Genomic DNA, 144,179 nt, shown 5'->3' on the forward strand with positions numbered 1-144,179 from the left:
TTGTTTTTTTTCCTTGATTTTTTTATTTCGAAATATTAAATAAAAAAAGAAAAATGAAGTTTTTTTACCTTTTCGTTGTTGCCGGAGTGCTCGGGGGGCGAAGGGCTGCATCGGAAGAAAAAAAGAGAAATTTTTTGGACTCCCCGTCGCTGTGCACTGCGGCGCCGGTGACTGACGGCCGACGTGGCGGCGGTTGGCCGGATTCTGGGCCGGTGGCCGGATGGGGGGAGAGGATATTTTGAGAAGAAAGGATTTTTTTTAAAATGAAAGTTGAAATGAAATTTTTTGAAAAATTTGACTTAAATAGGCCTCCAAAACGACGCTGTTTTGGGCAGGCCTCTCAGGCACCAAAATGACGCCGTTTTGGCTTGACCCGATTTGACCCGACTCGAACCTCCTAGGATCAGCGTGTTTTCTGGCGCATGGGTTATTTGCGGGCGCGATCCTCCCGCTTTTGCGACGGTTTACAATTGGGTCCTCAGTTGTTTTTTTTTCTTTTTAATTTTGCGATATAATTTTTATTTTGTTTCACTTTGGTCCATATTGAAGTAGGGCATTCCCTGGACTGGGGATAATTTCCCATCTGGTCCCCGTCTCTTTTTAGCTCGTTCAAATTGGTCCCTTTCTTTCTTATTTATTTTCGATTTGCCCCCGAATTTTGTTTTAAAATCCAATTTAACCCCCCTGTTTTATTATTTCAGTTATTTTATTATTAATATTAATAAATTTGATATTATTATGATTATGATTATTATTATCATTAGTATTATTATTATATTTCTATTTCTATTTACTTATTTAAACTTTAAATATATTTGTCTTATTATATATTGATATTATTATTTGCTTATTTATATCTTTTTTATTTCAAACTTTGTTATATATATATACATACATAGATATTTTTATTTTTATTTTCATTATTGTTATTATTGTGTTATTTGATATTTATTTATTTATGTGTTCATTATTATTTTGAAAAACGTTTTAGTCCTATTTGTTTATTTACTTATTATTTTATGTATAATTGATTTTATCTTATTCTTGTTGTTGTTGCTCGTATTATTTATGTTTACATCATCGTGTTCATTTTTGTTTTGTTACGCATAGTAACACCGTATTTTATTCATACTTTTTCATGTTAGATTAATTTTATTCAATGCATAAATTATGATTTTTGAATAAGCAAAATCTCGTGTTTAGATTCGAGAAGGTCGTACCCTAACTTACTGGGTTTCGATTTTCACAATAAATCTAAATACACGAATCTTTTCAAACTCAAGTTTTAAACGATCTCGAAAATTAAGAAAAGATCATGTCCTAACTTATTGGGCATGATCCCTTTTCTAAACCCGAGATAATTAAACATCTTTTTAAATAAGTAAATTTTTGGCATTCATTTGCGCATCGGAAATTCAAGACATTGTATCCTAACTTACTGGATATAATTCTCTTTCTCGAATAACGTGAAATATGCCATTTTCCCAAAATTTTCAAGATTTCAATAAAGGATCGTATTTTAAATCTCTTTAAAGTTTTCAATTTTCGACACTAAGACATTAAGTAATCAACTAGGTACCAATTTTGGGTGTATCGAGGGTGCTAATCCTTCCTCGTGCGTAACCGACTCCCGAACCCGTTTTTCTGAATTTTGTGGACCAAAATCGTTGTTTTAATAAAATCAAATCGTTTATTAAAGACAACCACTTTTCGAGGTGAGCCGATCACACCTTATCAAAAAAGATTGGTGGCGACTCCCATTTTCGTTTTCATTTTTAAAATCCAAGTCGACCCCGTTTTCACAAAAAATGGTGTCAACAACAATGACACAGCGAAGAAAAACCAAAATGAAGTTGATTCTTTGGACGACACTTTTGAGATATTTCCTTATTTGGACCCCAAGCATTTATCAAAATATTGCATTAATTAGAATCCAAAAATGTATCTAGGTTAAATGGTCACCAAATCACCGGTAGCATATATAAGTAAGCTTAGGATCACCTGAATGGTGGGCAAACTTAGACAAATAATTTTTACTAATCAATTTTTTGTTTTTTTATTTTTATGTTCGCTTAGTTGAAACTTATCTATTTCAATGTGAAGACATTTGCAAGCTGAGATTTCTCCGGAATCATGCTTCAATATATTTATTCATGAGCATTCTCTTATCTCTTCTCTTCCGTTCTTTTATTTATCTTTTGTTAATCTAGTCCATTAATGTTTATATGTATGATAGATTATTGTGCTTTATTTACATCTTCCATGATTCGGTTTTATTTGTTAAGTAGTTATTTATTTGAAATTGTTTGTGTATTCAAGAGTACTTAGTATATTAGGGAGTAACGCCCCTGGTAGAATATCTAGATAGGTGACACCGGAAGGGTATTCTGTTGTGTATAACTTGTACCAAGCAGTGAGATCGGGAGAGTATTCGGATACCTAGGAAGAGACCGGAATGGTGACTTAGGTGGTAATCCTTAGTGAAGATGAGACATGAAGGATATTCTTAACTAAGGGTGATAAATCACTTAATCGAGAATAATTAACTATTTAATTAAACAATTAGAAATTTAATCGATAATAGGCTAGAGGCTCGCATTGTTGACACTATGAGAGGAGAGATCTCCTCTTCCAATCTCTTAAAAAATCATTTGCAGCTCCAACTTTCAAGTAAATTGTCATCAACCGCAAAATCTATTTTTATCCATCTCAATAAAAAATCTAATATTTTAAAAAATTAATTAAAAAATACCAAAATATTTCAAAACAATAAAAGATGCTTAAAAATTAAAATAAAATTCACCGAAAAATGCATAAAATTTGGGCCAGTTTTACACATGATATTAAAATCATACATAGTTTAACTAAATCACATTTTATCAATCTTAAATTTAGCTCAAATATATCAATGTTTATCAATAAATAATTTAAACTCATTATTTTTAATTTTTAAAAAATAATCTTATTTATTTTTTATTTCAGCAAATTTATAAATATAAACAATTAAATATATATATTTTAATATTTATACTATAACATAGCATTTTTAATTTTCAATTTATCATACATCATATAATATATAAAACAAGAAATAGATCACATCTTCGGACCTTAGCCTATGTATTAAATGTTTTGTGTCTAAAACAATTTTTCGAATCTTTTCAAATTCCAGTCAGCTTCTATACTTTTGAAATTCATAAAAGTTGAGGGTTTGAATTTACAAATTAATTGAGACTAAAGCCTGTAATTTAGTTGAAGCATAAAAATTTGATATTTTGTATTTACGAGATATTTTGCTTATTTGTTTTCTCTCTTCCCAAACCAACCCTCAAAACTCAGCGCCAGAGAGCTCAGACTTCGATCATCAATTTTAGGGTTTTTTTCCTATTATTTCATAATCAGATTCTTGATTATCCAAAATTCTAATCTTCAGATCAGGTTTGTTTTCACCGCTTTTTTACTTTTTATTTTATTTATAATTGCAATCGATGATTTGATTGTGTAAATTCTCTTTGATGCTTGTTTTGGGTTTTATGTTTAATCGAAAAAAAAAAGTGAAGATTTTCGGCTCCTTTTTCTGAAACTATTATCACAACCCTTGTTGGTACTCTTTGGGTATAATATAACTAAGCAATCCCTGCCTTTCTTACCAGAAAAAAAAATTATTGATATAATTTAGCATTCCTTTTTGGTTAAAATTCACTGTTACCCTCTTTAGGTTAGATCAACATAATGGGTGCCCCTTTTGCGAAAAATGTCTATTTTTGTTCGTGGCTTATGCTTGGAGCTGCAGAAATCTATGTATGAATCTATGGTGCTTTATCTTTGTGTAGGTTTTTGCTTGACCAAGAATGCTAATTTTTTATTTTCATGAAATGTTTGTTTATGCTTTGATAGTTTGTTTTCCTTTTAGCAGAAAGTAATTTGATAAAATGTTTGATTGAGAGATGTGAAGAGAGATAAAACTTTATAATCTAGTCAAATGAAATCACTGATCAACATTTGGCCTTGCAATGTAGGTCTTAGTTTTCTAGTTGTTGGGCTCTTTCGACCAGCTAAGTTTCATGTCTGATCTTGACATCCAGATTCCTACTGCCTTTGGTAAGCATTTCCCTCTCATACCAAATTGTCTCGGTATCGAAAAATCTAACTAGTACCCATTGTCGTTCTGGTAGATCCGTTTGCTGATGCAAATGCTGAAGACTCTGGTGCCGGTGCCAAGGAGTATGTGCATATTCGTATTCAGCAGCGGAATGGTAGGAAAAGCCTGACCACTGTCCAGGGGTTGAAAAAAGAATTCAGCTATAACAAAATTCTTAAGGACCTCAAGAAAGAGTTTTGTTGCAATGGCACTGTGGTCCAAGACCCTGAATTAGGGCAGGTGTGTGTCTAACCACCTAAGAAAGTGATCGACTTTGGCTTCCATCTTTGCTCTCGATTGTTAAGTTTATTATACTTGGGTTTTTTGTAGGTTATTCAGCTTCAAGGCGATCAAAGGAAGAATGTTTCCACCTTCCTTGTTCAGGTCATTGCCGTTACCCTTTCATTTAGATATTCTTAAAACCAGCTAGAGTTTTCCAATTTTGACATAACTATTTTCGTTTGGTTAGTCATGCATGTGCCGAGCTTCGTATTTTCAATTCACCGCATGTTGAATTCTTATTTGCTTTTGTGAACAGGCCGGTATTGTGAAGAAGGATAACATCAAAATCCACGGCTTTTAAAGTTGCAACGGCTAAAATTTCTTCAAGACTATCCTATTCTGAAACTCCTATATATGTAATGTTATAATATGTTTATAGTGGTGTGATACTGATAAATGCACCCTGTGACTGTTTTTCTTGTTGTGCTTTCAACTCTTTAGCCCTATGTGATGCTGAATGGCGATGTTAGCTTTAATTATTTCTATTTCTCACATGGTTGTTGCTACCATCATCTTTAGTAAAAACTATTTGACAGGTTATTCCCTTTCACATCGTATTTTGCCAGTTTTTTAAGCCTTGGATTGAATTGGTATCGGCATATGAGTAATAGGTTCTTAAAGTTGACCATGTACCCAATGCTTTGTTACTGGATAAGTTTTTGGTGCATTTTTTTTACTTGTTTTTGCTCGAATAACAGTTAAAAGAGGAGTATAAGTCAATCGTAATGAGTTTTATAAGATTTTGTAATTTAAGAATTCCAAACTTTTGAATCGGATATTGCTAGAATTTCGTTGGAATTTGGACACACCATACTAGCTTTGCTTTGACTAGTGGTTGAGATCACTCCTGATAGTAGCGAGTCTACTTTCTTTTTTTGGTGGTTCTTGGTTTCCATGATGTTTTGGTGTCGTTTTTTTGGCCTTCTTTATGGGGGCGTGCATGCCGTCGATGGTAAAATTCCCCTTGGCCCCCGAACATCTTGGTTAGGGGTGAGTAAAACTCGATTCGATTCGAAAAAATCGAAAAAGAAATTCGAATTTCGAGTTAATCGAATCGAGTTATTCGAATCAACTTGAATTTTTTTTTCGAATTTCGAGTTCGAATCGAGTTGAGTTTTCAAATTCGAATAATTCGAATAATTCGAATATCAAACTATAATATTTTACATTTTTACCCCAAACTCTTGAACTTTTTTTACTTTTCCCTCAAAATTTTTACTCTTTCCCACTTTCCCTCCAAAACTTTTACTCCCCTCCCAACCCCCTAATCTACCTAAAATCTATTTCCCACCAAAATTTTACTCTCCCATTCATTTTTTCTCAAAATTTTACTCCCCAAAACTCTCAAAACATTTTATTTTCTCCCAAAATTTTTACTCCCTCCCACTTTTTTTCTAAAACTTTTATTCTCTTCCCATCTCACCTCCCATCTACCCCAAACCCTCCTCCCTCCAATTTTTTTTTAAATATTTTTCCTCCAAAATTTTACTTCCCCTATTTACTTTCCCTCAAACTTTTACTCTCCAAAACTTTTTATTTTCCCCCTAAACTTTTACTTCTCACCCTTTACCCTCAAATAAAAAATCAAAATTATCCAAAAAATTTCACTAAACATAAATAGTAATAATTTTATTTATATCTACTATTTATATTATTAAATTAAATTTCACATTTTATATTATTTATATTATTTAATTGTTTAGTCATATTGAATATTTATATTAAAATTGAATTATTAATTATGCCATAAAATATTCGTGTTAAAATTTTATATTGGTATCAATTTCACATTTTATTTTTAAAATAACTTTTATTAAAAAAATCATATTTTTACATTTAATATATTTTTTAATTTCAAAATACATAGTGACAAGAATCTGAAGATAATTGAAACAACTATGCAAGCAAAGAAGCTAACCAATATATAAAAAATTAATAAATAAATTATGAGGTGATAAAAGTTAATAAAAAATTTGATTAAGGTGGGTGACAGTAGTTACAAGGACCCAAAATTATTTTTTAAAATTTAACTCGAACAAATATATTCGATTCGAATTCCATCTCACTCGACTCGATTCGAGAAAACTTCAAATAAAATTAGGATAATAAAATGAGATTCGAAAACTCGATTAACTCGAAACTTTTCGATTCGATTCGATTCGATTCAATCGAATGCTCACCCCTAATCTTGGTCACTCATTCGCTCTCCTCCTGTTGTATTTTCTCTGAACTTTTCAGGCCTTACCGACTGTATTGTTCTATTCTTTAATGGATTGATATGTTAAAATAAATAAATAAATAAATCTATATGTATAGCATTAAAAGGAGAGTCAGGCTTTGATAATTCGATAGAGACAGATAGTTCTCAGATGTTATCTTACCCTACCTATTCTTGTTCGGTTATGATAAAGTAAATGGGTAACATACCATTTGCTACTTTTGGTTGGGTACTTAATTTAAATATTAAAACTAAATTGAGGTATTTAGATGAGAAAGAAAAAGTCAAGTATCGAAATTAAATTTAAATATCAAATAATATATTAACCGTAAAATAAATAAAAACCACAAGCCAGTTTCAATGAAATCAAGTAGCATATGGCTAGCATATAGGGGAGTTCCAGGGTGAGGTCTATAAAAAGAACCAACATATATAAATTGATGTAAAGTGAGAGAACCACTTTTTCCTGCTATGCAAGCATGCTGCAATGGTGGGTCCTCCCCATGCATAGTTTGATGAGTAGTACACAACATTCCCATCCAAGGGAATAAAATAATCCTTCCTTTTTGTTATCTTTGGAATTACAAGATTTGGGTGTTGATTTAGAACGTCACAGGGACTGTACTTGCAACGTTTTTCTAATTACAAATGGCCTGAGATAGACCCCAAACCTCAAACCACAAGTTTAATTAAGTAAATTTGCTTTGAAAATGAAGTTTTTAAAGTGTTCATCTAACTTTACAAACAATTCTCAGCTGTAATATCAGTTAAAAACACCATGAGTCTGCTACAGAACAGTGCAGATGGATGAGAATAACCTGTTGAAATAACTCTGAAAACAACATGATTGAATCGTGGCAAGGAAACTATTTATTAATGTTTCCCAAGTACAAAAACTGATTGGATGCTACTTTTGGCACAATACACAACCTTTTTTTTATTTATTTAAACCAATGTGTTATGTCTGAAAAATCAACTTTATATCCCTACTAGTATAACATTTCACCTAACATATACCATCACCAAATTCCTTATTCCATTCGCCAACTAACTTTCCATTTCCCAACTAACATGTAGGAGATTTTTTTTTTTTTTTTGCTATATAATCACATTTGGAACTGTATTTAAATGCCTCTAAAACATCTCCAAACTCAAATTTCTATTTTGACTCTCTGACTCATAAATATTAAGAAAATGGCTGAATCTGAATATTCTTCGAGTGAAAATGCATCTATGGACTCCGACTCCATAGGTAAAATTTCCTTAGCCTTGTTCTTCAAAATCCCATGTTTTCTTTTCCACTACTGTTGAGATTTTCCTTTTTGCATCATTGCTTCTTCTTCTTCTTCTTTTTTGAATGCTTTTGGTCTATGACAGGATAAAGCTAGTCCTTTTCTTATCTTTTACATTTTGCAGCTATGAAAAGTTTTTTATTTTTTATTTTTGTAAAGCTTAAGAGAATTTTTCTAAACTCGATTTTACAGAGGATCAAAGTAAACAAGATTTGGAACTTCAATTCTCAGAAGATGAGGAAACACTAGTAATCAGGATGTTTAATTTAGTTGGAGAAAGGTACATGTCAACATGAGCAAACTGGGTTTATTTTTTAACATTTTTATGTGAAAAAAAGGAGGTTGAATATGCTATTATATCAGGTGGGGTTTGATCGCTGGGAGAATCCCTGGAAGAACAGCCGAGGAGATTGAGAAATATTGGAACACAAGATACTCAACAAGCCAGTGAAAAAAAATTCTGGGAATTTTGCTCAAGTTTGGTGGTAGGCAGCATGATTAATTATGATGTTATTGTTATAGCATAGGAATGTTGAATGTAGATGTAAGTTGGCTGTGTTTCTCGTATCCTATCCATCCCTTCTATTCCAATTTTATTTCCCTCTAGTTTTTATAAGAAATTAGTGAAGGAAAATTATATTTATTTAATTCCAGATTCTCTAATATCCCATCATCATCTATTCAACAGAAAATTGCAGCAAATTAATTCTTGTTGTCTAATGCATTCCTTTTTAAAAACGAAAGACAATTCCAGTACTAATGGCAGAACAATAGCGCTTCCAATATGCATCACTAAATTTAGGGAGGCTAAAACAAATTTAGATGTAAAAATAGAACGTCGGTAATGACAATATATCGCAAAGAAACGAGAAATAAAAATAAGTAACACATATTTTTACGTGGATACCCTTTCGGGAAAAATTCACGGGCAGATGAGAAGAAAATTCACTATGTCGAATTCGAATGATTACAAGAGGAGTTTCGACTATATCTATTTATAGGTTGAAAAACTTAATTCTAATCAAAGTCAAATATATTATGTTAATAAATGCTAAATATATTATACTCATAAATACTAAATCTTCTAGAAAGAAGATATATTTTGTTTAACTTGACTTGCAAACAATCTCTTAGAATTTGGGTCACACAACTCTAACAATCTCTATCGTGACACGAATTCTCAACGAACAAGTTTTTCACCTCTTCCATAAAACCCTTTAAGAGTTTAACTTCAATAATAAACACCAACCAAGTCTAAGCAATACTCAAACTTGACTATAGGAAGTGGCTTAGTCATCATATATGCAAGATTTTCATGAATACTAATTTTGCTCACAACAATATCACGAACAAAATGATACTGAACATCAATGTGTTTTGTTCTCTCGTTAAACATTTGATTTTTGGTAAGGAAGATGACACTCTGACTGTCACAAAATACTGTACTGATTTGAAGGTCTTCATTGAGTTCACTAAAGAGTCCTTTCAACCAAATAGCTTCTTTACAAGCCTCAGTAATCGCCATATACTCAGCTTCAATGGTAGACAAAGCGATTGTAGTTTGTAAAGTGGCTTTCCAACTAATTGTACAACCTCCGATTGTAAAGACATAACCTGTGAGAGATATTTTTCTATTAAGGTCTCCAGCAAAATCAACATCAACATACCCAATGACTCCATTTCTAATTCTTCCAAACTGTAAGCAAACATCAGTAGTACCTCGTAAGTATCTTAAAATCCACTGATCTATTTTCCAATGTTCTTTACCGAGATTCGCCATGTATCTGCTAACTGCACTGACTGCATATGATAAATTTGGACGTGAACAAACCATAACATACATGAGAGATCCCACTGCACTAGAGTATGGAACATGTGACATGTACTCTATCTCATCATCTGATTGTGGAGATAAAACCGATGAAAGTCTGAAATGGGCTGCTAAAGGAGTATTAACAGGCTTAGCACTTTACATATTAAACCTGCAAAGAACTTTCTCAATGTACCCCTTTTGACTTAGGTGCAATTTACTTACTTTCTATCTCTGAGAATCTCCATACCAAGTATCTTCTTTGTTGGTCCTAAATCTTTCATCTCAAATTCTTCACTTAGTTGGGCATTGACCTTTCTTATCTCTCTTTTATCTTTTGCTGCTATCAACATGTCATCAACATAAAGGAGTAAATACACAAAAGAACCATCACTGTTTTTCTTAAAGTAAACACAACTATCAGAACTACTTCTTTTAAAATCATGAGAAGTCATAAAGGAATCAAACCTCTTATACCACTGTCTTGGTGACTATTTCAAACCGTAAAGGGACTTCTTCAGCAAGCAAACACAGTCCTTTTTTTCTAAGACTATAAAACCCTTTAGTTGTTGCATATAAATATCATCCTCAAGTTCTCCATGCAAAAATGCAGTTTTTACATCTAACTGCTCAAGCTCCAAATCATGCATGGTCACAATACCAAGCAAAACTCAAATCGAACTATGCTTAACAACTGAGGAGAACACATCTGTGAAGTCCACTCCTGAAATTTGACTGTAACCATTTGCAACAAGCCTTACTTTATATTTGGATTCTTCAATTTCTAGAGTCCCTTCTTTCTTTTTAAACACTCATTTCCAACAAAAAATCTTTTTACCTTTAGAAAGTTTCACAAGATCCCATGTTCTATTTTTGTGGAGTGATTTCATCTTCTCTTGCATAGCAAACATCCACTTTTCTGAGTCTTTACAACTAATTGCCTCAGATTAATTAGATGACTCTTAGTTTGCATCTATATCTTCAACCATATTTAAAGCATAAGCAACTAGATCAACCTCGGCATACTTCTTTGGAGGTTTAATTTCCCTTCTAGTTTTGCTTTTGGCAATAGAGTATTGTGGTAAAGAAGCAACTCTATTTTGAATTTTTGTATTGACTTGAGGAGTCGACTCTGTTGTAGATTTTGGATTAATTTGATGCTCCACTTGTTTTTTATTTTCTTTATTGAAAGAGTCTTTAAGAGATAAGTTAGGTAGCATAGCAGTTTCATAAAAAATCAAAAACAACATCTCTGCTAATCATAACTTTTCTATTTTCAGTACACAATAACTTATACCCTTTTACCCCAACTTTATAACCAAGAAAAACACATTTAATGGATCTCGGTTCCAATTTTCCATTATCAACATGAGCATATACAGGACACCCAAAGATCTTTAAATCAGAATAGTCAGTAGGATTACCAGACCATACCTCTTGTGGAGTCTTTTTCTCAAATGGCAACGGATGGAGATCGGTTGATCAAAAAAATACAGTAGAGGCTGCTTTGGCCCAAAACGACTTTGGTAAGTTGGCATTTAACAACATACATCGAACCTTCTCCATGATCATTCTGTTCATTCATTCTACAATGTCGTTTTGCTGTGGAGTATGACGAATTGTCAAGTGTCTCACAATCCTTTTTGACTTGCACAGTTTATTAAACTCATCAAAACGGAACTCTAAGCCATTGTTTGTGCGGAGGTATTTTATTTGTTTTCCCGTCTATTTTTCAATCATAGTTTTCCAAGACTTAAATGCGAAAAACACATTTCTTTTCTGCTTCAGGAAGAACGCCTAAACTTTTTTGGAAAAATCATCAATAAAAGTTAGCATATAATTAGCTCCACCTCTCGAAGGCACTCTAGATGGCTCCCAAAAATAAGAATAAATATACTTCAATGTTCCCTTCGTGTTATGGATTCCTCTAGTGAATCAAACTCTCTTTTTCTTCCCAAAAACGTAGTGCTCACAGAACTTTAGTTTTCAAATTCCTTGCCCATCAAGAAGTCCTCTTTTGTTCAATTCTGCCATGCCATTCTCACTCATATTCCCAAGGCGCATATGCCAAAGTTTAGTAATATCATCATCTGACAAGGAAGAGGAAGCGACAGTTGCATCACCAGTAACAGTAGAACCCTGCAAAACAAATAACTTGGCAGTCTTTCTCTACCCTTTCATCACAACGAATGAACCTTTGGAAATCTTCAAAACCCCACTTTCAATTGTGTATCTATACCTTTTTAAATCAAGAGTACTCAACAAAATTAAATTTCTCTTCAATTCTGGAACATGTCGCACGTCACTAAGTGTTCTAAAAACTCCGTCAAACATCTTAACTTTAATCGTTCCAACACCTGCAAATTTACACGAGGCATTATTTCCCATCAAAACAACACCTTCAGACACTGTTTCGTAAGTTGTAAACCAATCCTAATTGGGACTCATGTGGAAGGTGCATCCCGAATCAATGATCCACTCCTTGCCCACTTTAAAATTGTTGACAGAAGCGACTAGAAGTTCACCATCGTTATAGTCTTCTACAACATCAGCTTCACCGGAATTTTCTGGTTATTTTCCTTTTTGATTTGCAGCCTCCCTTTTGATCTTGTTCTGTAGCTTACAACACTCAGATTTAATGTGTCATTTCTTCTTGCAGAAGTTACAAGTTTTACCTCTGTTTGAAGACTTCGATTTACCCTTAGATTTACCGCGAAGATTCCGTTCCAGTGTCCTTCCACGATCATCATCAGCATTCCAATCTTGTCTCCCACGAGCAATGAGACCCTTTCCCTTAGAGTCGGGTTTAACCACAAGATGCTTCATTTTATCATACGAGGTCAAAGAATCATAAACCTTATCAATTTTGAGAGACTCGCGGTTATATTTAATCGTGTCTCTAAAGGTTGAATAAGACGGGGGAAAGGAACAAAGTATAATCAACCCTAGATCTTCCTTATCATACTAAACCTCTATGACCTCCAAGTTTGAGAGAATTTCTTTAAATACGGTTAAGTGTTCGTGTACAGACGCACCTTCCTCTAAATGACAAGCATAAAGACGCTACTTCATATGCAACTTGCTAGTTAGAGTTTTCGACATATATATTTGTTCCAGCCTCTTCCATAATGCAGCGACTGTTTTCTCCTTCATCACATCCTGCAAAATTTCGTTAGACAAATGCAGATGTAACTGTGTTAACACCTTTCGATCCTTACGTTTCTTCTCTTCATGCGTTAATGTCGTTGGCATCTTATCTGTAATGACTCAAAATTCACGGGCATCGAAAAGATACATTATCGGGCCTCCGTCTTAGCAAACCGAGTCCGTAAATAAATATTAAGAGTAACTGTGAGTTTGGTAGTATGTTTAAATAGGCTTTAATTAAGTGAAATTAGCTCAACTTAGAGAAAATATTAAAAAATGACTAAATTAAATTAGGGGTAAAAGTTTAATTATAGATTAAAATAAAATAAAGGGGATTAAATAGGAAATTATGCCTATATCATTAGGTGAGGCGGCAAATGGGGAGAGTTTATTATTATTATATAAATATTATTATGGTTTTATATTAAAATAGTGACAAATGTATGGTGGTGATAATAAACATGTGTAAAATGCATAAAAATACACTTTTAGTATATTTGTATATTTTCTTAAATAATAAGCAAAAGATATTTATTAGTTATTATTATATTTTAAAATAAATAAAGACAAGTGTAAGGTGATGATAAAATACAAGTGTGTTAATTAAAATATGTACATTTGTATTGAATTTACTTATCATTTAAGTACTAGATATTTGTTATAATTATATATTATATTATTATTAAATTAATAAACAAATATGATACAAAGAAAGTAAAAAGGACTAAAAGGACAATTAAATCAAAAATATAAGTTGAGACGGTTAATCCTTAAAAATCTGTTTTAATAAATATATTATATTATTGAATAATAAAGATATTTATTATGTTTTATTTTTATATATTATATTATTATATTATATATAAAGTAAAGTAAAGAAAGAAAATAGAGGAAAAATAGAAACAGAATAGGGGACGAAACAGAAAGCAAAGAAAAAGAGAAAAGAAAAGAAGTTTCTAAATTGGTAAGTTAAATTAAGTTCTTTTCTTGTAATTTTTGAGTTTTTATGAACCTAGAACAAAATATTATCAAGTATATGCTGAAAATTTTGGAAGTTATTAGATTTTTAAACATTAATTTTGTTAGGTAAAAGTGTGAATTAGAAATTGAATTAATAAAATTTCTAATTGGAACCGGGAGATGTATTAAATTGTAAAATAAGTTATAAATTTTATACAATAAGGACCAAAATTGTAAGAATTTCGAAACTAGGAATTAATGATAAAAATTAGATAGTTAAGTTTAAGTTTAGTTGAAATTGAGTAGAAATGAGGTATGAATTGAGATAGAAAAATAAATGAATCTATTTAGGGATTAAATTGAAATTGGGTTTAAAGTAAAATAGAAATTCAAGTATTAGATGAAAAATTTATATTGTATTAATGATTATAGAAATTATCTTAATTTTTCATAGCTAATATCGCACCCGAGGCATCCACGAAGAAAGGAAAAGAAAAAGTGGAAGAGGAGTAGACACGAGAAGCACGGTTTGTATTACTATAATTCAAATTACTTTTTATTAAATGCTATATTTTAATTTATATGTATGGTAAGTGAAATATAATGTAAGTATTATTATTAAGTTGAAAGAAATTCAATTGAATGAAGAATATATGTGTGGAATTGAAATGAATATTGACTTGAAAATGGAAAAAGTGAATTTTGAATTGAATGTGATTGAAAGTGAAAAAGTGAAATTGAATTGAAATGTGAAATTGGAGACCCTATTAACTAATCAGGCTGAGTCGAATATAGTTGGCAAGCCATAGGATTGGAAGAGTTCAGGGATACTTCGACCTCGAGTCGATGAGACATTGGGTGTCACTATATTTCTTCGAATAGATTCGATGAGGTACTGGGTACCAACTTTCTTCGGCTTTACCGATGAGACACTGGGTGTCAACTATTGCTTCGAACTATTCGATAAGGCACTGGGTGCCATACTGGAGTGTTTGGTTGGATCCGTGTATCCGACAAAGTTCGAGTTTTGTTAATAGGGTAAATAATGAAATGATAAACTGAATGAGTTGATCAATCGAGCTATTGAAATGAAATGAAAAGTTGAATTGTGAATTGAAATGTGATATGAGATTGAGAAATGAATCTAAGGTTCATGATGTGTCCAAGTTCCAAATTGTGGATATATGATATTAATTGATGAATTGTTATTGTTGAAATATGAAATTTGAGTTTAAATTTGTATGTATGATTTTATGCATTACATGTTTATTAATATTATAATTTGAATTATAGTAACACCGAAATACTCAGTGTACGGTTGTTTCCGTGTGCAGGTCATTAGAGTTCAAGGTCCAATTCAGCATCCAGAAATATCCTAACTCTATCAAGAAAATTTTGGTGATGTATTTCTTCCTTTTGTTTAAGTGGCATGTGCCAGGTGATTGTACACAAGTTGTATATATATATATGTAAATATATATGCTAAATGATCTTGGTTGTAAGTAAATGGTTATAATCTTTTGGATGATAAATAAAGTTTAAAGTTATAAATTAGTAAACTTAGTATTAAATCTTGAAATGAAATGAAAGATATGAATTAGTTTTTTTTACATGTTAACTTTAACCTTTTATAATTAAAGTAGTAAATCAATTTATTAAGCATGATTTAGTAGCGTTTTAAAGTATAAAATCATTGACTGAAATATTGGTATTGGTTTGTTTTTGCTTTTAAGTTTGCAGGGGGTTTTATGTAAAAATAAATAAAAATACTGTCGAATTTTTTTTAAAAAAATGAAGCCAATTAGCATAAATTTATATGAATTTATGATTCTTTTATATATGTTCGTTATTTATCTAAGAATTATTTATAAATTATCCGAGATGTCCAGTAATGCCTCATAACCCTGTTCCGGTGACGATTTAGGGCTAGGAGTGTTACATTATCTATCACTAGCAAGGCATCCTCCAAATCCATCTCTAACTAAAATTGTATATTCCAACTAAATTAATAAATAATGATATCATAAAATATTTGTTTCATTTGGTTACTAACTTAGGGTCAATTCTTTATTGCTTTTGAGAAATGCTTTTGAAAAGTACTTTTCAGAAGTACTTTTGAGAAATACTTTTGAGAAATTCGAGTGTTTGGCATTGCTGTCAAAAAGTGCTTTTGAAGAATAAAATGTCCATTTTAGACATGAGATTATAAAGTAACAAATATGTATTTAAATAATGTTCAAATTAGTTAATATTATGATATTTTAGCAAAAATAGAAAAAAATAATTTATTATAACTTATTGTTAATATTTTAATATATAATATTAATTTTAAACATTTCTAAGTAATTAATATTAATTATTTATAAAATTTAATTAGAATATATAAACTATATTTAAATATTTAAATATAAAAATTAAATATTTGTAATTAGATATTGACACGATTGTATTATTATAAAAATTATTTTTTATTTTTAATTAATGCTTTTAACACATTTGTATTATTTTATTTTAAAATGTATTTGAATATATAACTCATATTATATACTAACATAACATAGAAAACATAAACCTAGTGAATTAAAATATTACATATATTTGGATTAAAGTTTTAAAAAGGGATAATATTTATATACTAAATATAAATACTAAAAATTTGTCAATAGCATTTACAATTTAAAGTGAATTCATTAAACTAGATGCTATATTTGATAAGCATATGAAAATGATTTGGTTATATTCAATAAATGATTTGGTTAATACAATACTTATATTTGATAAGCATATGAAAATGAAAGTTGAGACTGTCTGATGAAGAACGCAAAAAAGAATATTTCATGGAAAGAAGATTGTTAGGATGAATTCTTCAATTCCAATCATTTAAATAACGGGTCTCAGGAACCAAGCAATATGCCAAATTAGTGGACAGTCCACATCATTAACATTGCATACTGTTTTAAGATGAACAAGAATGGAACTAAAGTGTCTACCGAGGAGTAACATACTGCTATTTTTGTAAATAAAGTACAGAAAGTGTATAAATAGATGGTTGAATAATACAAATCCAGAAAAGATCATTGCCAATAAGCCACTAACAAAGTAGCCTCATAAACAAAGAAATAGTTCTTAGGTTCTGCCTAAATTTCATGATAATGACATAAAACTACATCAAAGATCAGAGTCAAACTTTGTTCATAAGAACATAAAATAAATCATTGGCAAGAAACAATTTTGCAGCATGTCATATGTGTTGAGCATCCAAAGGAAATAAGAAATTGTCAGCCAGTGGCTCTCATCTTACTCGCCAGCATAGTAGTGTCGCCTTACTATGGCATCCTTAACCCCCATATAACATGTATACAAACAGCCACCCCTAGAAAGGCAATTCCACTTCATATGCAGCGAAATAAAAATACCCTGCTTCATACTTTTTCCTCATTTAGCAAGAAAGTTTCTTTAAGGATTATGACCAAACATAACTCCAAAGGAATAGACAGTTTACAAGATCATGCTTCAGCACAAGATAAGAAAAAAGAAAAAAGAAGCACAAAATAAAAACAAGAAAACACACGTACATCTGCAAGTGTGAAAACCTCTCTGCTTTGGAAAGACTTGATAAAACTCTGGCTACAGTTTATCTTTACTGTGATAAAATATTCCACATGGTACTGCTTTCATGGTCACTATAATGAAAACATCACCATAAAGCAAAACTAGCTGTAACAATGTACTGTTGTGGATTTCCAACTATTGTTAAAGATGATTGATCATTTACAAAGCATATAATCACTCATAACATGTGCCAAGAAACACCAGCTGATCTTTAGAACAACATGTAAAGCCATCAATTACTCTAGCACACAAGATCATTTATCATACATTTTCAGGATTAATGTAAAAGTATCGTGTCTACTAGTTTGAGGAATTGAGATGCGCACTGGGGGAATCAGTTGATAAGTGGAAGATAGTGATCGGGCATCATCCTATTAGAAGCATCGGGCACCATGAACTACCTCTACCTAATTAAGGTATAATTTGCTGTCAAAGCTGGGTTCTAGATCACTCCGCTCTATATATTATCCACACAAAATATGACCAGTTATTTCCTGCACTTGTGATTGTTCCAATGCCCAAGGAAAATAAAACAGAGGTTATGCAAAAGTTAACTTCCCTTTTTTTTCACGTAGAGTAGGTTTTCCCTCAATGTAGAGGCCTTATAAGTTGCCTAGGTACTTCCCAGATCGCGAGTACTGATAGATATTGGGTCTATCCATCGGCCTTCTCTAATAGGGCACTCAACCATCCCATGGTCAAGTGCGCAAGAAAAAAACTAAAGCAAAAACTAAAGCAAAAACTAAAGCTGATATACTTGAATGCTTTTCATATAAATTAAAAAAAAAAAACAAGATGAAACAAAAAACAGATCACATCGAATCCATCAAAGAATTTCCTATAAAATTTAAGCTTGCCAAACCTATAAAATATCTAACAAAGAAAATTAAAGTAAAGAATCAGAAAACAAGATGCCATGTTCAACCGATTCAACTCAACCGCAATTAAAAATCGCTAAAGCAATGGATTACCATGACGAGTATATGCAAACGATCTCTCTACAACTCATCCGAGCCACAACCAAGTCGATGAAAGTCTGACTCGACGAGTCAGATTGGAACCAAAAACAACTGAACTGGAAACTCAATAGCTGTAATGAGAAAACTTTTGAATTGAAGAAACTAAAAACACAAAATTATGACGATAAACAATAAGAAAACAAAGCTTTCTTCTCACGATTTTTCCCTTTTTTATTTAACTTATCAAATGAAAAATAAAAATTCAGAACATTTCTACCCTCTGAGAACATTTTGAGGCTATTAATTTCTAGCCTCAAAAACCAATACAGAGAAAATACTAAACAAAAAATGGACAGGTGGCAAAAGCCGCAGATCAAACCGCAAATGAAGAAATTCGAAACAGATCTGTTACATTGGGGGAAGAAAATATATGTACCTCTTGCTCCGATAAAGTGCAAGTCAGCTGCGATATCCGTTCGTCCAGGTTCCAATACGAGTTCGAACCCACAGAAAACCACGGCGATAATCGACGGAGAGGAATGAAGGAATGAAGGAGGAGAGTGGGGGATTACTGGAAAATCGATAATCTCAGGGAAATTTTCTAAGGGAAATTTTCTAACAGAAATGAAGGAATGAAGGAAGAGAGACTGGGCGTGAAAGTGCAGAGGAGAAAGTTTGTGGGAGAAGACGACAGGTTAATTTGGTCAATTTTCAGCCAAAATCACTTCAAGCTGAAGAAAAGGAGAAATTTTTAGCTTGTCATATGGAGAGAAGTACTTTTCTGATGGTGAAATAATCTGGAGAGAAGGAGGCTGTTCTTCATTTCTTTTAAGGGAAAAGGAAAAGTCCTTCTAAAACGGGCAGAAGAATGGGGCCTTAATAACATAGGATAAAAAGCTTATTTAGTAACAGAAGCTTATCCTAACACCTCAATTTGTTATTTAAAAACTGCTCAATTCAATATCACGTCTTTAAATCATATCTGTTGTTTGAGTTAGATATTTAAACTATTTTTTTTTATCAAATCAAGTATCTAAATTTTATTGCGTAACAGAAGTTGGCTCTTACCATTAAAAAAATGTCTCAATAAATAAAAAAATGTCACACCACCACCGCATTAAAATATAATTAAATAAAAATAATTATATTAATATTATATAAAATAAAATAAGAACCCCTTCCCCCACTCTCATCCCTACCGTCCTGTCCCTTTATGGTTTTATCTTCTTTGTAATGGGTGGTGGTTTTTTAACATCTTGGTAATTGAATCATCTCCGTTATTTGCTTTGATGGGTCGTAAGGCTTTTTACCATTGTGGGTTTTCTTTTTCTTTGATTTTTTTTTTGTGTGTGTTTTTTTGGGGGTTTTTTTTAAAAAAAAAACTTATTGTCTTTGCTTCAATGGAAGTAGTAGATCGGTGGGATTGACTTATTTTCTACATAGAGATGAAGGGTAGGGGGGAGAGAATATTTTTTCATATTAATATAATTATTTTTAATTAATATTAATATAATTTTTATTTAATTATATTTTAATATTGTGGCATGACGATTTCTGATTGGCTGTAACTTTTTGTAATAAAGCGTAACGACAAGATTAATTTTGGTTATAGAGTAAAATTTAGATACTTAACTTAAATAAAGAACATAATTTAAGGATCTCATGTTGAATTAAACTTTTAAAAAACAAAAGTAAAATATAAAAAAAATCAATTAAACCACACCCAATTGAGCCATTGTTATTAACTTAAAAAACTATTTAAGCCTCTCTCAATAGTTGACAGTAAAATAAACTAATAGGCTAATAAGACGATAATAAGTGGTCGTCCTAGATTTAGGGTGGGTTTGGATGGGCGATTGTGTGCGTTGTGGTGCGTTTAGTTACTTTTTGTCTCACGCAACAGTGTTGTTATAGTATTTAATCTCACCGCCACCGCTGTTTTTACACTAACCGCAGGTAAACGTACCGCCCATCCAAACTCAATCTTAATCTTACATTGTTAATAAGACTATAAAAATTCATTAAAAATATAAAAAAAATATAAAATTGTAAAAATCATAACAAGTTATTGCAAATATAAAATTTATAAAAGAAATACTACAAAAATTAAGAAAATATATATAAACCATAAAAAAATTATGAAAAAAAAAATAAAACTCTTGTATTTAAAAATAACAAGTTATAAAAATATATTAAGAACTTCTAAGAAAAAATAAAGTTTTGTTTAATTATTTTTCCTTTGGCCGAATTGATCCTCTAGTTAGTTTGGTCAACACCTGAACGACGTCGTTGCTCGATCCTTTATATTCCTCTTCCTCGTTAATAATCTGACTCTATCGACGGTGTCTCCTTGAATTCTTAAACATTGCCTGAAATCTCAGGTAATCTAAATCTTCCTGCAAATTCACTCGTTTTCACCTTTCTAAGCATCCAAATAGGGAGCTACTACCACTAGTCGATCTGGGTTTTCTTTCTTCTTTCTCAATTTAGTTAAAGAATCTAAATATGACAATCATTTGACCTATTTCTTCTCTTTGTTAGGGTTTTATATTTTTGATCATTCAAATTTACGTCCATTTATTTTGAATAGTAATTATTTTCTATTGCAGTTTCTTAAAAAAAATGGAGGAAATATTAGCTTTGTTTCTTTCAATGTTTCTCGTTCTAGCGTTGGTTCCGTTATATATATGGAAACGCCGTCAGGATACTCGACCAACCGTTGAACATGTTGAAGAACGGCAGGTATGTTTGAAGTTATTCTAAAAGTCTTAAATTTGTTTTTAGTTCTGTGTTTTTCTTTATATTGGTTGGTGTGGGTTATAGGCTCCAAGAAGGGAAAATGTAGTACGTGGTGGGGCCGGTGCTCGTAGTAGGATGCGGAGGAGACCAACTGCAGGAGGAGCTAGCTCGTCGTCAGCTGCAACTGCTGAAGGTTTGTGAATTGGATAGAATTCTGAAGTTCGAATTATTGTTGAGAATTTAACAAATTTACTGATTAATGACCATTGGGACTTTCCTGCCATAGTTGTGAATTCCGTGTGTGAAATAAGTATAGGAGAATATATAAATTTGCCAGGATGTTATTGTTTCTGCCAATTAGTGTATTAATTTTCAAATAGTGGTATGTTTTCTCTGACTGATGCTTTATAGGGACTGTTTATAAGTGGACTAAGGACATAGCCAGCAGTGACTTATTTTTTATGATCTGATGAGTTCTTTGTGAGGACTGAGAGTAAGCGTTGGTTCTTTTGTGAATACAAACTGAATTTAAACGCTTTATGTTGTTGAAAAGTCGTTGCGGTCATGTAAACGCTTCTTAGTAAGCCCAGGATCCTTTTCTTCTCTTTGGGAAGGTGCCAAAGGATGCAACTGAATTTAACTCGTAGGACAGTCTAGTCTTCTTATGCTCTTTTCTCTTCTTGGGGTTAGTGGCACTGGTTTTGAGCATTTTGTGTACCGAAATGTGAATGCAGAAACTGCTGATGGAAGTGAGGAAGAAGAGGAAGGAGATGGATATTATGAGGCTAAAGCATCAAAGAAGAAGGAAAAGAAACGGCAAGAAAGGGATGCGCAACGAAGGGTACATCATTATCATCTTATTGTTTACTTATCTATTTTCTGTTTTACTCGGGCTCTTGGCCACTGTTCACTAAGTTCATATGATTTTTGGTCAAGGCTGAAGAGGCTGCTCGTGAGTCAAGGCAGACTAAACAGGATCGATATGCTGAAATGCGGAGGAAAAAGGATGAGGAGCGTGAGGCAGAGGAACGTAGGCTGGTCTGTTGGTTGCTTTCATCTTTGTAGCATGATGCATGCAGAATCCAAACACATGACCCCTTGCGTATATGATTTTCTGGTTCACTACATTTGCTATGGTTTATGCAGGAAGAAGAAGCTCAAGCTCGAAAGGCCAAGGAGGAAGAAGCTGCTGCCTTGGAGTTTGAAAAGTGGAAAGGAGCATTTTCTGTTGATGCTGAAGGAACAACAGAGAACGAATTCCAAGATGGAAGTCAGGATTTGCTTTCTAATTTTGTGGAATACATTAAGGTACGTTTGAGCCCGGTATCTAAGCTAGTTAGCCATCCTAATTTTGTTTTTGATGAATGCTCAAAATTTTTCTTTGGCTGTTCTTCAGTCTTCTAGATCTCTTCCTTCTGGTCTTTTTTCATTGACAAATAAATAAATTATCAAATGTGTATATCTGTTTCATGGAACATAATAAGCATTTTCAAATTACATGAGCTGCATAATGATTGAATGAGCATCAGTCCACTTTATAATTTTATATTTTTGTGTTGCCTTTTGTTTTTTTAACCTATTTGTATATGATCGTGCAGAATCATAAATGTATTCCTTTGGAAGATCTTGCTGGAGAATTCAAATTGAGAACCCAGGTATATGATCTTAATAGCTAAGTAAAACCCTTTCATATGTGTACTTTCAGCCTCTTGATATATTGTAAAACCCATCAACGGAATGTGTGTTGCTGTTTTTTTTTTTTTTAAATCCTATCCCCTTTTGCTTCTATATTTAAAGTACAATGATTGTTTGATGCAGGAATGTATCAATAGGATCACCTCCCTTGAAAGTATGGGTATGTAACTATTATCTATTATCAATTCGGGTACTGATTTTAGGAAATGGATAATCAAAATGCTTGTCATCTACAATGTAATGATTTATGCAACGATCCTTTATTTGGTGTGTGTGCAGGGCGACTTTCAGGTGTCATGGATGATAGAGGGAAGTATATATACATCTCAATGGAGGAGATGAAGGCTGTAGCTGACTATATCAAGCGTCAAGGAAGAGTAAGCATTTCACATTTAGCTAGCAAATCTAATCAGTTCATTGATCTAGAGCCGAAAGTTCAATTTACAGAGGAGATCAGCACAGCAGAGGAAATCACTGTTGCTTGATTCAATTGTACACTCTTCCCTTCTCAAGAATATGTAGGACAAGTTACACTGAGGAAAAAAATATAGCAATTGCATCATGAAAGATGCCAGTTTGAAGGATTTTGTTTATACTTTTTTACATGTTTGTGGCATAAAGTCTAATTGTGTTTCAGTTTAGAAATCTAATTTTCTTGGCCTGTAAGGATGGATGAGTTTTGTGGTGCTGTAATACTACAAGTCATGCAAACTATCATTAGTTGACTGTAAGATAGGTATTAGCATAAACATGAAAATTTCAATGATTTTACTTTAAGATAACTTGAACTGAAATGAACTTATGGCGTTGTATTTCATGAAGATCATGCATTAGAATTTAGAATCAATATGGAAATTGGCATCATTTGAATTTGTGGTCACTTTAATTGAGATGATGAATTATCTGTAAATTTTTTGTTTAATATTTATCTCCTATTGGGTTGAACGGATAACCTTTGGACCATTAGCATGCATGAAGAAGGAAATTAGTATGAGAACTACAATTAATGATCATTATAGTGAACGTAGAGGGTTCTTTCCTTTAGGTAAAGAGACAAACTAGTAAACATGAAGAGATGACGGAGAGACCTTAGAAAACAAGTGCAGAGATAGAGATAGGTGAATGTGATGTAAATGATATATAAATAGCAAGGGATGGTGAAAGCTCTAGCTGTTGCATAGAAAATTTTTTAATTTTTAAAGTTTATCAAAACAACTTGAAGAAAACGTTTAAAACTCCATTTACAGTCTCATTAGAAAGTTATTAAAGAGTGAATGTGTTGCAAATAATACATAGTGGAAGAACATTACATGGAATGGGAGAGAGGGAAGTTATAAACATTACATGGAATGGTAAAGAGTACACCATTTACTGTGCGGACTGCGGATCTAAGTCCAAATGAGGTGCATTTGATCCACTTGAATTGGCTCGAGTCATGAAATATGTACAGAAGTCTATTGATTAATTCGATATGTACCGTTGAATCTGGAGGACCTCAACTATAAATAGAGACTTTCCCATCATTTGGAATCACTCAGTCGTAATCTTTTAAAGTAATAGAATACTTTTAAGAGGATTTACTCAAACACTTAGTATGCATTACTTTTCTGTAGATTTTATGTTCAATCTTGGTTAAATTTGTGAATTCTTTGAAAATTCTCTAAAAAATTATCAAAAATATCTTAATATAAATTATCAAAATATATATTCGTGATTATTAAACAAAAATAAATCTGGAAAGTAATTTACCCATTGGGATGGATTCTAGCATTAAAAGAAAAGGTAAATAACGGGAAAAACTGAAACGAGTCAACTTACTAATAACAAACTTGGAACAAAAATATCTTAATATTAAAACCCAACTTGATTCCGACCAAAGACGACAACCGGTCGTGCCCGAAAAGTCGTCGTTTTAACCTGTTTTTTTTTAACTTTTGTTGTCAGAAATTGTACTCCACTGTAGTGCTCCCTCCTTTATTCTCATTGACCCACACACAGCTCCATCGAGCGCCACGTGTATGTTTACACCATCCCAATCGAGTACATTTTGTCACACGCCCATGAATCTCATTCACCATAACTTGCGTACAACCTCCGAAAATTCCAAAAAGAGTTTTAATTAGTAAATTAATTTCTAAGCCTTTCCTTTCAATTTCCAAAAACCAAAAATTGAACTCCACTCCGACAACACACACAAACGCCTCTCACATTTCTGCTTATTTTTAGGGTTCATTTTTTCTTCTTTTAATAACCTAAATTTCATTTCTCCATCCCAAAAATCCTTGGATCAGGTAACTTTTCCCATAAAGCTCCTTCAGTTTTTTCCTTTAAATGTTTTTGCGGGTTAAAAATCAAATTTTTTTACCGTCCATTTGTTCATCTAAAACTTTTTTGATCCTGGGTTTTTTCTAATATTAATAAAAAATCTTTATATTTGCTTCAAATTAAAAATCTCTTCTGCATGAAGAAAAGCAGCAAAATTATGATTGTTACTTTTACGGGAATCTTGTTGTTCATTCTTGTTTGAAGATTAGATTAGATTGAAAATATTAATCTAAAATTCTGATTCTTTCCTTGTTTGGTTGGTTTGATAATGTGGTGCTTAGAATTAATAATAATGATGTTTTTGGAATGAAGTTGTAGCTAATGTTAGCCTTTGTGGGGGTAAAATTTTGCATTTTCTTATATCATTGAGTAAGTAGAAAAGCAAATAGGAATTGGAACCCTGGGAATTGAATCTTCCTTAGAGAGGGTATATAACACATGTTAGGACAAACCTGCGTTAATGATGATTGTGGTCAAGTTTGAATCTTGTCTTGACTAGATGTTGCTTGTTTTTGGCTTAGCCTATGGTTTTGATTTTTCCATGTTCAGCTACTTATTTTCTCACTTTCACCCTAAAATTTTAACACTTTGGTTTTTAACCTTGAAAGTCTAATCAAATTGCTTTGCTTTTAATGGAAAAGCTTATTGAACCGTTAAAATTTTAATAGTCTTAATGTGACAGGCTGCATGGCGGTCCACATGTGCTTATATTGTTAACATGGATAATTTTTGTATATATTTTTTATTAATTTTGAAATTCTACTTATTAAGTATAGGTGGATTGCCGCGAGAATTGTCAGGTCAATGCCGTTAAAATTTTATTGGTTCAATTACTTTTTTCCGTCTAATAGAAAGTAATTTGACTAAATTTTAAAGCTTGAAGGCCAAAGTGATAGGAAAATATTTAGGGTCACGATAAACATTGTCTTTTTCATTAACTTTTGATCTTCACTTTTCTTTTCTTTTGTAATATATGATATGATGTTGATCTGATGTGGGTATTGCTTTGCTATTTTAGGTCCGAGCTTGTGGTTGTTAGGCCTCTTTGATCAACTAAGTTTCATGTCTGATCTCGACGTCCAAATTCCCACTGCCTTTGGTATACTTGGATCCTAACCTCCTCAATTCAGTTATTTTCATCGTTGTTGACGGATTTAACTTTTCATTCGTAATTGTCTTGATAGATCCCTTTGCCGATGCAAATGCTGAGGACTCAGGTGCTGGTGCAAAGGACTATGTGCACATTCGTGTTCAGCAACGGAACGGTAGGAAAAGCCTGACAACTGTCCAGGGGTTGAAGAAAGAATTCAGCTACAACAAGATACTCAAAGACCTCAAAAAGGAGTTCTGCTGCAATGGCACCGTGGTCCAAGACCCTGAATTAGGCCAGGTGCGTGTAACTATTACCCCTTTTAAGTCTTGTTAATTAGTCCGATGGTCAATTCTTTTACGTTTTCCATTCGTGTTCAGGTTATTCAACTTCAAGGTGACCAGCGTAAGAACGTATCTACCTTCCTTGTTCAGGTAATTGTTATCGCTTTGTGGAATATTTAAATTTCTTAGGTGACCTTAAGCGGAAGTGCACCGATGCAGTTTCTTTGTGTTTCTGAGCAGGCTGGCATTGTGAGGAAGGAAAACATCAAAATCCATGGTTTCTAAGTTGCACATGCTTAAAGTTTTTGGCTAGGTTCACTCGCCTCCTATTGAAGTAGGAAATACTACCTGATTTGGGATATATACATATCCATAGTTGTTACACCTTTATGTTGATTTAATTACAACATATATGCATCTCGTATTTCGTGTACTTTCCGGTTTGCCGGAATCTGTAGTATTGGTTGATTATGAACTCTATGGAAGTTTGTTGCTCTGTGATTTAAAGTTAAAACAAGTATAGTTTTAGTCATTCGAATACCATCTTTTGCATTTGGATTTCATTACACCAGAATAAGCATCAAAGTTGTCACTTCTTATGCTAATTGGGATTTCATGTTTTTCTTCAATTCAATAAAAAGCAACCCATTATTCAGCTTTAATGTGGGACACTTTGGAGCTATTGTAAAGAGGGAGGCAAAATTTCCATCACCCTATGTATTTTGGGGACCTACCTTATTGAGTAATTGTATTGGTCCCAAAGTACAATAATACTTTCTTGATATTTATTTATTTCCATAGGAACCGAGTTAAAGATTCTTTGTCCCAAAAGTTCTTTCATGTAACAGGATTGTATGGTCCTGGAATATGGGTGTCCATAGGAACCGAGTTAAAGATTCTTTGTCCCAAAAGTTCTTAATGATTTCAATTTTTTCCTACAATAATATGCTTCATAATATAATTAGTATAATGACAAACTTTTTCTTTTCTACTTGAAGACTAGTTGGGAATGTGCCCACCTTTGTTGCAAAATGATGTCGTTTTTTCTCTATTTTTCCTTGAAAAAGATCAAATTTCAATTTCACCCAACGGCTGTGCTTTTATGTGCTGGAACACTAAAGAAGTTGTAATGTATCCTCTTTTGTGTTGGTGTACGCTACGCAACAACACCAAACTGTCTACACGTCTTACTTATCTTTTAAATTCAGTTTATCCCATTCACAATAATTGCAGCCTCACTATTTTACATTTATTACGGCCTTTCCTGATTAAAGTTGTTAACACTTAATTGATAAGTGGAATCATAGAAGATATTTGAACAAGATAAAAACTCTTAATTTTCTATCATGGTAAATGTACTCAACAATAGTTGGAAAAAACGGGTTTTGAAAAATTATTTTGGTTGTAATATCTGTTGACACCATTTTTTGGATGAAAAACGGGGTTGACTCGGGTTTTGAAAAATGAAACGGGAGTCGCCACCAATCCTTTTTTATGAGGTGTGATTGGATCACCTCGAAAAGTGGTTGTTTTTAATAAACGGTTTGATTTTATTAAAACAACAAGTTTGGTCCACGAAATTCAAAAAAACGGGTTCGGGAGTCGGTTACGCACGAGGAAGGATTAGCACCCTCGTAACACCCAGAATTGGTACCTAGTTGATTACTTAATGTCTTAGTGTCGAGAAACTGAAAACTTTAAAGAAATTTAAAAATACGGTCCTTGTATTAAAATGTCTTGTATAAAATAGGTTGCTTATATTAAAAAAACTCCTACAATAAAATTTAAAAAAAGGATATTCAATTGTCCGAGTCAGATGAGGAAATCGTAACCCAATACGTTAGGGCACAATTTCTCAACATTCCGAACATTGAACATTGCCTTGGTTGTTTCTAAGAAAATCCTCATCTCGAAAAATCAACGTGTCACATCCAATGCGTTAGGACACGACATATTGAATTCCCGATAATGAGCTTTTATTTTTATTTTCATTTAAAAAAAAGTAACCTCGATTATTTAGATTCATCAAAGGAAATCAGAACCCAATACGTTAGGGCTCGATTCTCTCGAAGATCCCAAATACCGAGTGTTGCTTTTATTTTGAAAATTTTTTGTTCTTAATAAATTCGAGTAAAATGGATGTAAAATAACAATAATGATGCAATGTAAATAAAATGAAACAAATAAACAATAAACAAAAATAATCATACGGGCAAAATAACAAATAATATGAAACTAAAGTAAGAAAATAAACAATAATAAACATAAAAAAAGAACAAAATTAACACAGTACAAAATATATATAAATACGTACATATATGTATAAAACTATGAAAATATGGAAAATATATGCATGTATATAAGAATAAGTAAGCATGTATATATACATAGATTATGAAACATAGATATACATGTATGAAAAAAAATAAGTATTTGTATTAAATAAGTTTAAATATATATATACACGTATATATAAACAATTATAACAATCATAGTATAATAAAACACACATATCTAAAATTTACTTTTATAAATATAAAAAAAACATAACAATAATAACAATAATATTAATAAATATGCTAATAACAATAGTGAAGATAATAATAATAATAATAATAATATTACAAAAATAACAATGTGATATAAAAATATAATAAACAGATAAGTATAAAAATAAAAATACAAAAACAAAACAGATGGACTAAATAGGGATAAAAACAAAGGTACTGGGCAAAATCGAAATAAAAAAAACGAAAGAAAGACTAAATTGCAACACGCGCCAAACATAGAGGGACCAAAACAGTAAATAAACCAAAATCTCAAAATGCAGCGTTTCAGGGCTAAATTGCAAAATTGCAGAAAACTACCCCGAAAGTGCCACAAAATCGAAGGGACTTATTGTGCAAATACCCCATTTACAGAAAACACGCGGATCCTCCCCTGGGTCGGGTCACCGCGCGGGTCAGGGGTGCCTTAAACGACGCCGTTTTGCAAACTTTATTTAAAACAAATTTTTTTTCTGAAAACTTCATTCTTTACTGCCTCTAAAAAAAATAAAAGGGAAAACCCCTCAGCATCCCTTCTCCTTGGTCAAACGGGCCTCCATTGATCCCGCCACGCGCGGTGATCGGAGGCTCAAATCGGTCGTTTCTCTTAACCTCGTTTAAGGGACCGATTAAAGGCCAGGCTTCAGGACCTTGGGGTTGCGGATCGAAGCCCTGAACGTCGCCTTCATGGTTCGATTTTAGTAACCTGAAAAGAACTCTGGTGACGGCGCAAGCGGAGCGATTCAGGTACTCCGTCCCCTTTCTTTTTTCTTTTAAAACGTTCCTTTGTTTGTAGATGTAGAAAAAATAAAAAATAAATGAAAAAAAAGCAATCTAAAGTAAAATAATACAGATAATCACCTTTCAATTTTTCTCTTTTTTTATTTCTTTTTGTTTATTAATATCTGTTTCTTTTTTTGTGTTACAGAAGTTGTTCAAAAAAAACCCCCTCATTACATATTGCTGGCTTTTTATAGCCGATTGTGTCATCATTCTCCATTACTATGATTGTCCCTTCTTTCTTCTTTGCAGGCGGCAGTAGGTGCGGCGCAGCAGTTGGTGGCTTGCGGCGCTGGTCAGAGGCAGGGTGGGTAGCTGGCGGCAGCTAGGGTTTCAGTTTGGCTATTGTCTTTTGGGCCTGTTAGGCTATTTTTAATTTGGGCTTGTTTGGGCTTCGGGTTTGGGTGCAAATTTGGTTTTGTTTAGGGTCTGTTTTTGGGTTGGGGTGTTTATGGGTTATGTTGTATTTGGTTTTAGGTCTATCGGAAATGGGCTGGGGTTTTTAGATTAAGTGGGTTTGGTACTGAAATTTTGGGTAGTGGGCCCGGGCAATATATTGGGCTGTACAATATCTAAAGTAATAAACGCTTAATTAAAATTGTACCTTTTCGATTTGTCTAGAATGAGTGCTTCGACCGAGTAGCCTTCTCTGCCACATCTATCGAGTGTGGGTTCATTTCAAATAAAAAAATTTTCACAAAATTACTGTGGAGCAATTTTGTAATTTCTCTAAACTTTTGAGTCAAATTGTAAATTAGAAAAATATCTCTAGAAATTTTATGAAATAATCTCTTCAGAGAATTTTCTCTACAAGACCAATCGTCGCCAGCCGCTAGTACCGCTATGTCCAATGACAACCCTGTCGATCTGGTGTAGCCATCGGTTGGACTATCAGCTCGGTTTGACTAGTTTTGGGGTCTTAGTCTAGGTTTTGGGCTCCTAGGTTCAATTTACGATCTCAGGTCCAATTTTTAAGTTCAATTACTCATTGGGCCAATTGTTTGACTTGAAAATTAATTTCCAAAAGTATCATATTAATTTTAATTAATTTGATTAATTTAATTTTACTTGATCAAAATTAATTTTCCTAAAAATCACTTAGATTTTCCAAATTAATTTTTCAAGAAAATTCTTTAATCAAATTATCTAGTTGAACAATTTTCACGACCACTTAATTTAATTCCACATCGAATAAATCGACTCAATTAAATGATTTCCAAAGTCATAGAATTTTCTTCTGATTCAAATTGCAATTCGATCGAGCTTTTGTTGGGCTAGCGGAGGGACCAATCGAGCATATACAATTAGGCTCTAGTAATTGCAATTATGTCCATAAGCATCTTTCCAATAATTCACAATTACTTAATCATAGAGTCAATCCATAAGAAGTACCATGATTGAAAACTCCTTATTTTATACTCTTTACGAAAACAATTAATCCAACTGTTTTGTCCAATGGCCTCGTCATGTGTGTGTTTCTCTCAAATGATATCATTGATTCCTTTGAGCTAAATTCTTTCACTCAATACAATCCTATTTTATCTCGTTGTCACCATTGTGTCTTCTTAATGATTAATATGATCACTGTTAACAAATGACTGAGATAAATTGCTTGTTTGAGAATAAGCAACCTGTTGTCACGTTCCATATTTATTAATCCACACAATTCCAATGAGAGGATATCATTAACTCTTTAACTGAGTTATGAATTCCATTGTTGTTAGTAAAGTCATGTCATACACAAGTCATGTACCCAACATACCGGCTATGGGCTTGATTATCGTTTAGCATAAGCCTCCACTTATATCAAAGCATATGAGTTGCATACGCATGGTCAATGGCTAACTTAGAATTTAGGTAAATCACACTATGAACGTCACAAGTGAATTATTTCACAAATGGATTCATAATTAATTCATATTGAGTCCAGTTCAATGTATCATTCTACCAATGAATACACCTACGTCTCTACCCATGGAGTCAATTGCTCCGATAGCTAAGACTAGCCATCTCTCCATTTGGAATTGTAAACGACATAATAATCCTTCTCAGTATTTTAATCAAATGCTCACTTCTATTTTTTTACAGGATTACAGACTTATTTAGATTATCTACTGAAATAAGTTGTCTTTCTCGCAATGTAAATGTTCTTACAATGCCATTTATCTTTAGTTTGAACTTAGACAATCAATGAGTTAATATTTGATTGTCACGATTTTGTTTTGCATGCAAAATATAAAAGATAGAAATACAAAAGGCATAATAGTGAAATGTAAAATTAACTTCATTTATTCATTCATCGTTCAAATAAATAGAAAATAGTTACATGTTTACTTTAATATGGGAACATTTTTCAATAGTACGTGCTCACTTAATTCCCTTTCTATAAAACCACCAAATATATCTTCTATATATATCAAGGCTGACTAATCAATTTTTGCATAAGCTCCATGTAAAGTGTGATAACAAAGTTATCATTCTCTTTTTTTAAATGCATTATCTCCAAGTGCATCTTCAAGTGTCATGTTTAGATTGGGGTTACCAAAACTGTTGATTTTCTTTTTGAGATAAGGTTCTTTTTAATACAAATAAAAATCTTACTTTTTTGTTGCTTATAGAACATATTTAAATTAAAAGGATAATTATTGTTGATGTAATTTAAGTGAAAGGGAGGGAAGATGTAAGGGAAAGGAGAGAGGCGAGATGGAGGGAGGGAGAAAGTTCACATTGTTGAGTGTCAAGAGCCTAGTTGGATTTCTAAATGTCTTCTCATGTCATAGTGATTGGGAGCTATATATACATACTCCTAGGTAGGTTTCCTCTCCTTGATGTTCATAGGATGAGTCATGTGGCCTTGCTGACAGGTATACTAATGTATGTTCCTCGAGCTATGTGCCACATTGTTGAGTCTTTAGAGTCTACACGACAATGAATTTGTGAACCTTACAAATAGTGTATGAGACATGGTGAGGTCTTTGCTCTTGATAAGGCAATGGTCTTTGACGTGATAGACACTTGGCAAGGTCTCCATTCGAGTAAGGCGGAATGGGGTGAGGTATATAACAATTGCCCCTTCCCCCCATGTTGAGGGAAAGGTTATAAAATGACGTTCCTCGAAACTTAGAAAGTTTTCAGTTTCTTTCTGCCTCTCTTTTCTCTTCATTCCTTTCCTTTTGGCAAGTGTTGGCGAAAGAGTTTTTTTCCAATATTGCAGTTATGTTATAGGATTGTTGCGATTAGAGTATATTTTGGTTATGGAGTAAGGGGACAATTGAAAATGCAAGTATATAAGATAAGAAGAAGTGATGTTGCTTGATTTATCCACGACATCATTTTACTTTATTATAGCATATGTATGTGAAACTATGATTTGTGGATGGAATCAACAAATATTATAATAATTCTTAGGAAAGGTCACATTAGAGACTATAAATTGGTAAAGGGATAAGGAAAAATTCATTTGACTTTTATTTGTGTTAAAAGTTTTTTTTTGTTTTAGCAAGTTTTCTTTGTGCTCTAGTACCATTTTTTGGTTTGTGACATCCTTTACTATGGGTGAAGGATTTATTGTAGAATGAGATTTTATTATTTTTGGCAAGTGTTATGTTGTTATTCTTTTGTTTTAGTAGCTTTTTATTTTGATTTCAAATAGGTGATGGGATAAAGTTATTTTATGTTTCACAATTTTAAGAATTTTGGTAGTTTAGAAATCAAGTACTGGTTAATACATTATACATTGCAAAAGTGTGAGTAATACGGTGAGAATAAAAAGATGCTTGGGTCGAGATACTGATGGAGGTGGTAAGAAAAGGAATAATGTGAGAAGTGTGGGAGAAACTTCTGATGAGAGAAACATAGGTAAAAATTTTTGGGTTGTGGTTGTTCTTATGGAAGATGCCTTCGAGTGCCACACAAAACCTAATTTCATAAGGCAAATATTAGCTACAATAGGCTTGGAATTAGTAGTTTTCAAGTTACTAAATTGATTCTCTATACGTACCATAAAATTACAATATTTACTAAAATAAAAAGGGTAAACTATATTAGTAGTTGTTCAACTATTAGTATTTTTTTTTTGGTAATTTCACTATGAAAAGTTATAGAATGATTACCAATCTATTAGGTAGCATCTTTTAAAATTGATATAATTGCAACTTTAATCCTCAACATTTTATAAATTGCGTTAATTTAGTCTTAATTCTAAAAAAAGTTAACTATCAACATTTACACATTGTGTAATTTATTTTTTTTTGTTTTGCAATTTTGATTTTCTTTGTGACATTGAGAGTTAATTTTAAAAGAATAATAAAAGATGAAAATTATTATCTTAGATTTTTTAGTGTTTCTATTTTTTGTGTATTTTATTTTTTAATCAAATTAGATGATAAATTTGTTTTTTTAAATTTTTAGATGGAAGGGTCACAAAAACATAAAACTATAAAAAGGATTAAATTACATAATATATAAATATTGATAGTTAAAATTATTATTATTCTAATTTTGAAAATTATCACAGTTAACCAACTAGTGACAAAAAAAGTTAAACTAAATAATTAAGTGATATTTTATAATAAGATTATAAAAAATATTAATAATTAGGTAATATATTTAAATAAAAAAACACCATTGTGACTGAAAAATCCAAGATACTATAATCAACTAGAAATCCGTAGGATGAGAAGGTGACAAAAAGATTACCAAAAGTTGAGCTTTTGATGACAAAAGATCATCAAAAGGTTCTTCATATTGAAGCCCACTTGAGTATTTGACAATGACATAATAGAGAAAGTGGGATGAGAGAGAGTGCTTAGCCAACAAAATGCCTCAACCCTAATGCACCAAATACACCATCTTTCTTGCCCCACATTTGATTCATATAATCTCACATATATATATAAAATGATTATGACAATTAAATTAATATTTAGTATATAAAAACAAATCCTAACCATTCTAGACCCTTCAAATCCTATCCTCTTCCCACGTGTCCTCTCAGATATTTTCTTCACTTTTCTTGTTCCACTTTTATATATTTGGTCAGTCTCTTCACTTCTTTCTACTATCTCACCTCTCCAGACTTCCGAGGAACACCAAAACCTTCTTTTGTTTTCTTCTTCTAATCAATGGCATCTTCCATAGCTACAACTCTCACTTCCTCTTCAAAGCTTTGCAGGAACACTTCTCTCTTCGAGTCTTCCTTCCATGGGGTTCCAATTAAACCACTTTCTTTTCATTTCAAAACAAAGTCTTCCCCGTGCAACGCATCCATTTCCATGTCTGCAGCATCACCTCCACCCTATGATCTGAATAATTTCAGGTTTGACCCCATCAAGGAGTCCATCGTCTCACGTGAGATGACACGCAGGTACATGATGGACATGATCACCTATGCTGATACCGATGTGGTGGTCGTCGGTGCCGGCTCCGCCGGGCTCTCTTGTGCCTATGAGCTTAGCAAGAACCCCTCCGTACAGATAGCTATTGTCGAGCAGTCTGTTAGCCCCGGAGGTGGTGCCTGGCTCGGTGGGCAGCTTTTCTCTGCCATGGTAAATCTTAAAAAAACAAAAATCATTTTGGGTTCTCTTTTATGAAATTTCTTTTGTTTTAAGGCCTTGAAATTGTCTCAAACTCTATGTTTATTCAGGTAGTGCGGAAACCAGCTCATCGCTTCCTCGACGAACTCGCCATTGAATATGATGAACAAGACGACTATGTTGTGATCAAGCATGCAGCCCTTTTCACATCCACTATCATGAGCAAGCTTCTAGCCCGCCCCAACGTGAAGCTGTTCAACGCTGTGGCGGCGGAGGACTTAATAGTGAAGGAAGGGAGAGTTGGTGGTGTTGTGACAAACTGGGCCCTGGTGTCAATGAACCATGACACACAGTCCTGCATGGACCCTAATGTGATGGAGGCCAAGGTGGTGGTGAGCTCTTGTGGTCATGATGGGCCATTTGGAGCCACCGGGGTGAAGAGGTTGAAAAGCATTGGGATGATTGATAGTGTGCCAGGGATGAAGGCACTGGATATGAATACAGCTGAGGATGCTATAGTGAGGCTGACTAGGGAAATTGTGCCTGGGATGATTGTCACCGGGATGGAAGTTGCTGAGATTGATGGATCCCCAAGAATGGTAATTTTATTCCCACTTGCACAGTCATTTTTATTACTGTTGTTGTTGGACTATTATTAACATATTAACAAATACAGGGGCCAACATTTGGAGCAATGATGATATCAGGGCAAAAGGCAGCCCATCTTGCCCTGAAATCATTAGGATTGCCTAATGCAATTGATGGAACATATGTGGGAAGCATTCACCCGGAGCTGATCTTGGCCGCTGCAGATTCCGCCGAGACCGCTGACGCTTAGTTGCAAGGGTCATAGTTGCTAAACTGCTATGGAGATAGGAGGAATTGGAATAATGTGCAGTCATTGGTAGGATTTGGAATAATCTCCTGTAACTTAGTAGCAAAACCTTAGCATTTTGTAGCTTGTTGTTCTTCTCCTTGCATGCCTTTTAATTGAGTTCTGTTCTCTTTCTTCTTTGTCTTCTATATACTTGCAACTTCCACAGTTAAGCCACCATTGTTGCAATAATACCAATTAGTGCAGAGTTTCACAGAACAACCTTGAAGCTAAACGAAGGAACACAAACAATCATTAATTAACTGCAAAAAACAAGGTTAACCAAGGCAAGAACATTACATGCATACTTGTCAATCAAATCAGACAGTGAAGGAATGTAACAATAGACCCATGTCCAAAGTTGGGTTACTAGCGAGGTTTGGTCAAGTTTGACCTCAAGTATCATTTTATTAAATAGTAATTGTTACATATGGATTGGCCTTACATGTAGGAAACATTTGATTCAAATAAAAAACTTGGGTGTTGCAGTTTGGAACAACATTTGGAGTTAAAATGGTGTTACATACAAAGCAATATCAGTTAGTTGCTTAAGGGTCCATTTCAACATCCACAAATTAAAGAAGAATGTAAACCATTTATGTGCAAGAGAGGATTTTGCTTGCTATAAAACTAAAACATTAACAAATCCGAAACCTTAACCAACAATCTAAAAATAAAACTACAAACATTATTATCCTTTTTACTGGACAAAATTAAACAAATAATTAATATAACTAATTTTCCATGTCCGAAGCAGCCGCAGAAACTAGAGGCAGAGAATATAGCTAAAGGCTTCACGTCCCTCTTCTTCTCCCTTATAACCCTTTCTTCTCTAAACTTCATAGGGTTTCACTCAGACAGAATTCTTTCATCGCCTCTCTTCTCTCTCCCCTCCCCTCGCCGCGCCGTGGCCGCGCGGCTTTCTTCTCTGTGTTTTCCTCCGCCGCTCTCAGCATTGGCCAGCAAAAAAAGAAAAAGGGTTTGAAAGGTAAACAAAAGAAAAGCAGGCATGGAAGTGCCTGGGTTGAAACTCATATGTCTTGCTTTCCTGTTTATCCACACAAGAATCCTGGTGTGTTATGGCGCTCCAGACGATGCTGTCGACGACTATACGGACGAGACACCGGCTAAGCCGCCGCCGCCTGAGATGGACAATTGTAATGGTGTATTCTTGAGCTACGCTTTCACGTCAAGGACTAAAGCATTACCCCTCCTGAAAAACGTTTCAGCTCAGCCGTGGACGTTTAACGCCATGGCCACCGTTGTAAATTCTGGGACGGAGGAGGTAAAAGGATGGAAGATGTATATTGGGTTTCAACATAAAGAGATATTGGTGTCCGCAACCAACGCCGTCCTGGTTGACGGTGACGTGGATTTCCCGGCGGCAGTTGGAAATGGAACAACCTTAGCAGGGTACCCCAAGGCAGACCTCAAGACATCCATTGACACTGCTGGGGATTTTAATCAAATTGCCGTCCAGGTTGAGCTCAAGGGTTCCATGTTTGGATTAGGCGAGAAGGCCACTCCTATGCCTAAGACCATCAGCCTCAGAAACGATGGCTGGAGATGCCCCACGCCTACTAAATATAGTGTGTTTCAAGTTCCAATCCAATGATGATTTTCATGCTTTTAATGAGATGCTATCTAAGGCAAGCTAACATTACTTTTTTGTGTTCTTGTTCTATAGAAACCTACATGCATGCATGTTGCAAAAGGGATCCGAAATTCAAAGTGAATTCCAATAGAAAAAGCAAGTTCGCGGCTAGGCAAAATGGAGACCTCACCTTCACGTACGATGTTGTTAAATCATATGAAGGCAGCTACGAGGCCCAAGTAACGATGGACAACAGCAGCCCCATCGGCAGGCTGGATCGTTGGAACTTGACATGGGAATGGATGAGAGGGGAATTCATTTACTCCATGAAAGGAGCCTACACTCCCAGATTTGATATCTCCGACTGCGTTTATGGCTTAGCTGGTCGTTACCTCACGGGCTTCGATTTCACTAATGTCATGAATTGTGAAAAAAAGCCAACCATTACTGATTTGCCGCTTACTAAAGCAAATGATACCCAGATTGGTAAGATCCCTTATTGTTGTAAAAATGCAAGTCTGTTGCCACCACAAATGGATCCCAGCAGAGCCCGAGCCATTTTTCAATTAAGGGTGTATAAATTGCCCCCTGATACCCCACCCACTATTTTGTACCCACCACAAAGATGGAATATTACCGGCGTCATTAATGCTCGCTACCACTGTGGGCCTCCGATTAGAGTAGATCCCTCTGAGTTCCCTAATCCAAAGGGGTTCGATGCTAAAGTCTATGCCATCGCAAGTTGGCAAGTTGTGTGCAACATGACCAGAGCAGAGAAAAGGAAAACTAGGTGTTGTGTTTCCTTCTCAGCTTACTACAGCGATGGTGCTATTCCATGCAGCACCTGTGCTTGCGGATGCGACAATATCGACACCGATAAATGCAATCCCGACAAGCCTGCGATGCATCTCCCACCCGATGCACTCCTCCTTCCTTCCGAAAACAGGACTGCTAAAACTAAAGCCTTTGCTAAACTCAAGAAGAAAGGGATTCCCAGGAAGTTGCCTTGCCCCGACAACTGTGGGGTCAGCATCAACTGGCATATCAACACCGATCACAAGGCCGGATGGTCGGCTCGGATGACGCTGTTTAATTGGCAAGAAGCTCCATTCGTGGACTGGTTCGTAGCCGTTGAAATGAAAAAAGCATACCCTGATTACGACAATGTGTTTTCCTTTAATGGAACCAAGAAGCTCAAAGGCATCAAGAACACCATTTTCTTCCAAAGCTTGAAGGACTTGAATTACCTGGTGGAAATGAAAAATGGGTCTAAACCGAGTGATCCTAAAGTCCCTGGAAAACAGCAATCGGTTATTTCATTCATCAAGAAAAAGACGCCCAATATAAAAATTCGAAAGGGCGATGGGTTCCCTTCCAAGGTCTACTTCAATGGCGAAGAATGTGCACTTCCTCGTAGTTTCCCGAGTTCAGGGCACCGTTCTCCGCTTTCCATTGCAAGTTTCATCTTGATATCTATTACCACCACTTTCTTGCTCATCACAAACCGTTTCATTTGATCATCATTGCCTTTTCCTTTTTTGTTGGCTCGGAGTATGTCAGCTTTGGTAAAGATTATTGATATGTAAGTATCTGTATTTTTGAATAACTCTCCCCAGCCCCATCAAAATCATTCATCTTTTATGACCGGAAATTTGATTTGACTTCTCGTCTTTGGGGGAGGGGGGAAAAGGAACATGAAAATGCTGATGAACTGGACATTAGAGGGTGGATATATCTAAAGGATGAAGAGAGAGAGCAGCGGGCTAACTTCAAATTCAAGGCTTGTTCTACTAGAGTTATAAGCAACTGTAACAAACTGTGGAAACAAAATTTTATGATAATTATGACAAGGGTTCCAATGTAGTAATACTTTGGAGTAAACTTTTTGGTTTTTGCTTTCTTTTTATGTATGTATTCTACTGCAAAAGAGTCATAGGATTCAGGTTCAGATTTCAATGAATAAAGACAAATTCCTTCTCTTTAGTTTAGTTTCTTTTATATATAAGATTGTTTAAGAAAAGATAATGAACTATGTGTCGCATTTTATTTTATTTTCATCATTTCTGGCTAGCAATGCTTTCCTGTTTAATAATTTCGCCCTATAAATACAAATGATTCAATGATTTTCTCTATTGGTACTTTGTCCCTAAACTCATGTTGTTCCTGCATAACAAAACTATTAGTGAAATGATTAACATGTTATTTGCCTACAACGGTTGTAATACCTTAAATTTTGGTTTCTCAGAAAGGAAAGGTGAAGTAAGTAAATTTAGTAAGGATTAAGTTATAAAAGTTTAAAAGTTGCAGGAATGAAACTGCAAATATACCATTTTAGAAAATTTTAAGAAAATTTCTTTTTCATGAATATGGAAAAAGTACAAAGATTAAAGTATAATTTTCCTATTTTGCATTTGAGGGACCTAAATGCAAATCTTCCATTTTGAAATTGATATTTTTGAGACACAATGATGATGTTAAAACACCTAACCTCGTGAGCTGTAAAGTTTTAAGGAAAATTAATATATGATAATTATGGGTGAAACATGGTGGAATTTAATTGGTTGGTGAAATAAGGATTAAATTGAATGAAAAGAGAGATAAAGTGGGACGGCAGCAACATGGGCAACAAAAATAAGAGGGAAATAAAGGAAATAAATAAAAGAAAGAAAGAAAATTCCATGAACCATAACCTAGTAAAGAAATAGGTAAGCATTTAATTGAATTTAAGCTTATTTATTTTAATTTGAATATTTGAGTATTTAAATTTTAATATGAAATAATTAAATAAGATATGATTAAGATTATTGAATATATTAAATTTAGTAGTAAAAATGTAATTAAAAGTAAGTAATGTGAGGGATAAGTAAAGATTAAATTATAAATAGTGAAAATTTATTTACTTGTCATAAATTGATAACTGAATAGATGTAGTATAGTGAAGTTACTATAGAGAGGACTAAATTGTAAATTGTATAAAATATGTTATATGAAATCAATATTGTGATTGAAGACTTAAATGAAGCGTTATGTGATAGTAATGAAGTGTAAAGTGATATAATAAATATTGAATTTTCACGAATTTAAAGACTAAATTGTGAAATTTCAAAAATTGTCATGTGTGCTAAAGTAGTGAAATAAAAAATTTAAGTGTTCTGAGAAAGTAAACTACTTAATGATAATTAATTGAAATCTAAAATGCTAACTGTTGTGAATATCTTATGTTTGTATATTTATGAATTGTGAATAAAGTGAATATTTGAAATAAAAATGTAGTGAATGTGTTTATGTTATTCAAAATGAATAAATAATATGATACAAAGTGATATATCAAGTATGTTATATGAATAAAGGCATTAGTGAACTTAGAGGAAATATGTTATATTATAACGAAATGATTTTGGAGTTGAGAGGGGTTTGAGGGTTCGAATGAGAATTGACTTGGTGATATGGGGGTTTGGAGGAGATTGGGAGAGGAGTATTGGGTTATGTGATGTGTTTTTTGGGGGTTTTTCTATATTTTTCTGGGGTTCCTATTATCAAAGTTCCGTTATAGCTTATAGGCCGGAAGCTCATGTTTGGCTTGAATCTCTACAATGTATCGAAATTATTGAACTCTTCTGATATTCACTAAGGACTACAAAAGTGATGTATGAAAGTAAAAATGTATGTTTATGTGGTGAACATGAGAATTAAGCGTTAAAAAGATATATGTGAATTAAATGTTTATGTTATGTTAGTGAAATGAGAGAAAGATTTTGATACGTGGATGTGAAAGTTAATTAGTGACAATATATGTTAAAAGTTAAAACTATAAGTTATAAAGTCAATTTAAATAATTTTATGTTTTGAAAAATGAATTAAAAGTTTAAGTATATTTTGAAAGAAACTATGTGAATAAATGTTATTAAAAATTTATTTAAATTGTATATGTATAAAAATGGTAAGATTGAATTTAATTCAGTACTAAGTCGTTCACGTAACTTAATTAAAAAACTTATTCCCTTTTTCTCCAATTAGATCAAGCTACGATAACTCTTCAACGGTACGGTCAAGTGCAGAGTCAACCATGGCAGCGTCCAACTCAATTTGAGTCACCACCACCCAGATGAGCTTCGCCAATGATCTCGCCTCTTGTTCTTACCTCGTCAAAGTAAAAGACAATACATTCCCATTTAGTATAATTTCATTTGGATCCCAAGTTTGTGGATAGTCTTTTGATTGTGGAACCTTTAAATGGACCAATTATGCAAAAATATTACTCTTATTTTCCCTTGGTTTGTTTCATTCTACATACCACATTTTTTTTCATCCATTGTTTAGCTTATGCTACTTGGATTTGAGGTGAGACTTGGATAGGGGTATGTGATCTACATAAATTTACTCATTTTTGGAATATATATATTAGAGGGCTAAAATGAAAAAAATTGTAAATTAAGGGTTAAATTTTCATGTATAGGATTAAATTGATAGAATGTGTAAACATTAAAGGGCTAAATTTGTTATTCGACCAATAAAAAAGGCCCACGTCAGTACAGCTGTGGCAGTTAATATTTGGTTTCGTGACTAAATTGAAAAAATTAAAAATTGATTGACCAAAATAGAACCGGACAATAGTTTAGTGAACATTTCTGTACTTTACCCTTATATTTATATATTTTACACATTATTAATTACAATAAATCAAATTTTGATTTAAAATGTGGAATGTATATTTTAAATATTTTTATTGTTGTATTGATTATTTAAAAAGATTCACATGGAAATATATGCCTTTATAGAACTCAACTTCATAAAAACAAAAATGGAGAATAGATTGTTTTGCTCTAGGATTTAAAACAGTTGAACCGAATAAATAAATTGTTGGAGATTGAAGAATCCAGGTTCTTGATTGGAGATCGGATTGAATTCTTAACTTTGCTTGTTCAGGATTGATGAAGCACAAGATATGTTTAGAATACAACGATGGACGTGTATAGATTGGAAAACCTATGCTTTCAGTATGCAAATAATGTGGAAGTCTGATGTCTAATACAACAATTGCTTCAATGGCAACATTGGATGGTCATGGTCAGGGCAACTGCAAAATTCTGAAATCTCGGAGCCAGGATCCCATCTGGAAGTTCATTATTCTCTTTTCCGAGATCAAGTTTTCACTGGATGGAAAATCATCCCATGCTTTTAGAATTACGATGTGTCTTGGCCTGCGATCACAACATCAAATGAAGGAATTTTAAACATAAAGCAAGGCACAAATGAATCCTCCAGCGCCGTTACTTTTGTGTTGCATCAAGATCAAGAAGGATGACAATGAAATAGCAGTACCTTTACATATTTCTTATGAAGCTTCAATGCCCCAATGCAGGCTTTCTTGGCATCCAAATTTCCAGTCATGTCGTTCAAAATCTGAAAAAGCCAAAGCGCTAAGGTGACATAAGACAGATTTGAATTTTGGCTATCCCACGAGTTGTAGATCAACGTAAGGAAATTGTAATCTTACCTTAACTACATCATCCAGCCCCCGTGCTTGATGCAGTAGTACCGAGCTCTTATCTTTTAAGACACTGGCAACAAGAAAAACAGAAATGGGGAGGGGTGCATCCACGCTTTTAATTTTCATATTTTCTCTCTCGTACTTCCCATACTTCCGGGTTGGTTTTGATTTTCCTTTAGGACCCTCGGCTTTCTCCATATTCAGTTCAAGTTCTTCATACAGAGAGAACAAGTCCGGATCATATTCCAGAGCCCACATCATCTGTAGAAAGTTTAGGCAACCAGAATGCGTAAAAGAATTCATGTGAAGTGTACCGGGACACACAAGTATATCTTCCATGAAGACTACAATATGCATCTACTTATCGGTTAATATGCAAAGCAGTTTAGCATGCATTTTGAATCTGAATCAATAAAATCAGTCAAAGGATGATAACTGTTGAACATACCTCCCATAAGTACAATGAATCGCAGAATGAGAACTCTCGACGAAACAAAACCATTAGCATTCGAAAAGCAAAGAGATAGTTACCTCCACCCAGTGTTTCTGTAGAACCAAAATATAAGAACAGAAATATTAGTCTTCGAAGATGTACAAAGAAAGCACAATCCATAACACTAGAGAACGGAAGATATAAGCTTCGATTCGTACCTAAGTGCTGATGAAGTTTCGGATCAATAACTTGAGTTACTGTGGCCAAATTACTAAGTTGTGTCTGTACTCCAACAAAAGTCTCGGTGCATTGGAAATTTCCGCGCTTTAAGATTTCAAAAAAGAACGAACACATGTCATAGGAATGCCACTTAAAAGAAGAAAAAGAGCTTAAACCTTGACAATAGAGATACATAAGCTTATATTAAACCGGTAGGAACTAGAACTTATCCCAGTACTGGAAAATAGACTTGAGTGCATAATAAAAGATAGGCCATCTTGCTGTTATACCTCTGTAAAGCAAAATAAAGTCGAATATAGAAAGTTACCAATCTGCGCATTAGACGCTCAAAGCACCAAAATGCATCGGCTTCATTTTCAAGAAGAATAATCATGGGGGAGCATAGATCACTCATTCCTGCTCAACATTGTTATTGAATCTAACTTCAAGAATTAGAATTGGTTACAAATTGCACATAGAAGAAAATGATTAGAAACATATATACATATATGTTAAGCATATGCCACAATCACATGCTAATGAAAAAAAGGTAATGCCATTTTAAGGTGAATAAATACACTTGATTGAGGCAATTAAAATTACAGAAACTATAATCATCAATTTAAAAAGCTGTCCTAGTAATGAAACAAAACTTCATGTAATTACACACCTTGACAATATCCTACATCTATATCTATCCAGGCATAAACAGAGAGAATATCCCAAAGTTTCGATAAATTCTCTGGCTTATCGTAGAATAGCAAAGTCCTGTCAGTGCGTTTGACATCGAGACCTGAAGGAAACATAAACACAAGGCATGTGGTAATGATTAAGATAAGAAAGCAACAAATAAAAGAGAGAAATGTATTTGAAATTGAAGAAAACAAACCAACCTATTTGATGCAATGTATGCATCCACTGGACTACTTTCATGTCCAAAGGACCATTACTGGTTAACTCGTTTGCCATTTCTGTCCTATTAGCATTTGCATCTGAATAACTCATTACATATCACAACCTGGTTTATTTCACTTTCAGTAAACTATTATTATAAACAGGTAAAGTGCAAGTAACTTGCCTAGATTTGTCTCTAAATCTACTACAGGGTTTCGAATGGGTTGACCATCTTCAGTGATTACAGGTGCTGTAATATATTTGCCACTTCCAACAACAGGAAACATTTTACTACATTCATTCTTCAGTCTAACATATTGTGCCCTGAGATATAGAAGTGAGAAAAAGAAACTCAGAAAAAGATCATGTGATGAGGAAAGAGGTTCGGCAGAGAACGATCCCTCAAGATTCAATAGCCAAATAGATCAAAATCGTTAAACAGGTTAAGTGGACTACCTTCGGTTCTGTCGCATCTGCTTCCTTTCATCAAATGTGCTCATAGGATGATAACAGCCAAGTAGAAACTCCCAAACTTCTCCTCTAATTGCTGGATGGATCCCCTATGTTTGCCAAATACATAAATAAATAAACTTGATGGGCAGAGACAGAAACAAAAGAGCATAAATAAGTACGTGCATTGAAGTCCCATAACCATAGCCATGCACAACATCTATGATCTTCTACATATAAGATTCAGAAGTAAATGTTACATGAAACACATAGATGAGTTCATTTTTTGTTCTCTTGTAGTAAGAAACCATCAAAACTCTTTCATGGATTCATTCCGCATGTTCTAATTCCTTTTTACGGTGTATGGAGCAATTCTCACTGATGGTCTAAAAAATCAAAAGGATAACAATCTACATTTGAATATTGTTTTGCTGAGTTTCTTTATCGACTGCAAATAAGAGATGGACAGGGTGCTAGTTGCAAAGGATATCAAATATATGAACAACTGCATACAAAAGTGCAAGCAAATCATCCATCTAACTTAAATATATTTAACATAACTACAATTTTGTTTGAATCAATTGAAATGTAGAAAAGATAAATAGTTTTGAACATTAATATGAACTTACCCCACGATGAATCCGGTTTAGAGTTTTGCCTATATCCAATTGGCCATCTGAAGAAAATGCAGCTAGCCATTTTCTTACACTTAGAGTTTTACCAGGCTGCATAAGCAAATACAAAGATATTCATCATATAAACCATATTCTTTAATCTGGAAGCAGAATTTTCTTTTCTTTTCTTGCCATGAAAAGCATTGACTTGAAAATGTGATGATCATGACAAGAAACTACATTATAAACCAAGTTCATTGCCTCAGTTTTTAACTGCACTGTTTCTACGTACGTATAAATTCAAGATCAAATCTCAAAAAGATCATACCATCAAATCCTCTATTGGATAAATTCACCGCTAAAGTTAAAGTCCAATCAAATTAGAGCCAATAATGAAGATAAAGATATTTTCCCCATAAATCTAAACAAAAATAAACATTAATGCAACCTCCATTACATAAAACATGCTTCCTTTCCAAAGTTTTCTTAAACATGGATACAAATCGTCATTTTTTTTCAATTAGTAAAAACAAACCTTGATCCTAAATCTGGTTGCAGGAACATCCGTGGAATCAGGCCGGACCTCATAATAAGAATCGGCGGGTTCTGAAGGAGCCCCCCGCATTTACCCGGAAAGGACTAATAAAAGTTTTCTTTTCTTTTGTTTCCCCCCTTTTTTGCACCCAAAAAGGGGGGGTTTTTTCTTTTGTTATTTGCAGCTGACCTACCAAAAGCTGAAACCTTTGAATAGAAGAAGAAATACCCAGAAATAAAAAAAATCAAAGGAATGCAAGGGAAAGCGGAGAAAATGAAGGGCTCAGCCAAGCTAAGTTCTTCAAATAACAAGGGGAAAAAGACTATTGTCTTCCTTTGTTTTGGTTCTTTTTTGGAACAAAGATTAAAAAAAGAGAAAGAACAAGAAGTCTTCTATTCTTGGTTGATGATGGACTTATAGCTTTATATGGTGAGTGATGGTGATGGTGGCAGCCATGGTCGTAGGAAAGAAAGCTGTCATCTCACATACACACACAAGGATATTAAAAATTAAAATACATAGAAAAAGTAGTTGGCCGTTTTATGCGCTGATTTTAACCGTCTCCCTCTTGTTTTCCGTCTTTTGTCTAAATTTAACCGTCAATTTTCAAAAAAAAAAAATTTATGTACTTAATTAAATCCCACCAAAATTTCAAGCTCCTGTTTTTATATTTAAGGCTTAATAGCAACTTTGACTACTAATATTTATATATTTTGTGAAAATGGTCTTGATTGTATCTTTGAGTTTTTTTTGGCCATCAATCTTTATTTTTTTTTAAATTATTTTTTTAATAGATTTGATGAAATTATCGTTAAAAAAGTTAACGAGATGATGTTTGTCGTTAATCATGTTCCATCCACTAAATCAGATGTAGATATTTGGACTAAGCCTGTACCACCCTCTCGGTTTAATACAGTTCACATTTAAGTTAGTGTTGTCTCTTATGAAGAAGTTCTTAAGACCAAGAAAATGCTAAGAGTAACTATATTTGTTGAGCCGGTTGGTATTTGTTATAGTAGTTGTAATAGTTGGCTTTGTTGGTTAGTCAACTAAAAAGTTATACTTTCAATTTATCGATTAGTTATTAAGACTCCTATAAATATGTAATCAACCCAATTGATTGAATCAAACTAGTTGATTTATTATCATTTTGATCAACATTTTTCTCGTTAGTTTCTGAGTAATTTCTTTACTGTTCTCTTCTCTTTAAGCAATCTTTGATTCCTTCTATATTAAGTGTGGGGTGTGCCTCACATTTATCAGACATGTTGTACGCACCTTAGACAAGAATCGACAAGCAACCAAAGAAGGGCCAAAACAAGCCCGACGTCGGGACGAGGAGTGTTAGCTTGTCGGGATGACACGATAGACGATGTCATGACGAGGCGAATGGGATGTTGCGACGTCACAACGTGTTCTCCTATTTGGCAATCGTGTTTTAGACTTCAGGCAACGCTAATTCTCCCCGTTAGACTCTAATTATTCAAATGATATTTTAGTATGATTATAACTCTAATCTTATCCTATTTAAAGGGATAATTGTATCTCTATTTTGAGAGGTCAATTAAAAGGCAATTAAAAGATGTAGAACTATAGAGTTTTTCTTTTCGAGGTAACAAGATGTAGTTACAAACGAATTTTAGTGAGAGTTTCATAGTAACTATAGAAAGAGTATAATATCCCTTTTGAGAGAACTCTATGAGAGTTAGAGTTTTGGGTAATGTATAGGTTGTACATTTAGATTATTTCGTTGTTTATACAGGTTAATCCCCAATAAATTGGTATAAAAAATACGGTTTAGCTTCCGCAGATCAACTCGTCTGGTGACACAACAACTAATTTGGATATCGAGAAATTCGATGGGATGACAAATTTTAGCTTTTGATAATTTCGGATAATTACTAAGGTAGTTGATATGGCTGAGAATGAGGGTGATTATGTAACAGCCCGTTTTTGAGTCTGATCGGAACAGTGGTTTTGGGACCACTTAACCGAGTAAAAATATTTATTATATTATTTTAATAAGTTTTACAACATGATGGAGTTATAGTATAAAAATTTCATTAAGAAATTTTACCGTTTAAATACTTAATTTGATAAAAAGGATTTAATCGCATAAAATGTAAAAGTAATATGCTATAAGTTAAGAGTATTTATTTGCTGATAAGTTGAATAAGATGTCCTTATTATGTTATTGGACCAATGATAGTGGTGCTGGTCATAAATGACCTTAAAATATGTGAATTATGCTTTTTTTTCATTAAGGTTAATTTGGTAAAATGGTTATTAATATTGAATTAAAGTAAAAACAAAACAGAAAGTAGCAGTCATTTTTTTTCTGCACGATTTTGAAGTATAGAAAGCCAAAGTCATGGCTTTTACATTCGGCCAAGCTTAGATTCTCAATTAGGGTATGGTTTTTATTCCGTTTTTAATAATTTTTACGTTTTTGAGATTGTTGCTTTGTATTCTAGCTAGCCCGTACCTCAATTTCTGAAAATTTTAATGATTTTGAAATGTGCCGTTGTTGAATACTAGTATATTTTGAAGTATTATGCTAGATTATTGATGAGTATTGAAATATATACAAGTTTTATAAAGTAAATTTTGACAAAAATGAGCATTAGGGATTTAATTAAAAAATAGAAATATTATGTTAGAAATGTGAAATAAATGAAAATATGGGCTGATTAGAAGATATATAGTATTCGGCTAAGAATACGTATAAAGAAATTTCGTATATTTTGTGTATTTGTGAATTAGGAACTAAAATGTCAAAATGTGAAAATATGATGACTATTTTGTAAAAATGCCAAAATATATTTATATGGATTGGATTGATTGATTTGGTGAATAAATGAGTTAAATTTGAATTTGTATAGATCAAGATAAACAAATACCGGAACTTGATCGGGGGAAACAAAAGTTAGACGGGTAGACGAAAGTATTCGAGCAAATACGAGGTAAGTTCGTGTAGCTAGAATTGAATTATTAAATATTTGTAATTGTCCAAAAATGAATGTATGTAAGTTGAATGAATGATCCACTTGAATTTTAAATTACCGATATACTATTATATTACTGTTTACATGAATGCAAATGAAATGTTACAAATACTATATACGTTATATAGATTTGGTATAATAATAGGCATTGAATATGAAATTTTGAGTATTTAAATGTATGTATTTAATTATATTAAATATATCTATACACATATGCATTGAGAAATTGAGCTATTGATTTTTTATTGCTTAATTGATGAAATTGGATAATACCGAGCCCGTTTGAACTTTAGAAAATCGTCGGATACGAGTGACTTGTCACTAGGGTTACCGTTTGGTCGAGCTCCTACATTTGTTGCGGACTCACCACAGCTTGTATGAGCTTACCGTTTCAGCTCTACGGAGCTTACCATTTCAGCTAGATAGAGCTTACCGTTTATCAGCTTGGAATGAGCTTACCGTTTCAGCTCTACGGAGCTTACCGTTTCAGCTCGATAGAGCTTACCGATCATGGCTCGAAAGAGCGAAAATGACAATGAATTGACGAATTTCTTATAAATACACTTATAGTGTATCACCCGTGTATCCCTCGATGTTCTAATAGGTTCAACGGGTATAATTACTGTTACTGATAATATGAATAAGTTATATAATTATTTGGATGAATTACCATTGATATGTATAAGTTACTATTGATACGGAAAAATTTATGTTATTACTGATGAACTACAGGTTACACGAATAGGATTGAATTGATATAAATGCTATATGATTTGCATGAATTATTTGTTTTATGAATATATGAATTATAGAGACGACATGATATATTTAGCTATATGACTAACTCGTGGATGGTGATGTGAATAGAGTTTGTGGACAAATGAGTTGATTTTAATTGTTTTAAATGCTTAAATGTTAAATTGGTAAGTTTAATTCTATATTATACGGCTTACTAAGCTTAATGCTTACTTCATTTATTTTCTTATGTTCTATAGACTTCGGAAGCTAGCTCGATTTTGGACTAGGTCGGAGATTTGCTATCACACTATCCAAACGATTTTCGGTACTTTTGGACCTTACGTAAATAATGTAAATATGGCATGTATAGTTAATTTTTGGTATGAATTTTGGGGTTTGATCAAGCTATGTGATATGGCTTGAGTTGGAAATGTTTAGTTTAGAATGGAAACATTATGTGTTATGTTCATTTTGGGTGCAATTTGATAAATGGTATTTTGGTATATTTGAATATATAATGCATTGGTTGCGATTTAATATTTGCAGGGAATGTTCAATAGTTATAAAGGGGTTATGTTCAAATTTTTCTAAAAAAAATAAAAAATGAATGAAATCAATTAGTAAGAATTTATATGAATTTATGATTATATATGTTTGTTATTTATTTAAGAATTACTGTATATTGTCCGAGATATCTAGTAATGCCTTGTAACCCGATTTCGGCGACGGTTAGAGGTTAGAAGTTAGAGGTGTTACAAATTATTCAATTTTCTCCATATATAATCCAGTTAAAGGTGGAGTTGTAATACCCAGGTATCTCTATTGACCCGAAATCTAAGAAAAATTAAGACTAAATTGAAAGAATTAGCAAATTGTCAGACTCTATCAGGGAATTTAGAAATTTTAATAGCCAAAATTTGATTTGGTTGGATTTCGATTCTGGTTCGGTTAGGATGAAACTGGTTAGTTCCATGGTGGGAGACAAAATGATTAAGGATGGAGGGTTGAGATGGTCAGTGAAGAACTTGCCTTAGGAGTATATATATACACATGTGTAAGAAGATAGAATTCTCTCAATTCTTTTTACAAATCTTATTATTTCCATAAAATCATTTTCTTCAAATGTACTAAAGAAGAATAGAATGTAGCTAAGGGGAGTCTTGCATGTGCAATAGACAAAGAATTGAAGTCTGATAATAGAGAAATTTAAGAAACTAGTAAGTTTCCTTACCTCTTTGTACTATTGGATTGAAGAAGGGGTGAAGCAGTAATTCTTAAAAACTTCTACATAATTCTGGATTTTGGGTTGAACACCTTTAGTTTAACTAATAAATGGTTCTCATACTTAGCTGCTAAAATAAGGAAGGCCTTGGCGTTTGGACAAGCTCAACTGCTAAAGATAAGAGAATTCAAGTGAGTTTCTATACCTCACCTTTGCATAATCAATAATGTTGTGTGAGCTTGCCAATTGTTTGCTAAATGTTTGATTGTTAGAGTTGTGTTACCCAAATTCTAACAGATTACTTGCAAGTCAAGTTAAACAAAATATATTTTCTTTCTAGAAGATTTAGTATTTATTAGGCTAATATATTTAACATTTATTAACATAGTTTATTTGACCTACTAATTTAGCCTATAAATAGGTTCTTTTACAACCTTAGAAAATACACCCATTAGAGATTAGAACTCATAACACATTTAGAGAATTTTGTGTTTACGTTTTGAGGGTTCTTTGTATTCAGGTTTTCGGGGTTTAGTTTTTATCTCCATCTTTTGTACTCTTCGTTCTTTTGCCATTATAGTAAAATTATCTTTGCTTGTGGTTTTGTATCCTCTTTGGAAGGGTTTTTCCATGTTAAATTTGTGTGTTCAATTTCTTAATTTATTACACTATTTTTTTACTTGTTGCTTAATTGGGTCGATCCTAACAAGTGGTATTAGAGTTAGTTCAATTTTCATAAATCAGCCCGCTCAGAGATGGCAGCAACAAGATTTGAAATTGAGATGTTCAATGGTAAGACAAATTTCAATTTGTGGCAAGTTCGGATGATGACAATTCTAGTTCAAATTAGCTTGAAAAAGGTTGTTACCGGGAAAAAAACTGAGAATCTAAATCAAACAGAATGAGAAGAGCTTGATGAAAAGGCCTTGTCTTTAATCCAGTTGTGCCTCACGAATACGGTATTGCAAGAGGTATTGATGGAGAAGACTTTATCTGCCTTGTGAAAAAGGTTAGAAACTCTTTATGCGACTAAGTCTCTAGCTAATCGTTTAGTGTTGAAACAACGTCTATTTAGGTTTCGCATGAACGAAGGTGAGCTTCTTAGAGATCACATCAGTCAATTCATTACTCTTTTAAATGATTTAAAGAACGTTAAGGGTCATATTGACGATAAAGATCAGGCTATGCTATTATTGTGCTCTTTACCCCCTTCATACAAGTCTTTCAAGGAAACCCTAATTTATGGCAGAGACAAACTCTTGTTCGAAGATGTGAAGGGTCATTTGTTGAGTAGAGACAAACTCGACAATGAGTTTGGTTTGGATAGCAAGGCAGATAGGCAAGCTTTCATTTTGGTAGCATCAAAGAAATAAGACAAAAGGTGTCGCTATTATAAAAAGTTAGGTCACGTCAAAGCAGATTGTTATAAACTGCGAAATAAAAAAGCTGCTGAGAGAAACGAGGAAGATGTAGCTGATGTTAATTTAGCCTATGAAAGTGGTGATGATTTATTGTTAGTGTCAACGAGCGATAACTTCAAGCTCACGTCCGAGTGGATCCTAGATTCGGGATGTTCTTTTCACATGTGCCCCAATAGAGAATGGTTTTCCACATACAGTTCGGTTGAAGGTGGAATTGTGCGCATGTGAAACGAGTCATTTAGTAAGGTAATTGGTATTGGTACTGTTAAAATTAGGATACACGATGGGACGATTAGGACACTCTCAGATGTCAGGTATGTACCTGATTTACAAAAGAATCTCATCTTCTTGAGTATTTTAGACTTGAAAGGATGCAGAATCAGCATCGAGTCAAGCGACATTAAAGTATCTTGTGGAGCTCTCCTTTTGTTAAAAGGTAAAGAACTGACAGTCTTTATATTCTGGAAGGTTCTACAGTGACCGGTGAAATCGAATGTCCCTCGTCTGATACAGAGTTGAAGTCAATTCGTTTGGAGTGGAGGCAACTTAGTCATAGGAGGGAAAAAAGGTATAACCGTTTCGTTAAAGAGAGGTTCTCTTTAGGATACAGGTTTTGAAAAGTTACGGCACTGTGTTCGTGAAAATTAAACCCGGGTTAGTTTTGATTTGGGAGTGCACAAGTCGAAGGCTAAAAGTTTTCTAGCTTCTAAGCACATATTCGACTCAATTAATTTCCTGCATAGCTCAAGATAGACTCGTGGCGGGCTTTGGCAAAGATGACGTTGTAAGAATTCGTGTTAAGGTAGAGATTGTTAGAGTTGTTTGACCTAAATTCTAAGAGATTACTTGCAAGTCAAGTTAAATAAAATATATTTTCTTTCTAGAAGATTTAATATTTATTAGTATAATATATTTAACATTTATTAGCATAGTTTATTTGACCTACTAATTTAGCCTATAAATAGGTTCTTTTACAACCTTAGAAAATATACCCATTAGAGATTAGAATCCATAACACATTTAGAGAATTTTGTGTTTACGTTTTGAGGGTTCTTTGTTTTCGGGTTTTCGAGGTTTAGTTTTTATCTCCATCTTTTGTACTCTTCGTTCTTTTGCCATTATAGTAAAATTATCTTTGCCCGTCGTTTTATATCCTCTTTGGAGGAGTTTTTTCACGTTAAATTTATGTGTTCAATTTCTCAATTTATTCCACTATTTTTTTTTACTTGTTGCTTAATCGGGTCCATCCTAGCATTGATAATGAATAATTATTGATGGGTTAATTGGCGTGGTGTATGTATAACGATAAATGTTAAATATATTTGCTTCTTGTATATGGGGTAAGGAAGGGAAAATATTAACGAGATAAGTGAAGTTAGAAATTAGGAATGAAAATTTTTGTTAGATACTGTCATATGGTATTACTATATGTAAACCGTGATGAGCGAAGCTTTGGGCCTTATAGAGGAGACATTGCGGTGTTCGAGCATCAATGTTAGGATGGCGAATGGAAGAATGGGTGGAAGAATAGAGAAAAAGGAAAATAGAATTCCGTTAAAATATCGCCATCCAGAATTGTTGGGAGCAGACCGCAATGTGCGAAGCTTCAGACCTTGCGGGGGGACTCTTCGGTGTTTGAGTAGTAAGGTGAAATGGGAAACAAGTCCTTTGGGACGACATCGTAACGACAGTTATTAAGTTTCAAAGAGCAACATTGCGGTGGTGGTCAGCAGGTTCTATGGGATGACACCGCGACGATTGTAAAATCCTACGGGACGACACCTCGAAAGAGGTTAGATGTGCAAGACCACAGCTCGATGGTAAATATACTTTTCAACAATGTGAATGCATCATGGGGAATATGAGCAACGCCAATATTTCACATCATTTGCTCAAGAGATTGACTACACTTCACTCGTATACCCATTATTTTATGATCGATGCGCCTAATCTAGCCCACTTCAAATCCATTTCCCATGTAGCAACAGGGTATTCACTGAAGAATTTGGAATCTATTGTGAGCGCTGATATTCATTTTGTAATCGAATATAATTATCTTCAAGCTGATGCAACAGCATTGTTTAGAGGGATCTGTAGTGTTCGTTCACTTGTTCTGTCTGCTACATCTCTGATGGTTTGTTTCTTTGACTTTATTTTGCAATCTCTAGATTTTTAGATACTTTATCATCTACTGACACAATGCAAAATTTGTGACTGTCATAGCTTTTAAGCTGTGAACCGCTTCCTGTTTTTGCCAACTTGATGGAGCTGGATATGCGTTATTATTATGGTCTTATTGATTGGTCGAGTTCGGATAAAGGACTTGAAACTTTGCTGGCAAGTTCTCAACTAGAAAAGCTTTACTTTATTCAGGTATATTCTATGTTTAAGCTTTTATTTAAGTTGCAGGCTCTTACTGACACCCCCCTTTTTTTTATGTTGTGGTTTTAGGAAGTTCTCTGCTCTCTGCCACAGAAAGTGCCTTGTTGTTTGTTGTATAAACTCAAGACCATCAAAATTACAAACTTTACAGATGAAAAAGATTGTATTGGAAAGGCAAAGAATATTCTAACGAATGGTGGAGCGCTACAGAAGTTGACAATACGCACAGGATTATACATTTCTGAAGAAGAGAAATTGGAGACATATCAAGTGTTGTTGGCTTCACCAAGGAAATCAAAGCAATGCCGTATCTTGTTTATTTGATATAAATATAATATTGTATTGTTGGTACCATATTTTTCTTGGCCTTTTGAATGACTCTTTCTTCTCTGTTTATTAATTACATCTTGGTCATGATTTCTTTTCAACTTTTCTCAGTGTTCTTCCATCGTCGATTTCTGGGTCATCTCCATAAGAAACCTGCTCCCCTTTCCCATTCCATATCATAACAAGTTATTTGATATTGCAACAAAGACCAAGAATGGGTTTATTACATCTTGATGTTTATTTTACAAGTCACTCTTCAAAGAACAAAGCAAATTGATAAATCCCCATTTTGCAGCACAAGACGTACATATGTGACCAAATCTTAGAACCCCATAAGTGGAATTATTGCTAATAGCTTAGAATCTCCATCTCAGGCCTTAGGTGCAAACCCTGCTTTGAGCTTCTGAATTGTGTACACATCTGTTTTGAAAGACTTCGCTAAGATCTCATCATCAATGCCTGTTGCCAACACCGTAGAAGGAACTGAAACAGTACCAGCAGCTGCGCTACCGAAAGCAGAAACCGCGACCGCAAAATCGTTCTCGGCACAGTTGAACTGATAATGGACTAATCCCTTTGGGAACGCAAAAATATCACCAGCTTGAAGTCTTTGCGTAAAGAGCTTGTTAGTAGTGTCAACAAATCCAACTTCAAGTACACCATAGGTGAGAAACAAAAGCTCAGTGGCACGAGGATGAGTATGAGGAGGGTTAACTGAACCAGCAGGGTATTGTAAAACAGCATAGGAAACACTTTGTCCATTAAGAGCAGGGAATTCACCCATGGTTGCTTTAGTTACAGTGAAATTTGTTGGTGGATCAGAGTTAATGAGTGGCCTCATGCCAGTATAGGTGAAGAAATTTCCATCCAATAGAGTATTATTCACTTCCATTGGAACCACAAAATCAGATATAATATCAGGGTCTCCACTTATTGCCGACAAAGGGAAGGCAAGAACTAGAATTGTTAGGAAGAATCGTTGCTTGACAGTCAATGCCATGGCTGAAAAAAACCTGGAAACAAACAAAGCTGCTATGCCGTTAGCAAGAGTTCCATGTGTATATATATAGGGAACCGTTTCTTGGTATTGCCAGCTAGATATTTGTTTGGTCAGTAATCCTTGAAGTTGACGAAAAAGACAACAGCTATAATCATGGCAAGTTGGCAACTACATGCTCTAATTTTCTTGTCTATGTTCCTAGGTTTTCTTTAATGGGAAACTATGGAAGGTCCAGATTCTTTAGATGAGGCATATCCATATTTCCTGTCTGGAATTTCGATGGAGATAATTTTTTCCGCAGTTCCTATATATATTTTTAATTTTTATTTCATTTTGGTCGTTAATTTATTTTGAATTCCATTCTTTCTTTCATTCGTTTAATAAACAAATTATTTATTTAATTTAATAATATATTACAACTTTAATAAATAATATGAATTAATAAAGAACTAAAAGTAAAAAAATAATAATTTATTTGGTCCTCCAACTTTACACCAAATATCATTTTAATCCTCTATTTTATTTTTCATATCTTTTAGCCCTTAAATATGCATTATTTATCAAATCACTTAAAATGGATGAAAAAATTATCATATATTAACTTTCCTAATATGATGTTCATGTGTATGTTGCGTTAGCATTAATTAATTTTTTTAAAATAAAAAAAAATCATTTTTTAACACAGTGCAACACATGGATAACAAATTCAAACACAGAAAAAATAAATTAGTAACCGTAAAACATAGTAACGATAAAAAAACAAAACCAACCTTTGAAATCAACGGTTGCATTTCCTGCCATATCGAAATCAATCAAGATGGTGCATGAAATATCCTTTTCTAATAATTAGTTAGTTATTATATTAATTTATTATAATCAGAAATTCTATCACATGTATGTGTATAAAAATTATAAATATGTGTTTAAAAATAATATAAATAATAAAATATGTATAATTAAAATTAAAAATTAAAACTAATATCAAAATAATATTTTAATTTGAATGATAAATTAAAAATTTTATTAATACAATTGATTCAAATTCATCAGATCGAAAATAACACCAACTTAATAGTATAATTATTTTCGTTTGTGAAGTAGGACGTAACCCATGATTTTGTTGTACTTGTTAAATCTGCTACCTTCGTGTTAGTAGCATGAAGCTACTAACCAACTAGATGTGCTCATGGGTCGGGCCGGGCAGGGTTCGGGTCGGGCCCAAAAAAATTCAGCCCTCTTCTTAGGCCCGGGCCCAGCCCAGCCCAGCCTGAAATATGGGCTTGAGATTTTGTCCAGACCCTTCCCGAGGAAAAAATACGAAGCCTGGGCCTGGCCCGGCCCTTTTTTTCCTTAAAACTAATTATGTTATCTATAAAAATTATGTTAGAATTGATGTAGTATTACATTCTAAGTTTTGATTCTTAATAAATAATGAACTTGTTGTCCACCATTTACTATTTGTAGAGGCCCAATTTAGCCCGGGCCCGAAATAAAACCAAAAAATAAAAAAATAACAGTTTATGTACATTGGGATAAAACGACCCAATTTTTTAAAACCCTAGCCGGCCCAATGAGGCCCATAATTAAACAACATCAGGGAACTCTAGGGTTCCCTGCCTTGCCTCACGCCGCTGCTACCCCATGTGCGCCTTCAACGCGCACCACGCCCGAGGTCTGCCACCGCCAGCCCTCCTTTCACCAAAACGGCAAGTTGACCTTATCATGTACCTGCAAACAGAAGCAGCATAAAGAAGGGCAGAAACAAAAAAGGAGGATGGATTTTCGGCTTTATAAGCCTGGAAAAGCAATGTAAAAAAGGGGGGATTTTCTTATTCTTTTTTCTTTTTTCTTTCGGCTAAAGTCGAATATGCTGTAAAGAAGAAGAGACTCTTCTTCCTTTTTTGTTTATTATGAACATTAATATATATAATAAAAAAAAGAACAGATTTGAGAGGTGATTTCTTTTGTTTTCTGTTTCGACTCTTGTTTTTATCCTTTTATTTTATTTTATTTTATTTCATTTTTCACATTAAGTAATAATAAAAAAGGGAAGAGGAATGGAACTCACCGGAAGTGGCCATGGTAGCGCCGTCGGAGGGTCTCTCCTCCGTCACCCGAATCGGGCCCAAGCGGCCGAAAACCTCCCTTGTTTTCGACTCTCACGGGTTGAGAGAGCTTTGGCTCTCAAGGATGCCGTGAAGCGGGGGCTAAAGGGCCCATTTTCCAGTGCCAACACCGCGACGGAGGCCTCGGGAGACCGTCGGCCATTTGAGGGATGGGGGGCTTTTTTTTTACGGCTGTAAATGAAATTAGGGTTTTTTTTAAACTTTTAAAGCCTCTTTAAACGGTGTCGTATGGGCTTGGGGTTCAGAGACCAAAAACGACGTCGTTTTGGTCTCTGGCCCATGAGGTGACTTGACTCGACCGTGAGGATCAGCGTGTTTTGTCGCTATGGACTATTTTCAACTTTGGTCCCTCCAGTTTTGTGCATATTGCAATTCGTTTTTTATTTGTTAAGTCGCGCCCCGTACTTTTATGATTGCTTCACTTTAGTCCTTACTGATGTAATCCCTTAAGCATTTTTTATTTTATTATTAATCATATATTTTTATTATATTTATTTATATTCTTATTCATTATTATATATATGTATACATTATTTTAATATGTACTATTATTTTAAGTTATTATTATATATTAGTATTTAAGCTCATTATGTATTATGTATTATTATATTGTTATTATTATTATTATTTTGTTTTAAAATTATTATTATTATTATTATCAGTATTATAAATTTATTATGTATTATTATATTAAGTTTCTTCTTATATTAATATTTAATTTCACCATACATCATCTTATATATTTTCTATGTAAATCTAATATAATATACATATATATATTTTATAATTCATACATACATACATACATCTTATATATATATATTATAACTTAAAACTATATATACATATGTATATTATTTTTATATTTTATAGTATACGTATACATACATTTTAGTTCTTATAAGTATGTCTTATTTCATTTTTATATACACTCATTTTATACATATACATGTATATTTATCTTTTTACATACACATTTACAGGTCTATATATATTTACTTTTATCTTCATAAATATGCATATACAAATTCACATATACTCATATTTTTATAATATACAATTTACATACATACCTATACATATTTTTTATATACATGCTTATATACATCTCTGATTGTATCTTATAATATATACACTTTCATATATACATGTATTTCATAATTTCTATATATATATATATACACACACTTATTTTAATTCATACACATATACGCACACACTTGCACATTTTTTATAATTTCAAATACATACGTATACATATTTTTTTTATATATTCCTTTTTGTTTCTTCTATAATTTCGTTGTTTCACGCGATAGTTGCTTTCTATTTCATGCTCGTTTTATTTGGAATGAATGCTTATTTGCTTATTACCTTGTATAATTAATTTGACTTTTATTTATCTTTTATTTGCTGTTGCTCGTATTATTTTTACTTGCATATCCTACTTGTTATTCTGTCATATATAATTTTTACTCGAATTCATAAAAATAGAAAACTTTGAAAATAAAGGCAATACTCGTATTTAGAATCTTCGAGAGGATTGAGCCCTAACGTATTGGGTTCTAATTTCTTTCATTGAATCTAAGTAGTCGAGAATGCTCTTTAATTTAAACATGAATGAAAAGCTTATCATCGGGAATTCAATACGTCGTATTCTAATGCATTAGATATGACACATTGTTTTCTCGAGATGAGGATTTTCCAAGAAATAATAAAAGTAATATTCAACGTTTAGAGTTTTGAGAAATTATGCCCTAACGTATTGGGGTGCAATTTCTTTACATGACTTAAACAATTGAATATCCTTTTAAGTTTTATTGCACAAGTTTTTTTGACAAGCTCATTTTGTGGGAGTGAAGTATCACATCCTAACTCATTAGGTGTGACATTTCCTCTTTCCAAGATGAGAGGGTCTTAAGGGGTAATTCGATTTATATAAGTTTTTAAAACAAAGGATCGTATTTTAAATCTCTTCAAAATTTTCAATTTTCGACATTAAGACATTAACTAATCAACTAGATACCAATTTTTTTGGCGTTACGAGGGTGCTAATTCTTCCTCGTACGTAACCGACTCCTGAACTCGTTTTTTAATTTCGTGGACCAAAATCGTTGTTTTAATAAAATCAAATCGTTTATTAAAAACAACCACTTTTTGAGGTGATCCAATCCCACCTCATTAAAAAGGATTGGTGGCGACTTCCATTTTCGTTTTCGTTTTCAAAACCCAAGTTGACCCCGTTTTATCAAAAAATGGTGTCAACACTATTGTTTTTTTAACAACTTCATAGAAAATAAAAGCAAATCGCATAGAGGAAGTAGCAAAAGAAAGAAAGAAATTAACCTGGAAGTATATTACATTAATAATTAATGTGTAGTATTTATAACAGTGTATTAAAATATTATATTAACACAGTATATTTATAACAGTATACTAAAACAATATATTAAAATAGTATATTTATAACAGTATATTAAAACAGTATATTTATAACAGTATATTAAAACAGTATATTACATTAAAATTAATGTTTTAATCAAAAAATTAACAATATTAATTATTTAGTTAATAACATTATAAAAATATAAGCACCAATTTATGTTAAAAATAAAGTATAGAAACTAAAATTTAATCATTTTGGTAAAAGGATATAAAGATTAAAGTTTAGTTGTAATTGCATAATAGAGGGATAAAATGATATTAGACCATTTTCATATAAAAATAAATGCATATTACATAATAGTATAATACCGAACTCATATATTGCACGAGATAATAAACTAGTTATTTAACTATGCTAGCCTTGTGATACAAGATCAAACTTGTCACATGTCTATAAGTAATACTAAAAAAACACACATCATTTAGGAAAAGTCGCAAAGGTTAATTGTTTCGAAGGAAAGGGTGTGAGATAGTAATAGCAACCTGTCTGGGCCTGCTGTTTTTTCTGCCTCACTAAATAGTTTGTTTCTGCAATAAAACAAAGCAAACACAAAAAAAAAAAGAGTGAGAGATTAAATGAAGAAACTAAGCTTGTAATCTCAACCTTGCAAATTACATGCTCTATAAAACATAAATCAATTCTCAACCCTGCAAATTACATGCTCTATAAAATATAAACACAAATAAATGTTGTGTGGGTTGGAATTTGTTATTGGAGCATTTATTACATTCAACTTGGAAGTCAAGGCCTCAAAAGAAACTGCTGTTTTTTCTCATACTTGACAAAATCAAACTGTATTATAATTTTTTGTCATGTCATCAGTCCAATCTTTTAAGCTTTAAACAACGTAGAAGGTCATAATCATAATTTGACCTAAAACAATTTTTGTTTAATATAATAATTTGGTATTTGATTTAATAAAAAGATTGTTTTTAATTAAAATTGATTCAAATAATTCTGTTTTTTATCCAAACCAAAACTTAATTCAATGACAATGAAATATACTATTCATATTGGTAATTTAATGGTATAGTTTTTACTTTTTAAGTAAATAAAAATGTTGCAAAGAATAAAAATGTTGCAAAGAATACTATACTAGTAGAAGGCGTAGGTTATGACTTGATCCAATAGAGTCAAAACACCTTTCTATCTAAAAGGAATGGTGCTCGATGAAACAATCCAGATTCCACACTGTGCTGTGGGCTGGGAAGGGAGCTGCTCTGTGAAATTGGGCATTCAATGTTCTTACGGGGGAACCATACTAGAAAGAGAATAGAAAGAGCCTTCAAAAAAAAGCGAATGAGTGATGGGCAACCTTAGTCTATATGTCGCTTGTGAGCCGCCAAGTACCAGTCTCGCAACAGTACTGGTGTTAAAGGATTGGTCCTTCACTTGCTGATCGTTCGCGAGTCGAACTCGCTCTCTTGCCACGCTTTTCACTCACTTGCTTTAGTCGGACTCAATCACTCTTTTTGTTGCAAAGAATAATATGTAAACACAATCAAAATCCCCCCCGAAGGTTCAGTGTCTCAAAATCAAAATCAGAAAACTGTTAACAGCAAGAATCAAAATCACAATCAAAATCAAAAAGCAAAAAGCAAGAAACTACTTCAAATTGGGTTAACAAGAAATAGGGTTAACAGCAAACTCACCTTTGAAATTCAAAGGTAGAAGACATAGAAGGCTAGAAGCACCCGCACCGTTAGAGCGGAGGTGGAGTCGTGGAGGACTGGACACCGGAGGTGGAATGGTGGATCGGTGGAGGTGGGTTTTCGATTTGGGGGAAAAAAAGGGAGGAGGGAATGGGTTAGAGATTTATTAGATGCACGTGGTCGGGGAAATGGGAAATGGGAAATGGGAAATGAGAAATGTAAATAATAAATTTTAAAAATAAAAAAAAATATTAATTATATCCGGGCCAGGTCGGGCTGGGCCCGAGACAAAAAAATTTTGCCTGATGCCCAATTCATTTTCTAAAGGCGCCTTGCTTTTTGCCCAAACTCATATTTCGGGCATATATTTTTACCCGAACCCTTCCATATTTCTGGCGGGCCATCGGGCCGGGTCGGGCCGCCCAACCCATGAGCACCTCTATAACCAAGTTGTTATTTTCATGGTGGTGGGCAATCAAGAACTAATTGAGGTTGTTTTTTATTTTCCAGAGGCAGTTATATGCCATATTAAAAGGGTGCTTTGGAAGCATTTTTCACCGTCTTAAAACTTAGAATTCAATTTATTTAAGAAAAAAAAAACACTTGGGATTCGTTGCAACAAAGACCAAGAATAGGTTTATTACATCTTGATGTTTATTTAATAAGTCACTCTCTAAAGAACAAAGCAAAATGAAAAATCCCCATTTTGCAGCACAAGACGACCAAACATGCGCTCAGAATCCCCATCTCATGCCTTAGGTGCAAACCCTGCTTTGAGCTTCTGAATTGTTTGCACATCGGTTTTGAATGACTTTGCTAAGATCTCATCATCAATGTTCGTCGCAAACACCGTAGAGGGAACCGAAACGGTACCAGCAGCTGCACTACCAAAGGCTGAAACCGCGACTGCGAAATCGCTTTCAGCACAATTGAACTGATAATGGACTAATCCCTTCGGGAACACAAAAATGTCACCAGCTTGAAGTATTTGAGTAAAGAGCTTGCTAGTAGTGTCAACAAATCCAACTTCAAGTATGCCATAGGTGAGAAACAAAAGCTCAGCAGCACGAGGATGAGTATGAGGAGGGTTAACAGAACCAGCAGGGTACTCTAAAACAGCATAGGAAACACTTTGTCCATTAAGGGCAGGGAATTCAGCCATGGTTGCTTTAGTTACAGTGAAATTTGTTGGTGGATCAGAGTTAATGAGTGGCCTCATGCCAGTATAGGTGAAAAAGTTTCCACCCAATAGAGTGGCATTGACTCCAATTGGAACGACAAAATCAGATAAAATATCAGGGTCTCCACTTATTGCAGACAAAGGGAAGGCAAGAACTAGAATTGCTAGGAAGAATCGTTGCTTGACAGTCAATGCCATGGCTGAAAAAAACCTGGAAACAAACAATGCTGCTATGCCGTTAGCAAGAGTTTCATATGTATATATAGATGGAACAGTTTCTTGGTATTGTCAACTAGATATTTGTTTGATTGTTAATTACTTAAAGTTGATGAAAAAGGAACAGTTATAAACATGGGAACTATAAGCTCGAAGTTTCCTGTCCATGTTCCCAGGCTTTCTTTATTATGGAATTTTGGAAGATTCAGATTATTTATCCAGGCATATCCATATGGAAATAATTTCAGGCCCCAACACCCTTTCCTTTTTAATTTTTATATCACTTTAATCCTTAATTTTAAAATTAATTTGTTAATAAACCGAGTTTGAATAAATATATCTCTATTTGTTAGATTTATCCGTGTCCAGCTCTTTCAATAAAAGAGTGTCAAAATACTTTCAAAATAAAATAAAAGTTAAATTACACCAACTATCACTCAACCTTAGGGTAGCTGACAAAACAGTCACTCAAGTTTCAATTTAGTTACTCAGGTTTCAAAAAATAATAAAACTGTCATTAATATTATCGAAAAGTGACAAATTAGTCACTCATTAACATTTTCCGTTACAGACCTAATGGGATAGGTGACGTGATCAGTTAACTGGCTGACATGGCTAGTTAACTTGGCACGTTGGACAAAGCAAAGTTAGTGACTATTCTTTTCATCCTTCCTTTTTTGTTTTTTTAATAAATGACCCAATATTTTTACTTTTTACGTAAATGGCTCACTATGTTTATACTTCTTCTCCATCCCAAGAATCTTGCCGCCAATGCCTTTGCTACAACCATCATTGACCTCCAAACCATCACCACCTTATCTCAATCATCCAATCATCCATTCAACAATCAACAATCTAGATCAAAAAATGTTTGGAAAGCACCTAATAGGGGTGTTCATTCGGTTAATTGACCGGTTAACCTACCCGAAATAACATTAACCTAATTAACCGACCTTTCAAAATCTTTAACCGTTAACCGAACTGAAATTTTTTTTAAAAAATTAACCGAACCGAAATTTTTTCGGTTAATTCGGCCAGTTAACTGAAAATTATATGTTTTTCTATTTTTGGTTAAAAATTAACCTAATTAACCAAATTAACCGAATAAATCGAATTAACCGAATTACCCGAATTAACCGAATTGAATCACTACATAATTAAATTATTTTTAGACTTTTAGACTTTAGTTTTAGTCTTAGTTTTAAAATTTTATTTTTATTTATTAAATTATTTGTAATTTTTATGATTGGGTTGGGTTGGGTTGAATACTTGGGTTTAGATTGGGCTTAGGTAAATAGTGGGCCTATTTATATATTATAATTTTATTTATTAATTTTTTCGGTTAAACCGAAAAAATTTGGTTAACCGACCGATTTCGAACCGAATTAACCGTTAACCGAAAAATCAAAAAATAATTAACCGACCCCCGACGGAAAAAATTCGGTTAACCAACCGATTAACCGAATTCGGTTAATTAACCGAATTTTTTCGGTTTTACCCGAATTTTGCACACCCCTAGCACCTAAGAAGAGCTCACCTTGTTCAAGCCTAGAAGAAAAAATGGTTCCTACCAGAGAAAAGAAGAAATGGGAAGTCAAGATTGAGCAGGTTGTTGACATCAAGAGATTTGTACAAAACAATGGAGGTAGAGTTATTGGCATCGGGGAATCGATCAAAAGAGAAAGAGTTAGGGGAAGAGTAAAGGAAGGTTGGGAGAAGCGATTGTTTGGAAGAATCCGAAAGCAAAGCCATTGTTGCAAAATTTGAGAAAACAAAAGACGTGTCGAAAATTTGAGAAATCAAAATCCCCCCATCTACCATCTCCACTGTTAGATATAGATGAAATTCTGGCCACCGCTTCTCCTCTGTGGGGCTTTCTTCTCCTCTATAGACGAAATCAAAGTTTGAAAGTGGGTTTAAGGAGCTTTGAAGGTAATGGTGATATGCCATTGGTGATGAGTGGAGCTTTGGAAATTTTCTCTTCTTGTTCTTTTCTTCTTTTTCTCAGCTTCTTTTTTTTTTACAGTAGTATGTCAGGTCACTTTTCTGCTACGTTTGTAATGGAAAATGATTAAAATAACTGTTTTGTTATTTTTCGAAAGTTGAGTAACTGAATTGAAACCTGAGTGACTGTTTTGTCAGCTACTCCAAAATTGAGTGACTATTGATATAATTTATCATAAAATAAAATAAAAAACAACAAAATCTCATTTGTATCCAAATTTTTAATTCAAAAGAAATAGAAACTTTTAACATTTTAAATTAATTGGTTAAACTAGCTGCCAGGTTTTTATACTATAGTTAAATAAAATTTAATTTTTTATTATAAAAACAAATAATTTTAATCTCATACTTTTTGACACAATATGCCTAAAACTATTTATAATCCCTTTTAACCCATAAATAAAAGGATAATGTATATTAACACACTCAAATCGAGATTGTCCTACACAATAATACTTATACAAATCTAATTAAAACTTAATTAAAAACTCAATATTAATAAATGTTATAATACAGGAATCGTAGTTTGACCAAAATGATTCCATCTCGCTGGTGGATGTTGTAGCTCATAAATAAAAGGTTATTTTATTTAATTGGGCCGCTAAAAGTTGATTGGGCCATTCCTGAAATAGAAAACGCAGCGTTTTTCTACTTTGAGGGTGGAGGGGAGGAAGACGTCTCTGCAGATTCCGTCGCCATTTGGATAATCGTTAATCGACCGCCAACTTAATCAAATAATTCCCAAACAATCCCTAGAATCAGAGATCTTCCAAAACTTGAATGAAGAATTAGAAATGGCGAGTCGTTTACTTCTTCAAAATTTGTCAAAACGACATCTACTTCGTTCCACCTTCGCTTTTAGATCCGTAAGTTTCTTCTTCTTCGTCTTCTTTCTTTATTTTTAATATTAATTTAAGACATGGAAATTTCCTCTAGTTTATTTTCTTATAATTTTGCTTTTATTGAAAAGGCAAGTACGTTGGTGTTAGCCGAGCATGAAGGTGGCTTGATCAAGGCTCAGTCATTGAGCGCGGTGGTGGCTGCCAACTCCCTAAGCCAGGACAATCCCGTTTCCTTGCTATTGGCTGGCTCCGGCTCTTCCCTTCACCAAGCCGCCGAGAAGGCCGCCACGTGTCACCCTTCTATTTCTCAGGTAAGTCACCCCTGACGTCAATACTCTCTCCTTTTTTACTGTTTTCATTTTTATTTAGTTATAAATTTTCACTTTTCTTTTTTCTTTTTAAATTACACTCCTAATTCTACGTTTTAATCTGCGGGAAATCAAATTAATAGTTAAATTTAATTTCTAATTGAAGGATGAAAATTATTTGATAAATATATGTATGCTTCCTTTGTAGGTTCTTGTAGCTGATTCAGAGAAGTTTGCATATCCTTTGGCTGAGCCATGGGCTAAGTTAATCCAATTGGTTCAGCTAAAAGGAGACTACTCTCATGTAATTACTACTTCAGATTCATTTGGGAAGAACATATTACCTCGTGCTGCTGCCCTTTTGGATGTTTCTCCTGTTACTGATGTTGTTGACATTAATGGCCCTCGTCAATTTATCAGGTAACTTTTATGTTGTCATGCTATTTGTTTACTATAGCAGAATGCACTGTGGTGGATACCATTTGTATGTGAATTGCTGTTGCTTGTCGCGCAAGTTAAGTTAATTGAGTTGTGTTGGTACACTTGAGGTTTTAAAACAATGGGCTTTTGTAAGAAATGGCAAGTACATTACGGTTTAGGAGGAATTGTATTTTGCTATGTTACCCAGACTTGGAGGTTAGTGTCAGACGGGGTATGTTTTTGTTACCCAAATGCTTAATTATCTTTTAGTTCTTCCTTGCAGTTGGAGTATTATACCCCTCATGCCCATTTCAGTTATATTCCAGATACAAGTATTAGATACAGATATCAGGAAACTGGACAGGCTTTGCATCAGAAGTATTTTGGGGTTCGCTCCACGTCTACTAGTTGGTTGCTAGTCAAGGGCCATAGGGTCTTGATTTTGAATTGTGTTGAAGTATGTAGGTTATTTAATACTTGTAGGCAGCAATGTAGCTTCTTGTTAGTTGTGACCAGTTATATCATTGGATATTTGGTTCGTGTATGTATTTATGATCAATAAGTAACTTTAAAGCTTAAACTTTGCCGTTACTATGTTTGTGTCATTTAAGAAGCTTATACCTCTTGTTAAACTGACTTTGCTGTAAGGTGTACTACTTTTTTTGTAACAGGCCGATTTATGCTGGAAATGCTCTTTGTACAGTTCGATACACTGGTGCCAATCCTTGCATGTTGACAGTTAGATCTACCTCTTTCCCGGTGCCTCCTATCTCTGTTGATTCGAAGTCTGGTGGGGCTTCTATTTCCGAGGTTGATCTCTCAACCTTAGATGAAGGTCTGTGTACCTTCTACTGATGCACAGATGTTCAAACTTCAAATTGACTTTTCTCTGCCTTGTACGGTATTCTGCCTTACTGCTTCAGAGTGGAAAGGAACTAAAGAAGACTTTTCTGTTCTCCTAGTTTTTGCATCGGAATTATGATGTTGAGAAATTCTATATTAAAATTTTTTTCATTACTCTAACTCGTTAGATTTACTTGGATATTGGGTTTGCAACTGGAGTCTATGCCATGTCTTGAAACCATCATTCTTACTCTGATTGCAGATTCTGTTGGTAAATCTAGATTCATGAAGCTATCATCCCAGGATACAGGTCGACCTGATTTGGGAAGTGCAAAGATTGTGGTTACAGGTGGGAGAGCTTTGAAAAGTGCTGAGAACTTCAAAATGATAGAGAAGCTTGCAGAAAAGCTCGGTGCAGCTGGTAGCTTCCAGAACTCTACTATGTTGAACTTATAATATCTTCATTTTAGTGTTGTCCTTGTCACATCTTTTCTCCAACGAATATATAGTGAACCTTATCTACTAGTCTTTTACATTTTTATGATATTATGCTTATTGGTTCTTCTCTTGTGCTATAGTTGGTGCTACCCGTGCTGCTGTTGATGCTGGATTTGTTCCCAATGACCTTCAGGTAAGATGCATATGGTTCTTTCCCGCTGACAAGTTACAAGCATGTGATAAGGAACTTGTATCATGTCATTTTATATTTTTTGGCTGGTTCTTTGGTTTTGTTTGAATGGTTTCAAATGGAACATTTAAACTACTGTTGTCATTGGTTGCTTTGTTGAGGTTGGATTCCTAAGATGTTGTCCTTTTTCTCTTATTTTCCACAAAAAGAACACATGCATGCATGTAGAAGAGGAAACTATTTCATGATTTAAAGGATCATTTGTGATACATTCATTGAACTATAAAATCAAGAGATTACATACCATTGCATCATTCAGTTAGCTTTCTTTGTTCTCCTCAATCCTTGAAGAAATATGCATTTGCTTTTGGATGAGAATCTAAAAAGAAAAATAGCTCGAAGTAATAAACTAGCATATTGCTGCAATATATTATATATGTTTTTCCTTTCTGATCTGCTGTGTTTTGACTATTTTGTCAGGTGGGCCAAACTGGGAAATTGTGGCCCCGGAGTTATACATGGCATTTGGTGTTTCAGGAGCCATTCAACACTTAGCTGGCATGAAAGACTCTAAGATTATTGTTGCTGTTAACAAAGATTCTGATGCACCCATTTTCCAGGTGATCCTCCTTTCCTATCCAGACATGCATATATGCCCTGTTTGAGAGATGTGAATGCATGCTGCATACACAAAAAGGGTGCATATATGACCTTGATTGTTAGATGTCGGACACTGATTGATTCTCGCTGCATTCTATATTCTTATACGGTGCAGGTAGCTGATTATGGACTTGTGGGTGATCTTTTCGAAGTGATACCAGAGTTGTTAGAGAAGCTTCCTGAGAAAAAGTAGACCTGTATACTTCCCAAAGTTACAAAAAATTGTTGAATGGTGTTTAAAGTGAAGTTTCAAAATGAATAGCAATAAAAGTAATGAAAATTTACTGTTGAATAGCTGACATTTCTACCTTGATTTTTAAGTTGCTAGCCTCTGGTTGGGAGCAAAGCAGATGCTTTAACGGGTTCCTTTACATACACACATGGCTCTGCCATTGTTGTGGTGAAATAGATAACTACATTTATGCTTTAGCTAATTGCAGTAAAACTGAGGTAAACAAAGATAAATTGTGCTCTTTTATCACATTAAAGAATTCTTCATTTGTCAAAGCACTCAAAATTATACAGAGGACTGATGTTTTCGCTCTATTTGATTGTTATATATATATAAAAAAAAGGAACAAACTGAACTGCATTCCAATCTCAGAGTTGTAAAATAGTTGGCGGAATAAAAGAAGAGTCAATATTTAGTATTAATATAATATTTGAGAATCAATTCACAACGAAGCGCATCTAGTGTAGTGGTATCATAGTACCCTCCCACGGTACTGACCGGGGTTCGATTCCCCGGATGCGCAAATGTAGAAAGGCTGCTAAAGAAAATTTTGCAAATAGCTTTTTAATATGTAGATATTAAATGGTTTTGAGTTAGTTAAAAATGCATGTATTTAGGTGATTAGAATGGGAAAGCATATCTTTTGTGTGACGAAAGCAGTTCCTGTATCTCACCCATCCCTTCTAAATTCTGTATTTGGTGCCACATCTCATGCATTTCATATGATTCAACAGCCGCTATATGGATGGGGCGCCGTATTTCCCCTTTTCTTTACTTATGGATTCTCCATTCTTTTCCATATTTTTTTTAAATTTAGCAATGTGCTGCATTTTAATATTTAAAAATTAAATATCACATTTAATAGAAGTAACAATATTATCTATTGTATTTTTAAATTTTAAATTCCAACAACTAAATAGATTAAACTAATTTTTTTATCCTGTGTAATTCACTATATATTTATTAATTTAAAATAATTTTGAAACCAGTTTGGCAAATAAAATGATTAAAAATAAAAATCATATCAATATAAATGATCTTTTTGTCTTCATTTATGGTGTTATAATTGCAAAAAGAAAATGATATTATTTTAATTAACAAAAATAAATATTTATGTATGTATTTTTAAAAAATATTTTTAATGTAATTTCATATAAATTAACACATATATACCAAATAATATTCATGTTTTTTCATAAATCTATAACTATGGTAAATTTTTAAAAAAAAATATATCAATATAGAAAAAAAGTAATAAAAGACTATAGTATCGTATATATTTATATTGATATATTGTTTAAGATATTATTATCTCTCACATACTTTATATGATTTTTTAATAATAATAATAATAATTAATTATATTCATTTACATCGTTAGTTAATAAATATAAAATAACGAGAATAACGTTAATAACTCAAAAATGGATAGTAATTGACATTAGGGGTATTTGAGAGTGACTGAACACTGCCTAACTACGTAGAATTACTGTTTCAGAAAAATAAAACCAAACATTTTTTATACTTGAAGAAAAGAAAACTTTCCGTATTGGAAGCAGTTTGGGTGATATATAGTCCCAAATTTAGAAAGATTTGGTAACCCTATAGGCTGCTACTTACAAACCATGGTTGGAATAATAGTTCAATTATGATATGGCAATTCGCCTAAACCACATCTATATCTATGATTGGTCCACATCTTTTCATCTTTCCTTTTATGCCTCATCAATTATTTGTGTAACTTTTTGTCTATTCTTTTATGTTACATGCACACCCAAATCACATTCTAGTATCAGGTTTTAATGCCACTAAACACTATTTCTTTTATTAACACTCATATATAATGCTGTTGAGGAAGAGTTGGGAAGATGTAGGATATTGGTAGTAGAATTATGGTGGGTTTTATTGGGATGTGATAAGATGAGTCTCGATCATGTCTTGAAGAGTTTATGGTAAATATTTTATTACACGTGAGTTTGGATGTGATGAGATAAATCTCCAAGTAAATCTTAATGTGATTTGACGATATCCATGTGGTATGTAAGAGTCTTTGGTTAGGGGATTCATCAAAATGATCGATCTAATCAAATGCTTTGGAGGAGGTAGCTATATATATTTAATACTGTGTTTAAGTTCCTCATTAAGATGTTTGATAAATTAGAAAATTAAGCGTTAAAAAAAATTAAATATTAAATTTAAGGGTGAAAGTACTAGGGTAGTCCCTCTAATATCAAGAAGGAAGCAAACAAGTGTCTCTATTGAAAAAATGGACCAATCAAATCCCTATACTTTTAAAATAAAAACAAGTTGGTAAAATTGATAATGGTGTTAATAGAAATCATCCAAAATTATGACATATATTGACGAAAATAATTATTATTTTTAATATAATGTGAATTTTAATTAAAAATACATGTATTGAATATTAATTTATTATAAAACTGAAATTTTATTTTATTTTAGTTTACTTTAATTTAGCAAATAAATTAAATATGATTGGTTATATTTAATAAAATTAAGCAAAAAATGAAAAATGGGTCGATTTAAAAAAAAAAAACTATTTCCCAATATTGTTTTTAGTTAATTAATTAATCAAAATAGTTCTTTTAAAAGTGATATGTCAACTTTTAAAACAAATTAATATTTTCCACTTATTATTAAATAAAATCTACATCATATTAAATAATCATTATTTTATTATATCCTAATCATTGTCATCAATGCCATCTATATCATATTAAATAATCATATCCTAATCATCGTCATCAATGCCATCAGTATTTTAGAGATTTCCGTCCACACTGTTAACAATTTTACCAACTTGCTTTCGTTCCAGCTTAATTGGTTCATTTTTTAATTAACACACTTTTTGTATACTAGAGCAACTAATTAGGGAATTTCACTGAATTTAAGTTCTATATTTCATGAGTGTAAAATTTAGTTAGATAAATGGAAATTTTAAATTTAAATTATTTTTATTTTATATGTTTACCTTTATTTTTTAAAAAAATTTACATTATTTTAAAACATAATATTAAAATAAAAAATATTAAGTGATAATTACCTCTTATCTGCTTATCGTTTTCTACATTTTTTTATAAAAAAATTGTTGGTGTCACCTATCAATCGAGTTTCAACTCAATCAAAAAAATTAACAAAAACTCATTTTTTACAAAATAAAAATATATTATAATAATAAATGTAGAAAAAAAAATTTAAAAAAATTCAAAATCTTAATATTACTATTTGGATCCAAATTACATGCCTGTCTTGTATGAAATTTGTAAGATATGTTGAAACACAAAACCAACCCCTTTATAAAGATATTATAGGTTCTTGTTGACTTCTAGGTAGTTGGAACCTATATGTCCTTAATGTTTTTTAATTGATTTCTCAGCATATTTATAATTATTTGAGAGAAAGAAAAAGTCTTAATTTTAGGTAAATATTACTACACTAATGAAGTATTTTTAAGGTCATTGTCTTAACTCAATCCTTTCTGCTGCGATCTTAATTAAAAGGTATTTGTCTTTAACTAAATATTGTGCACCATTTGTTCTTCTCCTAATCTTTTTTTTTCCCATTCAAAGAACATCATTGCCCATATATACTTGCAGATAATATGAAGCAACATTACTGTTTTGCATTGATGCAGGTGAAGACAGGGAGAGAGAGTGAGTGATATACATAGGATTGGTAATAAAACTGAAATCAACCTAGGTATTGTACTACCATTGACAATGGAACTAAACAAAGACCCTTTTTCTTCAGTTGGGTTTCATCGTTTCTCTCATCTGTCTGTCCTGATGAACCGCTTCCTTTGTTCTTCTGTAATAACAACATTAATCAATAATAAACCCCATTAATTAATCAAGACGAAAGGATAGTTTCTTTACCTGAGGTTTGTCCATAGCATCTTTCACCTTCAGGTTCTTATCAAATTGGTTCTCCATGTTAGTGTTACAAATCTATAAAAGAAAAAAGGGAAGTTGACATTTTAATTTCATTTTTCTAGCTTAAAATCCAATGAAAAACTGGTTAATATAATGTTTAAATGACTAAACATGTAAATTATGCATAGTATAAGGAGTAAAAGAAGAATTTGACCAAAACAAAAGGAGGTGAGGCTGACCTTGGGGCTGTTAACAGGAGAGCTAGCAGTATCTTCCAAATCATCATCAACAAAACCGGCAGCAGGTGATCCATTATTCTTCCTTTTCTTGAAACTCAACCTGTTCTTCTTACTGCTTTTATGATCCAAGGCATGTGGTCCAGCCGCAGAACAAGCTGCATCAGACAGCAGCGATGATGTTTGGTAATTGATGTAAGAAGAACAATAACAGCTGCTGCTGTTACCATCCATCTGGATATCATTTGAGAAATCTTGAAAATACATAGTCCAACTACTTTCCTCAGGAGTTTCATCACCCACTGGGGATGATGGTCTAAACATTGAATTCATGGAGTTCTCCATATGTGAGAGAAAGAAAGAGAAGTTGAGAAGTGATAAATAAAGCCCTTCCCACCTGCAAATATGTACGTGTATATATATATATATAAAGAAAGAGAAAAAGAAAAGACAAGTTTGAGAATAATAGAAGAGTAAGAGATAGGAATGTTGGTGGGATTGATGTGGACCAAATACTAACACAGATTATTATTAGATTAGAGGGAGTTTGGGGGGGGGGGAAGAATGTATGTATGTATGTATGTTGGTATGCACCAACATAGACCAATATTTTCTTAAAATTCCTTCCACTAAAATGCTTTGAATCTCTCCCTAAAGTCGCTTTGTTAGACCAAATAGATTCTATAAATAAAGAGAGGTACTCGTTAACACTAATTAAAACAAACATGAATTTACAACAGTATAAATGGACACTTCTCTCGTAATCAAATTAAACTATTATCAGGATGACTTTTTCTTCATTGAAAATTAAGGAAAGGGTCTGTATTTTTCTCAATCATTCGTTGAAATACATACATCCTTCCATTATTGGAAGGATATTTGATAATTAGTTGCAGAATTTGACTTCAACAATATATGTATTCTTTCAACATTTTCTTATCTTAAAATATATGTAATTTATAATATTATTAAAGTTTCTAAATTAGTATCATTAGCTAATAAAACACCAATTAAACTTGAAAATGATAAAAAAAATGCAAAAGAGGAATAACATTTCCTTTATATGTAAAATGCTGTAAAACATTTCCATAAGAAGAATTTCATGGGAAAAGGGCGCAATGTGTTGATGATGGGATCCCATTAGCAAATTTGTAACATGAATTTGGAAGGTTTCATTGTTTTATACAAACATCTTGAACTGTCATTTACTACATTTTACAACCTTGTCGTTTCGCCCATTTTTATCTAACTGCTCCTTAAATACCAAATTTCCCTTTTCTATTATAAAATACATTAACATTAGTTTTTAATAATAATCTAAGGCTATTGACTTTTGATTATTTATACCACAATTTGGTTAATTAGAAGATTTGGTGAAGATTTGCTTCTAATTTTAATAACATTCTTCTTTATGTCAACTGTCCAAATAAAACCTTCATTACAGGCTTCATCATGTTGGGAAGTATTAGAATTATTTGTCATCTTCTTTAATTTATTTTACGAATGGGTAATAATTTAACTATTTTAGCAATGAGATTAGATGTTATAGCAGTGAGATATGTGTTTGGATTCAAATATAATAATATATCTGACTATTTTGTAAAAATAGCTTTTGCAGATTTATGATGTATTCATTTACTACTTAAATATAATGTAAAACGTGTTTAATAAAAGGAAAAATAAAATAAAATAAAGCGTAAAACTCTAAAAAAATGCTTCATTGGAGGCATCTTTTTCCTATTGAAGCGTGAGCATGCGGTGAAATATTGAGCCTTTACTGTGTTTCAGTACTCCAAACTCATAGCGCTAAGTTAAACTTCAGAGAGATTTCAAAATAAGGTAAGGTTGAGATTAATTATTGTAGTTTTAGTGTGATACATATTTGTATTTAAATTTAACAATAGTGGTGAAATAAAAAAAAATTACAATTAAGAATATTAAGAATGTGTTTGATAAATTATTAATATTTTTTATTTCATTAAAAATAAAAAATTTTAACATTTAATTTTTTAAATGTGTTTAATAATCCTATTAATTTTTTAACTAATACAAAATTTTGTTAAAAAAGTATTGAACAATATAAGTACGTAAATAACTATTTTTCACTTAATATTAAAAATGTTAGGTTAATGTTATTTTAGAAATTAAATTTGAAAAAAAAAGAGATATCCAATAATTAATTTTATTAATATATCAAGTACTAAAAGTTCCACCAAAATGTGGGTGACATGGGCAGCTGCTACTTAAATTTTTCATCTCCTAATCTAGGGTCAAAACAAATCAATTATAAATATTCAAATTTAAAATTTCGTGTCGGTTTGATAGCTAGAGTGTTTATCGTTTCAGGTGTGGTCTAGGTTTGAGTTGAGCTAGTCGCTTTGTTGTTAGGGTTTTACCCTCCTCTTGCTTGTAATTCACCAAAAAAAAAAAATTTCAAATCCAATTTTAATACTTATCGACATAACTTTAATGAATTCGCAAACCCAATTAAAATAATTATTTCAATCGATATATTCATATTTATAAATTTAAAATCAAAGTATCTTGAGAGAAAATGATAATGACATAAATGGTTCTCATTTTCTTTGACATGAAGAAGTGAAATCTAGGGGTATAGACATGAGTATTCAAGAATATATATATATATAGTTCTAAAATTAGGGGTTGTAGTTTTTTCGCTTTTGTTATGATGGATGTAAATCATATACTAAAATTTGGTAATATAAAAATTATGTGTGGTTATTTCATCCCTTAATTATGAGGTCGGAAAGGTTAGGGGTTCGATTCTCGTTCATGAGAATGAAATACATTTCATGGTAAATTATTTACCTTTTCAAAAAACATCTACTGACAACGAATACCTAATTTAGAAAAATATTTGGTAATGTAAGGTTAGAGAGAGGGGGGGGGGGCTTTCACCCTTCAATTTCTATGATAAAAACACAAGATATGAACGATTGCATTTATTTTCCTCCCCTGTGTGTATCATTTTACGTACCCAACATTTCCAATTAACTTAATTAAACAAAATACAAATTGGTTTTATTTTAGGAACATTTCTGTTTCCGCATTCCACTTGTGTTTAGGATTTAAAGATAGTTATTTGAAGTGAAATTGAAGATATAACATCACTGTCGGGCCATGACTCGTTCAAAATTCAATTTATATGTACATTTGGGGGACTATTTCTTACAGTTGTGTGGGCCTCTGAATGAAAATTTAGATAAGAAATATGATATAGCACGCTTCTTGCCTAACACTATTTCCTATCAGTTTCTTTACCTTTTCTAATGTTTGCCTTCTTTTGTTATGAAATGAACCAGAAATTAAGGTTGAGACTGTTTCATTCATGTTTTATCTTTTATTTTTTAATTAATTTGTAATTGGAATTATAAATAATATTACTTTATCAAAAAAACAAAAACAAAACTGCTCTCGGGAAAGGATGAGATTTGAAGCTTATCAATTCAGACTTATTAATCCAATGTTTGAAGCTTTTTATGTCCTCATTTTATCATCCCAATAGCTATTTTGAGAACAATAATCAAATTAAAATTTTTTCCAAAATAAATCACTCCAAAAAATTGATTTCCTTTTCCAAAATTTAGGAAACAAAAGATTAAACTTATTTAAGTTTGGGCTCAAGAGCCTTAACTTGGTCCGGCTCAACATGTTTATGATATATTGTTTTTATTTATGTATCATGTAATTTATATCATATAAAAATTAAATATACTATAGTATATTATAAATATTGTATGTTTAAATTTTTGTTATACATTAGTGATCACCAACCTGAGTCCTAAATAGGATCGAGTCACCTACCCGTAACCCGGATAGGTCCCACTAGAAGATTGAGTACGAAGCGAGCCACGAGAGGACAGCAAGGCGAGTTCGCGGGCCCTGCTCGCAGACTCAGCTCTCAAGGCAAAGCCAAGGACCTAACTCGTAACGCAAGGCCACAGTTCTAGCTCACAGGGGCCTAGGGAGCTCGCAGAAAGGGCTGCGTGCTCCGCACGCCACCCAGACACATGTCCAGCAAGTACGGAGCTCGTCTAGAATAGAAATGACCGCGTGCTCCATAGACACATGCCTAGCAAAATGGAGTTCGCAGAGAATGTGAATACTAGGAGACAGAGAATGTTTGTACTAGAGGCAGTGGAGTTAAGATAAAATAGTGGGACCCTATCATGAGCTGTAATAGCATTTGTAACATATATAAATACTCGAACACTCCTATCAATAAGACACGAGAGACAATATTACTCAACAAATTTAATAAAAGCTTATATATTAAAAAGAACTATAATGACTTATTTAGATAAGCTTTTATAGTGTTTTTATACTTAAATAAGTTCATTTGCTTTAATCTATAGTCATTATAGTTTAAGGTTGTTTTAAATATATAAGCCTTTAATAAAAGAAAAAAATATATAATGGTTATTAAATAAAAATAATTATATCTTTTTAGAAATAAAAAACAATATAGGTAAATTTTAATGAGTTTGAATTAAATATTTACGAATATAAAAAATTTTAGATAAAATTTGAATCAAACCGAATATTAATATTATACGTAAATTTGATATGAAATAGGCACACATTTGCAAATCTAAATTAAAAGGGGGCTAGGGTAAGAAATTCGTTAGCATGGAACAAAAGCTTGCATGCTTCAACATTTGTGGTCCATTCTTAATAAGATAGTTAATTTCCCTGTGAATTGCTTGGATTCAGACCTATGTACTAAAGGGAAGGATTTAAGAATAGTTCCAATAAATTTAAAATAGCGATGTTGACGAGATTAATGTAACAATGAGATTGCATCCAAAGACACAACAAAAACCTTCTCTAACCATAATTAAAACTTGACCAGTACAACTGGAAATGAAGTTGCCTAGAATGGCTCCACCTAAACAAGTGAAAGTCAACCCACCATAAGCAGAAAAGCGAACTTGCCGATTTCAAATTTTTTCTAAAAAATGCCTCCGTTCCCTTGGATCTACCTCCACCCCCTCACAAGCCACCAAGATCAAAAGAGTATCGCTAATGCAGATTCCATGGAAGAACAATTTTACCCCATGAAAATCATCCAACACTCCCACTGAATCAAAAAAGTGAATTGACAATCATTGAAAACCAGACAAAGTCAAGAAGAAAGCAGATCTCCACCCTCAGGTTAATAATATTTTGCTCTCATTTTAACACACACCCTAAACCACATAAGCTTCAACATTACACCTTTGTCATGAAGATAGAGCAGCATATAGATAGCTATGAATCGGGTTCAATAAAAGAAGAAAACTCCCATATGCCAGAGCTCCAAGGATCACATTAAAGTGTCCCTCCCAATCCATTTATCGAGACGCCATTGATACCAAATCCTCCAGAATAGCATCTTCGTCCCCATCAGTCTAGGTCCCCAAAATAATATTACCCAACCCCAACGCTTGCTTCGCCTCTTAAAAAGATCATCTTGGAAAAATCCAATTAACAAAACTGTTTATAGTTATAACAAAAGTTTAAAATTTTTAAAATCGAGTTTGTAATATTTTTATAACAGTAATTTTTTATAGAAAATTAATTGTGTTTTATGCGAGAAGGATTCAAGTTGATCCTGACTTTCAATTGAATGGTGCTATCCTTGTATCTCGAATTGTGCTGAGTGTGAGCTCGAACAACACGAGCCAAACACTGAATAAGAAACGATATTATTACTTTCAGTTGGAAAGTAATTCTCTCAATAGAAATTGACAAAAATCGTAATTTCCAACAAAAATAGAATTTATTCTAAATAAATAAATTACCACTATTTTTGGTAGAATAATGATAACTCAATAATTAAGAAATGTATGTATTAGGTCAACCGGTGCCATCTATCTATAGGGAGAGAAAAGAATCCTAGTTAAACAAGTCCTTAAAAAATAATATTTATTTAATATAAAACACTCTCCTAATCTAACTAGGAGAGAGGTGGGCTGCATACCCTAGTTAACAATCTTAGGGTTGTCGCCCCTAACTTATCAATTGAGGGGGGTTTGGGCCTCTTATGTATTGGATCTAATTATGTGTGCTTCCTAAATTTTTGATCCAACATTTTATAATTTAGGGTCTGTTTGATTGACGGAATTGATTTTCCGGAAAATCATTTCCAACTTTTCCAGCGTTTGATTGGCGGAAAACATTTTCCATTTGGAAAATGAACTCCAAAACAAGGGAAAATGGGTTACATTTTAGGGAAAATGTCTTACCCTTTCAATTTCCATAAGACATTTTCCGTGCTCTCCTCTCTATCGCCTCCTTCATTCCTTTCTTCATTTCTGGTAGAAAACTGCTTCTGTTTATCGATTTTCCAGTAACTTATTTTTTTAATTATTCAATACTTGTTTTTTAACACAATTACAAATAATTTATTTGATATTAGTTTTTTTCAATTTATAACGATTAATATTGTAGCTTAATAATTGAGTATTATTATAAATAAATCATTGCAATATATGTAAAAATAATTTAAAATATAAAAATTTATTAATATATATCAATATATGTAAAAACAATTTTTTTGGAAAATATTTCCAGGAAATCAGCCAAACAGTCGAAAATATTTTACACAGATTCAATCAAACACCAGAAAATATTTTCCAGTAAATCATTTTACAAAAAAGTAAAACATTTTCCAGAAATCATTTTACGGAAAATATTTTACTGGCAATCAAACAGACCCTTAATTCAACTCAATATTTTTTTCTTTATCCCAAAATAAATATTATTATTCATTTAATTAATTAATTAATTAAATTAACTAAATTAATTTCTCAATTAAATATTTTTTCAACCCAATTCTAATTTTATTAAAGTCATGATAACTTTACTATAAAAGAATCAATATATTTTTTTATTCAGTAGATTCATAGTGACTAATTAATTTAATTCCATTAAATTCATTTCTATATTTAGTGAGAAAACATATTCATTTGTGAATGCGACTCATTTATCTAGCTTTATCATTTCCATTTATTTCTGTTTATTTGGTTCTACATGCAATTTATTTATGGTTTTAATGAGCTAACGAAGTGACCGATTGAAAATATATAATTAGGGATCAAATCATTTATATTTAAGTTACAGCTTTTCATCTATTAATTATAAATTTATTTTATCATGAAGTCATTCCACTATACTATTTTGACTGAACTTTCCGTAATTCATACCATTACGAAAATTACTTAATAAGTGTTCATCTAATGACCCTATCATAAGTGTGTTATTCTCTCAATATGATATAATTTATCTCATGGTAACCATTACATCTTCCTTTATGAAAAGTCAATTACTATAAAATAGTAAACAAGTCATTTATCACAAAGATAAGTGACCCGTGGCCACATTTGCTTTTCATCTATCATGTAATACCGATGAGAGGATATCATCTACCCATTAGTTGAGCTATGAATTTCACTATTGTAAATGATACTACTATATACTGTAAAAGTCGTATACCCAGCTCATATATTTTTAGTTCCTCATCTATTTAAACTCAAGCTTTTACTTACATAAAAGTATATAAGTCACACATACATAGTTCATCATCGGGTTAGGATTGAGGTATGTCACATTATAAATGTCATAAGTGAATAAATTTATAAATGGATATAATATTTATTCTACTTGGTCCTCTATGATATATTGTCAGTCTAGTCAATCACATCTATGTCTTTATCTTTTGGGAGTCATCCGTTTCGATACTCAAGACAAAACATCTCCCCAATTAGACCTGATATACAACATATTAATCTTTCAATCAATTTGTTAATTTTCAATTAGACTAAAAACATATTTAGATTATCTATTAATACAAATTGTCTTCCTATATTATGATTTGACCACGTATTACTACTTAGTATTAGTTAAATATTAAATAATCTGTGAATCAATGTTTACTTCATTTTATTCTACGTGTAAAAACATTAAGAACAATATATAAAAAAATATTAATATACCAAATTTTATTTAAAAATATAAAATGAATATACTAAGATGACATCCTTTTGATTTATGAAATCAGAATCTTTGAGGCCTTCGTAACTCTACTAACACTGGTCGATTTCTTGGCCGCAAGTCTCTTTTGTTTAAGCTTCTTTAACTTCGCGGCTTCTTTCTTAGAAAATTTTTTCTTCAATGGATCGAACCTTCTTCACCAAACCTTTCTCTGTACCCACAACCATCTATTCTTCAATCTATCTATCATCAAAGAAAGCCTCTCGATTGGGATTTGTATTGGCACTGGATCTAAAAGAAAACTTTCCTCCCCACAATCAAGTTCGAGGGTTTCCTCTATTCTCTTCAAACGATCAGTGAGAATCAATAATCTCATGACGCTACAGTCGGAGTCGTTATCATTATGCTTATTTGAACTTAAGGACACGAACGAGCCCCACATCTCTGCAACTCTCTGGAAAGTTACAAGGTTCCAGGCATGGATCGGAGCACCATGGATCTCCACTCATGCTGCCCTTTTACACGAATAACTTGCTCTTGTCCGAGGTTCTATTTTGATGAAAAACACTATAAGTCTCTCCCAGTCTGACTTTTGCATAAAACTTTCTAACCTCTTCATTTTTAAATTTAATAAGAACATGCATCCTTGATAAACGCTTCATCTCTATGCCTTGGATCCCCGACTTTGACAATGCTTCCCTCAGCCTTAGCTTATCAACGAAACCCTTAGTGGTCCCTATCAAGCACCCCCGAAACTGAGAAATTACCTCCTTGTTCACCGATGCAACGACCCCTTCTTATCTCCGGTTCACCCTTCTCCATCTCACCCTCATTACTATCATCAACACCGATTTTCTCTCCCTCGCAATTATCTTTAATGGTCATCCTTGTACCATTAACCTCCTTATGAGACAAAGTTTGATACCTTTCCTCCTTGCTGGACTCTTGAACGGGGTTATATTCACCGATTTCCTACAAAAATTTTCCCTGCTCCCAAACCTAGCCAAGTTTGCACTTAATCTAACTCTTGTGTCACACAGGATGTGGATCAAAACCCGCCATCAATGCACATGGAATGTTACTTGGAGATCAACAGATAAAATAGGATTCATTCGACTCATTGGAATTGATCTGATTCATGGAATGAATACAGAAATCTATCTACTTTAGTCTTGTTTGAGTTGAGATATTCAAGTAACTTGTATTTTAGAATTTATCTTAGCTGTTGTGTAAATTGATCTATACAATTAGATTTGGAGAACTCGACTATAAATATTTCTTCATTTATAATTATTTCACGTCATTTTACTCAAATAGTTGGTTTGCATCTTCTTTTTGTGATTTTTTCTGTTGGTAGTTTTTTCTTTTTTTGAATTTACTTTCGCTTTGTTTCGGTGTTTTGAAGGAATTCTACAAAATTTTTCATTTTGCGAGAGTGAAGTTGATTTAGATGCATTTGAAGCGAAGAAATCACCTACAATCATATGGATTACGAAAGGAAAGTTCTAACCTCATAACACACCCACATGCCATTGATATTATTATTGATCCTCTTAGCATCGTGCATGTTGGTTACTCGCACAAAGCCGAACTTCATCCCTTTTCTGTTTCTTTTCATTGGCGCAAAGGTATGTACCACCCTCCCTACCTTCTGACATTGCATCGTGAACCAACGCCAGTTGATGGTAATAGGCACATTCTCAACATATATCGAAATGATCTGATTGAAATCAGAATGGGCAGTGAAACTTAGAGGAGCAAAGTTTGTCCCACTCCAATGCCCCATCAGTCATCTCTCCTAACCCTTCAAACCATCCCAAATAAACTTGTTGCAACCTAGAAGCTTGGCAATGCAGTTTGTTACGATGCAAAATGAAGCATTTCTCTTGTTATGAAAAAAAAAATGAATATGCTCATTAACTAAAATTTGTTCATGTTTTAATTTATTTTAGATATAAATGGACCTTCTAAGAGGATATATGATTTTTAAAATTTAGCAGCATTTGAGGATGTATGTATGTTTCTTTATTGTGTAACTTGTAAAATATTTTAAGATGCCACATAAAAGAAATAGAGAAATTTTCCTTGAAAATTAAGCGTATGTGATTGATGATAAAAAAATGATTACCCTTGTAGCAATCAAAATTAGTTTGATATATCTTCGTACATATAAATAATTATAATTACTAGTTTATGTACTCATATAAATAAAATGTAAGGTATAAAAATTAGAATATTTGAATTTGTTTGAATAAATGTGTTTGGTTGGGAATCTAATAATTTTTCCTAAGTGTTAGTATATATGATTACAAATGTTAGTATTTGTTACTTTGAAGTTGTTTATATGATTTTAAAAATAATGGAAATGAACTCTGTATATTGGTCTGATAGTTAGGGTGTTCATCGCTCAAGGTGTGGTTTAAGTTCGAGCCAAATTAGTCGTTTTGCTGTTAAGATTTTGCCGCCTTCTTATAATTCAAAAAAAAAAAGAAAATAGTTAATTTATACACAATTTAATAACAAAAAGATATAACCAATGACTTTTAAGTTTTAATAACATTAACAAATATGTGGACAACCTAATTTTGCCCGGGGCCCAACTAGCCCAAATACAACCAAACCAAATAAACCAAACCAAAATTAATTAATAGTCCAATTACATTCAACAGCAGACCCAAATTCCATTGAAACCCAAATCCATGGCCCAACTAAATTCACCCAAAAATACGACCCAAACCCAAAAAATTTTTTAGGGTTTCAGAACCGTAGCCCTCCCTAGCCTAGCGCCGCAACCACCCTCGGTCTTCTGCTCACCTGCTCTGCCAACAACCACCGCCAACTGCCACTGTCATCTCCATCCACTTGCGCCGATCCCTGCAAACAAATCAAGGCACACATGACAAGCATAGGAAATAGATTAAAAAAATCATGTAAATCGGCTATAAAGCCTATAATAGGTATCGTAAAAGGGGTTCGGATTTTGAAAAGGAATATTGGAGAAATAGGAAAGAAAAATCAGTTTGAAAGGTGATTTTTTAGTTTTTTTTCTCTACGATTCGATTCTGTTTTTTTTCTCTCTTCTTTCTTTTCTTTCACATTCAATAAATCTAAGGAAATAATAAAAAGAAACGTACCTGAACGCCGTGCTTGGGACGTCGCCGGAGTCATTCGGGTCACCGAAAATGGACGAGGATGGCGGCTTTTGGGGTTTCTTCTCTCGGCTTTAGGGCCATGAAAGCCAGATCTACGAATGGTTTTGAAACATGGTTTAAAACCCGACTTTTCATCTTCTGATTGTCGCCTACGGCGGTGCCGGTGAACGGCGTCCGGCATCTGGAAAAGGGAGAGAGGGTTGAGAGAAAAAAAAGGGGCTTTGAATTTTTTTTTTAGAAAAATGGGCTCAAATGAAATTTTTTTTTGACTTTTATAAAGAAATGAAACGGCGCCGTTTTGGTGAGGGGATCCGCGCGTCGACCCGACCCGACCCGGGGGATCCGCGTGTTTATGACTTTTGGGCTATTTCCTCGCGCAGTCCCTCCAATTTTGCGGCGTGTTGCAATTTGCCCCTCTTTTCTGTCTTTTCTTTTATTTTAATTTAGACGCGCAGTTTTATTTTTGTTTCAATTTAGTCCACTGTAGCGCTGAGTTTTGGGAACTCGGTGTATTTACTGTTTTGGTCCCTCTCTGTTTGGCGCGTGTTGCAATTTAATCCTTTTTTGGTTTTTTATTTCGAATTCGCCTAGTATTTTCGTTTTTATTTCGATTTAGTCCATGTTTTAGCAATTTCATTATTTAGTTTATTATTATTATTATTATTAACTATTATTAGTTTTATTTTCCTTTTATTTATTTGTTACTATTATATTAATACATTAATTAGTAATATATTATTTTTAGCTTTATTTTTATTCGATATATACATACATATTCACCTATACATGTACATATTTTTATAACTTGTTTATATATATGTATACATACATACTTATATATTCTATATATTTTTAATTTACATACATATCTGTATATATGTATTTATATACATTTTTTTACGAATATATATACATACTTACATGTTTTTTATAAACTTTATATACATATACATGTATATACACACTTACATAAACTTTTATATTTAATAAATTTAAAATATATATATGTTTTTTTTCATATTTTCATAATTTTATGTATATACATACATATATATTTCCCTTATATGTACATACACATTTTTATATTTTTATAATTTTTATCTATTGTTATTATTGTTTTACTTGACGTTCATTTATTATTTATTTATATGTCCATATTTTTAATGTTTTAGTTTTTTTATTTTATTTTTTATTGTATATACATGATTGATTTGTTCTTTTTTTTTTACTTTTCATTTTTGCTCATATTATTTTTATTCAAATTATCATATTTATTATTTCATCATGCATATTAACACCATACTTCAAAAAAAGAAAATTTTTCTAAATAAGGCAATATCTTGCATTTGGAAGTTCGAGAAAGCGTGCCCTAATGTGTTGGGGTTCGATTTTTCTTGATCAACTTAATAGTCAAATATCCTTTTAAAAATTTCAAAATAAAGCAATGTTTTACGTTTGGAAATTCGAGGAAACGTGCCTTAATGTGCTGGGTTTCAATTTTCTCGTTCGACCAGATAGTCGAATATCCTTTTAAAAATTTCAAAATAAGGCAATGTTTTGTGCTTGGAAATTTCAAAATAAGCCAAATATCCTTTTATATCTTAATCCATGTCATTCAAGTTTTTTTAGGATTGTACTTTAAAATTTTTTAAAGCGTTTAATTTTCGACATTAAGACATTAACTAATTAACTAGGTACCAATTTTTGGGCGTTACGAGGGCGCTAATCCTTCCTCGAACGTAACCGACTCCTGAACCTGTTTTTTTTAAATTTCGTAGACTAAAATAGTTGTTTTAATAAAATTAGATCGTTTATTAAAAACAACACCTTTTTTAAGGTGATCCGATCACACCTTATAAAAAAGATTGGTGGCGACTCCCATTTTTTATTTTCATCTTCAAAATCCAAGTTAACCCTGTTTTATCAGAAAAAAATGGTGTCAACAATATGAATTACCTTTTAAAAGTTACATAAAAATCAACCCCTAAATTGAAAAAAAACACAAAACTAATCACTAAATTTAAACGGTAATAACATCAAATCGGTAATAACATCAAATTAGCCAAAAAACAGAAACCTTGTATCATTAACAGGCAGTTCTTACAAATTTTATCCACCATCACATATTGGCCTAGGGGGTTTGATACTATAACCACGAATTCAGTGGACTCGACAGGTAAATTTTTAATAGACACTAAATTCGTGCAAATGTATGAATGAGTTGAACCGGGATCAATTAAAAAAATTATATCAGTATCAAGAAGAGAAAAAATACCAGTAATAACATCAGGTGCAGAGGCTTCCTCACGTGCATGAATAGCATATATCCTTGCCGGTGCTCGTGCTTCACATTTGACAGTTGAATCTTTTATCGTACCTCGACTACCACTGACATTGTCGGGGTTACGAGGTGGTCTACTTCTTGTAGCAAGTTGCTCGGCTTTGAAGTCTGTACAGTATCTTTCATAGGCTTTTCCGGGCAGTCTCTGAGATAGTGGTCAAAAGAACCACATCTAAAGTAAGCTTCGCTTTTCATGCGGCACTCTCCAAAATGAAATTTATTGCAATGCTTGCATTTAGGTGTTTCTAACAGTACCTGCACTTGCTATAGATGTAGCTTGGGATATTGGACTAGAGTATCAAGTGCTTTTATTTCTCCCATAATATCTCACAAAGGTAACAGAACGATCATGAACTTTCTTTGGTTTCTTTGAGGCCGATTGATATGACTTTCTAGTAAATATTTTACTTAAAGTTCTAGTTTCCATCTCGGCTTGTTTCTTTTCTTTACTCAGCTCTTCAGTTTTGTGAGCTCAATCGACCAGTACAACAAATTCTTTTAATTCCAGAATCCCAACTAACAATTTTATGTCTTTGTTCAAACCCTCTTTAAATCATTTACACATTGCGATTTCAATCAGGATACACTTTCTGGCATATTTACTCAGTCGGACAAATTCTCGCTCATACTTAGATACAGTCATATAGCCCTGTTTGAGTTCTAAGAATTCTTTGCATTTCTAATCAAGCAACCTCTGATTGATATACTCCTTTTTGAATTCAGTTTGAAAAAATTCCAAGCAACCTTTTTTTTCGGTCTAACGGAAATTAGTGTATTCCACCATTGATAAGCCGAATCTTTTAACAGAGATACAACACATTTCAAACATTTGATCTGTGTGCAAGATGATTCATCGAGAACCCTAATGGTGTTTTCTGGCCAGAATTCAGCCCTTTCAGGATCATCATTAGTTGTACCTTTAAATTCTTCTGCCCCATATTTACGGATTTTATCTACCTGAGGCTTACCAATTTTAATGAATTCTATACCTTATGGCATATCAAGAACCGGTTGAGAAACAGGAGGGGGTGGAGGTTGTTGTACAGCCGGATTTATTCGTACATATTATATAAACCACTCATTCATCATTTGGAAGAAGGCTTCTTTTGCCTTTCCTCATCGGCCTTCAGATACGGGCATTTTACTACTAGATGTTGGTCTTTGTACTGAAGCTTGAGTATTGCTCGCAGCTTCTTCAAATTAAGCTCGGTTGGATGACATTACTATATTAAAAACATATTTAAAACGGTCAGGAGATATCACACTATCACAGGTTATATAATAACATGTATAGCTAGACTCGTACATACTACATTAGTTTGAGAATCGACTACATCGTAGCTCTGATACCAATAAATGTAACACCTCTAACCCGTATCCGTCATCAAAATAGGGTTACGAAATATTACCAAAATAAACAGATCAAATACAAAGATTTCATATTATTTAACATCCATGTCAGATATTGTTCATAAAGTCCCTTATATGAGTCCTCGAGGCCCATAATGCACATTAGAAACAAGTTGAGACTAAATCAGGTGCTTAGAAAATTTTTCGTAAAATTTTAAAAGTTCTTCCTAAGTGCAAGGTACACACGCCTGTGTGGTCAAGCCGTGTGACTCACACGGCCAATAGACATGCCCGTGCCTCAAGCTGTGTGGGCATTTGAAATGGGGCACACGGCCGTATCCCAGCCCGTGTCTGTACTCGTGTAACTCTCTGACTTGGGTTACACGGCTAAGTCACACGCCTATGTGCTAGGCCGTGTGTAAGTACATGGGTCACATGGCCTAGCACAAGGGCGTGTGTCACACACGGATGAGACACAAGCCCGTGTGGACAAAATAAAGCCATTTTCTAGCTGTATTTCTCACCCAAACTTGTCTTCACATTAGCACTTAAACACATTCACCAACCAAATCAAGACATTCAAATCAAGCCAAAATCATACCTTAAACATAACATATTACCACACACAACCAACGTGCTCTTAGGTGCCTCAATAGAAAATTTTTATTATCATGTCTACTGAGTGTTCATATTTACCTAAATAACCAAATGCATATATGCATAATCAAGCTCAATACTTCTAACATGATAAATCCACTTATATATGCATCAAAACATATCAAACCTAAGCCATTCAAATAGCTATTATCAATCAAACATTTACATGCCAACATTTTGGCTAATTAACCTATACATGCCATTATAACCAAAATAGTTTATTATTTATTCCGAAATGAGCCGAGGGATAGTGTGACGATGCTCCGACCAACCTCCAACCTTTATGAGCTTCCGAGTACTATAAAATAAAGGAAAATAAAACAGAGTAAGCATATAATGCTTAGTAAGTTCGTATAATGGGAAATTAACTTACCAATCATTTGCATTTAAAGTAAGCATGCAAAATTCATCCAAAGAAATTTTGCAATTTGCCTAAACACATATAACCTCAAGAAACATGTTAGTCATGTATTTCATATGAACATCAAGAAACAAGGATGAACTCATCATGTAAAAATTTTCTTATATATACGTTTTCCACATCATATATCCATATAACATGTACATTTTTATAGTAATTCATTTCAAGTTCAGATTATTTCATGTCAGAACTTTGCCCGTTAAATTTATTTAAAATATCGATGGACACACAAGTAGTACACTTGAAGTGTACAAACTATAATCCATCAATTCATATTCAATAGTATTCATTAGAGCACATAATCGGGAGGCCCTCCCTCGAGCCATATAACAGGAAGTTCATGTAAGCCATATAACGGGAAACTTATCCGGGCTGTATAACGGGAAGCTCATAAGAGCCATAATTAGGAATCTCATGTGAGCCAATAACGGGTAGCTTCGAAGAGCCATTAATGGGAAGCTCCGGATAGTCATATATCGGGAAGTTCAAGCAAACCATATCGGGAAGCCCCAGAGAACCATTAATCAGGAAGCTCACAAAGAGCCTTTAATTAGGAAGCTCACAAAGAGCCATATATCAGGATGCTTATAAGAGCTACGGTGTGTCTACAACACATGTAGGATCACGACCAATCCAGATGTTTTGAAGAGCTATTAATGGGAAGCTCACAAGAACCATATAACGAAAAGCTAGAGAGAACCAATAACGGGATGCTCTTTCGAGCTGTGGTGTGTCCGTAACATATGTAGGACCACAACCAATTCGGGAAATCCTGTATCCATCGAAATCTTATTTATTCAAACAAGACTTAATACTTGTTAGGCATTATCAGCTATGTAATCAATTTCATGTACAAGGCAATTACACAATTCATATATATATAACATTCAATAAAAACATATAAATATACACAATTTAGTTACGCGAACTTACCTTGACAATGTTTGTGAACTTGTATGCTACTAATGCGTTACTTTTTCTTTACCTCAATCTAGCTCCGTATTTGGTCTATCTGGATCTATAAGAGTAAATTTAACTCAATTTAATACAATTCATATTCAATTCAATTCAATTCACATCTTAGGCAAAATTATCGTTTTGCCCCTATACTTTAATTATGATTTTATCCATAGGCTCGGAAAATGAAATTCATGCAATTTAATCCTTATTCCAAGCCTAGCTAATTTTTACATTTAACATTTGTAGCCCATGTAATTCATAAAATTCAGAATTTTTTCATGAATTTTACATCTTTTCAATTTAGTCCCTAAACTACAATTTCATCAAAATTCACTTTACAAAAGTTGTTTATCTATCAACAACCTTTCATTTTCTACCATAAATTTCATCATTCATACATTCTCATCCATGGAAAAACCCTAGTGCTTTGATAACTTTACAAATTAATCCTTGAGATAGCTAAATTAAGCTATTACAGTCTCAGAAACATAATTACTAAAAACGGGACTTGAATACTCACCTAATTGAACCAAAATAACTTGCTATCTTCATGGTCTATTTTCCATATAAGGACTTGAAATTTTGAATTCCATAGCTATTTGATCCTTTTAGCTATTATAATTCAACTTTTGTATTTTATGCAATTTGGTCCTTTTCTCAATTAAGCATGAAATCGATAAAATTTTCTTAACAAAATTTCTATACGATATTCCTATCATAATGCAGATAATGAAATAATATTAAAATAATTTTTCTTACGGACTCGAATTTCTGGTCCTAAAACTACTGTTTTGATTTCACTGAAAACAAGCTATTACACTTATGTTCTTATTTTTGTCATATAATTGTCTTAGAATGCTCGAAACCCTTAAAAACACTATTCTTAAATTTCAGTGTGAAATCTCGTGAAATCAACACAGCCTACCACACGCCCGTGTGGGTCACACGGCCATGTGGACTGGTTCAGCCCGTGTGGAATGGCTCATCCCTTGTGGCTCTTGCAGCTTACTTCAACGCTCCAGTTTTCACTTTTTTTTCACTCCTTTTGATCACAAGTTCTCTATTAAGCATAAAAACATGAATTTAAAGGATGAGGAGCATAAAATTCATAATTAACATTGAAAATCACCCAAAAACGATTAAGAATGAGATTACAATATGTTACTTTTAGCAATTATCATTGTTTAGCAATTATCATTAAACTTTAGGCAATGAAGGTAGATAGAATTGTTAAAAGATTATGATTGTGTAATTGAATACCACCCCGAAAAAGCTAATGTAATGGCAGATGCTCTAAGTAGAAAACTGATGACTGATTTAAGAGTAATGTTTGCCAGGTTAAGTCTAGTGGATGATAGAGGCTTGCTAGCTAAGCTATAAGTGAAACCCACTTTAGCCAATGAGATCAAGGCTAAACAACAGTTAGATGTACCCTTGTTGTTGCAGATTAAGCATGTGGAGGACGACAAAACTGAAGACTTCGGGTTTAATGACGAGGGTATTTTGTACTTCCGTGGAAGGTATTGTGTGCCAAATGATAAGGATTTAAAACAACCTATACTTTGAGAAGTGCATGCTAGCCCTTATGCCATGCATCCCAGATGAAATAAGATGTATTGGGATTTAAAGGAGCTATACTGGTGGTCTCGATTGAAACGAGACGTAACTAAGTGCCTAACATGCCAGCAAGTGAAAGCTAAACACTAGTTCCCTTCGAGCCTTTTGAAACCAATTAAAATACCTTAGTGGAAGTAGAACGGGTAACGATAGATTTTGTTAGTGGATTACCCTTAACACCCACTAAGAAAGATTCAATTTGGGTGATAGCAGATCAATTAACTAATTCAACATATTTCTTATCAGTCCGCATAAATTATTCTTTGCAAAAGCTGGCTAAGTTATATGTTTCGGAGATTATAAGGTTGCATGAAGTACTCGTATCAATAATTTTAGATTGAGATCCATGTTTTACATCTTGATTTTGGAAAAAGCTTCACGAGGCACTGAGTACTCGTCTGGATTTTAGTATCGCCTTCCATCCACAAATTGACAGACAATCCGAACGAGTTGTTCAAATATTAGAAGATATATTAAGAGGATGCATTTTTGAATTTCGAGGCAGCTGGTAGGAACATTTTCCTCTAGCTACAATAACAACTTCCAATCAAGCGTACAAATGGCACCTTATGAAGCCTTATGTGGTCACAAGTGCCAAACACCACTGTGTTGGACCGAACTAGGTGAAAGGAAAATCCTAGGTCTAGAAGTGGTATAAGATTTTGAGCGAAAAATTAAATTGATCCAGGATAGACTAAAAGTAGCTTCAGATAGGAAAAAGTCATATGAGACTTAAAAAGAAAAGATATTAAATATAGTTTCGGAGATTAAGTATTCTTAAAAATGTCCCCATGGTAGAAAGTGTTGAAATTTAGAAGAAATGACAAGTTAAGTCCTAAGTTCATTAGAACTTATAAAATCCTTAGAGAGTCAACTAGTAGCATATTAATTAGAATTACCTCCAGAATTGGACCGAATTCATGACGTCTTCCATGTCTCCATGTTGAGATGATACCGATTCAACCCTTCCCATATTGTTCCAATAAAAGAGATTGAGGTGAGACCGGATTTATCCTTTGAGGAGGAACTTGTACAAATTCTAGATCGCAAGGTAAATGTTTTGAGAAGGAAACGAATCCCTTTTGTGAAAGTTATGTGGTTGAACCATGGCATTAAGGAGGCAATATGGGAACCGGAATAGACATTTCATCGACAATAATATCATTTGTTCAAACCCAATGCAAATATAGATTACAGATGTTAAAAATGTATGCACAATCATTCAATTTCAATAAACATTTGTATAATCAGAATCTCAGTCTTAGATTGTCAGATAGCAGTCATACGGTCAAATTTAAATCATATATATACACTACGGACGACCTACATTCATGTTAACAGTGCTTTTGGCCCTAGGGATAAATTTTAAACCTAACCTATACTTCCGTGTAGTTTCACACGGCCTAGCACACGCTCGTGTACCCAGCCGTGTGTCTCACATGGCCTGACACACACCAGTGTTGTTAGCCCGTATGGTCTTAAATCACAAACAATAGGTCACACGGCTTAGACACATGCCTGTATCTTTGGCCCGTGTGATCTCTAAATCACAAACAGTGAGTCACACGGCTTGGACACATGCCCGTATCTTTGGCCCGTATGATCTCTAAATCACAAACAGTGAGTCACATGGCCTGGACACACGCTCGTGTCATTAGCTCGTATGAACTCTACACTAATATGCCCATGCACGACCTAAGCACACGCCCGTGTCTCTTACCCATGTGGCTCGTATTTGGTAAATAGCGTGTTACATGACCTAACACATGGCCTGACACACGACCGTGTAGCTCACAAGGCCGTGTGGCATTGACAACCATGTTTTTCGGTGTCTTAAATGTTGGAACGCCGGCACTCCTACGGTGCAGCGAAAAAATAAAACATCCAACGATCCTAACCATGGATCCATGTGTGAGGAACGAATCGGGGTGAAATAAAGGTTTCAAAATTACCGAATCTTTATTCTGAGTAGACAGCGATGCCTTGGCAACGAGTAATCTAATCTACTATCGAACCAAGCCCCAATCTATCGTGACTTGACCTCAACGTAATCTACCCAGTTGACAATGAACAGAAGGAATCCCCAAAACTGTTTTGAAAAGACTTTGCTTTGACGGCTGCTAGACCCACCAAGCAAAGAAAAAATGAGATTTTATATCTCTTTTTTAGGGTTTCTAAAAATTAAATAAATATAACAATTTTTTAAACCGAAAATTACAATTACATTAATTATAATAATGATTTCGGTAAACTATATATTTATTTGAATTTATATACGAACCAAATTCATGTTCTGATTATGCGTACAACAACCTTGTACATATAATGTATTCGATATTTGATTACCCAATTAAATTAATTCTATAATTAATTTAATTAAAGCGACAACCAAACACAATACCAACTATGTTTTATTTCGTTTATTTCAACTATAGGGTGTGACCCTGTAGGTTCTTGTAACGTTAGTAGTAATACTAGAACGTTTTCAATGTTACAAACAATGAGTGACACCTAGAAATGCATCATTGCTACCTAAGTCACAAGAAATCATGATTCGACATACCCTTTTTATGATTAACCTTTCATGCAATAATCCTTAAGTCCTTTATCTATGGATTGGACATAAGTCATGGAATAGTCACACTTGCATAGTCCATTCAATGTTCCTTGATATATTAAGTAGACTATGATATACAAATAAGTATGACATCTCATATAAGCTTATTTGAGCATGGCCATGTATTTCTAGTCTCACTCAATCAAGTGGCCTAAGATATTACTCCCATTATGTAGGAGGGACTTATCCTATATCGATCAACCATATCTCTCTACACAGATCATGGTATATCTAACATCAACCTTTATAGAACAACCAGTTACGGTGTACTTTTGACTGTATCAAAATATACAACTCACGATGTTGGGATTATAATGATCTCAAGTCCGAAGATCATATACATATTAATCACTATGAGTAATGTTGTGACAATTACATAATAATCCAAGAAACATACTCATAACGGGTCAGTCCAATATGTTGTTCTCTAACACACATATTCATGCATCGATTTTGACATTCCATATCAATGACAACTCTTTATCATCAATCAACTACATGTTAGTCTTAATGCATTATTATTGTCCTAGCCAACAATAATACTTGACTAAGGACCTTTTAAGAATAATCATATTATTCTCAAGACATTATTATAAAACAATTTATTTATACACACAGAAAAGAAATTGAAATAATAATGGTAACACCTTATATTAATAAACATGATAAATCAAGTATGTTATTACAACCATCTGATGATTGATCTTTGGGCATACTCTAACATCAAATTCGTAAAAACTCAAGTTTCAGTACAAACCTGAAGTAGATTTTAACGTATAAGCAACGTAGTGGAATCCCAAACCTTAGAACGACCATTCAAGACCAATTCAACAATTATTCAAAACGAATCATAAGAATGAACCCACAAACTAACTCTTGTGTCGAAAAACTTCGACACAACCTGCTCACTCAAATTTTCACTCACCTCGCACGTGATCACGAAAATGGAACTAATGTGTTGGTGAAACGATTCCCGCAAGATCCTTGCCTAAAAAGGGAGTCAAACGTACACTTAAAATAAGAATTTCGAGCAATAACACAATTTTAACCAAAGAACAAAAACAACCAAAACTTGCAGAAACAAAGAGAATTTATAACAGAACTTACACAGAGATTTTCCAACAACACAACGAACAACGTAAGGCTCTCAACTAGTCCTGGTAACCACTTTACAAGCATAACTAAAAAGAAAAATAAAAAGGAACTAAGAGCAAAAGAAAAAGAAAGAAAAGGAAGGATGAAGAATAGGGAAAAATAAAATTGAAAGGAGAAACGTTAATTTCTATTTAACTACCAACAAGATTTTTGACATTTAGCAAAAATAATCCCTAACGCATACATTGAGACTCAAGCATAGGACCACTAAGAAAGACAAATGCTTAACCATTGAACCAACAAGCTCATTCTTGACATAAATTTACATTGAATTAAACTTAATTATGAAATTCAAGTATAGAGGTTATTTAGAAAAAAAAAGTAAAACTTTCAAAGATGCGACTTGAACTCCTAACCTCAATCACATAAGTAAAACACAAAACCATAGATATAGAGACTCAATTGCAATAAAATCCAGCATTCAAATTTTGGAGGCGTTACATTGAAAGGGAAGTTCATATAGAAACTTTAATATAATATTATCTGCAAACTGTAGCTTTCTTAAAGGAATGTTTTAGAACAGTTTTTGATAGGACACTTTGCTAAGCAATGGGCTCATAGAAACCAATCCATAGTTTGACTCCTTTATTTTGTTGATGTTGTTCAAGTATTTAAGACAAAATTGAGAGTTTTAATTTGAATTTGGATTGAATCACTTGTTGGATTTGGATTTTGGCTTTCATGAGCTCATACAGTTAGAAAAAAGAAATAATGGGTTATTTGTTTGGTTATTTTATATGATGATCGTTTGGAATTAAATTAGAAATAATGGGTTATTAGTTTATCACCAAAGTACTATGTAACGACCCAATAGTCACGGGTGTCGGAAAATATATTTTTGAGTCTCCATTTTCATAAATTAGACTCGTAAATATTTATTAATATATTTACAAAGTTAGTTGTGTGGTTAATTAGGTTTTTGTTAGTTGAATTTGCATGAATTAAGAGTAATTAGGTAAAAGGACTAAATTGTATAAAGGATGAAAGTTGAATTATAGATTAAAGAAAAACTAAAAGTACTAAATAAACAGTTATGTCATTGCTTATAAATGAGGCAGCATAAGTATATTATTATAAAATTTAAAGGAAAAGTATATTATAATATTATATAATATTAAAACTTAATGTTTAATTATATATATTATATTATAATAATAATAACAAATAAAGGAAGAAAAAGAAATAGAAAGAAACAAAGAAAAAACAAAAAAGAAAGGGAAAGAAAGAAAAAAAAGAAAAAGAAAGAAGGGGACGAAGGCCTTACGGGTTTCAAGTGTTCAAAGTTCAATTGATTAGTCAATTTAGTCCATTTTCTTGTAATTTTTATGTTTTTGGAATCCCGGTATTAAATACTACCCGACCCATGTCAAAATTTTAGAAATTATTGAGTTTTTTAGTGTTGTCTATGTTGAATAATTTTAGTATTAGGGATTAAATTGATAGATTTTTAAGCTAGAAATGAAAAAGGATTAAATTCAAATGAAATAATCAATATATATTCAATGTAATTGAAAAGGGATTAAACATGTGTTTATTTTTGGAGCTTTATTATGGCATGTTAAATTGATGTTTAAGTATTCATAAACTAGGCAAAATGGATAAAATTAGGTATGTTTATAATTTGGACTTGAATAAAGCTTTGATGATATGTTTTTATGATATAATTGTGGTATCAATGAGGGTACATTGGTTAGGTACTTAGGATGATTGTTTTGACATGTTTTGGATGTGTTTGATTGTGTTTTGAATTAGTTAAATGAATGATTTTTAAGTTGCTTATTGTCCAAGCTTGCAGGGAATGGTAAACTTGTTATTTAAGGTACATTTGAGTCCACACGGCCAGACACACGGGCGTGTGACTGGACCATGTGAGACACATGGCGAGCACACGGACGTACGAGGCCATTTCCAAAGGGCACACGGTCTAGCACACAAGCGTGTAGCTTGGCCGTGTGACCCAAGTTAGTGAGTTACACGGGTATAAACACGACCGTGTGTTCCTATTTTGAATACCCACACGACCTAAGGCACGGGTGTGTCTCCTGACCGTGTGAGTCACACGGCCTGACCACACAGCTGTGTGAACCCTGCAATTTTGGTTTCCAAATTAGTCCTAACTTGTTTCTATCATGAATTTTGGGCTTCGAGGGCTCGAATAAGGGACAATATGTATGAGTTTGATTGATTTTGACTTGAATATTATATGATATATAATGTTTTGAAATTATGTCTGTTTGATCGGTAATGCTCCTAAACCCTATTTCGGCGACAGATGTGGGTTAGGGGTGTTACATACTAAATATAGGCTCATCTTAAAAAAGTTGCTTTAGTTATTTACTTTCAATATGTTCAAATTTATTAGTTTATATAACAAATTTTATTAGTATGCAAAAATAATAAATTTTTACCACTAAAAATTGATTTCTTGTTAGAGTTGTGTGACCCAAATTCTACGAGATTGCTTGCCAGTCAAGTTAAACAAAATATCTTCTTTCTAGAAAATTTAGTATTTATGAGTATAATATATTTAGTATTTATTAGCATAATATATTTGACTTTGATTAGAATTAGGTTTTTTCAACTTGTAAATAGATGTAGTCGAAACTCCTCTTGTAATCATTCGAATTTGACATAGTGAATTTTCTTTTCCTCTGCTTGTGGTTTTTTCCCGAAAAGATTTCCACGTAAAAATCTATGTGTTATTTATTTTTAGTTCTCTTTTCTTTGCGATATATTATCATTACCGACATTCTATTTTTACATTTCTCATGACAAAACATAATTTTGAAACATGTAATCTAAAATATTAAGAGGGTATACCAAAAATTATAAAATAGTATAAAAAATTTTGAGGGAATAGAAAAAATTATGAGGGGTAACAAAAAATTTTGAGGAAGAATAAAAATTTCTGAGGAGTACAAAAAATCATGAGATAATACAAAATATTCAATTAAGAATTTTTCCATGATCTTGTAACCTGTTGAATTAGTTAAAACTTATCATAAAACCACAACATGGTGGTTTTTTTTTTCTTTTTCGGTTCATACATCCTGTTGATAAATAATATCATATTGTTAAGAAAAGGTAATTACATATTCAATCTAGTTTATGTATTTTTGTTAGAGTTGAGGATTTAATCTTGTACTTTAATTTGGCTGGTTTAAGTTTCTATATTTTTCGATCTTTGAAAATTCAGTCAAATTAAATGGTAGCAGTTAAATTGTAAATTTTGCTATTTATAAAATTATATACCTCAAAAATATTATTATTATTATTGTATAAATATTTATAGTTAAATTTGAATAATTTTTTTATTAGATATTAATTTGGATTAAACTTATGGAGTGATCAACAACATCAATCGTACAGCTTTCCTCAGACCCAGAGTCTCCTCCATCTCCAATGGCAGAACCCGTATAGGCTTCATCCACGAGGGCAAGTAGCATCCGTATCATATAAGGGAGTTTTACCATTTTCAATACATAATACGTTTTTACCTAAAATAAACAATTTATAAAGTCCCACATATAACCTCAGGAGCCGCACTCTTCTGGATAGAAGCTATACTGCTTCCTATTAGTGACCCTGAGCTTCGTTCTACCTTTCCCAATGCGACAACCAAGACTAATGTTGACAAACAAAAGTCAGAAAGTATAATTAGTTTATGAAGAAATAAGAAAAATTCACTTCACCGTACAACAAACCAGCTGAATGGACATAGATCACAAAACAAATAAAAGGGGATAAAAACCTCCCTCTTAATCATTGGCTGGCAAGTGACACAAAAACCTTGGGTCACTCAACTACCCCCAGCCTCTTTTATAATCTCAACCCCCAAAATAACCATTCCTCAAGAACGAACTTATCTTCTGCTCCTAATGGTAAACACAATCACCATAACCTACACAAAAATCACTATCTTTCATAGAGAAATTTGATATCATCCTGAAAACAAAATGCCACCACTAGAAGGAAAAATAAAGTTATCCCAAAATCATACATTTTGAATAATAACCCCTTGAGCTTGGATGCTTAGATAAAATCTGCACACAAGATCTTTTAGTCTCACCCACCTCCCTACTTTCAGTTATCTTTATCCAACCCCTAATAATCAAAGTAGTTATCCTTGCTCTTTTTATTTTTTGTATTTTTCAAAGATTTTTTTATCATTTTGATTGATGTTGGTTCCGGGAAAAAGAGAATTTAAAAATTTGCAGTTAGATAGATTATTAGGTAAAATAAACTATTTTTTTAGTTTTATTAAATATTTATAGATGATTCTATCTTTTTTTCTTCAAATTTTTTATTTTGTATTTTTGAAAGGTTGTTCTATCATTTTGATTGAGGGGAAAAAGTATGTAGAGATGATTTGTGGAATGAATTTTAGGCAACAGAAAGAGACGTTGGTAACTATTTACGTAGAGAAATGCTGGTGGAGGGGCTGTTATTAAAGCTATTATCTTTATCAAATCATTTATACTCCTATCAATTAGTTCAACTAAAATTCAGATTTATTCCCCCTAGAAAATAGTGATATATCAGAATAAGAAATAAAAATATTGACAAAGAATAAAAGAGGCACTATTAACTCCAAAAATTGAAGTTAGTAATGTGAAATTTTAAAAAAAAAGTGAAGCAAGTCAGATTTTTTATATCTGATTTTCACCTTGTATACAAAGAATTCAACTTGGAAGTAGAATTACACCATTTATGTTCTATGATTCTATGATACATCATCATCAGTTGAATGCACCATAATGTGCTAACAGTAAAATCCATAATCAAAATGAACTTACAAGATGAATCTAAAAACTGGAAACTCCAATAAAATTAGGGACTCCAGAGATGCCTTTCTATTGGATAAGGTCATTGCTATCTTCTTCTCGGAAGAATATCTGTAAAAAGAAAAATCATGGAAGGGTGCACCTGTGGAAAATGTTCTCAATATAAAATTGTTCTCTCATATAAAATCAAAAGCTTACAAACTATTTATAGGCTATAGTTTACCATTTAAAACAACAAAAAATGAAAATATTAAAATCTAATAATAACCATAAACCAATGACTCTTGACCTTTCATTTTCCTAAACAAAAAACTACTAATTTAAACCCATTAAAAAACAATATAACTCTTGACCTTTCAACTCTTGACCTTTCACTTACATGACTCTTAACTTTCATTTAAGTTTATTTAACAAAACTCCCCTGTAAACTTAAATGCTTCTGCCATCCTTCATGCCGATTAATTTCTTGTAGTTGTCGAAGAGTATCATCGGTAGCGGTTTTGTAAAGATATCCGCGACTTGGTCCCGACTTGCCACGTGCACTAATTTCACACTTCCTTCCTTTACATGATCTCGGATGAAATGAAAACGAATGTCAATGTGTTTGCTTCTCTCATGATTCACTGGGTTCCTTGCCAACTCAATCGATGATTTATTGTCAACTCGTATCTCAGTTGCACCAAGTTGTTGTTGCTCCAACTCACCCAACAAATTTCTGAGCCATATAGCGTGACACACACACCAAGATGCTGCCACATATTCAGCTTCACATGTCGATAGTGTCACGATTGGTTGCTTCTTTGAAAGCCAAGCAAATGCTGTGTTACCCATAAAGAACACATATCCCGATGTACTTTTCCGATCATCTAAGTCTCCGCACCAATCACTGTCGGAATACCCAATCAACTTGTAATCTTCCATATTTGAATAAAATAACCCGTGTGACACCGTTCCTTGAATGTACCGTAGGATTCGCTTCAACGCCTTCCAATGTGAATAAACCGGCTCCTCCATGAACCGACTTACAATGCCAACACTTAGCGAAATGTCAGGCCTTGTGCAAGTGAGATAGCGAAGGCTTCCCACCAAACTTTGGTATTTACTTGCGTCGACTCGTTCTCCTCCATCGAATTTCGAGAGTTTTACACCTGGTTCCATTGGTGTTGATACCGAGTTGCAATGTGCCATCTTGTATTTCTTCAAAATTTCCTTTGCATATGCCTCCTGTGACACAAAAATACCTGTCCTTTCTTGTCGAACCTCCAAACCAAGGAAAAATTTCATTAAACCCAAATCTGTCATCTCGAATTCTTGTGTCATTTTGCTCTTAAAATCCAGTATCATCTTACCATTGTTCCCCATAAAAATGAGGTCATCGACATAAAGAGCAATAAATAACATATTACCTCCATTCTTCTTCATGTAGAGGGCATGTTCATAAGGACATTGTTTGAACCCATTCTCCTTGAAGTATGTATCGATACGAGTATTCCATGCCCGCGGTGCTTGCTTCAACCCGTAAAGTGCCTTCTTTAATTTCAGCACCTTTTTCTCCTCTCCATTTTTCATGTACCCGGGTGGTTGTTCGATGTAGACTTCTTCTTCGAGCACACCATTCAAGAATGCCGACTTGACATCCATTTGAAATATTGGCCATTTAAATTGTGCCGCTTGTGCAATGAGCAGCCGGATGGTCTCCATTCTTACAACAGGAGCAAATACCTCATCATAATCGATCCCCTCATTTTGCTTATATCCCTTTGCAACAAGTCGCGCCTTGTACCGTTCTAACTCGCCTTGAGCATTCATCTTTCTTTTGAACACCCACTTCACACCAATGGGTTGACTTCCTTTTGGCAATTTTGTTAACTCCCATGTGTTGTTGCGGTCAATTGCTTTAATCTCCTCATCCATAGCAGTTTGCCACTTTTTATCCCGTGCAGCCTCTTCAAAACTTATAATCTCGGAATCTGCCAAAAGACATACAATATGTACCTCATTTTTTGAATCATACAAATCTTGCAAACTTCGCATTTTTGGTTGTTGCGGTTCATCTTCATCATCGGTAGTTTCAGGATTTGTCGGTATGATTGTTGGTGTAGCGATTGATGATCCTCCATCTTTGGTGATAACCTCCGTTGAGTTATTCCAATCCCACTCGCTTGCTTCATTGAATCGTACATCACGACTTACCACAACCTTCTTACTTATCGGGTCGAGTAGCTTGTATCCTTTTGTTTTCTCATCATACCCAATAAAAATAAACATTTTGCTTTTGTCTTCGAGCTTCGTTCTTCGCTGATCCGGCACATGTGCATAGGCCTCACTACCGAATACTTTAAGATGAGAAATTGATGGTTTTTGTCCGCTCCAAGCTTCTTGTGGTGTTTGATCATCCAACTTCGCATGTGGACATCGATTTTGCACATAGATGGCACATTGCACGGCTTCCGCCCAAAATTCCTTCGGCATCTTCTTGCTCTTGAGCATTGATCGAACCATGTCGAGAATAGTCCGATTCTTCCTCTCGGCCACACCATTTTGTTGGGGAGAGTACGGTGCGGTTAGGAATCGTCTTATGCCTTGCTCCTCACAATACTCCATGAAAGCCGTCGAAGTATACTCGCCACCTCTATCAGATCGTACAGATTTGATGTGTCTACCAGTTGTTTTTTCCACCATCACTTTGAACTTTTTGAACACCTCCAATGCCTCGGATTTTTCTTTAAGAAAATAAACCCAAGTTTTTCGTGAGAAATCATCAATAAAAGAAATGAAATACCTTTTACCGCTAAAAGATTCAGGGGTGATTGGTCCACATATGTCGGTATGAATCAATTCGAGAAGTTGCTTAGCCTGATATTCTGCCTTATTTTGAAACGAAGTTCTCGCATGCTTACCGAGCACACATTCTTCACAAAATTTTCCCTCATAGTCCATGTCTGGTAGCCCATGCACCAAATTCTTCTTTGCCAACTTGTTTAGACCACCATAATGTAGATGGCCAAAACGGAGATGCCATAGCAACGCCTTGTCTTCAACATCAACTCGCAAACATTTTCCTCGAACACTTCTCAGATTCAACCTGAACATGCGATTTCTCTCCATTTCAACTCGAGCGACCAAACACCCTTCCTTATCTTTCAAGTGTAACACCCGATCTTTCATAAGTACCGAATAACCTTTTTCCATGAGTTGCCCCATACTCAAAATGTTGCTCTTGAGGTCTGGTACGTAATACACATCATGGATTGACCCAATTAACCCATCATTTTGTAAATAACAAATGGTACCTTGGCCTTTTACCTCAACCTTCGACGCATCTCCAAATGACACATGTCCCGTTTCAACCTTTTGCATCTCTTTGAATAGGTGCTTGAGCCCACACATATGGTTGCTTGCACCCGTGTCAAGGTACCACACCATGTTGTTGTTGGTGTTGACTTCGTTGTGTGCCATCAAGAGAAAACCTTCTTTTGCCTCCTCATTTTCCGTGGTTAGGTTGGTTGTCTCTTCCACCTTTTTCGAGAAGCGACATTCTTTCGTGAAGTGTCCTGCCTTACCACAATTGTAACACTTATCAGAGTTACAATCCTTCGCATAGTGACCATATTTGCCACACTTGTAGCACTCGACATTGGAATAATTCGACCATCCGCCTCTTCCACGACCACGTCTTCTTCCCCGCCAATTTTGTTGGTTTGAATGCTCCTTCTCTTCATAATTCCCTTCTTGACCACGACCTTTTCCACCACGACCATTTCCTCGATCTCCACGACCACGGCCTCTACCTCGAAAGCTTTGAGAATAGAGAACCTTTTCGTCTTTGATTGATGCCTTGGTTTGAAGTGCTTGCTCGAGTGTCTCCTCTTTCTTCTTCTTCTTACGTTGTTCATGTGCCTTGAGAGAACCGGTGAGTTCATCGACTGTAAGCGTTGCTAGATCTTTTGACTCTTCTATGGCACATACGACATTTTCGAAACTGTCAGTTAACGATCTCAAAATCTTCTCCACAACTCGTGCATCAGTTAACGCTTCTCCGTTTCGGTTGAGTTGGTTCACCACGGTTTGAACACGCGTGATGTAGTCGGAGACACCTTCTGATTCCTTCATCTTCATGCCTTCCAGCTCGCCACGAAGAGTTTGAAGTCGGACTTGTTTAACTCGGTCGGCTCCTTTGTACACCTTTGCTAAAATGTCCCACGCTTCTTTTGAAGTTGTCGCACTTGCAATCTTCTCAAAGCCCGACACATCAACGGCTCGAAATAACATGTACAATGCCGCCTTATCTTTCGACCGCATTTCTTTCAACGCCTTGTTTTGAGCCGCCGTATATCCCGCAGTAGTTGTCGGTTCTACGAAACCTTCTTGGACCACCTCCCAACCATCTTGAGACCCGAGAAGAGCTTTCATTTGGATGCTCCAATTCTCATAGTTCACCTTTGTTAGTCGAGGCAATGGCACATTACTAGTCACACTCTCCATAGCTCAGATACCAAATTGTGGAAAATGTTCTCAATATAAAATTGTTCTCTCATATAAAATCAAAAGCGTACAAACTATTTATAGGCTATAGTTTACCATTTAAAACAACAAAAATTGAAACTATTAAAATCTAATAATAACCATAAACCAATGACTCTTGACCTTTCATTTTCCTAAACAAAAAAACTACTAATTTAAACCCATTAAAAAACAATATAACTCTTGACCTTTCAACTCTTGACCTTTCACTTACATGACTCTTAACTTTCATTTAAGTTTATTTAACAGCACCTGCATCTGAAACAATAAAGTTACTCGAATATTGTAATGGAAGAGAGCCGAACCCTATTGGTTTTGATCTGTTCAAAAGCAGAAGAAAGTAGCCACGCAAGGGGGAGGGTAAGTGGCATGGTCTCTTACCTTCCTGCTCACCACGAATGTAAAATGGAATATGCGCAATCATTTTTGTGCCTCCATCAGTCCAGTTGACGGTGCCTGGATTGTGTGGGTGCCCATGTGAAGGCCGGGAAGGTCCCAAGACAGAAAGACAGATAGCGGGGTCATTCATTAATCCCTAATAATCACGAGCTCGCCTCCAAAACCTTGAATCTGATATTCGAGCTCGAGCAACCTGAATATGAATTGTTTGCGAAAAGCAACATTATTATGTTAGAAAATTCATTTCCTTCTTTACAACTATTTGACCAAAGTATATGTCCAAAATTCGATTCAGACAACCTTGCCCAAGGCTACACGTGCCCTCAACAATGGTTAGTGGTGATATGTAGCAAGCTTTGCAATAGCTGTGATAATAAAACACAGAAGCTTCGACTGTGATGACTTTCTGAAGTTCCCGCTGTCAGAGTGGACAGACTTCTGCCTCAGACCTAGACGACTAGCGAAACCGAGATTAAAGTCAGCATATTACAACGAACATTAGAAAGAAATTGTCTGGGAAAACGAAAATATTACCTAGATGAAAGGTTTTCATACAAAAGTAGCTCTAAACTTTCATAAAGAAATTTGATATCATCCTGAAAACAAAATGCCACCACTAGAAGAGAAAACAAAAGTTATCCCAAAATCATACCTTTTGAATAATAACCCCTTAAGCTTAGATGCTTAGATAAAATCTGCACACAAGATCCTTCTGTTAGAAAATATGGACATCACAGTAATTACATGTTATTATTTACTATTATGATAGGTTACCCAAATTAAAAGTGATCTAGTTTAATTAAAGTTTTATTTGGTTTTAATTATTAAATAAAGTATGGGTTAAATATGTGTAGATACTCTAGTAATTGAGTTCTAATCAAATTCTAATTAATGATGGGCTAATCAAGAATTAGAACATATCTTTTCTATTATCTCATCTTTAGAAAAGAGTTTTCTATTATCTCATCTTTAGAAAAGAGTGAGCAAATATTCTCTGGATTTCTTGTGTGTTAATTTGGAAGATCCAATCCCAAAATCTGAAAAAAATTCAGAGAATTCATGGATTCAGGTATGCTTCCGCATCTAGTTTTGTTCTTGATTTATTCTTGATGATTTGATATGATAGATCCTGGTTTATTAAGTTTTATTTTTAGATTAATTTTACAAATCTAACAAGTCATGTTGAATCATTGAAAATGAATTTATTATTTTGATTAATTTGATTTTCAAATTTCATAGATATGATATTTCATGTTGAATTTTTTAAATTCTTGATAAATTTCTTTTAAGTTTTACTTAATTATGATTCAAATAAAAAATTTAAATTTTATGTTTCACCAAACAAAAAATTGACAGAGAACAGAAAGCCAAAACAAAAAACAAAAACACACACTTTCATAAAGTGTCCATTAAATCCTTTAACCAATCATATGCATGTCGTACTCACCATTTATTTTTCCTCTCAAACATATATAAACTTAGTTGTACTCCGGAGAAAGAAGATAAATTTTAATTATCGACTGAGAAAACAGAAAGCAAAAACGCAAACACACACACACACACTTTCATGAATTGTCCATTTACCCTCAACAAGTTTTCAACACTCTTTTCCTAATGCTCCTTTCTGACTGACCATTTACTTTTCCTCTCACATATATGTATATAAACTCAGTGTTGTACTCCTAAGAAACAAGATAAATTTTATGTTGTACTCCTGAGAAAGAAGATAAATCTGTTCATCACTTTTTGTTTAAAGTATGGTTTTCTTTTTTTTTTTTGAAAGATTTTATTTTCAAAGATACCTAGATAAATGCATAGAAACATTTATGGATGATTTTGATCATTTAAAAAAAACCACATATCCTTGGATTTATTTATTTTTTTTGTATTTTTCAAAGATTTTTCTATAATTTTGATTGATGTCGGTTCAAGGAAAATGAGAATTTAAAAATTTTCAGATAGATAGATTATTAGGTAAATTAAACTATATTTTTTTAGTTTTATTAAACATTGATAGATGATTCTATTTTTTCTTCAAATTTTTTATTTTGTATTTTTCAAAGGTTTTTTTTATCATTTTGATTGATGTTGATTTAGGGAAAACAGAATTTAAAAATTTATAGATAGATAGATAGAAATTTAGACAAAGTTATTGGTAAACTAAACTAAAAAAATCTTTCTTTTAGATGGCCAATATAGGTGGAAATGGGGAAAACATGGGTGATGATATTCAACAAAATAATATTTTGGAAGTGTTCAACAATGGTTATTTTGAGAATATTCAAAATATAGTTGTAGCATGGGATGAAGTGTAAGCACTACACCAAAACAGGTTTTTAGCGGCATATTTTGTGGCGTTTGGACAACAAACGCCGCTAAAAATTGAACACTAGCGGCGAATCTACAAAAACGCCGCTAAAGATCGAGAATTAGCGGCACATTTAGGAAAACGCCGCTAATAATAAGCATTAGCGGTGATTTATGAAAAGTGCCGCAAAAAAACATAAGGCCAACGACGCTGTTTACTGAGTTTTTGGACCTGTAGCGGCGTTTTTTGAAAAGTGCCGCTAATGCTCCTGCCTTTAGCGGCATTTTTTAAAAAGCGCCGCTAATGATCTTGTCTTTAGCGGCGTTTTGTGAAAAGCGTCGCTAATGATCTGGACGTTAGCAGTGTTTTTTAGGAAGCGCTGCTAATAGTAATAAAAAACCATTCCAATTATCTCATGAATTGATATATATTTTTATTATAAGATGAATATTTCGTTGCATTTATTATATATTGGTCAAATTTACATTTAAATGATAACAAATAATATTAATGTTTAATACAAAATGTTTTTATTAAAGAGAAGTCCTAACTCCTAACTATTTATTATTATTTTTCAATCACAGTTTATTTAAACTACTTTACTAGAAAAATATATATATAAAATTATGAGTAAAATAAAATATCATAAAACTTAAATTGTTGTGTTGTAAAGAATAAAAAAATAGAATAAATTTTGATATATAGTTCGACTAAATTAATAAATCAAAGAAAGTAATATAAAACACCAAATTAATATCATGATTAATAATATTATATATTATTTAGTCGGGTTAGTACGGATAACGATGAATAAATATGATAATATGCATGGGACATGGCTACATATATAGCTTCCTAAAACGATGTGGAGTGGGCACCAAACTCTAATAATTTTGTAGTCCATGCCTCAGTTGAATGGGTTGAAACATCTTTTTCTCTGGATAATGATATGCAAGTGAGATGCTTAGGGGTTAGGGGTCTAGAGGTTAGACGTTAGGGTTTAAGACTTAGGGTTTAGGGTTATATGGGTTGGGTTAGGGTTTAGGGTCTAGATTAATTTTTTAATTTATATTTTAAATATATGTTCTTATGTACGTAATTGTAAAAGAGATAATAATAAATTTAATAAACTGAAATTATGAGTATAGTTGAAATTATGGCCTAAAAGATATATATTAATATATGTTATATTTAATTACTGAGATTCATACCATTTGATATTATAAGAATCTAAAATATTTGTTTTGTACTACAATAATATTACGATTTGGGATTTTTGGTTTTTTGAGTTTGGGGTTTAGTTTTTGGGGTTAGGGGTTTGTGGTTTGGGATTTTGGGATTTGGGGTTTTGAGTTTAGGGTTTAGTGTTCGTGGTTAGGGGTTTGGAAATTTGGGGGCCAGTTTGGGGTTTAGGGTTTAAGGATAAGTTATTGTATAATATTCGATTTTGGGGTTTGGTTTATGGTTGTTTGTAGTTTTTTGGGTTATGGGTACGGTGTTACGGCTAGCGGGTCACGGGTCACTGGTCATGAGTTTTAGGGTTTAAATGTGGATATTTTACAATATAATTCGAATTAAATTAAATTTAAATTATCAATTTAATAAATATATATATGAAAAAGGATTCAATCCCAGAAGCTTACATTAAAGATGGTTTTAGGGTTTAAATTGTATTCATTGAAAACGACGCCATTTCTAGTGGATTTACATTAAAATTAGCGGCGCTAAACAGGAAACGCCGCAATAGATGAAATAATACCGGCGTTTATTATAAAAACGCCACAAAATACTGGAAGTTGTGAAGAAAATGGCGCTGTTTTCTTATTACATTTAATGGCGTTTTAGATAAAACGCCGCAAGTATGTTTTCTTTGTTAAGGAAACGGCATCGTTTTCCATTGTTATTAGTGGCGTTACACCCAAAATGCCGCAAATATATTTTAAAGTTTACAGTAGTTTGAGTTAAACGACTGCGTTTGACCTTATATTTAGTGGCGCTTATGTATAAACGCCGCAACAATCCAAATGGTGTTACAGAAAACGACACCGTTTACTTAGTTGGTTTTAGTGGCGCTTTCCTTAAACGCCGCAAATTTGCATTATAACTTAAGGAAACTGCGTCGTTTTCCATTGTTAGTAGTGGCACTTTGCTTAAAACGCTGCAACTTTGTTTTAATTTTAATACAAACAATGCCGTTTTGTATCTATTATTCGTGGCGTTTTTTCTAAAACTCCAAGAGGTTTAGTTACTTGATGGGGAAACGACTGCGTTTGGCGATATAGTTAGTGGCGTTTTTTTATAAACGCCGCAAATAGGTTAAATATGTTGACGAAAACGGCGCCGTTTGTTTTCTATCATTTTGACCGAAACAAAACCAAATTAATTCCCCGATTCTCTACCCCCCAAAACTCTCATCTCCCCCAAATCCCTAAAATTTTCCCTAATCCCAACAGTTCCCCAACGTAGTCCAGTACAGCGCCGTTTGCTTTGCTGCATCACAGCCTCCGTGCGTCTCCGGTACCGCAACCATCGGTAAGTTCGGCAACTTCCTTTTTCTTCTTCATGCGTGAATGTTATCTGGAGACTGGAATGCCGATTTAAATTCATTGAATTAAGTGGGATGAGATTTATCAAGCGGAACCAATTTTCAATCCGATTTGTCTAATTGCGTCCGTATAGTACAGTAACTACACCTGCACGTAGCATATCACCCAAAACCCCCTAAAAATAAAACCCTATCGACAGGTTTTTTCGCGAGACTCCTCTTTTTCCCTATTCTCTTCTATTTTTTTCTTTTTTTCTTTTTAAATTCTCAATACAAGAAAAAAAATGAGAAACAGAGACAAGTTTACTTTTGTAGGGAGGTAACTGAGTTTAAAGCATTTTTTTTAATTTTCCTATTGTTTAGGAAAGTCAATGTTAGAGAATTTAGATGTATTGAAATGTTTATGGTGATTGGAAACGAAGGGACCTTTTAGTTTAATTAATTTATTATTAGCTGTTTATTTCTGGTGCTAGTTTGTCAATAAAAATATTGGGAAATTAGAATTTTTGAGCTTAATGAGTGTTTATCATTTGATACATTTGTAGTGAGTTTTAATTATCTTTGTTTGTAATTTACTACATTTATTATAATTGAAGAAAATAGTATAAAATTTAGTAAAATAAATAAAACAGAATAGCTGAATCTTCCTGTCCACATGCCATACTTATTGCTTGTGTTATGGGGGGATTTGATTCAGCTTGCAGTCCCCATGTGCTAGTCTTTTGCTTTGACGTCAAACTGTATGCCGCCTTCTGTTATCTCTTTTAGGGTTCAACAACTAGTAGAACCCCTTCAGTGGATATTGCTTGTTAAGTTAATAGCAGAAAAAATGTTAACTTATTAAAGCACTTAGCCAAATTTCAATAATTTTAAAACAAACGGCCCTTAGCTTAGATTGCTCGCTAATTTAATAAAAGAAACACAACTAGTCTCTTAAGGAACTTAGCCAAATTTCATTAGTTTTAAAGTAGGCACCCCTCAATGGATACTATTCGTTATATTGTCGGCTCCTTAGGGCACTAGCAAAAAGAATTATAAAATTTAAATGCATATACTTCTCAAAAACAATGATTTGTTGTCATTTTGATTTTTGATATGCTTGAGCTTAGGCTGATTTATTTGTTAACTTGTTAGTTCAGTGCAACTATTTACTCTGTCATTTTTTGTTCAGTACTGCTTATTTATTTATTCGTTATTACTTTTTCAATGTTAAAATTTGACAGCACACATATATGCAGTAAAGGTTTAGTGTTTTAATATTTTCTAAGTATTTGAATTTTTTTAAAATCGTTTGTCCATAGATGGCATTCTTTTTTTTAACATATTGGAGATTTTAAATATTTGGTTCTCATATTGATAAAGTTTTACAAACTGAAAAAATATTTGCTGCTAACTGATCATGGTTCATCTATTGTAGGCAGAATTAATATTTGGTGCAACTTAATACATATCTAACCATTGACATCTGGTTTGCTGCCTGTGTTTTGGCCAAACTATTGTTTGGGCAGGTACATAAAAATTCATATATATTTTCCCTTATTTATATGCATTTCCCCAAATTACTTAACAAAATTCATATTTCTGACTGCAGTCTGTCTTTGCTAGTGAGAGTGAAGTAGACAAAGTTGAGTGAAATATTAAGGTATGTTTTAGTTCATAACTTAAATCAGATCTAGTTTTATCATGATGATTTTTGAAAATTGTTTCTTTTGCGGCTCTGGTTTTGTATACATGTAATTGGTTTTGGTTGTTTTCCTTTAGCTTATGTTTCATTTTACTTATTTTACAATTGCCATGTACTTTTCTGACTTATGTTTTCTGTTATCATTCATCAACGATTGCTATATATGTTGAGCAAAATAGAAGCAATTTAATAAATTGTACCGGGAATTGGATTAAAATATTTTATTTTAAAATTATTCGAAATTTCGGAACTATACGTTACATTCAAAAACAAATTAGTCCACTTTCTTTTCACATTTCAGTTTCATTGATATCAAATATGCTTAATTGTTGTATACATATTATTCTACATTGCAAGTAAATTATTTCGAAAATGAAGGTTATTTATGTCTAAATAATATAAACATTTGGTTAAAAGGCTGTATAGTTTGCAAATATTTATATGTTTTCCTCCAAAATTTTTGTTTTTCCTTTAGTTGCTATTTTAATCACGGAAATTTAGTTTGTTTTGTTTTCTTTTATTTAATTTGAATCATGGAAACAAATTTCAAACTTTTAATTTATTTTTAAGTTTAATTTTAGATAACTTACAAAAATTTAGTTAAAACTAACATAACATACATAATTTAATTCAAAGTTTTTTTTTATTTGTTTTAAAGTTAAAATTCACATAACATACATAAATTAAAGTTAAAATTTCTTAACTTATATAATATTAAGATAACTTACATAATATTAAGATAAAATTTCTAATTACATAACTTATATAATATTACATAACTTATATAATGTTAAGATAAAATATCGAATTACATAACTTATACAATATTAAGATAAAATATCGAATTACATAACTTATACAATATTAAGATAAAATTTCGAATTACATAACTTATATAATATTAAGATTACTTTTATAATATTAAGAATCAAATTTCGAATTACATAACTTATATAATATTAAGATTACTTATATAATATTAAGATAAAATTTCTAATTACATAACTTATATAATATTACATAACTTATATAATGTTAAGATAAAATATCGAATTACATAACTTATACAATATTGAGATAAAATATCGAATTACATAACTTATACAATATTAAGATAAAATTTCGAATTACATAACTTATATAATATTAAGATTACTTTTATAATATTAAGATCAAATTTCGAATTACATAACTTATATAATATTACGATTACTTATATAATATTAAGATAAAATTTCTAATTACATAACTTACATAAATAACATAACTTATACAATGTTAAGATAATATATCGAATTACATAACTTATACAATATTAAGGTAAAATTTCGAATTACATAACTTATATAATATTAAGATAAAATTTCTAATTACATAACTTACATAAATTACATAACTTACATAACTTACATAAATTAAATAACTTGCATAACGTAAATAACTTACATAATACATAACCTTCCTAACTTACATTATTTAGATAATACATAGCCTACATAACTTACATAACTTACATAAATTAAATAACTTCCATAACTCACATCATACACAACTTACATAACTTACATAATACATAAAAATATATCATATCATAACTTACATAACTCATTTATAGTTATATCTGCCGTTTTATCTTACCCATGCAAATAATTGTCAACGTCAGACTTCAATAATTAAGAAATGGACCGGTCTTGGATGAATTTGTCAAGGGTAAGCAACGACTATCGAAATGGAGTACAGACGTTTCTAAATTTTGCATTTCAATATGCAAGCCAAGAGAACATGATTCTTTGCCCCTGTAAGAATTGTGTCAACATAAACTGGCATTATCGTGAGGTTGCATATGAGCATCTAATTGTTGATGGGTTTGTTCGGGGTTATAAACAATGGTTATTTCATGGAGAATGCCCGCCTAGTACTTCCTCTTCAAGGATGGATGTAACTTGTCCTGATACTGCTTACCATCAGTCTGATAGAGGGGATGACATGGAAGGTATGTTGCGGGATGCATTTAATATGCACAATCATGGTGTCCAGTCGTTCCTAGCGGACTTTGTGGCCTTCTCAGATTGTAATATTGGTGGAAACGCTTTTACCGAACCGGGAAGTAGTGTACGTCATGAAGAGCCGAATGGAGAAGCGGCGAAGTTCTCCGCACTACTTAATGACATGAACGAAGAACTATATGAGGGATCAAAATTTTCAAAAATGTCCTTCTGTGTTCGTCTTTTTCAATTAAAAAAAGTGTTTGGGAGGGTGGACCAGAAACTCGTTGACAATGCTGTTAGAGTTTTTGAGAGAAATGTTTCCGTTTGCAAAAATCCATCGGTCATGCAAAGATATAAAGAAAATGATAAAAGATTTAGGCCTTGGGTATAACAAAATTCATAGTTGCCCAAATGACTGCATGTTGTATTGGGGCGATCGGAGAAACCAACAGTGCTGTCATGTATGCGACCACTCCCATTGGATAAGTAGAAACACAGAAGATGGGAACAATGATGAAAATGATGCACAGTCCGGAAGAAGCCAGTCAAGATTTTACGGTATTTTCCGTTGATACCAAGGCTTCAAAGGCTTTTCATGTCATCGAAGACAGCAGAGTCAATGACGTGGCACCATGATGGACGAACCGATGATGGATTACTAAGGCATTCGTCAGATTCTTTAGCTTGAAAATCATTTGACAATAAATTTCCAAGCTTTGCAAGCGATCCTAGGAGTGTGAGGCTTGGGTTAGGATCTGATGGATTTAATCCTTTCAAGATCATGAGCACTGCCTACAGTACTTGGCCAAAGAAGCTCCTTCGCAGATCAGTGGCTCTGAAATCTTGTTCATGTTGGAAGATATGAATTTCATTTATGGGAAGATGAACCAACCGCCAAACACGTAAAGAAATAGAAGATCAAATGATGAAGCTGATGATGACTCTAATGAAGAGGACGATCCTAATGAGACGAACTTGCGAAAAAAAAGAAGTATTTTTTTTTGAGTTGCCTTATTGGGAGCATCACCTTTTACGACACAATCTTGACGTTATGCACATTGAGAAAAATGTCTGCGAGAACATTGTGGGTACAATTTTGAATGTCGACGGAAAATCAAAAGACAATCTTCAGAGTCGACTTGATTTAGTCCAAATGGGAATTCAACCTGATCTTCATCCCAATCCACTTCCGAATGGGAAATATCAGTTGCCGCCTTCTATTTTTTCAATGTCGAAGACGGAAAAAGAAGTGTTCTGTACGGTGTTGAAGGATATAAATGTTCAAGATGCGTATGAATCAAATATATCTCGATGTGTTAGTGTTAAAGATCGAAGATTATATTCGCTAAAATCACATGACTATCACATCTTGATGCAAGATTTACTGCCAGTTGCTCTACGATGTTGTATGTCCAAGAAGGTGACGTCTTGTCTAATTAAACTATCCAACATAATGAAATCCATTTGTGGCAAAAGTTTTGGATGTTCAAGAACTTCAGAAGGTACAGGATCGAGCCGCTTTGACTTTATGCAACATGGAGAAAATCTTCCCACCTTCTTTCTTCACCATTATGGTTCACTTGATAATCCATCTTCCGCACGAAGCAATTCTTGGCGGACCCGTTTTCTATCGATGGATGTATCCCATAGAAAGGTGTTAATTAATTAAAATTTTTAAAATTTTCCTTCATTCACCTCTATGCCTTTAGTTACAACTTTTGATAATGTTGATACAACTTTTGATAATATTGTATATTGTGTTTAGGTTCCTATCCAAATTAAAGTCTTACCACCGCAACAAGCGATATCCAGAAGGATCGATTGCTGAAGGCTACTTGGCAGAGGAATGTATGACCTTCTGCTCAAGATATTTGGAAGATGTTGAAACAAGGTTAAACAGACCAAATAGGAATGCTGGAATCATGGACCATAACTTAGCCGATACTTATTTGTTCCAAAGTTTTGGAGAACCAATCGGCAAAGTTGAAATTGCAGAATTAGATCATTTATCATGGGTACAAGCACATCGATATGTTCTGTTTCACCACGAATCATTGGAACCTTTACGGAAGTAAGTTCAACAAATTTGATAAATATTTATCAAACTAATAATTGTTTATCTTCTAACAAAGTGAACACTTTTTTAACATAGTGAGTACAAACAAATATTGAGATCTCGTTCGCACTTCCGAAGAACACAACACCGAGATATCAATAAGTTGTTTACAGAATCTTTTTATGAATGGTTAAGCCAAACAGTATGCATTTGGAGCTTCCACTTACAAATAATAATGTTTTCTCGTAACATTTTTAATTACTCAGTTTACTTTCCATTCAATAGGTTTGGAGTGGGAAGAACGTAAACGACGAAGTTAAATGGCTCTCCCAAGGTCCAAATCGAGTGGTTAAAAGATATAGTGCGTTCCTCATCAACGGATTCAGATTTCATACAAAATATCGCGAGAGGTTGAGGAGAACGCAAAATTGTGGAATAGTTGTTAATTCTGCAATTACAAGTTATGCTAGTGCTAGGGACAATAATCCTGTCGAGGGAAATGTGGAATATTTCGAACATCTTATTGACATAATTGAGTTGGATTACTATGGCAAATGGAAAGTTGTCTTATTTCGAGGTGATTGGGACGATGTTAATACAGCTCGTGGAATTAAGCAAGATCAATTTGGTTTTACAATGGTGAACTTTGACCGATTGATTCACACAGGAGAACAACTGATAGATGAGCCGTATGTATTCTCATCTCAAGTCAAACAAATTTTTTACTCAAAAGATCCAACTGATGAGGGTTGGTACGTTGTACTCCGTAACATCCCTAGAGACTTGTTTGACATGGGCAGTGGAAGTAGAGATAACATCGATGACAGATCAGAAACTGTGCCCTTTCCAGAAAAAAACTTAAACGATAATATCCCTAGTACTAGTGCACAATTTCAATAGGTTCATTAGGATACTGATGAAGATATTTACGAATAATGATGTAGTAGGATTTTACGATTGTTTAATTATATGTAATATCATAATTTAAATCTTGGTCTTATTATATATTTCAACTATTTTATATGTGCTGTTATTGTTGTAATTAGTTATTAAGTTTTCAACTATTTTATGTGTATTGCAGATAAAATGCCTAGAAGAAAAATTCTAAGGGGAAGCATTGTTCAAAATGATCCAAACTCGACAGAAACAAATAGTACTAAACAACAGACATCAATTGGATCTTCGAATGTTCCGATTACAGGTGAGGATCCTACAGAAGTTCAAAGTAATTTTACATTTAATTTACATGCGTGTTGACTTATAATTGATTTATTTTTCAAATTCTTATATTATAATATACCATTTGTAGCTGAAAATGGTGAGACGCGCAGAGGTCGAGGACTTACGCTACTTAGAGAGTTATACGAGTTAGATCCAATCGAGCGTGTCAAAGTTGGACGAAACAGTTTTGGTCAGCCTGTTGGATTAGAAGCTCGACTTTTAGCAGGATACATGGGCATTTTAGCACGAAATGCGAATATGTTGCCTATCAACTACGAGTCATGGCATCAAATGCCCGATAGCAACAAAAACCAAGCCCTTGATAATATTAAGGTAACAAAATGTTAATGTCATTTGTAATGCTTGGGAAATAGTTTCATTTATATTTACTTTATTAACTTGTGTTTTTTGTAGGCGAGGTTTGCTTTAGAGGTCTCCGATGCTTATGTAAAGAAGGCATTGGGAAAAAGATGGAGAGACAATAAAAGTACTTTGAAGAAAAATTATTATAAGACAAAAACAACCCTCGATGAGAAATTGTAAAATGTCCCGCCGGGTATGTTGAGGTACCAATGGGAGGATGCGGTTAGATTTTGGCATTCGAAGAAAGGCGAGGTATGACGTACTTCCAAACTATTGTAATTATTTTGGTTTATAGTATTTACTATTTACGTACTAAAAATTTCATAACGTAGGATCGTGAACAAGTTGGAAAAAGCAGCAGACAGAAACAAAAATTCACTCACACAGCCGGGTCGAGAAGTTTTGCATGTGTAGCTGAGGCGGAGGTATTTTTAATTTTTTAATATTGTCAAATATGTATAACTTTCCATTAAATAATATTTTTACTACTATATTGTAGGAACTGTCGTCCGGTCAAAAAGTTGGACGCCTTCAACTTTTTGAAATTACACATAGGAAGAAAGATGAATCTCCCATGACTCCTAAAGCTGGTGAAATAATGGTACGTTTACTTAATACAATTTGACTTGTTTAGTTATTTATAGTGTTTATTTTCTAATGGTTTAATTCATTGCTTGTAATGCGACTATTGTTATGTTGCATATGTTTTTTAATATATATTGCGTTCCTAACTATGTGATTTATTTATTAGGAAAAACTAAAGGATAAAAAGGCAGAGTACGAAGCGATTGCTTCTAGTGATAGTACTGGTCATCTTGAAGACATTGATAACCGGATTATTACTGAAGTTTTGGATCCTAAAAGGTATGGTCGGGTTCGATTTCAAGGATCTTTTGTTAGCTGAACCCAATATTTTGGATCCAGCTCGCAGCTATACATGCCTTCGGGGAGTCAGGCTCAAGCTGAAGTTCAGAGGTTAAAAGACTAGATGGCTCAGATGCAAGCGACCATAGTTGAGGTTCAAAGGAAATATGAAGAACTCCAGCTACAACTTAAAGTAGAGGCGGCAGCGAGGGAAGCAACGTCTGCAGCGAGGGAAGCAGAGGCTACAGCGAGAGAAGCAGAGCAGAGCAAAAAGTAATACGAACTCCAGCAGCAGCTTCAGCTTATGATGAAGATGTTTCAGTCGCAACTTCTGCCGTCATAGTGTATTGCATAAATATTTTTATCATTTTAACATTTAACATTTTTGCAAAAATAATATGAATTCACTTTTATTTATTGATATTAATATTATTTTATTCGTTTAATTTGAAATATTATATAAATTTATTGCTTTTGGTTGGTTTAGATCTGGTTACTTTTGATTTGTTGCTACAAGAGGGCTGAAAAAATGAAAAATTTAATATAAAAAAAATCCCAAAAATAGTTTTTGTAAAAAAGCGCCGCTAAAGAACATGTTCTTTAGTGGCGCTTAGAAAAAAACGCTGCTAAAGACCATGTTCTTTAGCGGCGCTTAAGAAAAAACGCCGCTAAAGAACATGATCTTTAGCGGCATTTTTATCTAAGCGCCTCTAAAGAACATGGTCTTTAGCGGCGTTTTTTTTCTAAGCGTCACTAAAGAACATGGTCTTTAGCGGCGTTTTTGTTTGTAAACGCTACAAATGTTTGCGACATTTTCGTTAGCGGCCTTTTTTGCGGCGCTTGTGGAAGCGCCGCAAATACCTTTAGTGGCGTTAAAAAGCGCCGCTAAAGGCCTAAAAAAACGCCGCTAAAGACCTGTTTTGGTGTAGTGAAGTGTTTCTTAATTATTCTTAATTTTCCCCAGGGATTTTTCTTTCAAAAATGGTTTTGGCAAGAGTTTAATTTTTTCTTCTTCTTTTCTTTTGGGAATTAGTCTTATGGTGGGATTATAAGAAGCCCTTGGGTATGAAATTGAGGTTAATTATAATTGGTTTGGGGCAAATACTCTTGAAATGAATCCAATGGTAAATTTTCATTTTCTTTATTTTGTTCATTTTTTTGATGCTTTGTTAGAAAATGTATTAGTTTCCTTAAGTTTAATCTTACCTAATTTGCTAAACATAAAATATTTCTAGTTATCCCTAAAGCAAATCTACGAAGCTAAGGTTCATGTAAATCACTTTTTTCAAAAAAAAAAAAAGGAAGAAAAAGAAACCCAAATTTCTTTAGAGTACAAAAAAACCCCTAAAATTTAAAGTCTATTTGATGATGACCAATATCATTTTGAAAAGAAAATCAAACTTGTTTATTTCAATACAAATGAAAACAGAATTAAAAGACATACATTTTGAAATTTATATGATGATGACCAAATAATTATCATTTTAAAAAGAAAATTAGAAAGTTGAAGCCTAATTATTTGAATAGAAATGAAAATAGTATTAAAATAACTCTAGATTTTGAATTCTATTTGAAAAGAAACTTCATTTTGAATAGAAAATCATGAAGTTGAGGCCTATTTATTTCATTAGAAATAAAAATAGCATAAAAAATAATCCTATATTTTGAAGTCCATTTCATTATGATGGAAACAGAATACAATGAGAAATAAAGCCATTTTCTCCTTATTATCTCGATCATTTGTTGATGTTTTATTTCCACGGAGGATTATTTTGTACAAAATAATGAAAATTCTGGCTCCCTTTTATTGTATAATCCTCCATCCCCACAAAATTCACCGGGTTCGGAATCATCGAGGAATGTTAAACCCGATCATATGAATCGAGCAAGTGATCTTCTTATGGCGGCCTAAATAGGAGCTGATCTGAACAAGAACAAAATCATCGAACAAGCTATGGAAGCCATGGAAGAGTTGTTTAAGTTGGCAATAATGGGTGAACCGCTATGGCAACACAATGAAAATAGTGGAATGGAGACTCTAAATGGGTTTCAGTACTTGAGGGAATTTGGTAGCTTTGATGCAACAATGGAATAGATAATGAGGATGGTTGAAGTTGGTGAACCCCAATGTTTCCTAATCTTTGATTGCAACTGTAACTTTGATCAAGATGTCCCCTCATCCTCTTCAAAACTCAATTTTGAGCTTTTGAATATCGAAATTTCTCGAGAAACCGCATTTGTTGAGACGAATCCTGTTAACATCTTCCAATTGCTCATGGATATGGTAGGGCTTTTGTTTCCCCTTGTTCCATTTCATTATGTCAGTTTACACATTTATGAAGTTATTAATGAATTAACATTTTCCATGTTCTTGTGATTATAAACAATGGGCGACAACATTTTACAGCATTTTCTGAAGGACAACATTGTTGTTAGGAGTTATATTAGAAAACTTTGATGGGAGCTATAATGGAGTTCTTCAAGCGGTAAACTTCAAAAATCATCTTCATTTTAATCTCAAATTTACACTTTGACTTTGATTAAATGTGGAATTATTAGTGTATATAAAAAAATTTATTAATATGCAAAAATAATATTTTTTTACCACTAAAATTGATTTCTCATGGCAAAACATAATTTCGAAACATGTAATATAAAATATTACGAGGGAGTACTAAAAATTATAAAATAGTATAAAAAATTTTGAGGGAATAGAAAAAATTATGAAGGGTATCAAAAAAATTATGGGGAAGTACAAAAAATTTTCGAGGAGTACAAAAAATCATAAGATTATATCGAATATTCAATTAAGAATTTTATCATTATCTTGTAACCTGTTGAATTAGTTAAAGCTTATCATGAAACCACGACATGGTGGCCTTTTTTTCTTTTTAGGTTCATACACCTTTTGATAAATAATCTTGTATTGTTAAGAAAAGGTAATTACATATTCAGTCTAGTTTATGTATTTTTGTTGGTGTTGGGGATTTAATCTTGTACTTTAATTTCGCTAGTTTAAGTCTGTATATTTTTCGATATTTGAAAATTCAGTCAACTTAAATGGTAGCCATTAAATTGTAAATTTTTCTATTTCAAAAATCATATGCGTCAAAAATATTATTTTTTGTAGAAATATTTATAATTAAATGTAAATAAAATACTTTTTATTAGATATTAATTTGGTTTAAACTTATGGAGCGAACACATAATTTGACATTTACAAGATATATATATATTTATAAATGAGTTATATTTACTCAAATTTGATAACAAAAATATATGTTTACTTAAAAGGAATTAAATTAACTTATCAAAAGCCCATTTTTATATGGTAATAATTGTAGAGGCCCATTTTTATTCAGCCTAAACGGACCAAAAATAAATAAACAAAAAAATAAATTAAAACAAATTAAAAGTTCAGTCCATTTATAAGCCCAATTACCTAAACTACCCAGAAGCCCTATAGCCCATTATCTTAAACGAAATAGAAAAAAAAGATAACCCTAAAAGTTCCTAAACCTCTAGCCGTCGCCCTCACCATGTCAACAGGCGTGCCATCTAAGGCTTGACACCTCTTCATCCTTGCCTCCATCACCTGCAAATAATAGAAAATAGAGGCAAAGAAGTTGAGAATAGAAATAAAATATAATATATTTTTGTACTATATTTCAGTTATAAAAGCTGAAAATGGATTGTAGCAAAAAAAAAAAATTCTAAAGAGAACACAAAAAAAAAACAACCAAGTTAAAAAGGTGGTTCTTTTATTCAATCTGCTATTTTTATTTTTATTTTACATAAAAAGCATTAAAAAAACAAGGTTAAATTTAAAAACCTACCTCGTCGCTTCATCTCCCACCGTAGTCGTCGGTGGCTCTCTACCGATTTGAAAGGTCTCTGAACCCATTAGTGTTCGTCGACAGCCTCGACGGAAAAGAGGAAAATAGAATACAAAAAAAAACAAATGTTAAAATAAAAACAAAGGTAGTCGATTTTTTTACCTTTTTCTTTCGTAAAAATATAAAAATAAAAACAAAAGATTTAAATTTTTTTACCTGTTAAGCGCTACCGTAGAATCCCCTTTCTCCAAATCGAGAAGCCTCAGAATCCCCTAGGGTTCCATCGAGGACCTCGTCGAAAAGGGAAGAAACCGGCTAGACTTTGATTGATTTTCTAGGGATTTGAACCCCAAATGTGTGTTCCACGCGAAAAGGCGGTCAAAAGGGATATTTTTGGAGAATTTTCGGCCTCTGGAGGCGGCGGTCGCCGTTGCCGATGACAGGTGGCTACGGTGGAGACTTGTCGACACCAGGGCAGGACGAAAGGGGATTTTAGAGAAAAAGGGAAGAAATAATTTTTTTGTTTAAAACTAACCCCCAATGATTTATTTCTTATTTTTTTTATTTATATAGGGGCCTGATACGATGCCGTTTTAGGCTTAGCTTTAGATGCCCAAAACAACATCGTTTTGGCACAACCTAATGATCTGACCTGACCCATCCTAAGATCCGCGTATTTTTGAGGGGATGGGTTAATTGCCATTTTGGTCCTTCTGCCTTTTTGCCCCTTTTTAATCTCGTCCTATTTCCTTTTTATTTATTTTAATTTTACCCCTTTCATTTTATTTTCTTACATTTTAGACACTTGACCTACTGTTGACCCATTGAGGGTGACATGTGTACTGGGGTTGGGGAAAATAGCACACTGGGTGCCTATACTTTTCCATTTTATTTTAATTTAATCCTTTATTTGTTTTCTTGTTTTTTGTTTTCTTGCAATTCAGACTTTAAAATTTTTTAGGGTTTTAATTTAGTCCTTATCTTTAGATTCGGTCCATTTACTTTTTGTTATTTAAATTCCAGCATGTTTAAATTTTTATTTATTATATTTTCTCTTTAAATTACAGAATTTACAATTTTACCTCAAAATTCCCGATTATTTCCCTTTAGCCTTTTATTTACTTCTTTGCTTTTAATTTGCACTTTAAATATCATTTAAATTTCATTTTAGTCCTCTATTTATTTATTTCAGCATACTTATTTCTTTTTAATTCCCTGCACTTTTAATCTTTGTTATTTATATTTTTGCCCTTTCAAATTGTATAATTTGTTATTTGGTCCTTAATTATTATCATTAATTATTATTAGCACTAATTAACATTTTTTATAACATTATTATTAATTATGATATATTACATTATTTATGTTCTTATGACATCATATAAAACATTTAAACATACTCGTGTATCTCATATAATGTTTTATGTTCGAATAAGTCCATAGTATGTCATACTAGAAGCATAATATTCATACATTGTATATTTAACAATTTGAACCAAGGTGTTGTTCTTTAATTAGGGGATTCGAGAAATTGTGCCTCTAACTTACGGAGTACGATTTTCTTTTTGAACCGAAATAATCGAACATCCCTTTTTTTTAAAAAAAAGAATAAATTTTAAAAAATACATAAGATTTGGGCAATAATTAATCGATGAGCGTTCTTATTTTCGAGAATTCGAGATTTTGCGTCCCAACTTACGGGACATGACTTTCGTCTTGATCGACCCGAAATAAGAAAACCTCCTCATTAAAAATTCAATTTAGATAGTGTCATTTGCAATGCCATCAAATAACATCATGTAAAAAGGGATTAAATTTTAAATTCTCTTTGCATTCTCAATTTTTGACGTCAAGACATGAAGTAATAAACTAAGTACCAATTTCTTGGATTATGTAGACAGCAAATAATTGTTTTAGTAAATCTAACATTTTATTAAAATGATTAAGTTTTGAGGTGATCCAATCACACCTAATTAAAAAGGATTGGTGGCGACTCCATTTTGGTTTTTTAAACTAAAAAGTCGATTTCAAAAAAGGTTTCGGCAATAACAAAAGTAAAATAAAATTTAAAAACTAGCCATAAGTTTCAAATTGGAGACATGAATCTATTTGTATTGATACAATGGATGTCAATTAGTGCCAAGAATTTGCATCTTGCACTATCCGCACAGCCCCTTCTATCATCTCAAGATAAAGCCACCCCAAAATAACCATTCCTCGTAAATCCACTGCTCCTCATGATAAGCACAATCACCATAACCCACACAAAATCACTATTAAATCACATAACAACCAAATTATTATAGAAACCACAACTTGAAAAATGATTTCATCCTGAAAACAAAATGGCACCACTAGAAGGGGAAATCCCCAAACCATTCCTTTTGAATAATAGCTGTATAAAATTGAACACCACACTGAAATCTACACTCAAGATCTTTCCATCTCACCCACTTCCCTACTCTAAATTATTTGTCTAATCTCTAATAATCAAATCCTAATTATTACCTGCATTCAACCCTAACAATTATCTCATGTATATAAACATATTATTATATAAATTTATGCTCAAAACTATTCAAAATTTATTAATTAAGCTAATATGAAAAAGCATTTAATATAAAAGAAGGAAATAATATAAAAAAATAAGGGTTTAATATTTTCAAATTTATGTTTCACCCAAAAAAGCATTGAGTGAGAACATAAAGCAAAAACAAAAAATGCACACACTCTCAAAAACTGTCCATTAAAACCTTTAACTAATCATATTTCAAAGAAGTGTCAATCAACAAATTTCAACACTCTTGTCCCATGTACCCTTCTAATGCTCATTTACTACTTACCATTTATTTTCCCTCTCATATATATATATAAGTTCAGTGTTGTACTCTTTAGAAAGAAGACAAATCTGTTCACCACATTTTGTTTAAGGTAGGTTATTAGGTAAATTTAAACTCATTTTTTTAGTTTAATTAAACATTTAGTCAACTATAGGATGTAATTGAATGAATTTATTCATAAAAAGACATGAAATATATTAACCAAAATGATGTAATGTATGCTTGGATGTACCTGAGATGATTTGTGGAATGACTTTTAGGGAATAAAAAGAGATGTTGGTAACTATTCATGTAGTGAAATGCTGGTCGAGGGGGCGTCATTAAAGCACAACCATTACCTTCATCAAATTATTTATGCTACAAAAATTCAGATTTATTCCTCGAGAATAAAGTCAGCATGTAACAACCAACATTTGAAAGAAAATTTTGTTTGAGAAAACAAAAGTACTACTTAGATGAAAGGTTTTCATACAAAAGTAGCTCTAGACTTTGAAAAAGTTCACTAGCTGTATAAACACAAAAAAACACACACATTTTCATGAACTGTCCATTTACCCTTAGCAGTTTTCAACACTCTTTTCGTGGCACTTCTTTCTTACTTACCATTTACTTTTCCTCTAAAATATATGTATATAAATTCAGAGCTGTACTCCTGAGAAAGAAGATAAATTTTATGTTGTACTCATGAGAAAGAAGGCATATTTGTTCGTCACTTTTTGTTTAAGGTATGGTTTTCTTTTTTCTTTTTGAAAGATTTTATTTTCAAAGACACTTATAGATAAAACATTTATGGATGATTTTGATTTTGTTTTTTTAAAATACTTATCCTTGTACTTTTTTAATTTATTTTTGTATTTTTTAAAGATTTTTCTATCATTTTGATTGATGTTGGTTCAGGGAAAGAGAATTTAAAAATTTGCAGATAGATAGATTATTAGGTAAATTAAACTTTTTTTTTAGTTTTATTAAACATTTATTGATGATTCTATCTTTTTTCTTCAAATTTTTTATTTTGTATTTTTAAAAGGTTTTTCTATCATTTTGATTGATGTTGATTTAGGGAAAAAAGAATTTAAAAATTTATAGATAGACAGAAAGATAGATAAACTAAACTAAAAAAACTTTTTTTTAGATGGCCAATATTGGTGGAAATGGTGAAAACGTGAGTGATGATATCCAACAAAATAATATTTTGGAAGTGTTCAACAATGGTTATTTTGAGAATATTCAAAATAGAGTTGTAGCATGGGATGAAGTGTAAGTGTTTCTTAATTATTCTTAATTTTCCCAAGGGATTTTTCTTTCAAAAATGAATTTGGCAAGAGTTTAATTTCTTCTTCTTCTTCTTCTTCTTCTGTTTTGGCAATTAGTCCTATTTTGGGATCAAGAAGCTCCTGGGTATGATATTGAAGGTAATTATAACCAGTTGATTGAATCCAGTGGTAAATTTTCATTTTCTTTGTTTTGTTCATTTTTTTTATACTTTGTTAGAAGTTTAATTTGATCTAATTTGCTAAACATAAAATGTTTCTAGCCATTCCTAAAGCAAATCTATGAAGCTAAGGTTCATGTTAATTACTTTTTTTCAGAAAAAAAAAGAAACCCAGATTTCTTTAGAGTAGAAAAAAAATCCAAGAATTTAAAGTCTATTTGAAGATGACCACTATCATTTTGAAAAGAAAATCAAACCTGTTTATTTCAATACAAATGAAAAAGAATTAAAAGACCCTACATTTTGAAGTTTATTTGGTGGTGACAAAAAAAACACACACACACTCTTTCATGAAGTGTCTATTAAATCCTTTTAACCAATCATATTTTGAAGAACTGCCACTTCAGCAAATACCCTCAACATTTCAACACTCTTTTCTAAACACTCCTTTGGTACTCAAATATATATAAATTCAGTGTTGTACTCAGAAAGAAGATATATTCTATGTTTCCCCCCAAAAAATTGATTGAAGGCAAACATAAAGCAAAAACACAAAAAAACACACTTTCATGAACTGTCCATTTACCCCCAGCAGTGCAATAAAATCCAAGTGCAATAAAAAATACGGAGAACCAAAATTTATGGAGAAACTTGAGTGAATAATACCTTCAAAAGTGCAATAAAATCCGGAGAACGCTGAAACGAAGCAAGCATGAATTCTAGGAGCCTTCTGCCAACCTGCCCAATTATAGCTTCTCAGAAATACAAGCCATTCCAATCTCAGCATCTAAATTGATGTCCTATTACATGGACATTTACAAGAAAAGCTTTGAATCCATACAAAACCATTTCACTTACCTAACATAAGCACTTTAGTATGGACCCAAATAATTAATGTATCTGGAGGGTAGTACATAACCGCAAGGTAGTAGCCCCACAAGAAATACAATAACAGAACTAATATTTCGAAAATGTATACAAACCTCATACATATAGTTCTTGTCAGGAAATAATGTAGAATTTCTGGCCATCAGAATGGGAATTAATGCACAGATTAATGCTACAAAAGAGAGGCAAGAACACAAATTAAGATACAAGCAATGAGTATCGACACTTAAACTAAAGCTACATCCTGCAGATAGAGTTATAAAAGCACTAAAAAGGATATCAAATGGATTAAAAAAAAACATAAAACATACAGTTATTTGCATCGCGCAAAGCAACAGTAAAATACATATGAAGAAGCCGAGGTGTGATATTGAGTATCTGCTTTAATCTATCAGACTGAGGGCTATTTGTTGCAGCTTGTAGTACTGCAGCAACCCCAGGAGAAGTCCAATGGCGCTCCTGAAACAATCAATCTTCTGTCAAGTGTCGACTTATTTCAAACTACAAAAAAATAAGGGATATTAGTTACAAAACAAACAAAAACCAGGTTAGCCTAGTTATATACACAATTCATAGCTCAAAAAATATGATATTGTACTATTGGAAGAGTGTACAATATTAAAGTAAGCTAGCCTTAATTTAGAAATGCAAAGTGTTGCTTTTACTTGCATTAATAGAAATTCAAAATACTTGATATAGAGAAAATGAACAATCTAAAAATTAAAAAGCAAAGCACTGTACAAGAGCACTGAGAAACAAATTCCTAATTAAAAAAGCCTGTAATGGTTAGACAACTATACTTTCCTCTAGTAATGCTATGTTTGTAATTGCTTTCATCTAATTGTAAATGGAGTTTTATCAATAGAAGACCATACAGCAGGGCCATCATTTCATCCTTAAGAAGTTCCAGAAACACAGGATCAGCAACATCAATCGTACAGCTTTCCTCGGACCCAGAGTCTCCTCCTCCATCTCCAATGGTAGAACCCGTATAGGCTTCATCCATGAGTGCAAGTAGGATCCGTATCATATAAGGGAGTTTTACCATTTGCACTACTTAAGGAGTTTTTACTTAAAATATACAATTTATAAAGTCCCACATATAACCTTAGGAGCCGCACTCTTCTGGATAGAAGCTATACTGCTTCCTATTAGTGACCCTGAGCTTCGTTCTACCAAGACTAATGTTGACAAACAAAAGTCAGAAAGCACAATTAGTTTCTGAAGAAATAAAAAAAAATTCACTTCATCCTACAACAAACCAGCTGAATGCGTATAGAGCACAAAACAAATAAAAGGGAATAAAAACCACCCTTTTAATCATTGGCTGGCAAGTGACACAAAACCATGGGTCACTCAACTCCCCACAGCCTCTTCTATCATCTCAACCCCCAAAATAACCATTCCTCAAGAACGGACTCATCTTCTGCTCCTAATGGTAAATACAATCTCCATAACCCACACAAAATCACTACTAATTCACGTACCTTTCAACACGACCAGATTATTACATAAATCACTACATTTCATAGAGAAATTTGATATCATACTGAAAACAAAATGCCACCACTAGAAGGGAAAATAAAGTTATCCCAAAATCATACCTTTCGAATAATAACCCCTTAAGCTTGGATGCTTAGAAAAAATCTGCACACAAGATCTTTCAATCTCACCCACTTCCCTACTCTCAATTATCTTTATCCAATCCCTAATAATCAAATCTTCATTATTGCCTGCATTCAACCCTAACAATTATTGCAGGTATATATACATACATTGAAAAATATTTTTATATAAATTTATGCTCGAAATTGTTCACAATTTCTTAATTAAACTAATATGAAAAAACATTTAAAATAAAAGAAAGGAAAAAGTATAAAAATAGGGTTTAGTAACTTAATTTTTATGTTTCACTAAAAAAAAAGATTCAAGAGAACAGAAACCAAAAACAAAAAAAGCACACACACAAATACTTTCATAAACTGTCTCAATCATATTTTAAAGAACTGTCACGTCAGCAAATACCCTCAACATTTCAACTCTCTTTTCGAAACACTCCTTTGGTACCCACCATTTATTTTTGCCCTCAAATATATAATAAATTTTACCTTTCACCCAAAAGAACTGATTGACGGAGAATAGAACGCAAAAACACAAAAAAACACACACACTTTCATGAACTATCCGTTTACCCTCAGCAGTTTTCAACGCTCTTTTTGTTACTCACCATTTACTTTTCCTCTGAAATATATGTATATAAATTCAGTGCTGTGCTCCTAAGGAAGAAGATAAATTTTATGTTGTACTCCTAAGAAAGAAGGCAAATTTTGTTCGTCACTTTTTGTTTAAGGTATGGTTTTCTTTTTTCTTTTTGAAAGATTTGTTTCAAAGGCACTTACAGATAAAACATTTATGGACGATTTTGATTTTTTTTAAAACACTTATCCTCGCGCTTTTTTAATTTATTTTTGTATTTTTCAAAGATTTTTCTATCATTTTGATTGATGTTGGTTCAAGGGAAAAGAGAATTTAAAAATTTGCAGATAGTAAATTATTAGGTCAATTAGACATTTTTTTTAGTTTTATTAAACACTTATTGATGATTCTATCTTTTTTCTTCAAATTTTTTATTTTGTATTTTTGAAAGATTTTTCTATCATTTTGATTGATGTTGAATTAGGGAAAAAAGAATTTAAAAATTTATAGATAGCCAGAACGATGGATAAACAAAACTAAAGAAACTCTTTTTTAGATGGCCAATATTTGGTGAAAATGGTGAAAACGTGAGTGATGATATCCAACAAAATAATATTTTGGAAGTGTTCAACAATGGTTATTTTGAGAATATTCAAAATATAGTTGTAGCAGGGGATGAAGTGTAAGTGTTTCTTAATTATTCATAGTTTTCCCTAGGGATTTTTCTTTCAAAAATGGATTTGGCAAGAGTTTAATTTTTTTCTTCTTCTTTTCTTTTGGCAATTAGTCGTATCGTGGGATTACAAGAAGCTCCTGGGCATGAAATTGAGGTTAATTATAACCAGTTTGGGGCAAATCCTCCTCTTGAAATGAATCCAGTGGTAAATTTTCATTTTCTTTGTTTTGTTCATTTTTTTATACTTTGTTAGAAGTTTAGTCCGATCTAATTTGTTAAACATAAAATATTTCTAGTCACTCCTAAAGCAAATCTATGATGCTAAGGTTCATGTTAATCACATTTTTTCAGGAAAAAAAAAACCCAGATTTCTTTAGAGTAGCAAAAAAAAAAAACCTAGAATTTAAAGTCTATTTGAAGATGGCCACTATCATTTTGAAAAGAAAATCAAACCTGTTTATTTCAATACAAATGAAAGTAGAATGAAAAGACCTACATTTTGAAGTTTATTTGATGATGACCAAAATAATTATCATTTTGAAAAGAAAATCAGAAAGCTGAAGCCTAAATATTTCAATAGAAATGAAAATAGTATTAAAATAACTTTAGATTTTGAATTCCATTTGAAAAGAAACATCACTTTGAATAGAAAATCATGAAGTTGAGGGCTTTTTATTTCATTAGAAATGAAAATAGTATAAAAAAAACTATATTTTGAAGTCCATTTCATTATGATGGAAACAGAATACAATGAGAAATTAAGCCATTTTCTCCTTATTATCTCGATCACTTGTTGATGTTTTATTTCCCAGGAGGATTATTTTGCACAAAGTAATGAAAATTCTGGCTCCCCTTTATTGTATAATCCTCCATCCCCACAAAATTCACCGGGTTCGGAATCATCGACGAATGCTAAACTCGATCATATGAACCGAGCAAGTGATCTTCTTATGGCGGTCTCAATAGGAGCTGATCTGAACAAGAACAAAATCATCGAACAAGCTATGGAAGCCATGGAAGAGCTGTTTAAGTTGGCAATAATGGGTGAACCACTATGGCAACACAATGGAAACGGTGGAATGGAGACTCTAAATGGGTTTCAATACTTGAGGGAATTCGGTAGCTTTGATGCAACAATGGAACAGATAATGAGGATGGTTGAAGTTGGTGAACCCCAATGTTTCCTAAGCTATGACTGCAACTGTAACTTTGATCAAGATGTCCCCTCATCCTTTTCGAAACTCAATTTCGAGCCTTTGAATATCGAAACTTCTCGAGAGACCGCATTTGTTGAGATGAACCCTATGAACATCATCCAATTGCTCATGGATACGGTAGGGATTTTGTTTCCCCTTGTTCCACTTCATTATGTAAGTTTACTCATTTATGAAGTTGTTAATGAACTAACCTTATGGAGTGAGCACATAATTTGACATTTACATGAGATATATATATATTTTTATAAATGAGATATATTTACTTAAATCTGGTAAAAAAAATATAGGTTTACTTAAAAGGATTTAAATCGACTTCTCAAATTAGCCTATTTTACATGGTAATAACAACAGTAAAATAAAATTAAAAACTAGCCATAAGTTTCAAATTGGAGACGGGAATCTATTTGTATTGATACAATGGATGTCGATTAGTGCCAGGAATTTGCACCTTGCATTATCCGCACTGAAAATTTCCACAGGATGAATGATGAGCTTGAGCACCACACAGGGGCCAATGATACCATACACCTGGATGGATTTTCCACCACTCCCTTGATATCGATTCAATTAACGCCAACACAAGGGACTAGTTAAAGGCTAATTGACTCTAAATTGCAATTACAATGTTGATAGCTTACCCATCAAAAACACCGCTAGACTTGAGAAGCACAATCTGAAGAGAAATTAAGTAGCACACTTTCAAAAGTTAAAACCCTGCATTACCAAAACTAATCTCCATCAAATGGAATAAAGCCTAATCTCACAATCCACTCAGTTTCCAACTATACCGGCAGACTCAAATTCAAAATTGACACCACATCAAACACACTTTAACTAAACCCTCTCTTTCGTCCCATTGTTAGCTCAGGTTTTGCATTTAGTGCCAAACGATGGATTGCAACCATCAACAGGCATTGCCAATGGCTCACAACTTCAATGGCTAGAACCGCTCCTACAACTGATGGGGGTAAAAATTTTAATTTATTCCTGCTTTCTATTTACATTACATGCGCCAACTTAATGAGCACTTGTTGATGTAATTTGATTTGTTTGGAAAAAACAGTTTTAATACCACAAGAAGGGAAGGGGAGTCTGCTGAAATTGGTTGAAAAGATGACTAAGAATTTTTTCAACAATATTAATTCATGTTCTGAGAATGTATGGTCGGGGTTACCTCAAAACTTTGCTGCTCAAGATGTTAGGTTGAGATACGGAAATATATTAAAGGTTCCTGGGAAGCCTTCTGGTAACATTGTAATCTTCACTACTTCAATTCAAATTCCGGTTTCGATAGAGGTTCTGTTTGATTTTCTTCGTCATGAACGTACAAGAAACAGGGTATGTAAAACTTATATATATACGTGTTTAATTTTTTAGGGTTATTTTCTTGTACTGCCGTCTGAATGCATGCATGTATACAAACATATATGTGTATATATATTACTCCATTGAGCGTGTAACTTTTCATGGATGGATCCCGGGGTGTATAATTATGCAGTGGGATTTGCTTTCAAACCAATGACATGTCCGAGAACTTGTCTATGTCAGTAATGGTGAAAATCCTGGAAATCGAGTTTCCATTATGCAAGTGAATGTGAGTGTTTCGATCATTTCCTTTTCTTTTCTCATCACAATTTCCTCCATGAACTAACTAATAAGCATACTAAAAAATTTGCAGTCATCACCAAACAAGATTGAGATACTATATCTCTAAGAAAGCTACACCGATGAAACTGGCTCGTACATAGTGTACGCGCCGATGGATATCATGGCCATGTCAAAAATCTTGAATGGTGGTTGTCGAAACCATTTTTTTGAAAACAAAAAATTTTAGATTGTCGACTTTTTAAAAAAATTAAAATTGGGAGTCGCCACTAATCTTTATTAGGGTGTGATTGGATCACCTAAAAAACGGCTTTGGTCTACGAGTTTTAGAAAAACGGATCCAGGAGCCAGTTACGTATGAGGAAGGATTAGCACCCTCGTAATGCCCAAAATTGGTACCTAGTTAATTAATTAGTGTCTTAAGGTCGAGAATTTAGAAAAAACGTAATCCTTAGCAAAAATTAAAAGGCTACGTATTAAGACCCTTATTATTTCAGAGAAAGAAGATACCACACCCAATGCGTTAGGGCACAGCATTCTAATTTTCCCCAAAATGAATTGGGCCAAAATACTTGCACAATAAAATTTTAAAAGAACATCCACTTATCCAAGATTTAAGAAATCACACCCAATACGTTAGGGCACGATTCCTCTAGAATTCCAAACTCAGAATATTTCCTTTACTTTAAAAGAACATCCACTTATCCAAGATTTAAGAAATCACACCCAATACGTTAGGGCACAATTCCTTTAAAATCCCAAACTCGAAATATTTCCTTTATTGTTTTTAGAAAAAAATTCATTTCAAGAAATCAATGCGTCACATCCAATACGTTAGGACACAACGTGTTGAATTCCCAATAATGAATTCTTATTTTTTGATTAAAGAGAAATGCTTGATTGTTAGACTTAACGAAGAAAATCGGAACCCAATACGTTAAGGCTCAATTTCCTTGAAAATCCTAAATTCAAGCATTCTCTCAATTTGAAAAGTTTGAAATCGAGTAAAGAATGATGTGATGCTATATTAAATATACAATGCAATAATAAATATTACAAAGGCCTAGAAATAATATAAATAAATGAATAAATAAAATCAATATACATAATAAAAATAATCACATACAAAATATCAAATAAATCATAAAAAACAATTCTTTTTAACATATAAACGAAAACATGAATTAATAATCGAATGAAGAAAATAAACAAAATATAAAGAATAAAAGGCACATAATATATACATTGAAATTAAAAGCCATACACATAATTTACATATGTAACTTTGGATTAAAATTTATAAAAGCAGAATATATAATGCATTTGTGAAAATAAAATATAAATTATAAAGTAAGTGTTAAAAAATACATATATTTGAGCATTTAAAAAAATATATATTCATATATATATACAAGTATATAAAAAACTGGTTAAAAATATTAATATGTATACATACATATATATACAAAGATAAATATAACATATATAGATTATAAAAAAATAATTATATATAAATAAAATAAAATAAAAATAATTACCTCATATTAAAAAATAAATATGCGAAAAATATTAGTTTAAAAAAAATATAAATACGCACATAGAAACAAGTATACATATATAGCTAAAATAATAATAATTACATATGAAAATAATAATAATAATAATTACATTAACAAAATTAACTAATTTTAAGAAAAATATAAAAAGGATTAAATTGAACTACAAGTAAACAAATTTGGGGTCAATATGTAAATAAATAAAATTTGGAGGACTAAATTGAACGAGTGAATTACATAGAGGGGCTGGAAGGGAAATTTTCCCTTCTCCTCTAAAATGGTGTCGTTCAAAAGGATTAAATTGGAATTTAAAATAAATAAAAGGGTAAATTAAAAAAATAAAGAAAACTTAATTCCAAAAACATTAAAAGGCGGAGGGGCTAAATAAATAAATAAATAAATAAAATTCGCAGTGGTATCACCTTCTCCCTTTTTTAAAATCGTGAATAAGTAAAAAATAATAATCGAAAGAAAAAAATAGTAAGCCACCTTTAAAAAACTGCTAATCGTTCTTTTTTATTCCTCCTCCTCTTTTCTCCTTCTTTTTTTTAATGAAGGGAGAGGCCTCTATTTATAGTTGAGCCTCCCCAAATCCAACGGTACAGATCAATTACATCAACGGCTGAGATTAAAGGGTATCTACAAATTAAATCTCTAAGATTACAAAATCATATATTCTAAGATTGCATATCATATCTAAGATTATATATCATATCTAAGATTGCATATCATATCTAAGATTGCATATATCATATCTAAGATTGCATATCATATCTAGGATTGCATATCATATCTAAGATTGCATATCCTCAAAAATTATGTTTCCATATGTGAGCCCGGGCTAAAATTGGGTATTACAGCTACCCCTCTTTGCTCGTTGTCGTGTAACAGGAACGGAGCAAAGACTTTAAAAATGCCCAATTTTGCTCGGTCTTGCTGGAACATGAAACATCTTCAGAAGTATAGGAATTAGTGCCATCTTCAGTCTGCCTCACTGTAACTTCAGGAGGATAAGACTTGCTTATTTAGTCTGCTTCACTGCAACTTCAGGGAGATAAGACTAGATGCAATCTGCTCTCTGCAACTTCAGAGAGATAAGATCTAAGGTTTTAATCCGCTCCACTGCAACTTCAGGGAGATAGGATTATCGGCTTTAATCTGCTCCACTGCAACTTTAGGGAGATAATACTTGCCATCTTCAGTCTGCCCCACTGCAACTTAAGGAGGATAAGACTTGCTTACTTAGTCTGCTCCACTACAACTTCAGGGAGATAAGTCTAGATGCGATCTGCTCTCTGCAACTTCAGAGAGATAAGATCTAAGGTTTTAATCCACTCCACTGCAAGATCAGGGAGATAGGATCTACAATCTTCAACCTTCTCCGCTGCTGTTGAGGGAGACAAGGCTTGGTGGCTTAAATCTGCTTCCCACTATCTTGGAAAGATAAGATCCACCGTCTTCGATCTACTCCACTACTGCTTAGGGAGATAAGATCTACAATCTTCAACCTTCTCCGCTGTTGTTGAGGGAGACAAGGCTTGGTGGCTTAAATCTGCTTCCCACTATCTTGGAAAGATAAGATCCGCCATCTTCGATCTGCTCCACTACTGCTTAGGGAGATAAGATCTACAATCTTCAACCTTCTTCGTTGCTGCTCAGGGAGACAAGGCTTGGTGGCTTAAATCTACTTCCCACTATCTTAGAAAGATAAGATTCGCCGTCTTCGATCTGCTCCACTGTCAATGTAGGAAGGGAAGATCTGCTCTTCACTGATCTGTTCTCTGTGGAACATGACCTGTATAATGAACCTAACTATGCCTAATGATTAGGATGGCATGATCAAAATGCATCAAATGCTCCTAACTAGACATGTGTGAATTTTGCATGAATGTAAAATTTATTTTTCCGAGAATGATCCCTCTTAGGTTGTCATTACTCGAAGTTTATTAAGGTTTTGTGACTGACGTGCTACAACGCCTTCTTGCTTCACTGGCTTTTTTGAATAAACATTTAGCCAGGCTACCCCCCACTGTAAACCTCCAAGTTTAATCCATTAGGATGCAAAATTTGTACCCTCTTTCTTCTACTATGACCCAAGGGTAAAAATATCTGGCCTTTTCTCAATCCTCTGCTATCACAATTCGAAGATACAGAATGCGAAACTCTTTGGTTTCCTACACCATTCCTAGGGTGTCATATCAAATGATCACGCACAAATGAAGGATTCTCTTCTCCAAGGAAACCCCTTCTTATTGTTTGGTGATTTAAACTTTGTCACCCATCTGACATCCTGTCATTTTGTTTGATCAATGTTTTTGACAACAAAATCCAAAGAGATAGTCTTCATTTAGACTCTTCCTTCTCAGATTTTCCAACCTTTAAACTTGGTGCGTTCTAAACAATAGTCCTGTTTCAGGCTCCTATATTATTTAGAAACTTCTAGAGTAATATGCAAAACTTCCTTCGTGAAAGTTTTATTAGTCCATTAATCATTATTCTAATGCAACATGTTTGCAAAAAGGGTATAACAATGGATGAGAATACAATTGGTTCTGAGCATAGCTCGAAAAGAATAGATTATCAAAAATAGTAAACAAGGATAGCAAAGAAATTGATTGGGAATGTGTATATTGGAAAAGGATGAAGTATTCCCAGAATAAAAAATTCAGTATGAATATTGGGTGCCCCAGATATCGCAGCTTGAACTTCTCTGTACAAACTTTTTAAAGATCCTTCTGAGTTTGACATGTGTTTAGGAGATCCACAGTACTCTGCCAATGCCCCAAGATGTTGCCTACCTTTTCCTGATAATTCAGGTATAACAAGATCACCACATGCCCCAATCTGGTTAAACTTTGAGTTGCTCTAATCACCTCGTGCCCCATTCTGATCAATATTTGAGCCGCCCTTTTCGGGTTTTCAACTCAAATCCCCTTTGGTCTCAAAGTGCCCTTTGCGGGTTTTCACTTTGGCCTCTCCATTTTCTTTTCTTTTTTCTTTCACTTTTATTTTTTGTTTTTGTTTTTGTTTTTTTGTTTTTTTTAATCTGAACTCATAGGATTAGACAAGTCCTCGTTATCCCTTTCGATCAGAACCAATGTAAGATCTTCTTTGTGATCAGATTTCTTTCATAGAGCCTTTTGGGGCAAAATTTAACTATGACGAAAACTTTGGATATTCCTCTTCAATTAGGATGAAATCCAACAACGGAGAAATGGCAACTTGACTTCGACAGGCTAAACCATGATGAGCCAAAGGATAAGGCATTGCCCCGACAAAGAATTATAAATGCATCATTCATGATGTTAATCTTGAACATACTGTAAATTCTTGATATCGTATTGTTGTTCCGATTACAATATCGGTGCTTACTCAAGCATATCCTGATATGACCATATGAAGACATCTTTGAACTCTTTGAAGTAACTCAACAAGGTCATGCTTCATTTCTTCGGTTATGCACGCTATCTTAAAGTCACAATCTCCATTGTCCCCTCATGAAGTAAGATTTCATTCCTGTTCTACCATCCTCAGCAAGTCTAAAAATAGGCTACAATCTGTGTCATCTTTAAAGTCATGAGATCCCTCTAAATGCAAATCCCACTCAAAAGGAACTTCTGAGTCCGTAACAACATCACTCATGTCATTGATATCTGGGGACCCACAGTAAATACCAAAGAATATACAAAAGAATGTATGAATAATCATTTGTACAATTATGAATGAATAAAAAAATAATATGGAAGAAGATCCAAAAGAATGAAAGTATAATTATTCGAAAAGAATATTGGCTTAAAAAATAAATGTAAAGATGTATTTTATTAAAATAACGACGTTCAGACATGAGCCTATTTCATAAAGGAATTCTTATTGCCTCTAGGCTAAAGGCAACAAGTGTGTTTTGAACATTACTCTGAGTAATCTCTAAATACTACAGGGGTTTCTTCTGTAGTCTAATTATTTAAAACACTCCCAAGTCTATAAGGGCAAAAATCTTACAAGGTCTCTTCTTCAGTTGTTTCATCGTGAACACTTCTCGACACCCCTTCATATACTGCATTCAATCATGATTGGGTACTAGATGAACCATCTATTTTGACAATACTCATGTTGATGAATTTTTCAACTAGCTTTTTGAAGGTAATGCAATTTTCTATAGAATGCCCCGTAATTCATGCATGATAATTACATTATGCACTTGCATCATACCATTTGGGATACGGGGGCTGTGGAGGCTTCACATGTAAAGGAGAAACAACATGTGTATCGAATAAGCTTTGATACAGTTCCTTGTATGACATTGGAATTTCCGTGAAGTTGAGTTTTTCAGTACCTGGCTTCACACCTAATTCTTGTTTTGATGAACCCTGTTGATTAGCAATCGATTTGCCGTACGTATTCACGCTGTTCACCTTATTTTCCTTTTCTTTTGAGGCTTGCCTTCTGTTATTTCCTCCAGCATCAATCTTTCCGCTCCTTATGGCGCTTTCTATCATTTCACCATTCATAACTATGTCAGAAAAGCTTTTAGTAGCGCTTCCTAACATATGTGTAATAAATGGTACCTTCAATATGTTGACGAAAAGCATCGTCATCTCTCTTTCTAGAAGAGACGGCTGAACTTGTACGGCAATCTCTCTATCTCTGCGCGTATTACCTAAAGCTTTCACCTGGTTTCTTTTCCATATTCTACAGAGTGATCCTATCAGGTACCATGTCAGTCACATGGCTGTACTGCCTTATGAATGCCTGTGCCATATCTATCCATGAATTAATCTGGGTACGACTCAATCGATTGTACCACTTGGATGCTACCCCTGCGAGGCTATCCTGGAAGCAATGAATCAAGAGTTGGTCATTATTGACATAACCGGTCATTCGTCTGCAGAACATGGTAATATGAGCTTCGGGGCTACTGGTTCCATTATATTTCTCAAACTCTGGGATTTTGAATTTGTAAGGAAGCACTAAATCCGGAACCAGACTCAATTCTTTAGCGTCCATCCCATAATAGCCTTCTGCACATTCCATCGCTCGAAGTTTCTCTTCCAGCCATTTGTAATTTTTCTCTAGCTGTTTTGGTAATTCATCATTCATTTTCTCTTTTCCAGCCGTCTCATCGAAATCAGGGATAATAGGATTAACAAAGTTGGCTCCGGGGTTAGAGCCTGATCCTGCCTGGAGATTCATTAGCGTCGCAACGTCACCCGGAGGATTAATGGTAACAGAGGACCTACGCGGGTATATCTCAACTTGTTGGGGGTAAAATCCAGAGGATAAATAGGTCTCTCATTGTCTCCTTCTTCAATATTGAGCACGGAGCCTTTTCCTTTACCAGCTCCTTTGTTGAACCATTGAGTTAACTGAGCCATCATACTCCCCTGAGATTCCATCATTTTGTCTATCATTTTTTGTTGTTCATTCATTTGCTTTGGAAGCTGCTCCTGCATTTCCTTTTCGGATTGTTCTAGTCTTTCCATCCTTTGATCCATATCCTTAGTTTTCGATCGAGTATCGTAGCGGTGTTTAGTAGGCTGGTTGGTTTCCAGATTAACTGAGGAATGATGTAAATTAATTAGAATCTTTTAGTGTTTTTAAATGCATATGAAGTAATGCAATGCATGAATGCAAAAAAACGTCAATTTTGATTCAATTCCATATAAGAAAACCTTACTAGAAAGCAAATTTCTTTACATAAAGCGAATTACAAATAAGACTTTGCCCTAGTACCCAGAACTTTGATCTTCTTAAGTAACAAAACTAATTCTTGCCCCCGATGCGATTCTAATTCATACTTCATACTCAGCATGTCAACATGTACTGCTAAAATCTGTACGTAATCAGCTACTTCTCGAATCAAGACCACAGCTTCCTTCATAAGATGATCTTTGCTCCTAACTTGACTCTGAAAGTGGTGGAGCTGTTCATTATTACTACTTTCGTTTGCTTTCAAGTGCTTGATCTAGATCTCACAATTTTGCAGCATCGTTTCTAGCTCTTCCAAGGAATGCACTTGCTATCCCCCTTTTGCTTAACTCGTGCAGCGACCCACTGCTCACTCATCCCTGTTATACCTATCAGCTTCTTTGAAAAGGTTGGCACATTTACCGCTCTCGAGTAAACTCTATCCACTTGAAACTTTGAATATCGGAGTAAAGCCACATATTTTTCTATCGTAGGTACCAAATCGACATTCCCAAACGTGAAGCAACTGTAAGCAGGATTCCAAAACTGGACGAGGGCTCGAAACAAATGTTTGTCTACCTTCACATCAAGCAAATAAGGCAAGTCCCCATCATTGTCGTAAAATAACTACCTAGCCTCATTATTCCATTGATTCCAAATTTCTTTCAACTCCTGAAAATTGTTTTGAGTTACACTGATGCGAGTAAAATCCCATAATTTCGATACATACCCATCGGCCAGGCTATCACCCTTTTCTTGCTGCGTTGTTTCAGACCAAGTTCGGACAGCCGCATTGTCCTCCACTTTATCAAGAAACCCTTTTTCCATGTCAAGCTTTCTATCTAGCAACCGAATTTGAACTGACGCCTTTTATGATGAAATGAAATGCCATGTCATGTCATGCAAACAAAATAAAACACAAAAGGTCAGTGTCATATAATAATATAAAATAGAATCAAAAAACAGTAAAACACTTAATCGGATGTCTACTAGGGTTCAGTATAGTTCTACCTAGGGTGGATTCCTAAGGTTCATTATATGAAGTTTGGCTTCTAGGGTAAAGGTACCCGAACCAACAGATTCCTCCATCCTCACCCATTATAGGCTCATATGGATCGAGTTCGGTTCAGGGGAATACATTTCCCTATGGCTGCACGGAGATGAAAATCTCACGAAGACATAGGTACAGATGTATCCTGGAAACAATCCACTACCCTACACGGAGGTGAAAACCTCACGAAGGCATAGCTTCTCACTCCCACTTAAAAGGGTAAAAATGTTCAACTCATGAAATGTATAATGCAAACAATATTTAAGGAATAAGATAATGAATGCGAAAGGATGTTATGATTTTTTTTAAAAAAAATTATTTTTCTCGACCGTAAGACAAAAATTAATCAACTTTGTGGCTCGACTCTCTTCTTTTTAAAAAAAAATTTCCCCAGTGGAGTCGCTAAGCTGTCGAAACCATTTTTTTGAAAATAAAAAATTTTAGGTTGTCGACTTTTAAAAAAATTAAAATTGGGAGTCACCACCAATCTTTATTAGGGTGTGATTGGATCACCTAAAAAACGGCTTTGGTCTACGAGTTTTAGAAAAACGGATCCAGGAGCCAGTTACGTATGAGGAAGGATTAGCACCCTCGTAACGCCCAGAATTGGTACCTAGTTAATTAATTAGTGTCTTAAGGTCGAGAATTTTGAAAAAACGTAATCCTTAGCAAAAATTAAAAGGCTACGTATTAAGACCCTTATTATTTCAGAGAAAGAAGATACCACACCCAATGCGTTGGGCACAGCATTCTAATTTTCCCCAAAATGAATTGGGCCAAAATACTTGCACAATAAAATTTTAAAAGAACATCCACTTATCCAAGATTTAAGAAATCACACGCAATACGTTAGGGCACGATTCCTCTAGAATCCCAAACTCGGAATATTTCCTTTACTTTAAAAGAACATCCACTTATCCAAGATTTAAGAAATCACACCCAATACGTTAGGGCACAATTCCTTTAAAATCCCAAACTCGGAATATTTCCTTTATTGTTTTTAGAAAAAAAGTCATTTCGAGAAATCAATGCGTCACATCCAATACGTTAGGACACAACGTGTTGAATTCCCAATAATGAATTCTTATTTTTTGATTAAAGAGAAATGCTCGATTGTTAGACTTAACGAAGAAAATCGGAACCCAATACGTTAGGGCTCAATTTCCTTGAAAATCCTAAATTCAAGCATTCTCTCAATTTTGAAAAGTTTGAAATCGAGTAAAGAATGATGTGATGCTATATTAAATATACAATGCAATAATAAATATTAAAAAGGCCTATAAATAATATAAATAAATGAATAAATAAAATCAATATACATAATAAAAATAATCACATACAAAATATCAAATAAATCATAAAAAACAATTCTTTTTAACATATAAACGAAAACATGAATTAATAATCGAATGAAGAAAATAAACAAAATATAAAGAATAAAAGGCACATAATATATACATTGAAATTAAAAGCCATACACATAATTTACATATGTAACTTTGGATTAAAATTTATAAAAGCAAAATATATAATGCATTTGTGAAAATAAAATATAAATTATAAAGTAAGTGTTAAAAAATACATATATTTGAGCATTTAAAAAAATATATTCATATATATATATACAAGTATATAAAAAAACTGGTTAAAAATATTAATATGTATACATACATATATATACAAAGATAAATATAACATATATAGATTATAAAAAAATAATTATATATAAATAAAATAAAATAAAAATAATTACCTCATATTAAAAAAATAAATATGCAAAAAATATTAGTTTTTTAAAAAAATATAAATACGCACATAGAAACAAGTATACATATATATATAGCTAAAATAATAATAATTACATATGAAAATAATAATAATAATTACATTAACAAAATTA

At 33.1% G+C, this 144,179-nt stretch overlaps 12 protein-coding genes, 3 long non-coding RNA genes and 1 other non-coding gene across 21 annotated transcripts; 9 read left to right on the forward strand and 7 right to left on the reverse strand.

Annotated features, from left to right (window-relative positions):
• The first annotated feature begins 3,045 nt into the window (after positions 1–3,045).
• On the forward strand, positions 3,046–4,973 carry LOC107928612 (protein translation factor SUI1 homolog 2). The gene is made up of 5 exons (XM_016859868.2): positions 3,046–3,438; positions 4,020–4,101; positions 4,176–4,381; positions 4,472–4,525; positions 4,680–4,973. The coding sequence occupies exons 2-5, from the start codon at positions 4,065–4,067 to the stop codon at positions 4,722–4,724; spliced, it is 342 nt and encodes a 113-aa protein (XP_016715357.1). The 5' UTR covers positions 3,046–3,438; positions 4,020–4,064; the 3' UTR covers positions 4,725–4,973.
• A 2,763-nt stretch (positions 4,974–7,736) lies between these two features.
• LOC107928636 (MYB-like transcription factor ETC1) lies at positions 7,737–8,581 on the forward strand. The gene is made up of 3 exons (XM_016859892.2): positions 7,737–7,893; positions 8,126–8,213; positions 8,297–8,581. The coding sequence occupies exons 1-3, from the start codon at positions 7,836–7,838 to the stop codon at positions 8,382–8,384; spliced, it is 234 nt and encodes a 77-aa protein (XP_016715381.1). The 5' UTR covers positions 7,737–7,835; the 3' UTR covers positions 8,385–8,581.
• Positions 8,582–16,764: 8,183 nt separating this feature from the next.
• Positions 16,765–19,377, reverse strand: LOC107928611 (uncharacterized). Its single transcript, XR_001692647.2, has 2 exons — positions 18,858–19,377; positions 16,765–18,552 (listed from the first exon to the last, which is right to left on the reverse strand). It is a non-coding gene; the product is annotated as an uncharacterized lncRNA (long non-coding RNA).
• Positions 19,378–20,646: 1,269 nt separating this feature from the next.
• Positions 20,647–23,637, forward strand: LOC107928614 (DDRGK domain-containing protein 1). 2 transcript variants are annotated; one of them, XM_016859869.2, is made up of 9 exons: positions 20,647–20,802; positions 21,031–21,163; positions 21,245–21,353; positions 21,895–22,001; positions 22,097–22,198; positions 22,307–22,468; positions 22,759–22,815; positions 22,979–23,015; positions 23,135–23,637. In XM_016859869.2, the coding sequence occupies exons 2-9, from the start codon at positions 21,044–21,046 to the stop codon at positions 23,338–23,340; spliced, it is 900 nt and encodes a 299-aa protein (XP_016715358.1). In that variant the 5' UTR covers positions 20,647–20,802; positions 21,031–21,043; the 3' UTR covers positions 23,341–23,637. The 2 variants fall into 2 exon arrangements, with proteins under 2 accessions (XP_016715358.1, XP_040942911.1); XM_041086977.1 differs by having other exon boundaries at positions 20,650–20,885.
• A 1,312-nt stretch (positions 23,638–24,949) lies between these two features.
• LOC107928619 (protein translation factor SUI1 homolog 2) lies at positions 24,950–27,086 on the forward strand. Its single transcript, XM_016859874.2, has 5 exons — positions 24,950–25,146; positions 26,199–26,279; positions 26,365–26,570; positions 26,651–26,704; positions 26,795–27,086. The coding sequence occupies exons 2-5, from the start codon at positions 26,243–26,245 to the stop codon at positions 26,837–26,839; spliced, it is 342 nt and encodes a 113-aa protein (XP_016715363.1). The 5' UTR covers positions 24,950–25,146; positions 26,199–26,242; the 3' UTR covers positions 26,840–27,086.
• Positions 27,087–34,980: 7,894 nt separating this feature from the next.
• On the forward strand, positions 34,981–36,422 carry LOC107928645 (thiamine thiazole synthase, chloroplastic-like). Its single transcript, NM_001327289.1, has 3 exons — positions 34,981–35,426; positions 35,525–36,013; positions 36,091–36,422. The coding sequence occupies exons 1-3, from the start codon at positions 35,004–35,006 to the stop codon at positions 36,250–36,252; spliced, it is 1,074 nt and encodes a 357-aa protein (NP_001314218.1). The 5' UTR covers positions 34,981–35,003; the 3' UTR covers positions 36,253–36,422.
• A 359-nt stretch (positions 36,423–36,781) lies between these two features.
• LOC107928644 (COBRA-like protein 10) lies at positions 36,782–39,865 on the forward strand. 2 transcript variants are annotated; one of them, XR_001692653.2, is made up of 3 exons: positions 36,782–37,877; positions 37,976–39,464; positions 39,573–39,865. XR_001692653.2 is itself a non-coding variant. In XM_016859899.2 (2 exons), exons 1-2 carry the CDS (start codon positions 37,298–37,300, stop codon positions 39,397–39,399), a joined length of 2,004 nt encoding a protein of 667 aa, XP_016715388.2. In that variant the 5' UTR covers positions 36,782–37,297; the 3' UTR covers positions 39,400–39,865. The 2 variants fall into 2 exon arrangements, 1 of the variants encoding a protein (XP_016715388.2); XM_016859899.2 differs by having other exon boundaries at positions 37,976–39,865.
• Positions 39,866–42,782: 2,917 nt separating this feature from the next.
• On the reverse strand, positions 42,783–47,027 carry LOC107928646 (rab GTPase-activating protein 22). Of its 2 annotated transcripts, XM_041086979.1 has the most exons (12): positions 46,519–47,025; positions 45,999–46,094; positions 45,376–45,479; positions 45,104–45,243; positions 44,919–45,017; positions 44,696–44,818; positions 44,354–44,442; positions 44,025–44,130; positions 43,822–43,919; positions 43,380–43,634; positions 43,205–43,285; positions 42,783–43,083 (listed from the first exon to the last, which is right to left on the reverse strand). In XM_041086979.1, exons 1-12 carry the CDS (start codon positions 46,606–46,608, stop codon positions 43,048–43,050), a joined length of 1,317 nt encoding a protein of 438 aa, XP_040942913.1. In that variant the 5' UTR covers positions 46,609–47,025; the 3' UTR covers positions 42,783–43,047. The 2 variants fall into 2 exon arrangements, with proteins under 2 accessions (XP_040942913.1, XP_040942912.1); XM_041086978.1 differs by having other exon boundaries at positions 43,822–44,130; positions 46,519–47,027.
• Positions 47,028–48,820: 1,793 nt separating this feature from the next.
• Positions 48,821–55,714, forward strand: LOC107928625 (F-box/FBD/LRR-repeat protein At1g78750). Of its 3 annotated transcripts, XR_005909273.1 has the most exons (6): positions 48,821–48,929; positions 49,401–49,481; positions 50,519–50,586; positions 51,611–51,674; positions 55,128–55,277; positions 55,356–55,714. XR_005909273.1 is itself a non-coding variant. In XM_016859879.2 (3 exons), exons 1-3 carry the CDS (start codon positions 54,757–54,759, stop codon positions 55,608–55,610), a joined length of 687 nt encoding a protein of 228 aa, XP_016715368.1. In that variant the 5' UTR covers positions 54,024–54,756; the 3' UTR covers positions 55,611–55,714. The 3 variants fall into 3 exon arrangements, 1 of the variants encoding a protein (XP_016715368.1); XR_005909274.1 differs by lacking the exon at positions 51,611–51,674; XM_016859879.2 differs by lacking the exons at positions 48,821–48,929; positions 49,401–49,481; positions 50,519–50,586; positions 51,611–51,674 and adding an exon at positions 54,024–55,038.
• A 44-nt stretch (positions 55,715–55,758) lies between these two features.
• LOC107928626 (germin-like protein 9-3) lies at positions 55,759–56,763 on the reverse strand. The gene has a single exon (XM_016859880.2). It carries the CDS (start codon positions 56,611–56,613, stop codon positions 55,984–55,986), a length of 630 nt encoding a protein of 209 aa, XP_016715369.2. The 5' UTR covers positions 56,614–56,763; the 3' UTR covers positions 55,759–55,983.
• A 4,666-nt stretch (positions 56,764–61,429) lies between these two features.
• Positions 61,430–63,045, reverse strand: LOC107928618 (uncharacterized). Its single transcript, XR_001692649.2, has 3 exons — positions 62,835–63,045; positions 62,498–62,731; positions 61,430–61,709 (listed from the first exon to the last, which is right to left on the reverse strand). It is a non-coding gene; the product is annotated as an uncharacterized lncRNA (long non-coding RNA).
• A 349-nt stretch (positions 63,046–63,394) lies between these two features.
• LOC107928639 (germin-like protein 9-3) lies at positions 63,395–64,231 on the reverse strand. The gene has a single exon (XM_016859894.1). It carries the CDS (start codon positions 64,210–64,212, stop codon positions 63,583–63,585), a length of 630 nt encoding a protein of 209 aa, XP_016715383.1. The 5' UTR covers positions 64,213–64,231; the 3' UTR covers positions 63,395–63,582.
• A 2,602-nt stretch (positions 64,232–66,833) lies between these two features.
• On the forward strand, positions 66,834–70,227 carry LOC107928649 (electron transfer flavoprotein subunit alpha, mitochondrial). Its single transcript, XM_016859904.2, is given in 9 exon segments — positions 66,834–67,100; positions 67,205–67,387; positions 67,593–67,804; positions 68,476–68,639; positions 68,910–69,068; positions 69,226–69,278; positions 69,756–69,771; positions 69,774–69,895; positions 70,051–70,227. Coding segments are annotated over 9 exon segments (1,059 nt in total). The 5' UTR covers positions 66,834–67,028; the 3' UTR covers positions 70,129–70,227.
• Positions 70,228–70,619: 392 nt separating this feature from the next.
• TRNAG-CCC (transfer RNA glycine (anticodon CCC)) lies at positions 70,620–70,690 on the forward strand. The gene has a single exon. It is a non-coding gene; the product is annotated as a tRNA-Gly (tRNA).
• Positions 70,691–73,790: 3,100 nt separating this feature from the next.
• On the reverse strand, positions 73,791–74,793 carry LOC107928637 (vascular-related unknown protein 4). The gene is made up of 3 exons (XM_016859893.2): positions 74,300–74,793; positions 74,064–74,135; positions 73,791–73,995 (listed from the first exon to the last, which is right to left on the reverse strand). The coding sequence occupies exons 1-3, from the start codon at positions 74,639–74,641 to the stop codon at positions 73,879–73,881; spliced, it is 531 nt and encodes a 176-aa protein (XP_016715382.1). The 5' UTR covers positions 74,642–74,793; the 3' UTR covers positions 73,791–73,878.
• A 50,389-nt stretch (positions 74,794–125,182) lies between these two features.
• On the reverse strand, positions 125,183–128,787 carry LOC121213821 (uncharacterized). The gene is made up of 5 exons (XR_005909275.1): positions 128,605–128,787; positions 128,389–128,465; positions 128,072–128,143; positions 126,206–126,311; positions 125,183–125,406 (listed from the first exon to the last, which is right to left on the reverse strand). It is a non-coding gene; the product is annotated as an uncharacterized lncRNA (long non-coding RNA).
• Positions 128,788–144,179: the final 15,392 nt, after the last annotated feature.

Source organism: Gossypium hirsutum, chromosome D01 (assembly GCF_007990345.1).
Source record: "Gossypium hirsutum isolate 1008001.06 chromosome D01, Gossypium_hirsutum_v2.1, whole genome shotgun sequence".
Lineage (NCBI taxonomy): Eukaryota > Viridiplantae > Streptophyta > Magnoliopsida > Malvales > Malvaceae > Gossypium > Gossypium hirsutum.

Coding starts and splice junctions, on each gene's coding strand:
- LOC107928645 (NM_001327289.1), top strand. CDS start 35,004: ATGGCATCTTCCATAGCTACAACTCTCACTTCCTCTTCAAAGCTTTGC. Junction 35,427..35,524: donor GGCAGCTTTTCTCTGCCATG/GTAAATCTTAAA, acceptor ATGTTTATTCAG/GTAGTGCGGAAACCAGCTCA. Junction 36,014..36,090: donor TTGATGGATCCCCAAGAATG/GTAATTTTATTC, acceptor TAACAAATACAG/GGGCCAACATTTGGAGCAAT.
- LOC107928644 (XM_016859899.2), top strand. CDS start 37,298: ATGGAAGTGCCTGGGTTGAAACTCATATGTCTTGCTTTCCTGTTTATC. Junction 37,878..37,975: donor CCCCACGCCTACTAAATATA/GTGTGTTTCAAG, acceptor CTTGTTCTATAG/AAACCTACATGCATGCATGT.
- LOC107928626 (XM_016859880.2), bottom strand. CDS start 56,613: ATGGCATTGACTGTCAAGCAACGATTCTTCCTAACAATTCTAGTTCTT.
- LOC107928619 (XM_016859874.2), top strand. CDS start 26,243: ATGTCTGATCTCGACGTCCAAATTCCCACTGCCTTTG. Junction 26,280..26,364: donor CCAAATTCCCACTGCCTTTG/GTATACTTGGAT, acceptor TTGTCTTGATAG/ATCCCTTTGCCGATGCAAAT. Junction 26,705..26,794: donor TATCTACCTTCCTTGTTCAG/GTAATTGTTATC, acceptor GTTTCTGAGCAG/GCTGGCATTGTGAGGAAGGA.
- LOC107928639 (XM_016859894.1), bottom strand. CDS start 64,212: ATGGCATTGACTGTCAAGCAACGATTCTTCCTAGCAATTCTAGTTCTT.
- LOC107928614 (XM_016859869.2), top strand. CDS start 21,044: ATGGAGGAAATATTAGCTTTGTTTCTTTCAATGTTTCTCGTTCTAGCG. Junction 22,816..22,978: donor AATTCAAATTGAGAACCCAG/GTATATGATCTT, acceptor TGTTTGATGCAG/GAATGTATCAATAGGATCAC. Junction 23,016..23,134: donor CACCTCCCTTGAAAGTATGG/GTATGTAACTAT, acceptor GTGTGTGTGCAG/GGCGACTTTCAGGTGTCATG.
- LOC107928636 (XM_016859892.2), top strand. CDS start 7,836: ATGGCTGAATCTGAATATTCTTCGAGTGAAAATGCATCTATGGACTCC. Junction 7,894..8,125: donor TATGGACTCCGACTCCATAG/GTAAAATTTCCT, acceptor TCGATTTTACAG/AGGATCAAAGTAAACAAGAT. Junction 8,214..8,296: donor TTTAATTTAGTTGGAGAAAG/GTACATGTCAAC, acceptor CTATTATATCAG/GTGGGGTTTGATCGCTGGGA.
- LOC107928646 (XM_041086978.1), bottom strand. CDS start 46,608: ATGCGGGGGGCTCCTTCAGAACCCGCCGATTCTTATTATGAGGTCCGG. Junction 46,095..46,518: donor CAACCAGATTTAGGATCAAG/GTTTGTTTTTAC, acceptor TTGCTTATGCAG/CCTGGTAAAACTCTAAGTGT. Junction 45,244..45,375: donor CAGATGCGACAGAACCGAAG/GTAGTCCACTTA, acceptor TCTATATCTCAG/GGCACAATATGTTAGACTGA.
- LOC107928612 (XM_016859868.2), top strand. CDS start 4,065: ATGTCTGATCTTGACATCCAGATTCCTACTGCCTTTG. Junction 4,102..4,175: donor CCAGATTCCTACTGCCTTTG/GTAAGCATTTCC, acceptor TCGTTCTGGTAG/ATCCGTTTGCTGATGCAAAT. Junction 4,526..4,679: donor TTTCCACCTTCCTTGTTCAG/GTCATTGCCGTT, acceptor TTTTGTGAACAG/GCCGGTATTGTGAAGAAGGA.
- LOC107928637 (XM_016859893.2), bottom strand. CDS start 74,641: ATGGAGAACTCCATGAATTCAATGTTTAGACCATCATCCCCAGTGGGT. Junction 74,136..74,299: donor CTCCTGTTAACAGCCCCAAG/GTCAGCCTCACC, acceptor TTTCTTTTATAG/ATTTGTAACACTAACATGGA. Junction 73,996..74,063: donor ATGCTATGGACAAACCTCAG/GTAAAGAAACTA, acceptor TTGTTATTACAG/AAGAACAAAGGAAGCGGTTC.
- LOC107928625 (XM_016859879.2), top strand. CDS start 54,757: ATGGGGAATATGAGCAACGCCAATATTTCACATCATTTGCTCAAGAGA. Junction 55,039..55,127: donor TGTCTGCTACATCTCTGATG/GTTTGTTTCTTT, acceptor TGACTGTCATAG/CTTTTAAGCTGTGAACCGCT. Junction 55,278..55,355: donor AAAAGCTTTACTTTATTCAG/GTATATTCTATG, acceptor TTGTGGTTTTAG/GAAGTTCTCTGCTCTCTGCC.